Consider the following 140908-nt stretch of genomic DNA (forward strand, 5'->3'; position numbering starts at 1 on the left):
CATATTTGGCTTTAAGACTAAGTTTGATAAGTTTATGAAGGGGATGGTATGATGGGATAGCCTAATTTTGGCATTTAATTGATCTTTGACTATTAGCGGTAAATATGCCCAATGGCCTGTGATGGGATGTTAGATGGGTGGGATCTGAGTTACTACAGAGAATTCTTTCCTGGGTGTCTGGCTGGTGAGTCTTGCCCACATGCTCAAGGTTTAGCTGATCACCATATTTGGGGTCGGGAAGGAATTTTCCTCCAGGGCAGATTGGCAGAGGCCCTGGGTTTTTTTGTCTTCCTCTGCAGCATGGGGCACGGTCACTTGCTGGAGGAGTCTCTGTACCTTGAAGTCTTTAAACCATGATTTGAGAACTTCAATAACTCAGACATAGGTTAGGGGTTTGTTACAGGAGTGGGTGGGTGAGATTCTCTGGCCTGCGTTGTGCAGGAGGTCAGACTAGATGATCATAATGGTCCCTTCTGACCTTAAAGTCTATGAGTCTATGAGTTGTACAGAGCCCAGAAGTTGAAGAGCTTCAGCTTACCTGAGGAATCTTGTGTTTGGTGAGTAAGGTTTCTCGAGACAAGAAGCAGCCTACCACCAGCTACCAAAGCCATGTGGTAACACATTCACTTGTTTTTTCAAAACAGGTTCCCATAGCGTGGGGTTGTGTTAATGATACAACAGCCAGTAAACACAGGGCCTCCTGCTCTTACAAGTTAGGAGTCTCTGCTGGTACCAGCTTGGCCCATTACTTTGGGGTATGCTTATTTATTAGGCTACTCTTCTCGGGGGAGAGGGGCGTCTGTATTTCCATCAGTGTACTGCTTGTGTCATTTGTGTTATCGTAGGGAGCTCTACTTCTCCCTGCTGCAGGTCCCTCCCCATGGAGTTACCCTGCAGGACCTCGGTTCCCCAGGGGCTGGGTTCTTCCAGCCCCAGAGTCAGACAAACACACACATTAACAGAGCACGTCTGAGAGGACTGGGTTAATCAGCACTCCCAAGCTGACTCTTTATATGCCCCTGGACTCAGCAGGCTGGGTCGAGCAGCACCTCCAAGCTGCCCCCCTCATATGTCCCAGGTTCAGCACGTCTCTATCCCCATTTTCACGTTACAATTGTTCTGATAGTAACCCCCTTGATGAGCAAACCCCACAGGATTTTTGGGCGCTGCAGGGATCTTTTAGCTTAGGTACGAGGAGCGTTGCTGCAGAGCGAATGAGGAAACCAAACAACACTCATGACGGGGAGAGAGAGCGAGAGAGAGAAGCAACCAGTTTAATCATGAAAGTTATTTATTGCCAGGTAATAACCATAGGGGAGCCAAATAAACAAAACAGTGATAATATTTAACCTAACTTAAACTTGATTCTAAAAGTCAGGTTTAGAAAACTGTAACTGATTAAACAAGTCAAGGTCAGAAGGCTGTACCTAGAGAGAGAGAGAGAGAGAGAGAGAGAGAGCTGGGTTCTCCTCACTCTGTGAAGCTCGAATCGATTGGGGATCCCAGGTGGTGGTGGTAGCTGAGGGTCCAGAGTGCTGGAGACAGGCAGAGCCCCCAGCATGATCAGTCAGGAGAAGATGAAGTCCCAATGGAACTGATGCAGATTTTGGACCCAGGCATCAGAACACTTACTTGACTGTGGGTAAGGGATTTTGTAGAGAAACAATGGTTCAAGGACTTTGCCATTACTGTATGTAATTGATTCCATTTAACCAATTCTAACTCTCATTTAGATCTTTTTCTTTTTATGAATAAACCTTTAGATTTTAGATTCTAAAGGACTGGCAACAGCGTGATTTGTGGGTAATATCTGATTTGTATATTGACCTGGGTCTGGGGCTCAATTCTTTGGGATCAGGAGAACCTTTTTCTTTTACTGGGGTGTTGGTTTTCATAACCATTCATCCCCAGGAATCAATTACATACAGTAATGGCAAAGTTCTTGGTTCAGACTTGTAGCAGAGATAGAATAAACTGCAGGTTCAAATCAAGTCTCTGGAGTACATCCCCAGCTGGGATGGGTCATTCAGTCCTTTGTTCAGAGCTTCAGTTCGTAGCAAAGTCCCTCCAGAGGTAAGAAGCAGGATTGAAGACAAGATGGAGATGAGGCATCAGCCTTTTATAGTCTTTTCCAGGTGTAAGAATACTTTCTTTGTTCTTACTGTGGAAAATAATAGCAAAATGGAGTCTGGAGTCACATGGGCAAGTCCCTGCATACTTTGCTGAGTTACAAGGTGCATCTGCCTTCTCTCAATGGGTTAGTTGTGTAGCTGATGGTCCTTAATGGGCCATCAAGCAGGCTAGGCAGAGCTAACACCAACTTGTCTGGGATGTCACCCAGAAGCACAGCACAAGTTTGAATAGAGCCAATATTCATAACTTCAACTAAAAAATGACACACGCCTACAGAAAGCATAATCATAACCAGCAACCTATAACCTGGTTTTAGACACCTTATATGACCCCCTTTACATAAGATTTGGTGCCACTACAGGACCTTGGTTGCAACTATATTCTATATGGTCCCAGATTATGTCAATAACGTCACACCCTGGTTCTCCAAGAACACAGAGCTACTAAGTAACAAGTCCCCCCATTGATGGGGTGAGCCAGCTGAGCAAGTATCCCCATCACATCCTTACTCTGTAGTATCAGGTCTGATCTTTGATCCGTTGCAGCTGCCACATCAGTTGCTGGATCCAACAAACCAGTAGAACCAGACCAACTGTTAGTATAATTGATCACCACAATGGGGTGAAGCATGATATTTAAAAGACCTGTAGCAATGGGGTTCCACCCAAGCAAAGTCTCCCACCAGGAGTGATGGCATGTGTTTTTAACTGTAGCTGCTAGCCTGAAGATCTCCTGGTTGTGGTGCTGAATCTCAAGTTTGCCATTCTCCCCCAAAGTTCAGAGCTTCTGCAGCTCAGTTTGTAAGGAGGGATGAGTTAATAGGCCCTTTATGGCAGTGACACCCATTCCCAGTGAAATGGGGGAAACCTCCTTGTAGTGCTCAGGATAGGCTTTTAAATGTTGTACAGTTCATATAGATACAGCAAACTTAATGTCACAGCTAACAATAGTGGTTACATTACAGAAACAGCGATTAATGTAAGGCACCATAGGTTGAATCCAATGTCCATTAATCAATACAATATTACATCTCATTCTTACACACACACACATGCTTTATCAACATAGATAATAACAGACCCGCTATTCCTGGATAACATCGAAGGAACAGTGAGACTTATTCCCAGGTTGTGGGAAGAAGCATTCATCATGTTCCTCCAGTGCTTGGTCTTCACAGATAGAGCCCAAACCTTCTTTTCTCCTACACCCCTTTACATTTACTGTGTTCCACACATGTTCTTTCTGCCAGGCCCAAGTGTTGGGATTTCTGGAGTACATTACTGAGTTATCATTAATTTGTCCTCCCAGCGGGACTACTGAGCGGATTACTCTAATGTCTTTGCCTGCCACAGTTATCAAGAATAACTACAAGCTTTGCTGGTGGTGATTGTATGAAACATTAACTAGTCTCCACCAGGGCTGGAGGACTAATTTCTTCCTATGTTACATGGGGCCAAATCAAGTTGATTGCCTCCATGGGAATTTGTCCTGCTATAACTTGCCGAATCATTCCCATGATTATGTTCTGGGTGAGATCCTGAGCTTGCTCACATGCTGAGGTCAATGAGACATTATTCTGGAGGGACTGTACACCAGACATCATTAACTCCCATCTTTCCTATATTTTGGGTGGCATATGATAGTTTATTAGACAGAACATCTATGTTTGTGGCATCAACTGAAGAGATTCCTGTTCCTACCGGTTCAATCCAATCACTTAATTCCCTTGTTACTCTATTTACATGGTCGGCCCCTTGCCACATTCTTACCCATTCATCCCAACCCTTATGGCTAGTTCTAATCAAGGGAGCGCATACAGGGGCTATGTGAGAGAGATTCAGGCCTTCTAAGTGAATTTGAACCTCCTTCAAAGAAGTCTGAGGTTGAAGAACCAAATGTTCTTGTTGATCTAATTTTAACACATGGGGTCCTGAAATTGGGGCTCTTAAAGGTCAGAGGGGAGTGAGGTTTGTGATCAGAGGGTCAAAATTTAAAATTGTTTTTTGTTGTTGGCCCAATTCCATTCTGGACAATTTGGGTTCATGGAATCCTTCCAAAATGGCAATGTGCCCATAGAATTTAAACCAAATTGTTGGCATGAGTTTGTCACAATGTGTGCCCTTAAATAGAACTACCCAGTCTGGGAACCTTACTGAATCAAGTCACGTCCAGCTAAAGTTCAGTTCAGCGGTTCCCAGTTTACAAGGAACCGTGTGATATTCTTCCCTGCTGGCATGATCAGAGACAGCTGCAGTTCATCTCCGGGTAATGGAGGTGTCTGGGTTCCAACGACAATGATGATACGTAGAGGCATGATTGCTCCCCAAAGAGCAGAGGAAACCAGGACTATCCTGCACCTTCTGCCACCTGGAAGGCTGTCCTTGGTTGTGTTTGATGGTGTACATCCCTTTCAAGACCACAACAGCTTACAGAAGAATGGGGTGGAGTTTGGTGTGGTCTTAGTTTCATAACAAAACTTGAGTGACTCCCCGGTGGCACTCTGTGTGCAATTGGCAACGCTTTCCCAGGGGCAACCCGAGGAGTTGCCGACAGCATAGAACTGGTAGCGACACTGCAGGGCCAGGGGGTTGCTGCCCTTCCCATAAAATTCATGCATACGGCACAGCAATTTTACTTCCTGGGCTCCAGCTGGCAAGCACCTCCAGAGGTTCAGAGGGATCACAGGTACAGCACAGAGCCTGGACAGCATCAGATACCAGACACTTATGAACAGCAGGGCGCTGGTGCAATGGTGGGATGTCATGGCTCATGTTTGGGACCTGTGAGGGGGCAGAGAAGAGAGAACAAACTCCCACACTCCCCTCATATATAGTGGGACAATCTGGGACCAATACTGCAGGGTGAAAATGAAGCAGTGACCTATGTGAGGGTGGCCATAATAAATCGAGGACTTCTCTGGCCTTTTCCTGCTTCAGCATCGGGGTAGGCACTGACAAGCCCACCCAACGCGTATTTTCCAATGGCCCCAAGCTGTTCCTTCTTGCTAGCCAAGAAGGGTGGCTGGCAGGATGGAGAAGACAGTTATCCTATTCCTTCTGGGTCAGGTGGTTTACCCTTCCACTCTTTGAGCTGTGAGGAATGAAACCATTTCCGCCAGGGCTTCTCATTTTTTCCATTCAGGATTTCTACCTGATAAACACAGGCTGGCCCAATTCACAATAAAGCAGGGGCCATCCCAGGTGTGTGTCAAAGAGTGCTCCTTTGCTGAAAACTTTCTGTACATTACTAGTTGGCCTAATTGTTACCCGCACAAAATTCTCTGTTACTTACACACTCTAGGGGCGCCCATCTTTACCGAGTTCGTAGGGCTCCAGATGAAAGGAATTTTACCCCTCCGTGGGCTCCTGGATCTACTCCTCCGTGGGCTCAGAGCAAACACCCTTTCCCTGTGGACTCAGAGCAAACACCCTTTTCCTGAGGACTCAGAGCTTAATCTTTTGCAGGTTTATGGGGTCTCCCACCGGCGAAAGAGCCCCACACAGCAGTACCCCACTAAATCGCCACCTATTAACAATTACCAAAACAGAATGCACATGCCATACACACAACACTCACCATTCCCAACAAGATAGATGAACCCTTCCTCATGGCCAGCCAGGATCAGGGCCATCTGGGGGACTCCAGCCTCCACACAGTGTCATCGGCAGAGTGCTGAGGTCTGGCAGCTCCGATCCCAGGGTTGTTTCCTGGAGTTGGTTCCCTTAGAGCACCCCTTTCCCAGGGGAATTTCCCCTTCTTCATTACTCTCTAACCTGTTGGTTTTCTCCTGTCTCAAGTGAGCAGTTAAGGTTTTTTTCCCACCATCTCTACTTCCCTTATCTCACTAATGATCCCTACCAAAAGCCCTTTCATGCAGTCACAGTATTTCTCTAAAATCTTTACTTTTAAGGCACAACTCTTTAACTCTTTATTGCATGGTCCTACAGTTATTTTAAGCATGATTCTTAACTTAAAAGTTATAGGACGTTACCAAATATTCTCTGAGAGAGAGATTTCACTAAAGGAGCTTAGTCTGAAAAAGGAAGAGACAGTTTGCTCAGGCCTGTGCCTCAGTTTCCCCACTCTGCAGCAACTATTCAACAAGTACCACATGATTACGGTAACATGCTGCCCACATTCTCTACCAATTTGTTACCAGCTTTGCCCGTTGCTTTCAGGTAGGCTCATTTATTAGGGTTAGTCTTCTCTGTGTGGGGGAGGAGCAGGGGTGTCTGTACTTCTATCACTGTACTGCTTGTGTCACTTGTGTTCTCATAGGGAGCGCTACTTCTCCCTGCTGCAAGTCCCTCCCAGTGGAGCTATCCTGCAGGACCCAGATTCCCCAGGGCTGGGTTCCTCCAGCCCCAGAGTCAGACAAACACACACATTAACAGAGTGCATCTGAGAGGACTGGGTTAATCAGCACTCCCAAGCTGACCCCTTATGTGCCCCTGGACTCAGCAGACTGGGCCAAGCAGCACTTCCAAGCTGCCACCCTCATATGTCCCAGGTTCAGCACGTCTCTATCCCCACTTTCACATTACAATTGTTCTGGTAGTAAACCACTTGATGAGCAAACCCCACAGGATTTTTGGGCACTGCAGGGATCTTTTAGCCTAGGTATGAGGAGCGTTGCTGCAGAGCGAATGAGGAAACAAAAAAACATCCACGGAGGGGCCGGAGGGGAGAGAGAGGGTGAGAGAGAGAGAGAAGCAACCAGCTTAACCATGAAAGTTATTTATTGCCAGGTAATAACCATAGGGGAGCCAAGCAAACAAAACAGTTATAATATTTAACCTAACTTAAACTTGATTATAAAAGTCAGGTTTAGAAATCTGTAACTAATCACAGAAGACAGGGTCAGAAGGCTGTACCTAGAGAGAGAGCTGGGTTCTCACCACTCCGTGGAGCTTGAATCACTTGGGGGTCCCTGGTGGTGGTGGCAGCTGAGAGTCCAAAGTGCTGGAGACAGGCAGAGCCCTCAGCATGATCTATCAGGAGAAGATGAAGTCCCCAATGGAACTGATGCAGATTTTGGATCCAGGCATCAGAACACTTACTTGACTGTGGGTAAGGGATTTTGTAAAGAAACAACAATGATTCAAGGGGGAACACTAGATTTGTTTATGTGTAAACAAGGGAGAATACCAAAGTTGTTTTGTTCAGGCTAGACATGAGAGCTGATCATTCCTGGCTTTGGGCGGTGTTCCTTGGAGGGAGCTCACAATGCAATTAGGGGGGTTCCCTATTTTGGATACCAGTAAAGGATTTATTACTAGAACTGGTCTAATAACATCTGAGCTAGGTGTGTGCAGGCCTGGGCTCATTAACATCTGGAGCAGACATCCCCCATCATGCACTGCTTCCCTGCTTTTCTGGTCCCAGAGTTCCGAGCGGTAAAGGGACTTGGTGAGTTGTGTGTTGGTCTGTTTGCTGGTTGTCTCCGTGTGGGTCGTGTGGCTGGCATTTGGGTCCCTGACCGGGCCAGGTAGCAGAGATCTATTTGTTTGTGTCTCAGAGAAGGCTGTCTGGGACCCTCAGGCTTAGGATCAGCCTTGAGTTGTTAATCACTCCATTAGCCATGGGGCAGAACTAAGCAGCGAGGTGCAGAGTGTATAAGGTTGTTAGTTGCCAAGCGAACAGTTGACCAGGCACTTGGGTGAGGCACTGAAATATGGAGCTATGTCGTTATTTTAGCCCCAGTCCCTAGGAGCTGATTGACAGACCTGCCTGGACGGCTGGTTTCTGTGTATTGTGCTGTCTAATTGCACTTAAGAATAAACACTGCAGCTCTATGAATCGTATTTCCCCCGAAGTCTTTTAGGGAAATGTGATCACCATGAAGTGAAATCAGGATTTCCCCACAACTACTTCCCACTCCTCCAGCTGAGAACTGTATTTCAGGGTCAAACCCGCCTCTGTTGTGGCTGGGCTGCTGTCCCTGAGAGAGCAATTCCTGCCTGGGAAATCCCAGTCACTGAATGTGGAACAACAGATCACAGTGAAGCAATGGGGAGGATGTTTGGTTTTGATGTGTTCTTTTCCCCTCACATCTCCACTGATGTTCCTCATGGATTCTCCTGCAGCTGCACCGGGGATGTTGGAATAATGCTGAGGCCTCTGCTGATCCCCTTGACATACTTCTGTCTTCAAACCTGGCTGGGAATCCCTCAGGTAAACTCTTGAGCTTTGTCAGTGAAGCACTCTGTGTTTTCTTTTATTTCTGCTCAAGGCTATGCAGCAGGGCCGGCTCCAACTTTTTTTCTGCCCCAAGCGGCGAAGAAAAAAAGAAAAAAAAAGCCAAAGGCAGCATTTCGGTGACAGCTCAATCGTGCTCCACTCTTCTGCGGCAATTCGGCAGCGGGTCCTGCACTCCCTCTCTTCCTCTTCGGCGACACTTTGGCGGCAGCTCAGAGAGGAAGAGAGGGACTGAGGGACCCACTGTTGAATTGCCTCCGAAGGCCCGCACATGCCGCCCCTTTCTATTGGCCACACCAAGCACCTGCTTCCTTACCAGGTGCCTGGAGCCAGCCCTGCTATGCAGGCAGCCATACTGCCTTAGACCCATAGACGTGTAGGGCTGAAAGGACCATGAGAGGTCATCTTGTGCAGCCTTGTGTGCTGAGGCTGGACCAAGTGCACCGAGACCACAGTGTTTCTTTAATCAGGGCTCAGCACCACCTTTCTGCAGTGGCTAGTAGGGGAACCCAGGCCCTCCAGCTAAACTAGGTTCCAGTCCAGGGACCTTCTGAGCAGCAGCCAAGGTCTGTTCCGTCAGACTCCTTACTGCTGCCTCCCTGGATATCTTCCTACCACAGCCTCTTTCCAGCCTGCACAGCCTCTCCCGGCTCACCCTCCTTTCAGGGCTGGGCTCGCAGGGCTCCCCCGTGGAATCAACCAACACAATCCCAAACCAAAAGAACAAAATTAAACTAATTTCTGCCTGGCTCAGGCTTCCTCTTCACCCTGCAGGAGCCTTCCTGTTCCCCTCAGGTCTCTCCACTCTTTACTGCCAGGAAAGGGACTACCGAGGTCTCCCCCCGTCTCCCTGCAGCCCCTCAAAAACCCCCTAGGCTTTACCAACACTGCTGCTGGCTTCCTCCTGGCCTGAGGCAACTCACCTCTGGCCGCAGGCTTCATTGCCCCCAGCCTCCCAGGCCTCCTCCTGGCTCTGAGCCCTCCAGTTCTGGCTCCAGGCCTCTCTCTGCCTTTAGCCCAAGAGGGGACGTCCCCACCTGATCACCACCTTTGTGTAACACCTTCCAGGTGCCACCCCGCAGCCTAAAGGGGCTCAGGTTCCTGTCAACCCCTGGTTAACCAGTGTGGGGTTTATACAAACCACCACAATGGTGTTACTGTCCTCCATGTGCGTTTGGGGGTTGGATGGAACCTTCCCATGGGCACCACCAGCCCTGGAGCATGCAGTGCATGGCTGGCGTATGAACATGGCAACCCGCTGACTCCCATTGAGGTAGACGGGGGTCGTTTCTAGATATTCCCGTGGGATTTCAGACCCTCCTAGCCCCCTCCCTTCTATGTCCCTTGTTCCCCCCGCTTTGTCTTCCCCATTAATGTATCCTGTCCTGCCTTTCTGCCTAACCTCCCGCTCCGCACCTGCACACAATGTATCTATGACACTAACATGGACCCCAGTAAACTAAAAACACCTCTGTCCCGGGTACGTGGCTCGCTGGTTTCTGAGTGCAGCCCTTCGGGTGTCAGGCCTTGTGCCTTTACCCTCCTGGCAGGAATCCTGTGATTCTCCCACTCTCAGGCGGGGCCCTGGGCTGCGGTACCTGTGAGTTCATCGTGCTTACCCAGCAGCTCCAGCTGAGTTCAGGTCCCTGCGGTTCGTCCCTTCAGGAGTCGGGGCCCAGTGGTGTATCTGCTGACACCAACGTGTTGTTCATTTTCCTGTAGGAACAAGTCGTTTAGAGAAACCAGATTTTAAAACATCCCATAGTCCACACTCACATCGGTCTTACCTAAAGGGCTAATGTAGGCAGGCTCTCTGCACCCCAGCAGGACCTGTCTCTGAGCCTGGCTCCCCTGAACAACTCCCTCTCCCCTCTTAACCGAGTGTTCCTTGTTAAACCTGACACAGATCTTCTGATCACCTGCATTCCCAGACCTCTTGTATCCACCCCTGCTTCTTTTCCCCAGGAACCAGGCAACAGACAGTATTAGTCAATTATTACAGGGCAGCTACAAACCCATCACACCCACCCTCTCCTCCCTCCCAAAAATCGAGGCGCCAATGTGACATTTGCCAACAACACCCTGAGGATTCTGCTTGTGTGTTCCTCCCTTTCTCCCACCTTTCCTCTGTTTGTCGCTTTAGAGGTAAGTCTCTAGGGGCAGAGGCCATCTCCTAGTGTGTTTGTACAGGGCCAAGCACAATGGGGCCCTGATCCTGGGTGTGACCTCTAGATGCTATTGTAACACCATTGCTAATGTGACTGACTGTTTCCTTTCTTCTCCCAGGCACAATGCCAGGTGGAGCTGAGCATGATGGATGACGCTTTTGATGACCAGTATATAGGATGTGCTGAAAAAATGGATGGAATTGCACCTGAACTGCTAGAGAAAGAAAAGTCCATGTCCTCAGTGTTTAGCACAGTGTGGGAAAACTCAGGGGGAAAATGGCAAAGTATAAAACCTGAGCTTTCTCTCCCCAAAGACTTTAAAGATGAGCATGGAAGAGCCATAATAGCCTATACTGACAATTACTTTCACAGTGAGTTGAATAAGGCAGTGAGAGGGAATGGGACATCTCGAGCTCATTACATGGCCAGTTTCCAGTTCAAAGCCTTTCATTATTACTTGACAAGAGCTTTACAGCTCTTACGAGGGAGGTGTGATGTGATGTACAAAAGGACGGTGTACCGGGGGGGTAATGTCAGTTTTCAGCACACGGGATCAGGTCACATTAGGTTTGGATACTTCGCCTCTTCGACTTTTGATATAAAAGTAGCTAAGGAATTTGGCAACGGCACATTGTTCACCATCCACACGTGCTTTGGTGTTGAGATCAGGAACTTCTCACACTTTCAGGAGGAGGAAGAAGTGTTAATCCCAGTCCATGAGATATTCAATGTGGCCCAAGGACAAAGGAGTAACTGCTCTGTCCTACGGAGCACAAACCGGACCTGCAGCCATTTTAACTGCGCGTACCTGGGTGGTGAGTACTGGGCTGAACATGAGAAATATTTGTGTGGGGCTATTTGCTGTGGAGAATTTGAAAACCCCACTTCAGGGAGAGCTGATGAGAGGGACGCTGACTTGAGGACTTGCCACCAGGGCTGGGGGAGACAGGCTGCCATGACTCTCGCTGCTAGAGAGGGCTCGGGCTGGGGTGGGTGGACACTGGGTCCCAAGCGCTCACTGAGGAAAGTAGGTGCCTAGACATCATGGCAATGGGAGCACTAGAAAGACAGGTGAAGGTCCCAAACCACTGCAAGTCTTCAACACATCCCTTACAGAGTCCACAAGAGCCCTGGCAGAGCAGCTGTGGCTCCTCAGACACGGCACAGCAAATCCACAGGCTGTGGGAAAGGGAGCAGTGGGGTGGCCTAGTGTGCAGATGGCACATTATTTGGGGCAGTCAGGACTAGGGACGACAGTGAGGAACTTCAGAGAGATCTAATCAAGTTGGGTGAATGGGCAACTCAACATCAGGTGGAATTTACTGACACACATTCCAGGTAACGCACATTGCGAGGAATAATTTCACTGGATCGTTAATGAGCTGTGTAGCAATGCAGGATTCACCCCTGCGGCACCTCCTGCTGGTCTCTCGGGAATTAGCTCTTCTCCAGCCGTCAGAGCGTTCTCTGCAGGCCACTGTTCCGCTGCTGCTTGGCCCCCGTGTCCCTCCCAGACTTGGTGCCCCGTTATCTGGGGTGCTGCCCCCTGGCCATACACCCCTCAGTCTTGGGGTCTCCCCTCCCCAGGGTTCCCCCACCCCCTGTCCTCACCTTGCCTCAGTCATAGGCTACTGCCAGTCATCAAGTCACCCCTGCACCCTGAGGCAAACTGCAGTATAATCCACTCATCACAGGCAAGGGGGTTTTGGACCTGCTGCAACCCAGTGCCTCTGTGGGGTCTTGGACAAGGTCCTGCAGCCTGGAGAGTTACCAGCCTGGAGCTCTCCAGCCCTGCCTCACTCTAGGCACACTGAGCTTCCCAGCAGCCAGGCCACTCTCTCTCTGAACTCAGAGAGAGACTGTCTGTGCTCCTGGCTCACAGGCTCTTATATAGGGTCAGCTGAGGCCTGATTGGGGCATGGCCCAGCTGCAGCTGCTTCCCCAATCAGCCTAGAAGCTGCTCGCCCGCAACAGCCCTCTCCCAGGGCCGTCTTAAGCCTTTCAGCGCAGGAGCAGATGACCACCCCACTACAAGCTGTATCAACTCAGAAGGAAACCTGGCCATCATTGTGGAGCATTCAGTGCAAATCTCAGTGAAAATCTCTGTTCAATGTGCTGCAAAGTCTATAAAGCAAACAAAACGTTACCATGCTTTGGGAATGATGGGCTGGAGAATAATGTGGAGACATAACTAGGGTAGGTCTATACTTACCGCGCGGGTCGATGCGGTGAGTTCGACTTCTCGGAGTTCTAACTATCGCGTCTAATCAAGACGCGATAGTTCGAACTCCCCGCGCGCTCCGGTCGACTCCGGAACTCCACCACCGCGAACGGCGGTGGCGGAGTCGACCTTGGAGCCGTGGACTTCGATCCCGCAGCTCCTGGACGGGTGAGTAGCCCGAACTAAGGTACTTCGACTTCAGCTACGCTATTCGCGTAGCTGAAGTCGCGTACCTTAGTTCGACCCCCCCCCCCCTTAGTGTAGACCAGGCCTAAGGCTAAGATTTACTTTTTTTTTTTTTTTTTAGTAAAAGTTATGGACAAGTCACAGGCAATAAACAAAAATTCACAGTCCCGTGACCTGTCCATGACTTGTACTATATACCCCAAACTAAATCTTGGGTGTTCTCGGGGCCTCTGGGATGCCCACTGATGCTCGCAGGGGAGGGGCAGGGGGGCAAAAGGGGAGAGAGAATGGGGCACCCCAGGATAATCACTGCTGCTGCTGCTGGGGGGCATCCCTGCCAGCCCAGGAAGGTGGTGTGGCTGGCACCGGAGCCTCCTGTGCTGCTCAGGTGGTCCTGGGCTCAGTCGCAACTGCCAGGTGCGGAAGTCACAAAATCCATGACTTCCATGACCTCCGGGACAGACTCACAGCCTTAATTATAACCCCATTACATGAATCAATGGGGCACTCTTCCCTGGGATACTAGGTTTGGTTCTGATCACTGAGTTCTAACAGATTTATCAGGGGTGGGGGTGGGAGTGAGGGAGGTGGAGAAAGTTCAGAGACAAGGGATGAAAGTGATCAGAAGTCTAGAGAGGTTTCTATTGGAGCGATTGGGATGATTGAGCTAAGAGAAAAGACAAAAGCAAATTGAATGGAGATATACAAAATAATAAATGAGATGGGGAAATGGCAGTGTGTAATTTATCACTTTCTCATAAAACAAAAATAAACTGAAGACAATATATTTAAACTAGTAAAAGGGTGTGTGCCCTGTTATATAAAATGCAGAGTTAACTTGTGGAACTCATTGCCACAATGTTTCTATGACTCCAAGAGCTCAGGAGAATTTTTAAAAAAAGAATTAGCCATTGATATAGATAGTTAGAATCTCCAGTTATGATACATAGTTTATCCTATGTATTTTTAAAAGGGCAATAATCCCTTAGGCCTCAGGCCATAAGGCAGTCACTAACTGCCAGGATTGGGGAAGAAATTTCCTCTCTGTGTAGGTTATTCACCTCCGGGGTTTCTTGCAGCCTCCCAGTGCAGATGGGCCTGACCTCAATCAGGGACAGGATACTAGGCTAGATCCAGTCCAACAGTTCCTATGTTTCTTTGGAAATAGTAGAATAGAGTTGAAAATTCCACCTGAGGTCACATTTCATTGACCCTCTCTGTTTGTACCGTAGGAAAGAAGAACCAAATATGTGTTGACAACTCCGGTAAGAAAGAAACATTTTGTTTTCATTGTTTTGACAATAACTTGCCCTCTGTATTGAAGTGCAGAGCACAGAGCAACCCCACCAGGCAAACATGTCATATGCAGGGAAACAACTTGAGAAAAAAGTGGGATGAACTGCATGTTCTGTCTATTTGTCCAGGTTCTCGTAGGGAGCTCATGACTAGTATCTGAGAACCTTCCTGTCTGACTCAATTCCAGGCACAGTTGATTTCAGAAAAGAAAATTTAAGGAGAATAAACCCTTAGAGCACTAAAGATTCATCTTCAGTGTTCTGACCTATAAGCTGAACACACATCCCCTAACCCAGCACCACAAGTGTGTCTCCATCTCCCTCCTCTCATAACTAAACCCATTCTAGCCTCATCCTCTCAAAACAGGACTATTTTACCAGAGCAGGTCAGAAAAATCTCAACAAAACATTTTCTCATTGGAATTTGACAATTTGTCCAACTCTTCACCTTTTGCAGAGCTGGTTTGATTTCGACACTGTTCTGTCAGAACGCTGCCTGGGTTCTGCCCAGCTCACCCACCTGGCTCCTTGGCAGCTTGGCTGGTGGGCTGCCCAGAAGTCATAGACCCCAGGACTTCCAGTGCCCCTGACCCTGGGACAGCCTGTTTGGGAGACTGCCCCAGAGCTGAAGCTCCCTTCCCTTGTGTGGAGAATTTCAAAATTTGGGGGTTTCATTCCAAGTCTAAACAAAACCAAATTCTGAAATATCAAAATCCTCCATGAAATGGAATGGCCCTTCTCTGCCCAGCTCTACATTTTACCGCTAAGCCGATAAAAAAACAAAACAAAAGAAACGGTGTTACTGGTATCTGGAGCCAGTGTTTCATAGACTCATGTCTTAATGATTCATAACTGGAATACATTTATGCAGCAGACAACAAGCTCCACATTGGAGCCTCTGGTACTGTCTTGGGGAAAACATGCTCACTAATGATTCATATCAAAGGAACAAGCAGGCTGAGGAGGAAGGAAGCAGGTGAAATATCTCAGCATCTCCCAGGTGAATGTCCCAGGCTGGAGTGTCCTGCTGGGGGGAAATAGATTAATATCTCTCTGCAATAAGCAGTTTCCAGTAGCTGTTGGGAAAGACACCAGTGTCCAGCTTTAAGGATCTCTCAGTATGAAATAATTTCCTATCTTTGATCTGCTTTTTCCTATTAACAGCTACCAGAGGTGGCCTGGCCTTCCCCGGTGAGCTGAGCCCTTCACTGTTTGGAGGATCCATCATCCTGATCCACGTTGCTGCTCTGAAGCTGTTTGCCAGTTTCTAAATTGTCCTATTCGTGTTGCTGACTTTTTCTCTCTAACACAAATCATGGTGATGGGACTTGCCAGATCCAAGCTGCCCTGCTATTCTGCCAGCGTTCCAAAGGGAAACCAGGAACACGAAGGGAATGTCGCTGGTACCTGCTTGGGAAAGCTTTGATTATACGTTACCGATGAGTAGATCAAAATGGAAGCTCATAGTTCTATTCCAAATGGGATTTGTCTTACAATGGTAGAGCTATACATGGATGCATATTAGATAACAGTTACTTGTATTCCAGTCAAGCTAGAATTTTTGTACTGACTTTTGATGACTTTAGCAAAAAACTTTTAAGAAATGAACTAAGTCAGAGTATTTTCATGAATACAGTAGACGGGTTTAATCTGTGTCTCGGACAGGTGAATCTGTAACAGCGCAGTTTGTGGGGTCCCTTGTCTATATCTCTCAGTCACTTTCACAGGGCCGCCGGGGGGGAGCAAGTGGGGCAATTTGCCCCTGGCCCCGGGCCCGGCAGGGGACCCCACGAGAATTCTCTGGCCCCGGCCCCGCCTCCGCCTCCGCCTTCCCCCAGCCACCGTGTCCAGGAGTGGCCCTGGATAGAGCTCCCCGCTCGGAGCCACATGGTAAGCAGGCGGGGCTCCAGGCCAACCGGCGGGAACTTAGGCCCCGCTGGAGCCACGCCGCTGCAGCACTGTCCAGGACCTCCTGGATGCAGCGCGCTGAGGCTCCAGGAGAGGGGGGAGGCAGGAGGAGTAAGCAGCATGGCAGGGGGCTGGGGCTCGGGGGGGTTGGATAAGGGGCAGGGAGTCCCGGGGACAGTCAGGGAACAGGGAGGGGGCAGAGGTTCTGGGACGGTCAGGGTATGGGGAATGTGGGGTTGGATCATGGGCATTCCAGGGGTCTGTCAGGACTCGGCCTAGGGAGGTGGATAGGGGTCGGGGCAGTCAGGGGACAGGGAATGGGGGGGGGTCCCGAGGTGGTGGTTGGGGAGGGAGTATTGTGGGGGGCGGTGAGGGGATAAGAAGCAGGATGGGTTGGGGATTCTGAGGGGGGCAGTTAGGGGGCAGGAAGTGGATGGGGGTTGGATATGGGGCAGGGCCAGGCTCTCTGAGGAGGCACAGCCTTCTCTACCCTAAAGCTCATTCAGCAGTTTGAGGTTTGCAGACAGCTATTTAACACAAAGAGCCAAGCTGTTATCTTTTCCATGGGGGAGGGATCACATGAGAAGAGCAATATCCTACACCACCTACCTCCTTCCCAACCCTACCAAGGGGGACCCCCCCCCTTCATTCCCTGAGGCTCCAGAGGGGTTAATTCAGTGGTTCTCAAACTTTTGTACTGGTGACCCTTTCACATAGTAAACGTCTGAGTGTGACCCCCCACTTTTATAAATTAAAAACACTTTTTTATATATTTAACACTATTATAAATGCTGGAGGCAAAGCGGGGTTTGAGGTAGAGGCTGACAGCCTGCGACCCCCAGTAATAACCTCGTGACCCCCTGAAGGGTCCCACCCCCCAGTTTGAGAACCCCTGGGTTAATTTAATTTTAGCACCCTGTGTCCATTCACGTGCATGTGCTATTTTGAGCATTTCAGTTTTCACAACATAGGCTCATCCCAGACTCTGGAACAAGCTCAAATGCTCAGTTTGTGGAGTATGTACATAAACTATACTAAAGACAAATTCACAGTAACCGTCTCCAGTTTGTGAGGGACCCCATGGAGCCAGTCTCTAGGAAACAGATACATTCATAGAGGTTAAGTCCATTAATGGCTATTAGCCAGGATGGGTAAGGAATGGTGTCCCTAGCCTCTGTTTCTCAGAGGGTGGAGATGGATGGCAGGAGAGAGATCACTTGATCATTACCTGATAGGTTCATTCCCTCTGGGGCACTTGGCATTGGCCACTGTTGGTAGACAGGATTCTGGTCTGGATGGACCTTTGGTCTGACCCAGTATGGCTGTTCTTATGTTCTAAGCTAAATGAACCCAAAGTTATGGGGGCAGATATGAGTCAAGGAAGCCAGCAGAGTATCAGAAACCTGTGAAAATCTCTGACTGGATGGGCTCAGGCGTTTGGTCACAAGCTGAGGTGGTTCAAAAGTTTTCGATTTTTTTAAGCAGAATGTTTTTATTGTTTCTTTAAAAAAACACAGCAAGCAGCAAATATTTGGTCACACGCTTCCGAAACCCCAGACCATGTTCAGGTTTTGGCAGACTAATTTCAGCTTTTCAATTAAAAAAAACACAACAAATTTTGAAGGAAACAGACATTGTCCATGATTTTTTTCTGCTTTTTAAAAAACCCTAGTTCTGGATCCAAAAAAAGTTTTGACGGAAAATATTTGTCCAACCCTTTTAATGAGCTTTAGTGCCTTTTAGCACTAGCTGCTGCTGAGAACCAGTGATACCTTGTAAAGGTGACTTGAAAAGAAGTTTTCTCAAAACTGGGTTTGTGCTGAAATGCGGAAGGTTTTTAAATGTTTATTTTTCCCAGGGCTGCAAATTTTTTATGGAAGGGACCCCTGAAATTGCTTTGCCCCAGGCCCCCTGAATCCTCTGGGCGGTCCTGCACTTTCATATCAGATTTTCTCAGAAGATGATATTTCTAACCGGTCGAATTAGGCCGAATTCTGGGCTAGTTTACCCACCTGCCTGTCCACTGACTGTCCTGGGACTGGATGCTCAGAACTTCCATGCATGAGAACAATGCTTCACAAATCAATTAATGCTGGTTGCTGTTTAATAAATTGTTGCTGGTTGCTGTTTAATAAATTGTATTTGCTTTGAACTGTATGTAATGATCAAGAACAAATTGCCTTGTGGATAGCGGGGAAGCGGTAGATGTGGTATATCTTGACTTTAGTAAGTAAAGGTTTTGATACTGTCTCGCATGACCTTCTCATAAACAAACTAGGCAGTATGTAATGATCAGTTGGTCAGGGAAGTGTCCAGTGAGGAGAGAGCACCCCGGAGTGGAGACACCCTAGCCCCTGTCCTAAGTGACCACAACAAGGTTGGGGGTTGAGCCCCCCCAGGACTGCTGGGCCCCGCCTTTTGGGGGTTATGAGGACTCGGCCACACCGGAGAGTGGAAGGGGATCCCTCGAGGTCAGGCAGAGCTCTGGGTACAGGGAGTGGGAGTGAGGACTCAGATCCTTTCGCTAGCCCACTTCACCAGGGTAGTGTATAAGCCAGGAAAGTTCCCCACAATAGCAGGACCGTTCTCCCGCTAACATCTAGTCCAAAGGTTTTCAACATTTTTCACTGGCAGACCCCTAAAAAAAATTCAGATGATGGTGCGGACCCCTTTGGAAATCTTAGATATAGTCTGGGGACTGTGCACCACAGATGGAAAACCACTGGTCTAGACATACCTTTTAATGTATCAAATAGTACCTCATACACATGGGTATCAGCTCCTTGCCCTACACACATAACATACACACAGACTCTACAGCATCGTGATTTCATGTTAAGGCAAGATTACATTCGGGGGGGAAAAAATCCTGTAATAGAATCAAAGTGTCTCCACTTTTTAATGATAGATCATAGAATTTGTAGGGGCAGGGCCTGGGGAAATCCACATTGTCCTCCCCTCAGCCCTAGAGAAGATATCTGAAAAGGTAATACAATCTGGGACTATACTGAGCATTTTGCAGGGCCTTTGGATACGTCTATACTGCAATAAAATACCAGCAGCTGGCCCGTGGCAGCTGACTCAGGCTTATGGGGTAATAAATTTGCAGTGTAGATGTCTGGGCTCAGGCTGAAGCCTGAGCTCTGGGACCCACCCCCTTCACAGGGAGCCTAAACAGCTACACTGCAATTTTATAGCCCCACTGTCCGAGACGTGTTGCAGTGTAAACAGACCCTTTATTCCTGCTAGAAATCACAGGAGACGCTATAGCCTATTGAGTCTATGGGTGTTGTACAGACAAAACTACACAGGATCTTTTCAGGGGGCAAGACAAAGATGCCACATTTATTATGAAAACAATTTGATTTATGACCAATAACTAATATTTTAATTTTTATACACACACATTATACCTAATACCTATACACACACACACACACACACACACACATTCACAGACACACACATTCATTAGATGTTCTGCAGCTGCTGCATAGTTACCAGTCCTGAGCATTGCTTCAGTTTGTGGCTTGAGTTTGCAGCTTGGGTTCATAGCTTGTGGTAGTTAACTGGCCAGGAAAGCCGGGCACAAGGACGAGCTGGGTCTCTGTCAGACGCGCACCGATGCCCTTCCATGTTGGCAGCAGAACGTTACCCTGCAAAGTTTTTAATTTCACCCATCCTTTTTGTAGGCGTTATTTTGAATCCAGAGTTTATAGGTCTCGCTGGGTTAGGCTGCCTCTGGTTTTGGTGATTGATTACCTGTTAATTGCAGGCGTGACTTTAGCCTGGGACCTGGCTTTGAACTTTTTTTTATTGTACCTTTTTTTTTAGGGTGGACTCTTCTTACTTTGTTAGGACTCTTGTTTGCATCTTTAGCCGTTGGTGTTTGAACTTTATTTTATCAGGACAGGCTGGGGTTGGAGGTTGATTCCATCATTTATACATGACTTTTATTTACACATTTAAACTAAACTAATAAGATTACAGCAGGGTTTGCAAAAATGAAGGTTGGTGGAAGCTTTCACAAAATGGAGTGAGTGTTTTAAAAAGGAGTTTGAATTACAATATGGCAAACAGTGAACAGAAGTTACAATATAGACAAGTGTAGTCGATGGCAAACAGTGAACAGAAGTTACAATGTAGGCAAGTGTAGTGAACGGTGAACAGAAGTTACATTAATAAAGTGAACAATTAAAAACAATTTCATTTATCAGTTCTCCATGGGATGCAGCTCCATTAGTGGGGACACAGCAAGATAATAGAGGAGGACTGAGCAAAAACTCAGTATTTGGTTCGGAAAAGGTTGCAAATGTGGGGTTTTGCAGTGAAAAGGTGGTGTTCTCTCCTTGAGAGTCAAGTTATTTCTTTGGGCTTCCGTTCAAAAGTGGATACTGCCCTTAACAAAGAAAACATGTGAATGTGGTTGCCTCAAAGCTGCGATATTTTTTGGCAGTGTCAAACTACCATGGAAGAGCCATTTCGATGAAATAAGCTTCACACGGCCCTTTGTTGTTAAAAGAAATATGAAATGTGTTTAGATTCATTTTCCACACACTTGTTCTGTACACACCTCACACCCCTACGTTTCAGACCCATTCACTCTGTGCGCACGTCCATCCCATCAACCCCTGGCACAGCTCAGCAGTCGCCTACACCAGGGGAAGTCCCACCCTCTCCAGTAAATACCTCAGGCCCATTGCTCCCTGCTCCTGGCAGGATCCAGTCTCCAAATTCCAATGCCTGGCTCCCTTTCCCAGGCCAGAAAATCAACCCCCAAAGACCCAACTCCCCAGTCGGCCCTCTCACTGAGGAGTCAGCTCAGCAGGTAAACAGGAGAGGGTCACGAGGTTATTACTGGGGGTCGCAGGCTGTCAGCCTCTACCTCAAACCCCGCTTTGCCTCCAGCATTTATAATAGTGTTAAATATATAAAAAAGTGTTTTCAATTTATAAAAGTGGGGGGTCACACTCAGAGGCAAATAGGTGAATTTTGGAGGGCGGAGCTGTGGATCCAGTGCATGGAGGTAAAGGGAATTAGTGAGTTGTGTGTTGGTCTGTTTGCTGGCCTGTTTGTTTGTGTCTCTGAGAGGGCCGTCTGACTGTGAGGCTTGGGCCTAGGGTCAGCCCTGGTGTTTGATGTCCGAGTTGTTTAAAACCCACCACCACCACCACCCATTAGTGGGGTGGCGAGGTGCCTGGTTTTCGACTGGGAAGTCCTGTTGAAGAAGGGACCTGACTGTGTCTGGTGAAATTTACTGACCGAACATGTGAAGTCCGGTTACTGCTGACGGAGGAGGCAGGGAGGCACTGGTCATCACCTGCGCCAGCCTCTACTCAGCCGGGGCCACCTCCGACCTGAATCAGGCAACTGCAGCTTCCAGCCCCGGCTCTGCAGGCAAGTCCTTCAGGCTTTTCCAGGTCATGGTGGGAAGAGCTGGCGGGGCTCCCTCGAGGTCCGGCGTCGTCTGCTTCTGGCCCCGGCCCAGGGGCTAGCTTGACTCGGGTGTAATGAATCCAAGTGTTACGCTCTCGCACTCGAACATATCCCTGTGGTAGCCAAGTCCAGGTCAGTTATTCTGCTCTCCCAGTCTCTGGGTCTGTCCATGTAAATGCAAAGATATCCCAGCTGTCTTAATCTAGAGGAATACTAAAAAAGGCATTACACAGATCTATTACTGAATAACAAGCAGTACCTGCTGGAATGGCAGTCAGAATTGTGTGAGGATTAGGTATCACATTGTGTCTAGCCTGAACAACTTTATTCACTGCACGCAAGTCCTGCACAAATCTGTATACCGGTTTTCCTTCTTGATCCAGGTCAGGTTTTCTAACAGGCAGAATGGGGGTGTTGAAAGGGGATGAAGTACGAATAAGCACTCCCAACCGTAGGAATGTGTTGATAAGATTCCGGAGGCCAAGCAGAGCTTTTTGGAGGATGGGATATTGTCTGATTCGAGGAATGTCAACGTCTGGCTTCAGGGTTATTTGCACAGGCTCTGTCCGGAGAGTGCCAACGTTTGTTTTGGAAGTGCCCCATAGAGAGGCGTGTACCTCTCGTCTGAGTCGTTCAGGCAGGTTCATCGGGCTCGCAGGCAGGATCGGATCCTTGGTAGCCTGGGTTAATGCGGCACATAGCTGGGGGAGTTGATTTTGAGGCAACCTGAGAATGATTTTATCAGCTGAAAAGAAAATCTGAGCACGTAATTTATACAGCAAGTCTCTGCCTAGAAGATTAACTGGGCTGTCAGGAGCTAACAAAAATGCATGGGAGGCTGAGACACCAGAGATTTCTACAGCAGCCTCCTGCAATACAGAACACTCAAATGGCTTTCCGCCTATACCCATTACCGGAACGCTTTTATCTGTGAGGTTTCCTTCCTTTGGCTTGGCAATAACAGTGGAAAGGGCAGCCCCTGAGTCCAAAAGACAAGAATAAGCGGTTCCTCCCAGAGTTAAACGGACCTGGGGGTCTGTGGAGGAACAAACATAAGTGGTAAAGTCATTTGAGTAGGTAACAAGTGGACCCCCGGGTCGCCGTTATTCTGCATTATTGTCAGCGTCTGTTCTTTCTACTTCCATCTGATATCGAGGTCGGGGCTGTTGTCCGGTACGTCGGTTTGGGCACTCTCTCCTCCAGTGACCAAATTGCTTACAGTAATGGCATACATCATTTGCACGGCTTGGGCCCCCCCCCTGATCTGCCTTCGGTTGCCACTTGGGGGGGTCCCCACCTCCCTCCTTGTCTTTCGCTCCCCGCATTCACAAGGGCTGCTAGCATTCTCACCTGTTTGGTCTCTTGAATTTTATCTCTTGTGTGATACACACGAGTGGCTACGCTTACCAGTTCCTCCAGGGATTTTCCCTCAGCGCCTTCGAGCTGCTGCAACCACTTCTTAATGTCCGGAGCTGACTGAGAGATAAAAATAAGCCTGACTGTGGAATGTATGTCCGCAGCCTTGGGGTCTATATTAGTAAAAGTACAAAATGCATTACAAAGTCTCTCATAAAAGTCAGAAGGGTGTTCTTCTTTCCGTTGCACAGTATTATGGACTTTTGACCAATCTAGAGTTCTTTCTCCTGCTTGTTTTATACCTGTCAAAACATGGGTTAAGAATTTCTTTAAGTTTGCCTGGTGGGTTGAATTATTCGGATTCCATTGGGGAGGGTTAGTGAGAACTATCAAATCACGCCCGTCACCAGCAGCCTCCGCTGCCTCCCGGGCCCCCCTTAGGACCCACTCTTTCTCCTCTGTGCGCAGTAGGCAATCTAAAAGTTGGCCCACATCTTGCCAATCAGGATTATGAGACTGAAAAATAGCACGGAATCGCCTCTGAATGACGTCCGGGTCGTCTCTAAGGTGAGGTGTAGTGTTTTGCCAGTTCATAAGATCTGCTGTAGTAAAAGGGACATGTACATAACGGTCTACAACCTCTCCATCTGTAGTGGGTACCGGGATGGTCCGAAGGGGTGCCTGGATTTTAACTGCATCCTCCCCATAGACTACTCCCTGTCTCGTACGAGATGGAACAGAAGTGTACCCACTACCCGTCGCTCCACTAGTGGATTCATTAACTTGAATTGTGGTTGCCTCAGTCTTCAGTGGGGGGATCACTGTCTTGGGCCCCGTAGACAAGGAAACCTGATCCGTCACAGCCTGCGATATTGCTGCCGAGGGTGGCCGCGGTCTAGGACAATACATGGGGCGGGGGGTATCTTCCCAACAATAGGCTTCACTTGGAGCAGAAGCTTTCGGGAATAGGGGGTTCTGGATTTTTATCTTCTTTAAACGACAATGAGCCTCATCGTCCCACAAAAACCAATAGTCCATTTGACCAGGCGCTTGATTCTCTAATATCATGCGCAAAGGAGTTAAATAAGTCAGAATATCAAAGGAGCCAAATTCGGGCCATGCAGTCCCCAGGGTTGGCCAGTCCTGCGTGCAAAGTTGTACAACGCGCTTCCTTGATATACCTTTCTGAACACCGGGTAAAGGCCATTTACTTAACATATAATCTAAAAGGCTATCCTTAGAGGGTTGTTCCAGAGACCCACCCATCTGTCTGATGACACTCAACCTGAAAAGAGAATTACTCAGAGATCAGTGGGAATTACAGTCTAATCCAGGTTTTCCTACTTCTATTACACTGTCCGTTACAGGGGGCGGGACAGAAGGATCTCAATACAACCTCAGAGCTTCATCGCACACATGGCTTCCACTCTGAGGAATTACGAACGAGAAGTTCAGTTCCGCCCACACACCTAACGCCAAATGAACAGAGCAGAAAAACAACAGTAACCGGTTAAACAGAACAGAACAAAACCAGATAGTGCACCAAAACCAGATAGTGTTTCCTTGTCCTATTAGGGCTCACCTTATCGGAACACGAACCCCAGGGGCCGCGGTGAAGCAGAGAAAGAGGGGCTATACACCCCGTTGGCGCCGTTCCCAGTTTGCCGCAGCCGTCTGGAGTCCAATGTCCGAGCTAGGAGAGTCCCATCTGGGTCACCAAAAACTGTTACCGAAATATCGGGTCTGCCTAGCTGAGAGCCAATAACAGCCTGACAGGGATAAGGAAAAATGCTTTATTCTGCAGAAGAAAGGAGAGCTCTGTAGTAGATACAGAAAACTCTACTGCACACAAGTTTTCACAAGCTTTTTATACACTTTCAAACAAAGACCATGCCGTGTTAACACTTCATTGGTGGTTACTAAACCCCGTAACACCGTTATCTGGTAAGGAAGAACTGGCTTAAAGCAGGATCTCTTTCTGCCTCTGGCAGCAAGCAGAAAAGATTAGTTACAAAGTTCAAGGTACTGTGTACGTGAGGCATTTTGGAGGCTTCTGCCTCCACCTACTGGCCGTTTGCAAAAACTATTAATAAGGGGGGGGGTACCCCAAATAGCTTTCACAGGAGAGAAGGACCAAACGTGTTTACAACTCTGGTAAGAAAGAATCTTTTTCTTTACATTGTTTTGAAAATGATTTGTCCTTTGTACTGAAGTGCAGAGCCAAGAGCCTATGGGCACCGTGTTGGGGACCCCTGCCTTAGAGCACTACAGAGTCATCTTCAGTGTTGTGAACTATAAGCTGAACACACATCCCCTAACCCTACAACACAAGTGTGTCCATCTCCCTCCTCTCATAACTAGACCCATTCTAGCCCCAGTGGAACTACATTCTCTCAAAGAACTAAACATAATTTTACCAGAACAGCTTGGAAAAATCTCGATGAAACATTGTCTCATTGCAATTTGACAATAGGGCTGCCTAGGAAACATGGACCCCAGGACTTCCAGTGCCCCCGACCCTGGGACAGCCTGCTTGGGGGGCTGCCCCAGAGCCGACGCTCCATTCCCTTGTGTGGAGAATTTCAAAATTTTAGGGTTTCATTCCAAGTCTGAACAAAACCAAATTTTGAAATATCAAAATCCTACACAAAATGGAATGGCTCTTCTCTGCCCTGCTCTACATTTTCCCTAAAGCCAATAAAAAAATCCAACAGAAATGGTGTTACTGGTGTCCGCGGTCAGTTTCCACAGACTCATGTCTTTATTACTCATAACTGCAATACACTTATGCAGCAGACAAGCTCCAAATCAGAGTCTCTGGGACTGGCTTGGGTGAAACGTGCTCACTCATGATTGGTACCAAAGGAACAAGTAGGTTGAGGAAGGAGGAAGCAGGTGAAATATGTCGCCAGTGACGTGAATGTCCCAGTAAATCCCAGGATGGGGTGTCCTGCTGAGAGGAAATGGATTAATGTCTCTCTGGCATAAGCAGGTTCCAGTAGCTGTTGGGAAGGGTACCTGTGTCCAGCTTTAAGGATCTCTGTCAGTGTGAAATAATTTCCTACCAATTCTTTGATCTACTTTTTCCTATTAACAGCTACCAGAGGCGGCCTGGCCTTCCCCGGTGAGCTGAGCCCTCCACTGTTTGGAGGATCCGGCATCCTGGTCCATGTTGCTGCTCTGAAGCTGTTTGCTGGTTTCTAAATTGTCCTATTCGTGTCACTCACTTTTTCTCTAACACAAATCATGGTGATGGGACTTGTCAGATCCTCATGGCTGCATCTAAGCCCTTCAGGCTTTAAACTTTGCCCATCCTGTGACAATCTCATTCCTCTCACAGATGACCACAGCCACTGTCCTTTATGCCTTGGTAAAAGCCACGTCCCAGACTGTTGCTTGGTTGTGCTGGTCCTTGTCCATGAGGATTGGCAGGTCCTAAGAAACTTGCTTGAAGCTCTTCCCACTGGAGCAATGTCTGAGGGGAACATCAGACTATGAGAAATGATCCTCTGAGCCTAAAAAAGGACCCTCCTTTCTGTCAGTCTGCATCCCAAGAGTTCTCATGAAGTGCCTCGTGGAGGTGGCAGGACATTTGAGGCATTGAGAAATTCACATAAAATTCATAATTGGACAACTGGCTTCTGAGAAGCAAATCACCTGAGGACGTTTTTGATGCTCTATCCACAGTTCTGGACCTGATTCACACTCACAGAACTTGTATGTCACAATGCACGGGATAGGAATGTAGAAACGAAAGTCCTGTGTAATTTAAGTGTGTGATCTATGTTTCCTCTTCACCCCTGCTTAACCAACTACAAACGGTAACCTGCTGGTGACAGTAACTTTCCTAACACATTCACACAGTATTGTTCCACTTGGCTAACCCAAGATCTTTTCTACAAACCTAGACTGCATCTCCTTTCCGAGGGTAGAGGGTTAGGCTGAGTTCAGCTGCCTGGTAGCGAGGGGTCTTTTGCAATAACATCATTGCTAGATGAGCTGGAACCATACGAGGATATTCCATCCAGTCCATTCCCAGGGCACTGTGCTGAATTGTTTCCTGAACTTTTTTATTTTGTTCCCTATATTTTCTAGTGCTCTTTTCCTCCATTGTTAAATGGCCCCAGGGATGTGTTTTCCATCACTTCCCTTAGGGACTTGGCTATAAACTGCTAGTTTAAAAAGGGTAAATGGAATGATCCAAGGAATTTCAGTATAGGCCTGACTTTGACACAGATTCCAGGCAAAACGGAACAGCAGTTATGGGCCTCTGTAAAGAATGGAAATATGGTTAATGCCAATCAATAAGATTTCCTGGAAAACAGGTTCTGTGAAGCAAATTTCATATTCTTTGATGAGATTACAAGTCCGATGGTAACTGTTGGTGTAATATATGTGGACTTTTGTAAGGTATTTGTCTTAGTATGGCAGGGAATTCTGAATTTAAAAAATCACTATAAAATAAATGACATGTATTAAATGGGTTAAAATCTGCCTAACTGATATATCTCAAAATGTAATTGTTAATAGTCATGTATCACAAATGAGATGGGGTGTTTCTAGTGGGGTCCTGCATGTATCAGATTTCAGCCCAATATTCTTAATTATTTTTCTTAATGGCCTGGAAGAAAATATAAAATCTTTGCTGGTAAAGTTTGCAGATGACACTAAAATTGGTGGGGTGATAAGCAGAGATCCTATAAATCTTTTTGCCATTGAAAAAAACAGAAATTACATTTTTTACAGAGACTATTTAGTTTTTGCATTTTGTGAAAAAAAATTATAAACATATACACTAGATTCCCATTTATCTGAGCGTCCATTATCCAGGTCTCCCTACTAACTGAACCAGGGCTGACAGACATAGAAGTATTTGGAATATATAAGAAAGAAAAATTGCAATTCTGTTAATTTTCTTTTACTATAATGATTGATGGTACTGGTAGGCTTCAAACGTGCTTAAACATTGTAAATATATCAATAAAACAGTGTGTTCAACTAATACCGCTATATATTGTGACTAGGTAAACTAAAGTTCAGCGTTTCATTTTAAATCACAGAAAAACACGGATTCTTTTTTTTTTTATCGGAATTGGTTTTTTTATCACAGAAAACTAGGATCCCTGGTGATAAACAACAAATAGCAAATACAGGTCACTGATACAGACTTATTTGGTAAGCTTGACACGATCTAATAATGCACAGTGTAACACAGTCAGATGCAAGGGTATATGTCTAGACCAGGGGTTCTCAATATACCTGTTTATGGAATTAGTGAGACCATGACTGGCTTTGTAAAGGGACCGCGCAGTGCAAAAGAAACACACTTTACCTACAGCACTGCAGGCTGGGCCTGTCCTGATTCACTACATACCAAACAGAGTGTGGAAAAACACCCAGCAACTAAACACCATCCAGGCCAGGGCCTTAAGATGCAGCCCCTACTCCTGGCCAGGAGTATCTGGGCATAGTGCTCTGGTAGGACTCTTTCAGCCACTTGGGACCCCATCCTGGCTTCTGGTTTGAGACACCACTAGCAGGAGTCCTGCAGTTTCTGTGCTACACCCAAGGGCTGGGCTCCCAGGGGTTACGTCTGTTCCTGGAGGTGCTGGCAGAAGGTCTTTTCAGAGAGCACTAAATGGTCCAAAATGACAACTTAGATTTGTGGATAATTCTGCTCTGCTTCGGGATCCAGGCTACAGGGGCGGCTCTAGGTATTTTGCCGCCCCAAGCACGGCAGCAGGCTGCCTCCGGCGGCTTGCCTGAGGGAGGTCCCCGGTCTGCGGACAGTCAGCAGGAAGATTTCTTAGATAAATTCCAGCTGCTTCCTGTGTTATAAACATTGCAGATTAAGTTCTACAACTGCAGCCAGCTCTTGCTCGGGTCAGCAGCCTGCCAGGGACTCAGACACACTTGGGAAAGTCAGGTATTGTAACATCATTCAATTCTTACTCTTCACTCTCCTAATCACAGACACTTCTGCTGCATTTATCTCTAGACAACAGGTTGCACAGTGGTTTAGACAATGATACCAATCTGCCCGCAGTTATATCTGTCCAGTACCTGTGGACCTGAGGGGGAGGGGGGGCCAGTGGACGAGGCAGCTGGCTGGGAGTGAGGAGACCACGGCTTTCATCCCAGCTCTGCCCCTGGCCTGCTCTGTGCAGGGCTGCCCAGAGGGGGGGAAGTGGGGCAATTTGCCCCAGGCCCCGGGCCCCACAGGGGCTCCCACAAGAATCTAGTATTCTATAGTATTGAAACTTTTTTTTATGGAAGGGGCCCCCAAAATTGCTTTGCCCCGGGGCCCCTGAATCCTCCGGGCAGCCCTGGCTGTGTGTGACAATGGGCAAGTTACTTGTATCTCTCTTTCTTCTACCAACCTTTCTATGACTTAGATTGTAAATTTTCTGGGATTGGCACAGCCCCCCCTAAGTACTTCCCCTAACACAACGGGGCCAAAATCTGCATTGGGATCTGCTAGTGATGGTAAGATACCATGCAGACCTGTATATTTGCCAGAGATAAAACTCTTGGATTTTGTTTGCCTGTTTCATTTTTGATATTCCTATATCCTTACTAACATGTGTGAACAACGCTTCTGCCCAGCCAGATGGGGGTTTTAGTACAATGAGAAAAGATAAGGGACAAAGTCAAAGTGTTGCTGGATATGGTGGGAGTTTGATATACAAATACACAACTCCTCTCCCAAGACAAGGTCAAGCAAGCAGTTGGGAGGGGCAAAGGGATTGGGGGAGGTATAAGAAACATTAAAAGCCACAGAAATAGTGACCCTGAACACAGCCTCACTCCCTACCCCTCCCATGGGGTACAAAAAAGGTGGTACAGAAGCCCCCAGACTCACAACCCTCCAAAACAGAAGATAGCCATAGATTGTAAGGGGTGGGACCAGGGGAGTGCACTAGAGGTATAATTAAGCCTGCTAAGAAAGAGGGGAGGGGAGAGGGACAGGAAAACCTTTACTGGTGTACCGAGCTGTGATTGTGCTTGCTTGATTAACCCCAATAAACATCACATTGCCTGCACTTTGGACTCTGGCTTTCTGTCTGCGTGACAAGAACCAAGAGAGTGCGAGGAGAAGCCCTAACAGGATTGCTGGGCCCTTTTGTTACGCAAATTGTAATATCAGAGGGTAGAATCTGGGGGGTGCACAGAATGAAAAGTCCAATATTTTCTGTTGAGTTGATGTTCGAGCTCTATTTTGTTATGAAATTATAAATGTTTTTGGGACAGGGAGGGAAGCTACAGAAATATTTAAACCCCTATGTAGTGAAAACAAAGAATCCACTTATTGTGTCCACACCTACATCATAAAATACATTGATAGCAGTTATTTCCATAGAGTACAAACACCCTTGATTGTTCGTTGTAAAGATCCCTCCTCTATTGACACAACCAACAAGACAATCTGTTGATAACATCAGGCGAGCCTCCCAAGCAGAAACCTGGTCATCTCTCCCTAGAGATTGCCAGGACAGCTGATATCTAACCCTTTGAACCCTACCTAGCTCCTATTTTAACATAAGAACGTAAGAACAGCGAGACTGGGTCAGCCCAAAGGTCCATCTAGCCCAGTATCCTGTCTTCCAACAGTGGCTACTGCCAGGTGCTTCAGAGGGAATGAACAGAGCAGGGAATCATCAAGTCATCCAAATCATAAAGTGATCCAATCATAAAGTGACTTTAGGCACCTAAATCCCCAAATCAGGCCCCTCCAGGATTCACAAGGTCCCTGTTCAGTAGCCCCAAACCCCGTAGGCACAAAACCTCACTCGGCACTTAAATTTTTGCAGTAACCAATTCCGTAGGCTCCTATGTTTCTGCCTCTGAGCATATGCATTGCAACCCCATGTTACCTGGGATCTTAAAACCCAAAGCAGTGACTTAACTGTGTCACTCCAGGCGGTGTCAGGAATAAATCAATGGGAACACAGCGCTTCTGGCTGATGAAAATTTGATACAAACAAGGGGTGCTCTTATCTAAAACTTTATCACTCTAAAACACAAAGCAAAATAAACTCTTCCCTTCCTTATATAGCTGGAGGTATCACTTAAATATTTAAGCTAAACTTATTAACTTTTACTCAGACTCATCTAGGCCTGAGTCCCTCTCCCCCCACTCCCCCCACCCCCAGAAGGGGATCTTAAACTTTTAACTGTGCTTTGAGCACCCACTTGGGGCTCAGAAAATTCATCAGCCCTAATTTGTGTAGGGCTTGCTGGGGCTGGGCACATGGCCATTATTAATCTTGTCAGTAAGTACATATTTCACTGAAGAATGGATGGTTTTCAATAACACAGAAAACAATCCCACCAGGTATTCCCACTGCTGTGGGAATTCTACAGTGGTTCACAGTCATGCTGGAAGGGCATAACATGTGGGGTCCCACAGGGATCAGTTCTGGGCCCAGTTCTATTCATGCGCATGGAGGTAAAGGGACTTGGTGAGTTGTGTGTTGGTCTCCTTGCTGTTTGTCTCCATGTGGCTGGGGTTTGGGTCCTTGACCAGGCCAGGTGACCAAGGTCTGTTTGTTTGTGTCTCAGAGGGTTGTGTGGCTCTGACCATTGGGCCGAGGATCAGCCCTGGTGTTTGACATCTGAGTCGTTGATCACCCTGTTAGCAACGGGGCAGAACTAAGCAGCGAGGCGCAGCGTGTATAAGGTAGTTGCTGAACAAACACTTGACCAGGCACCTGGGTGAGGCACTGAACTATTCAGTTATATCGTTATTTTAGCCCCTTTCTCTAGGATACGATCATCAGACCTGCCTGGGCTCTTGGGTTCTGTGTATTGTGCAGCAGTTTAACGGCACTTTCGAGTAAACACAGCAGCCCTAGTACAGTATTTCCACCCCCCAGAATCCTTTAGGAAGTGAAAGCAGGATTTCCCCACAACTACTCCCCACCCCCAAGCTGAGAGCTGTATTTCAGGGTCAAACTCGCCTCTGTTGTGGCTGGGCTGCTGTCCCTGAGAGAGCAATTCCTGCCTGGGAAATCCCAGTCACTGAATGTGGAACAGTGGATCACAATGAAACAATGGGGAGGATGTTTGGTTTTCATGTGTTCTTTCCCCCCAAATCTCCACTGACGTTCCTGATGGATTCTCCCGCAGCCGCACTGGGGATGTTGGAACCATGGTGAAGTCTCTGCTGATTCCCTTGACATACATCTGCCTTCAAACCTGGCTGGAAATCCCTCAGGTAAACTCTCGAGCTTTGCCAGTGAAGCACTCGGTGTTTTCTCGTGTTTCTGCTCAAGGCTCTGCAGGCAGCCATACTGCCTTAGACCCATAGACACGTAGGGCTGGAAGGGACCTCAGGAGGTCATCTAGCGCAGCCTTGTGCGCTGAGGCAGGAAGGGCCAAGTGCACCGAGACCACCCCAGACAGGTGTTTGCCTAATCAGGGCCCCATGCCACATTTTGCAGTGGCTGGAAGAGGACCCCCAGGCCCTCCTACTAAACTGGATTCCAGTCCAGGGACCCTCTGACCAGCAGCCAAGGTCTGCTCCATCAGACTCCTTGCTGCTGCCTCCCTGGATATCTTCCTACCACAGCCTTTTTCCAGTCCCGGCTCACCCTCCTTTCAGGGCCGGGCTCACAGGGCTCCCTGTGGAATCACCCAACGGGATCCCAAACCAAAAGAACAAAATTAAACCAATTTCTGCCTTGCTCAGGCTTCCTCCTCACCCTGCAGGAGTCTTCCTGTTCCCCTCAGGTTTCTCCGCTCTTTACTGCCAGGAAAGGGACTGCCGAGGTCTTCCCCCCACTCTCCCTGCAGCCCCTCAATCTCCAGTCCAAACGCCCCCTAGGCTTTACCAACACTGCCGCTGGCTTCCTCCTGGCCCAAGGCAACTCACCTCTGCCCCCAGCCTCCCAGGCTGCCTCCTGGCTCCAGGCCTCTGTCTGGCTTCAGCCCAAGAGGGAACATTCCCAACTGGGTCTGATCACCACTTGTACCTAACACCTCTCCAGGTGCCACCCCGCACCCTAAGGGGCTCAGGCTCCTGTTACCCCTGGTTAACTAGTATGGGGTTTATAGAACCCACCACTACGGTGTTGCCGTCCTCCGTGTGCATTTGGGGTTTGGATCCTGGATGGAACCTTCCCATGGGCACCGCCAGCCCTGGAGCATGCAGTGCATGGCTGGCATACGGAGATGGCAACCCACTGACTCCTGCTGAGGTAAATGGGGATGGTTTATAGATATTCCCGTGGGAGTGGATTGGGATCTCAGTCCCTCCTAGCTCCCTCCCATGTCTCTTGTTCCCCTATGTTTTGTCTTCCCTAATAATGTATCTCTTCCTGCCTTTCTTCCTAACCTCCCACTCCCCACCTGCACACAATATATCTATTACGCTAACAAAGTCCCCAGTTAGCTAAAAATGCATCTGTAATGATTACAGGGCTTGCTGGTCCTTGAGTGTGCCGCCCCCTCCCCCCCCGCCAAAAAAATCATGGCGCCAACAGAACATTTGCAAAGCAACACACTGAGGATTCTGCCCAGGGGCGGCTCTAGCCATGTCGCCACCCCAAGCAGGGCTGCACGCCGTGGGGGGCGCTCTGCCGGTCGCCTGTCCCGCAGCTCCGGTGGACCTCCCGCAGGCAGAGACCATCTCCTAGTGTGTTTGTACAGGGCTGAGCACAACGGGGCCCCGATCCTGGGTGTGACCTCTAGGTGCTATTGTAACACAAATGCTAATGTGACCGTATGTTTCCTTTATTCTCCCAGGCAAAACTTCAGGTGAATCTGAGCATGATGGATGATGCTTTTGATGACCAATATCTAAGGTGTGGTGAAAAAATGGATGGAATTGCACGTGATCTGATACAGTCGGAAATGTCTCCCTTTAGCCCGGTGTGGGAAAATGCAACAGAAAAATGGAACAATGTGAAAAAAAACCTTGCTCTCCCCAATGGCTTTAAAGATGAGTATGGAATAGCCATAGTAGCCTATACTGACCACAACCCATACAATGGCAATTCTTCCAACTACATTTAATGATGCTGTGAGTGGGACTAATAGATCTCGAGCTGCTTCCATGGCCAATTTCCAGTTCCAAGCCTTTCATTATTATTTGACAAGAGCTTTGCAGCTCTTATGGGAGAAGTCGGGGGGATGTAATGTGATGTACAATATGACGGTGTACCGAGGGGTTCCTGTCAGTTTTCAGCACAGCGGGGGTAACATCAGATTTGGATACTTTGCCTCTTCATCGATTAATAAAGAAGTGGCTGAGGGATTTAGGACTAAGAGGGCACTAGAGAAGGGCTCACTCTTCATCATCCACACATGCCTCGGCGTGAAGATCCAGAACATGTCACATAATCCTGAGCAAGAAGAAGTGTTAATCCCAGTTTATGAGATATTCAGTGTGTCCCGAGGACAAGAGGAAAACAGCTTTGACCTCCGGAGCACAAACCGGACCTGCAGCCATTTTAACTGCGCATACCTGGGTGGTGAGTACTAGGCTGAACATGAGAAATATTTGTGTGGGGCTATTTACTGTGGAGAGAGCTCGGGCTGGGGTGGGTGGACACTGGGTCCCAAGCGCTCACTGAGGAAAGAAGATGCCTGGACATCATGGTGATGGGAGCACTAGAAAGGCAGGTGAAGGCCCCAAGCTACAGCAAGTCTTCAACACATACACGCCCCGTACAGAGTCCACAAGAGCCCTGGCAGAGCAGCTGTGGCTGCTCAGACACAGCACAGCAAATCCGTAGACTGTGGAAAAGGGAGCAGTGAGGTGGCCTAGTGTGCAGATGGCACATTATTTGGGGCAGTCAGGATTAGGGACGAGAGTGAGGAACTTCAGAGAGATCTAACCAAGTTGGGTGAATGGGCAACTCAACATCAGGTGAAATTCACTGACACACATTCAAGGTAATGCACATTGTGAGGAATAATTTCACTGTGTTGTCAATGAGCTGTATCAACTCAGAAGGAAATCTGGCCAGCATTGTGGAGAGTTCAGTGCAAATCTCAATGAAAATCTCTATTCAATGTGCTGCTAGGTCTAATAAAGCAAATGAAACGTTACCATGCATCGGGAATGATGGGATGGAGAATAATGTGGAGATATTAGAACTAAGGTTAAGATTTAGTCATGGGTTTTTTTTAAGTAAAAGTCATGGACAAGTCACAGGCAACAAACAAAAATTCATGGCCTTGTGACCTGTCCATGACTTGTACTATATACCCCAGACTAAATCTTGGGTGTTCTTGGGGCCTCCAGGGCTCCCGCTGGTGCTTGGGGGAGGGGAGAAGTAGCCCAGGATCGTCAGCACTGCTGCTGGCGGGGGGCGTCCCTGCCGGCCTGGGACCGCTGCTGTGGGGAGAGGGCAGTGTGGCTGCACCGGAGCCTCCCATGCTGCTCAGGTGATCCTGGGCTCGGTTGCACCTACCAGGTTCAGAAGTCATGTGACTTCCATGACCTCCGGGACAGACTCGCAGCCTTAATTATAACCCCATTACATGAATCCATGGGGCACTCTTCCCTGGGATACTCGGTTTGGTTCTGATCACTGGCTCTAAAAGATTTATCGGGGGATGGAGAAAGAGTTCAGAGACAAGGGGTGAAAATGATCAGAGGTCTGGAGAGGTTTCTGTGGGAGAGATTGGGATGGCTGAGCTAAGAGAAAAGACATAAAAGGAAACACGATGGAGATATACGGGGAAATGGCAGTGTGCAATTTACCACTGTCTCATAAAACAAGAATAAACTGAAGACAACATATTTAAACTAGTGAAAGGGTGTATGGCCCTGTTATATAAAATGCAGCGTTAACTTGTGGAACTCATTGACACAACGTTTCCATGACTCCAAGAGCTCAGCAGAATTCAAAAAAAGAATTAGCCATTGATATAGACAGAATCTCCACAGTTGTTACATAGGATAAACTAATTGTTTTAAAAGGGCAATAAACGCTTAGGCCTGAGGACAAAAGGCAGTCACTAACTGCCAGGGTTGGGGAAGAAATTTCCTCTCTGTGTAGGTTATTCCCCTCCTGGGTTTCTTGCAGCTTCTTCTGATACAGCTGGGGCTCACCTCAGTCAGGGACAGGACACCAGGCTAGATCCTGTCCAGCAGTTCCTATGTTTCTTTGGAAATAGTAGAACACAGTTGAAAATTCTACCTGGGCAGATCCCATTTCATTGATCCTCTCTGTTTGTACCATAGGAAAGATGACCCAGACATGTGTTTACAACTCTGGTAAGAAATAAAAGTTTTGTTTTCATTCTTTTGAGAATGACTCGACCTCCGTATTGAAGTGCAGAGCAGAGAGCAACCCCACAAGGCAAACATGTCACATGAAACCAGTTGAGAAATAAGTGGGTTTAACTGTAGGTTGTCTATTTACCTTCGGTGTTCTCAGCTATAAGCTGAACACACATCCCCTAACCCAACACAAGTGTGTCTCCATCTCCCTCCTCTCTAGACACATTATATCCCCAGTGGGGCTACATCCTCTCAAAAGGACCAAACAGGACTATTTTACCAGAGCAGGTCAGAAAAAATCTCAACAAAATGTTTTCTCATTAGAGTTTGACACATTGTCAAATTCCAAACCTTTTGCAGAGCTGGTTTGATTTCGACGCTGTTCTGTCAGAACGCTGCCTGGGTTCTGGCCAGCTCACCCGCCTGGCTCTTGGCAGTTTGGCTGGTGGGCTGCCTAGGAGTCATAGTCCCAGGACTTCCACTGCCCCCAACTCTGGGACAGCCTGCTTGGGGCACTGCCCCAGAGCTGTGCTCCCTTCTCTTATGTGGAGAATTTTGAAATTTGGGGTTTTTTTATTCCACGTCAGAACAAATCAAAATTTTGAACTATCAAAATCCTCCACAAAATGGAATGATCCTTCTTTGCCCAGCTCTAGATTTTCCCTAAATCCAGTTTTTTAAAAAAAGGTGTTACTGGTGTCTGCAGCCAGTGTTTCATAGACTCCTGTCTTTATTATTCATAACTGGTCTGGAATACACTTACGTGGCAGACAACAAGCTCCAAATCAGGGCCTCTGGGACTGGCTTGGGGGCAACGTGCTTACTAGTGATTGGTACCAAAGACAGAAGCAGGTTGAGGGGGAAGAAGCAGCTCTGTCCAGCTTTAAGGATCTCTGTCTGTGTGAAATAATCTCCTATCAATTGTTTGATCGGCTTTTTCCTATTAACAGCTACCAGAGGCGGCATCGCCTTCCCCAGTGAGCTGAGCCCTCCACTGTTTGGAGGATCCGTCATCCTGGTCCACGTTGCTGCTCTGAAGCTGTGTGCTGGTTTCTAATTTGTCCTATTCATGTTGCTGACTTTTTCTCTCTAACACAAATCATGGTGATGGGACTTGCCAGATCCAAAGCCGTCCTGCTATTCTGCCAGCGTTCCAAAGGGAAACCAGGAACATGGAGGGAGTGTCGCTGGTACCTGCTTGGGCAAGCTTTGATTACATTACCAATGAGTAGATCAAAATGGAAGCTCATAGTTCCAGGGCCACCCAGAGGATTCAGGGGGCCTGGGGCAAAGCAGTTTCGGGGGCCCTTTACATAAAAAAAATTGCAATACTATACAATACTATATTCTAGTGGGGACCCCTGCGGGGCCTGGCGCAAATTGCCCCACTTGCTCCCCCGCCACAGGCGGCCCTGGGAAGAATAAACCTTCCACATCCCGGCACAAACCCAGTTTTGAGAAAACTTCTTTACAAGGTGTCACTGGTTCTCAGCATCAGCTAGTGCTAAAAGGCACTAAAGCTCATTAAAAGGGTTGGATAAATATTTTCCGTCAAAACTTTTTCTGAATCGAAAACTAAGGGTTTTTAAAAAGCAGGAAAAAATGACAGACAATGTCTGCTTTCCTTCAAAATGTGTTGTGTTTTTTTTAATTGAAAAGCTGAAATTAGTCTGCCAAAACCTGAATATGGTTTGGGGTTTCAGAAGTGTGTGGCCAAATGTTTGCTGCTTGCTGTGTTTGATTGTTTAAAGAAACAATAAAAAAATTCTGCTTAAAAAAAATCCAAAACTTTTGAACCACCTCAGCTTGTGACCAAACGCCTGAGCCCATCCCTGCAGAGATTTTCCTAGGTTTCTGATACTCTGCTGGCTTCCTTGACTCATATCTGTCTCCATAACTTTGGGTTCATTTAGCTTAGAACATAAGAACAGCCATACTGGGTCAAACCAAAGGTCCATCCAGCCCAGTATCTCTCTACCGACAGTGGCCAATGCCAGGTGCCCCAGAGGGAATGAACCAACCAGGTAATGATCAAGTGATCTCTCTCCTGCCATCCATCTCCACCCTCTGACAAACAGAGGCTAGGGACACCATTCTTACCCATCCTGGCTAATAGCCATTAATAGACTTAACCTCTATGCATTTATCTGTTTCCTAGAGACTAGCTCCATGGGGTCCCTCACAAACTGTAGACGGTTACTGTGGGTTTGTCTTTAGTATAGCTTATGTACATACTCCATGAACTGAGCATTTGAGCTTGTTCCAGAATCTGGGATGAGCCTATGTTGTGGAAACTGAAATGCTCAAAATAGCACATGCCTGTGAATGGACACAGGGTGCTAAAATTAAATTACCCCAGGGGTTCTCAAACTGGAGGTCAGGACCCCTCAGGGGGTCACAAGGTTATTACTGGGGGTCATAGAATCATAGAATCTCAGGGTTGGAAGGGACCTCAGGAGGTCATCTAGTCCAACCCCCTGATCAAAGCAGGACCAAACCCAACTAAATCATCCCAGCCAGGGCTTTGTCAAGCCTGACCTTAAAAACCTCTAAGGAAGGAGATTCCACTACCTCCCTAGGTAACCCATTCCAGTTCTTCACCACCCTACTAGTGAAAAAGTTTTTCCTAATATCCAACCTAAACCTCCCCCTCTGCAACTTGAGACCATTACTCCTTGTTCTGTCATCTGCTACCACTGAGAACAGTCTAGATCCATCCTCTTTGGAACCCCCTTTCAGGTAGTTGAAAGCAGCTATCAAATCCCCCCTCATTCTTCTCTTCTGCAGACTAAACAATCCCAGTTCCCTCAGCCTCTCCTCATAAGTCATGTGCTCCAGCCCCTAATCATTTTGTTGCCCTCCACTGGACTCTCTCCAATTTATCCACATCCTTCTTGTAGTGTGGGGCCCAAAACTGGACACAGTACTCCAAATGAGGCCTCACCAGTGCTGAGTGGAATGATCACATCCCTCGATCTGCTGGAAATGCCCCTATTTATACAACCCAAAATGCCATTAGCCTTCTTGGCAACAAGGGCACACTGTTGACTCATATTCAGCTGGTCCTTTTCTGCAGAACTGCTGCCCAGCCATTCGGTCCCTAGTCTGTAGCAGTGCATGGGATTCTTCCGTCCTAAGTGCAGGACTCTGCACTTGTCCTTGTTGAACCTCATCATATTTCTTTTGGCCCAATCCTCTAATTTGTCTAGGTCCCTCTGTATCCTATCCCTACCCTCCAGCGTATCAACCACTCCTCCCAGTTTAGTGTCATCTGCAAACTTGCTAAGGGTGCAGTCCACACCATCCTCCAGATCGTTAATGAAGATATTGAACAAAACCAGCCCCAGCACTGACCCTTGGGGCACACCACTTGATACCGGCTGCCAACTAGACATGGAACCATTGATCACTACCCATTGAGCCTGACCGTCTAGCCAGTTTTCTATCCACCTTACCGTCCATTCATCCAGCCCAGACTTCTTTAACTTGCTGGTCACAAGCTGTCAGCCTCCACCTCAAACCCCGCTTTGCCTCCAGCATTTATAATAGTGTTAAATATATTAAAAAGTGTTTTCAATTTATAAGGGGGGGGGTCGCACTCAGAGGTTTGCTATGTGAAAGGGGTCACCAGTATAAAAGTTTGAGAACCACTGAATTAACCCCTCTGGAGCCTCAGGGAATGCAGGGAGGGGGGTCTCCCTTGGTAGAGTTGGGAAGGAGGTAGGTGGTGTAGGATATTGCTCTTCTCATGTGATCCCTCCCCCAGCGGCTAATTTGAAATGAAGCTCCCCTCCCCTGACATGAATCTCCCTATGGCACTGAAATTACATGTAGACTATAATTTGGCATTTGAAAAGTGAAAGGGACGGTAGCCCTAATGGAAAAGCTAACAGCTTGGCTCTTCTGCAAGCCTCAAACTGCTGAATGAGCTTTAGGGTAGGGAAGGCTGTGCCTCCCAAACAGCCGGGCTCTGCCCCCTATTCGACCCCCACCCACTTCCTGCCCCCCGACTGCCCACCCCCTTCAGAATCCCTGATCCATCCTGCTCCTTGCCCCCTCACGTCCCCCAGAGACCCCACCCCCAACCACCACCCCGGGACCCCACCCCTGCTCCCTGTCCCCTGACTGCCCCGACCCCCTGCTGAGTCCTGACAGACCCCTGGAATGCCCACAATCAACCCCCATTCCCGTCCCTGACCGCCCCAACCTCTTCCCCCTCCCTATCGCCAGGACTTCCTGCCCCTTAGCCAACCCCCCCAGCCTTGGCCTCTTACCCCCAGCTCCCCCCTCACCCGGAGCCTCAGCCCATCCAGCAGCGTCCCTCGACAGCTGCAGCGTGGCACCCGCGGGGCCCCTGAGCTCCGCCCTGCTCAGAGCCGCGTGGTCAGGGGGTGGGGCTGCGAGCTCCAGGCTGAGCAGAGCCACGCTGCAGCTGTCCGGGACGCTGCTGGCTGCGCTGAGCCTCCAGAAGATGGGTGGAGGCAGGGTCGGGCCAGGGTCGGGGAGGGAGCCTCAGCCATTCTCGTGGGGGCCCCTGCAGAGCTCGGGGCCTAAGGCAAATTGCCCCACTTGTCCCCCCCTTCTGGGCGGCCCTGCATAGTTCTGTTCCAGGTGGGATTTGTTTTACAATGGTAGCGCTATAAAGCGCTATAAATGGTTGCGGATGACACCAAGTTGGGAGGTATTGCCAATTCGGAAAAGGATCGGGATATCCTCCAGGGAGATTTGGATGACCTTGTAAACTGGAGTATTAGTAACAGGATGAAATTCAATAGTGAGAAGTGTAAGGTTATGCATTTAGGGATGACTAACAAGAATTTTAGTTATAAGCTGGGGACGCACCAGTTGGAAGTAACGGAGGAGGAGAAGGACCTAGAAGTCCTGGTTGATCGTAGGATGACTATGAGTAGGCAATGTGATGTGGCCGTTAAAAAAGCTAATGCGGTCTTGGGTTGCATTAGGCGAGGTATTTCTAGTAGGGATAAGGAGGTGCTAGTCCCGTTATATAAGGCGTTGGTGAGACCTCATTTGGAGTATTGTGTGCAGTTTTGGTCTCCCATGTTTAAGAAGGATGAATTCAAACTGGAACGGGTACAAAGAAGGGCCACTAGAATGATCCGAGGAATGGAAGGCCTGTCGTATGAAAGGAGACTTGAGGAGCTCGGTTTGTTTTCCTTAACCAAAAGAAGGATAAGAGGAGATATGATTGCACTCTTTAAATATATCAGAGGGATAAATACCAGGAAAGGAGAGGAATTATTTCAGCTCAGTGCTAATGTGGACACGAGGACAAACGGATATAAATTGTCAGTCAGGAAATTCAGGCTTGAAATTAGATGAAGGTTTCTAACCATCAGGGGAGTGCAATACTGGAACAGCCTACCGAGGAAACAGTGGACCTCCATGACTTTAAGATTAAGCTAGATAAGTTTATGGAGGAGATGGTATGATAGGATAACGGGCTTAGTCAATAGGTCAATTAAGTGCCACACTGGTAAATAGTACAAGGGGTCAATGATATGATATAACCTTTTTCCAGAGGGTATGGCTGGAGAGTCTTGCCCGCATGCTCGGGGTTCAGCTGACCGCCATATTTGGGGTCGGGAAGGAATTTTCCTCCAGGGAAGATTGGCAGTGGCCCTGGAGGTTTTTCGCCTTCCTCCGAAGCATGGGGCAGGGTGTGGCCTGCATCTAGCAGGAGGTCAGACTAGATGATCATAATGGTCCCTTCTGATCTTGAATTCTATGATTCTATGAAGTGGTGCCTGTTATATAACTAATTACTTGTGTTCCTGCCATGCCAGCACTTTGTACCGACTTTTGATGACTTCAGTACAAGACTAAGAAATGACCTAAGTCAAAATATTTTCACTAATACAATAGATGGCTTTAATCTGGGTCTCGGCCAGGTGAATCTGTAACAGGACAGTTTGTGGGGTCCCATGTCTATATCTGTCACTTTTATATCAGATTTGCTCAGAAGATGATATTTTTAACTGGTGAAACCAAAGGTCCAATTCTGGGCTAGTTTACCCACCTGCCTGCCCACTGACTGTTCTGGGATTGCGTGGGGTCTAATCAGTAATGGCATAAATAGGCCTGACCACTACCATGGCAGCTGACATATTCCAGCAAGGGGCAGGGCGTGTGCGCTCAGCTTCATGGCCTTATGGTGCCAGCCCAGCCCTTCCTCAGCTGGGCTCCACTCTCAGTTAACTCAGGTCCTGCCTCTCGCAGGGGAGGCCAGGTAACATAACTGGCCTCTCAGGGCCTCTCAGGGCTGGGGGCACAGGCCATCGGCGTCTCACCTGCCCAGAGACCAGAGCTGCAGGGCAAGAAGCGCAATCACCCCCTGGGAATGTCACAGCCCCTCCTCCCACACCAGGCACTGCACTCTGCAGGGTCCATGTGGTTTGTGCCCATCCAGCTGCTGTGTGGGGATGTGCCCCTGAGCTGGGTCCCAGGCCCAGCTGTGCAGTGCCCGGAGCAGCTCCCTGCCAGGTCTCTGCTGCCCTCGGTTTGCCCCAGACCACTGCCCTGGGCAAGGGGGCTCCCACTCGCCATTCTGGCCCATCCAGTAATAGACTTTTAGGGTCACCACTTTGTTGTGGGTTTAAAATTAGCATTTTGAAATAAGAAAAAGAATGCAATGATTGTTTTCTCCTGCATTGCAACTTGTTCAAATGTTCTGTGTAAATCAATCCTGTTTTGTGTGCCAATGAGGAATGTGTGTGTTAGAAGATAAGTGTGAAGGCCACCGCTGGGCCAGTTGTTCTAGGGAGCAATCAAGGACATGCCCCTAATGAAATGTCAGAGGGGGGCAGATTGACGACTCTAAGGATGAGACAGGCACCTATCAATGGACACAAGAGAGCTGTGATCGAAACCAGCCTGGGTAACTCCCTGAGAGACGGATGAAAGAACACGATCAAGAACGAGGACAATTTAAGAAAACAAGCACTCGTCAAACGGCGATTGATTACAGCATGACAGTGCAAAACTCATTGGTCCCAATGATGGAAAATCACTATATAAACAGGGTGCCTTGCCATGAAATTTTGGGTTCGTCCTGCCAAGACTTCCCTGGAGCATCGTGTCACGACCGACGGAACCCGGCTCCTCCCTACCCGTGATCAACCTACCTGGCCACTAGATTGATCCGGATTCTGGACTGGTAACTATAACATCGACTGGTGTGTGACTGTGTGTGTGTGTGTGGTGTGATTGAATGCATATGCTAATTGTTGTATCGCCAATAAACGCGGCGTATTGCCGTTTCCCTTGAAAAAGATCCCGTGTGCTTCTTATAAGCCTAACAAGAGCAGCTGCCGGATCCCTTCCCCTGCTGGGAAGTGGGGCTGGGGAGAGATGCTGACATGAGGAGGGGGCCATCCAGGGAGCGATGGGAATGAGTTTCCCTTAAGGTGATGGGGGGGAAGTTTTCATCTGCTTTGCCTGCCCCTTTGCCTCCAGATCCACTTAAGGGCTGGGAGCCGCACTCCAGGGAGCTCAGGCTTGGGTTTTCCCAGTCCCCCCTCCCCGAAATTCAGGGTGTTTAATTGCCCCAGAGGGGAGCGGGGCAGATTCTGGGGAAGGGGAGGTGGGGCTGGACCTGGGCAGTGGGAATTTCAGCTCCAGGAGGCCATGCTCAAATAGACGTTCCTTGTGCCTGGCTGGATTGAAATTTACCAATCCCACAAACCCTTATTAATAAGGCAAAGCTCCCCTAGGCAGCCGCAGCATGTCGTCACTCCCAGGGTGCCTGACCGGAGGCAGATTGCCAGAAATCCAGCTGGGTTCCCTCAGACTGCAGCCGAACGCCTGGGATGGGGGTGGGGTTATTCCACACCCCAGACAGGAGTGTGGTGCTCTGCAAAGGGATGAACATTTGACCCAAAGAGGAAGCCGGGGGCCTCCCAAGGAGGAGGGTTGGTCCGAACTGAACTGGGTGTAATGCCTCATGTTGGAGCTGCACTGCAGGGAAATGCCCAGGCCCTTCTTCCACATGTTGCTACCCGGGTTCATCCAGTGTGTGGTGCTCACCGAGGCCCTGGGGCGTGAGGAGCAGAGGCAGCTAGGACATGGTCCAGGTGCTAGGATGAAAGCTCACAGACTCTGTGACTGGGGTGCTGGAGCCTGTGGAATTCTTCCTACACCTGGAGACTGCGGTTCTGGCAGGGCCAGTTGTAGGGAGCACAATATACCAGGTCTGGTCTCAACAACTGCTTTCTTCATTGCCATATAAAATGCTACCCCAAGGGACCAGGCAAAACTCCCACCCCAGAGTACATGTTATGGGACTATCCTAAAATAACTACCCTGAACTCCCAGGATACAACATCCTTCCCCATAAAAGTTCAGCAAAAGTTCCTTGATAGGAAAATGAACAGCTCAGTATAGTGACTGGAACTCCAATTAGAGGTGCAGGGCAGATGACCCGACCTTGTGTGCAAAGAAAGGGAAAAGGGGATTATTATGCCCTAGGTCACTCCGCCACACTCCATCTACAGACTCAGGCAGATGGAGGGGGGAGGTGTTTGTGGTTTTTTGTGGAGTGGCAGCAGACTGGAGTAGTTCCCAGCATAGCCAGGAAAGGCAGAAATTACACAGGCGTCCCCATGCTAAGAGATTGAGGGTGTGATAGTGCTGGCCATGGGAGCCAGCTGAGGTCACTCAATTAGGGTGAACTGCAAACAAAATGGGGCAGACAAACCCAAACGCTGGTGGATATTCCAATACTTCGATTTACCAAGCCAGCACAAAGCAGCTTCTATATTACCATACAGGTTACTCAGAAGTCCAAACAACGCAGTTCCCTTAAAGTGCCCAGCCTCCGGCCTCCATCCAGACACACCTGTCAGATATGATGATGATTAGTGAAAATCTTATCTCATCATATAAAACAAAAGGTTCTTCTAATCCCAAAGGACCAGCCACATACTCAAGTTCAATTATAACTTAGATCTGACCCAAAATACACGCTTATAGTCAATTCTTATTAACTAAACTAAATTTTATTAAAAAAGAAAAGAGAGTGAGTGTAAGTTAAAAGATCAATATACAGACAGACTTGAATTCAATTCTTGAGGTTCAGATACACAGCAGAGATGAGCTTGTAGTTGCCAAAAGTCCTTTTAGAAATAGTCCATAGGTTATAGTCCAATGTCCATATTCAGGGTGACTCCAGTCAGTGACTGGGGATCTCAATCCTTATGGCTTAAGGTTTCTCCCTCTTGAAACCCAAAGCAGATCTGAGATGAACCAGGATCATGTCCCAGGGTTCTTATACATTTCCAGCAGCCTTTTGGCCTGAGAAAACAATAGGCTTAACTCTCCTTCTCCCAAACATCCTGGCAATTAGCACAGGGTAATTTAACCATTAAACAGTTCAGATACAGGTTACCACAACCTTCAGAGAGACACATAGACAATAATACTATTTCACTCAAGTGTCTTCCTAAACGTTAATATTCCTTTTTTGATCTTTGAATCAAAGCTATAGCAATAGACAAGACTTGTTTGCTTACATCACAAGACCTGAGCAAACATCTCCCCTTCTACCTCTAACAATGCAGACTTGCATTTCAAAGCTCTAGTCATTTACAGATCTTCCTAACCAGTTTCTGAAGTTCGGTCCTTCGTCAGGTCAGTCTGTGAGGTAATTAACTCTTTCTGGCCCTGTCATCCTTCAGTGAGATATTAGATCAGACTCATAACGTCACAGAGGGTCCCTCGAGAAGTCCTACATCCACCTTGTTCTTATGGATCCACCTCCTTTTCATCCCTCCTAACCTTTCCTTCACACCTTCTTTCATGCTGCCCAGTCCCTCCTCTTCACACACCCCTATTCATGAAGGCTACTTACTGCTGAGAGATGAGCGGTCTCCACACCTTTGCCTGGAAGCAGTTATCCCCAGTACAGTACCTGTCGGGGTCATTGTAGGCTCTACAGGCCAAAGAGCTTTTCCTTCTACATGTGTCGTGAAGTGGCACGTATATTTACAACACAATACATGGAGTCAGCTGCTTCACTTCTCTCCATCCACGTGACAAGGCACCACCTCCCACACCCCACACTCCCTCCCACACCCCAACCCCCTCCCCAGCCCTACATTCATGGTCCTGCATACAATTTACCCACCCAGATGTGGCCCTCAGGCCAAAAATTTTGTCCACCCCTAGTGTAGACATACCCATACACCCTGCAAAATGCTCTGTATAGTCCCAGACTGTATTTTCAGACATCTTCTCTAAGGCTGAGGGGAGGACAACGTTGGTACAAAGTGCTGGCATGACAGCAATACAAGTAATTATTTGTATAACAGGCACCACTTTATAGCTCTAGCATTGTAAGACAAATCCCACCTTGAATAGAACTATGAACTTACATTTCGATCTATTCATCGGTAGCGTACAATCAAAGCTTGCCCAAGCAGGTACCAGCGACACTCCCTCCATGTTCCTGGTTTCCCTTGGCAACGCTGGCAGAATAGCAGGACGGCTTTGGATCTGGCAAGTCCCCTCACCATGATTTGTGTTAGAGAGAAAAAGTCAGCAACACGAATAGGACAACTGAGAAACCATCAAACAGCTTCAGAGCAGCAACATGGACCAGGATGATGGATCCTCCAAACAGTAAATGGCTCAGAACACTGGGGAAGGCCAGGGTAGCTGTTAACAGGAAAATGCAGATCAAACAATTGATAGGAAATTATTTCACACTGACAGAGATCCTTCAAGCTGGATACTGGTTTCCTTCCCAACAGCTACTGGAACCTGCTTATTGCAGAGACACATTAATCCGTTTCCCCTCAGCAGGACACTCCAGCCGGGGACATTCACCTCACTATGAACTATGAACTTACATTTCGATCTATTCATCGGTAGCGTACAATCAAAGCTTGCCCAAGCAGGTACCAGCGACACTCCCTCCATGTTCCTGGTTTCCCTTGGCAACGCTGGCAGAATAGCAGGACGGCTTTGGATCTGGCAAGTCCCCTCACCATGATTTGTGTTAGAGAGAAAAAGTCAGCAACACGAATAGGACAACTGAGAAACCATCAAACAGCTTCAGAGCAGCAACATGGACCAGGATGATGGATCCTCCAAACAGTAAATGGCTCAGAACACTGGGGAAGGCCAGGCCGCCTCTGGTAGCTGTTAACAGGAAAATGCAGATCAAACAATTGATAGGAAATTATTTCACACTGACAGAGATCCTTCAAGCTGGATACTGGTTTCCTTCCCAACAGCTACTGGAACCTGCTTATTGCAGAGACACATTAATCCATTTCCTCTCAGCAGGACACTCCAGCCTGGGACATTCACCTCACTGGTGAGATTTCACCTGCTTCCTCCCGCCTCAGCCTGCTTGTTCCTTTGGTATCAACCATTAGGGAGCACCTTTCACCCAAGCCTGTCCCAGAGGCTCTGATTTGGAGCTTGTTGTCTGCCACCTAAGTGTATTCCAGACCAGTTATGAATAGTAAAGACATGAGTCTGTGGAACACTGACACCAGTAACACTATTTCTGTTTGGGGTTTTGGGGGGATTTTGGGGGGAGGGTTATTGGTTTTAGGGGAAATGTACAGCAGGGCAGAGAAGGGTCATTCCATTTTGTGGAGGATTTTGACATTTCAAAATTTGGTTTTGTTCAGACTTGGAATAAAACCCCCCATCATTTTGCAATTTTCCACACAAGAGAACAGAGCGTCGGTTCTGGGGTGGTCCATCAAGCAGGCTGTCCCATGGTCAGGGGCAGTGGAAGTCCTGGGGTCTATGACTCCTAGGCAGCCCACCAGCCAGGCTGCCAAGGAGCCAGGCGGGTGAGCTGGCCAGAACCCAGGCAGCGTTCTGACAGAACAGTGTCGAAATCAAACCAGCTCTGCAAAAGGTTTAGAGTTTGACAAATTGTCAAATCTCAAGGAGAAAATGTTTTGTTGAGATTTTTCCGACCTGCTCTGGTAAAATAGTCCTGTTTAATCCTTTGAGAGGATGTAGTTCCACTGGGGATAGAATGGGTTTAGTTATGAGAGGAGGGAGATGGACACACTTGTGGTGCTGGGTTAGGGGATGTGTGTTCAGCTTATAGTTCAGAGCACTGAAGATGAATCTTTAGTGCTCTAAGGGGCTATTCTCCTTAAATTTTCTTTTCTGAAATCGACTGTGCCTGGAATTGAGTCAGACAGGAAGGTTCTCAGATACTAGTCATGAGCTCCCTACGAGAACCTGGACAAATAGACAGAACGTGCAGTTCATACCACCTTTTTCTCAAGTTATTTCCCTGCATATGCCTGGTGGGGTTGCTCTGTGCAGAGCCGGCTCCAGACCCCAGCGCGCCAAGCGCGCGCTTGGGGCAGCGTCCCGCCGGAGGGCGGCAGGCGGCTCTGGTGGACCTCCGACAGGCATGCCTGCGGAGGGTCCACTGTTCCGCGGCTCCAGCAGACCTCCTGCAGACGTGCCTGCGGAGGGTCCGCTGGTCCCGCAGCTCCGGTGGAGCATCCGCAGGTGTGCCTGCGGGAGGTCCACCGGAGCTGCTGGGACCGGCGACCACCAGAGTGTCCCCCGCGGCATGCTGCCCTGCTTGGGGTGGCGCAATCGCTAGAGCCACCCCTGGCTCTGTGCTCTGCACTTCAATACAGAGGGCAAGTTATTGTCAAAACAATGAAAACAAAATGTTTCTTTCTTACCGGAGTTGTCAACACATATTTGATTCTTCTCTCCTACGGTACAAACAGAGAGGGTCAATGAAATGTGACCTCAGGTGGAATTTTCAACTCCATTCCACTATTTCCAAAGAAACATAGCAATTGTCAGACTGGGTCCCACCAACAGGCTACATCTAGCTTGGTGTCCTGTCCCTCACTGAGGTCAGGCCCAGCTGCATCAGGAGAAGCTGCAAGAAACCCCGGAGTGGAATTACCTACACATCTGCACACTAGGCCACCGACTGCTCCCTTTCCCACAGCCTGTGGATTTTCTGTGCCGTGTCTGAGGAGCCACAGCTGCTCTGCCAGGGCTCTTGTGGACTCTGTACGGGGCGTGTGTGTGTTGAAGACTCACAGTGATTTGGGGCCTTCACTTGTCTTTCTAGAGCTCCCATCGCCAGGGTGTCAGAGAATCATAGAATCTCAGGGTTGGAAGGGACCTCAGGAGGTATCTAGTCCAACCCCCTGCTCAAAGCAGGACACCTGGTGTCATGGGTGTCTAGGCACCTTCTCTTTCCTCAGTGCGTGAGTGGGACCCAGTGTCCACCCACCCCAGCCCGAGCCCTCTCTAGCAGCAAGAGTTGTGGCAGCCTGTCTCCCCCAGCCCTGGTGGCAAGTCCTCAAGTCAGCGTCCCTCTCATCAGCTCTCCCTGAAGTGGGGTTTTCAAATTCTCCACAGCACATAGCCCCACACACATATTTCTTGTGTTCAGCCCAGTACTCACCACCCAGGTAGGCACAGTTAAAATGGCTGCAGGTCCGGTTTGTGCTCCGTAGGACAAAGCGGTTACTCCTTTGTCCTCGGGACATGTTGAATATCTCATGGACTGGAATTAACACTTCTTCCTCCTCCTGAGTGCATGAGAAGGCCCTGATCTCAACACCAAAGCACGTGTGGATGATGAACAATGTGTCCATGCCAAATCTCTTAGCTACTCCTATATCAAAAGACGAAGAGGCGAAGTATCCAAACCTGATGTGACCTGATCCCATGTACTGAAATCTGACAGAAACCCCCCGGTACACTGTCCTTTTGTACATCACATCACATCTCCGTCGTAAGAGCTGTGAAGCTCTTGTCAAGTAATAATGAAAGGCTTTGAACTGGAAACTGGCCATGTAATGAGCTCGAGATATCCCAGCTTCTCTCACTGCCGCATTCAACTCACTGTGAAAGTCATTATCAGTATAAGCTATTATGGCTCTTCCATGCTCATCTTTAAAGCCTCTGGGCAGAGAAATCTTTTTCTTTACACGTTCCCATTTTTTTGCTGAGTTTTCCCAGACTCTGCTAAACACTGAGGACATGGACTTTTCTTTCTCTAGCAATTCAGGTGCAATTCCATCCATTTCTTCAGCACATCCTATATATTGGTCATCAAAAGCGTCATTCATCATACTCAGCTCCACCTGGCATTGTGCCTGGGAGAAGAAAGGAAACAGTCGGTCACATTAACATTTGTGTTACAAGAGCACCTAGAGGTCACACCCAGGATCAGGGCCCTGTTGTGCTTGGCCCTGTACAAACACACTAGGAGATGGCCTCTGCCCATAGGAGCTTACCTCTAAAGCGACAAGACAGAGGAAAGGTGGGAGAAAGGGATGGAACACACAAGCAGAATCCTCAGGGTGTTGTTTGGCAACTGTCACATTGGCGCCTCGGTTTTGGGAGGGAGGAGCGGGATGAGTGTGATGGATTTGTAGCTGCCCTGTAATAATTGATTAATACTGTCCGTTGCCCGGTTCCTGGGAAAAAGAAGCAGGGGTGGATACAAGAGGTCTGGGAATGCAGGTGATCAGAAGATCTGTCTCGGGTTTAAAGAGGAACACTCAGGGTACGGCTACACTTGCAGCTGTACAGCGCTGGGAGTTAAACCTGTCTTCGTACAGCTGAGTAGGGAAAGCGCTGCAGTCTGTCCACACTGACAGCTGCCAGCGCACTGGCCTGGCCACATTTGCAGCATTTGCAGTGGCATTGGGACCGGTGCATTGTGGGCAGCTATCCCAGCATTCAAGTGGCTGCAATGTGCTTTTCAAAAGGGGGGTGGGGAATGTGACAGGGAGCGTGGGGGGAGAAAGAGTGGATTTTTGGAGTGCGGACACTGTGTCAGCACCCTGCCTTGCAAGTTCCGACCCCCCTCCCTCCTCCACCCCTATCTCACTCACTGAAAGCAAACAGCAGCTGTTTGTTTTTTTCTCACAGACCAGATAAGCAGCCGCTGGCCAAAAAAGACCCCCCCCTTCCCTCCCTGTGCTGCCTGTCTCTTCAAGCAAGCATTAGCTGTGGGGGTTCCAAAGGGAGCCCCCCCACCTGCCTCTTCTCATTCACAGCAAACAATAGCTGGGTTTGGTTTTTTGATAAGCAGCTTCCGGAGCCCAGAGTTCACAACAAAACAAGGAGAGAAACCTTCACTTAAAGGGATTATGGGGAGTTTCCGGAGGCCAATCACCCCGTTTACACTGGAGCACCAGTGTCTCAGCCACTCCGCAGCAGCTGTTATTCCTCTCAGGGAGGTGGAATACCGCCAGCGCTGTAGCCACGGAGATACAGTGCTGTATATGCCTTGCCAGTGTGGACGGAGAGTGAGTTACAGCGCTGGAGTGAGTTACAGCACTGTGGGCAGCTTTATTGCGCTGTAACTCTCAAGTGTAGCCAAGGCCTTTGTTAAGAGGGGAGAGGGAGTTGTTCAGGGGAGCCAGGCTCAGGCACAGGTCCTGAGAGCCGGCCTACATTAGCCCCAGGGGATGGTAGCCCTTTAGGTAAGACCAATGTGAGTGTGGACTGTGGGTTGTTTTTAAAGTCTGTTTCTCTAACGATTTGTTCTTACAGTAAACTGAACGATACTTTGTCTGGTGTCAGCAGATACACCACTGGGCCCCGACTCCTGAAGGGACGAACCACAGGGACCTGAACTCAGCCGGAGCTGCTGGGTAAGCACGATGGACTCACAGGTACCGCAGCCCAGGGCCCCATCTGAGAGTGGGAGAATCACAGGATTCCCGCCCAGGAGGGTAAAGGCACAAGGCTTGACACCCGAAGGGCTGCACTCAGAGACCAGCGAGCCACGTACCCGGGACAGAGGTGTTTTTAGTTTACTGGGCTGTGTCTAGATGTAGGGTTGGGAAGAAAGGCAGGACATGATACATTAATGGGGAAGACAAAGCCTGGGGAACAAGGGACATAGAAGGGAGGGAGATAGGAGGGACTGAGATCTCAATCCACTCTCACGGAAATATCTAGAAACCACCCCCATTTACCTCAGTGGGAGTCAGCGGGTTGCCATCTCCATATGCCAGCCATGCACTGCATGCTCCAGGGCTGGCGGTGCCCATGGGAAGGTTCCATCCAGAATCCAACCCCCAAATGCACATGGAGGATGGCAACACTGTTGTGATGGGTTGTATAAACCCCACACTGGTTAACCAGGGGTGGCACCTGGAGGGTGTTATGCAAAGGTGGTGATCAGACCCGGCTGGGGACGTCCCCTCTTGGGCTAAAGGCAGAGAGAGGCCTGGAGCCAGAACTGGAGGGCCCAGAGCCAGGAGGAGGCCTGGGAGGCTGGGGGCAGTGAAGCCTGCGGCCAGAGGTGAGTTGCCTCAGGCCAGGAGGAAGCTGGAGGCAGTGTTGGTAAAGCCTAGGGGGTATTTGAGGGGCTGCAGGGAGGGGGGGGATACCTCGGCAGTCCCTCTCCTGGCAGTAAAGAGCGGAGAGACCTGAGGGGAACAGGGAGGCTCCTGCAGGGTAAAGAGGAAATTGGTTTAATTTTGTTCTTTTGGTCTGGGATTGTGTTGGGGGATTCCACGGGGGAGCCCTGTGAGCCCAGCCCTGAATGAAGGATGAGCCAGGAGAGGCTGTGCGGGCTGGAAAAAGGCTGTGGTAGGAGGATATCAATGGAGGCAGCAGTAAGGAGTCTGACGGCACAGACCTTGGCTGCTGCTCAGAGGATCCCTGGACTGGAATCCAGTTTAGTGGGAGGGCCTGGGTTCCCCTTCCAGCCACTGCAAAATGTGGCGTGGGGCCCTGATTAGGCAAACACCTGTCTGGGGTGGTCTCGGTGCACTTGGTCCTTCCTGCCTCAGCACACAAGGCTGCGCTAGATGTCCTCCTGAGGTCCCTTCCAGCCATATGTGTCTATGGGTCTAAGGCAGTTTGGCTGCCTGCAGAGCCTTGAGCAGAAACACGAGAAAACACCAAGTGCTTCCCTGGCAAAGCTCAAGAGTTTACCTGAGGGATTCCCAGCCAGCTTTGAAGACAGAAGTATGTCAAGGGGATCAGCAGAGGCTTCATCATGGTTCCAACATCCCTGTGCGGCTGCAGGAGAATCCATCAGGAACGTCAGGGAGATTTGAGGGGAAAGAACACATCAAAACAGATTGTTTCACTGTGATCCGTTGTTCCACATTCAGTAACTAACTGGGATTTCCCAGGCAGGAATTGCTCTCTCAGGGACAGCAGCCCAGCCGTAACGGAGGCGGGTTTGACCCTGAAATACAGTTCTCAGCTGGGGGGTGGGGAGTAGTTGTGGGGAAATCCTGCTTTCACTACATGGTGATCACATTTCCCTAAAGGACTATGGGGGGTAGAAATATGATCCATAGAGCTGCAGTGGTTACTCGTAAGAGCCATTACACAGCACAATACACAGAAACCAGCAGCCAGGCAGGTCTGTCAATCAGCTCCTAGGGAATGGGGCTAAAATAACGACATAGCTCAATATTTCAGTGCCTCACCAAGTGCCTGGTCAAGTGTTTGCTTGGCAACTAACTACCCTATACACTCTGCACCTCACTGCTTAGTTCTGCCCCATGGCTAACAGGGTGATCAACGACTCAGGCGTCAGACACCAGGGCTGATCCTAGGCCCAATGGTCAGAGCCACACGGCCCTCTCAGAGACACAGACAGACCTCGGTCACCTGGCCTGGTCAGGGACCCAAACCTCAGCCACATGGAGACAAACAGCAAAGAGACCAGCACACAACTCACCAAGTCCCTTTACCTCCGTGCACCAGATCCACTGCTACAACCTGCAAAACTCCCCTGCTTGCCTCCCTTGTTCACCTGCTGAGCTGATCCCTTGTTTAGAGGCTACGTTGTGGGGTTGGGTCTTTGGGGGTTGACTTTTCTGGCCAGGGAAAGGGAGACAGGCATTGGAATTTGGAGACTGGACCCTGGGGGAGAACCAGTGACATGGGGATTAGGGGGTAGCAGTGTCTTGCTCAGAGAAAGCAGAATTAGGGCCAGGAGTGGGGAGCAACAGGCTTGGGGTGTTTCCTGGGAGTGTTTCCTGGGAAGTTTAATGGGCAGCAGGTTTAAAACAAATAAAAGGAAGTTCTTCTTCACACAGCGCACAGTCAACCTGTGGAACTCCTTGCCTGAGGAGGTTGTGAAGGCTAAGACTATAACAGGGTTTAAAAGAGAACTGGATAAATTCATTGTGGTTAAGTTCATTAATGGCTATTAGCCAGTACAGGTAAGGAATGGTGTCCCTGGCCTCTGTTCGTCAGAGGATGGAGATGGATGGCAGGAGAGAGATCACTTGATCATTGCCTGTTAGGTTCACTCCCTCTGGGGCACCTGGCATTGGCCACTGTCGGCAGACAGGATACTGGGCTTGATGGACTTTTGGTCTGACCCAGTATGGCCATTCTTATGTTCACCTAACACCTGGAAATGCCATCCCTCCCCTGCCCTTTGCCCGTAAAGGAGAGGGTGTGTGGCGGTGCTTTCCCTAGCATGGTGTAGCTTAGGGGTTGGCTTGGTGTAGGCGACTGCTGAGCTGTACCTGGGGTAATGGGATGGATGTCAGCACAGAATGAATGGGTACGAAATGTAGGAGTGTGATGTGTGTATAGAACAGGTGGGTGGAAAATGAATCTGAACACATTTCATATTTCTTTTAAGAACAATGGGCCATGTGATACTTCTTCATTTGAAATGGATCTTCCACGTTAGTTTGACATTGCCAATGTAAGCAGGGTCTACTGAATTCTTCCCTGTCAGCTGGCTGGGAGGGGGAGAGACTTCCAGAGCAAACTGTATTTACATAAACACACCTGCTCTGCTTAGATATCCAGCAGACAGAACGCTGCTGCTCAAAATTATCAACTTTGGCTGGGGTTGGGTTACAGATCAGTGGGGAAAGTAACTGAAATACATGGATTGTATTTTCTAAATGGACAACCTACCCTAAATTCTCAATGACTGAGGGACAATCTTCACTCATTGCTATATCTGCTTTCCACAACCAGCTCTCTGTGTAACTTTTCATGAGTGATGTACCTGGATACTTGGATGCGAATATCTAAACTGTATTCTTACATTTATTCACCTACATTTGGGTTATTGCTGATTATGCACTATATGTATCTTACGACTTTAAAAACAAACTTTGTATTTATGGGTTTCAGAGTAGCAGCCGTGTTAGTCTGTATCCGCAAAAACTTCCACCTTTTCATGTTCTCTGTATGTATAAATATCTCCTGTCTGTGTGTTCCATTCTATGCATCCGAAGAAGTTAGCTGTAGCTCACGAAAACTCAAAATGCTAAAATAAATAGTCTAGTCTCTCTCTAGTGTGCCACTCTACTCTTTTGTATTTATGGATAATCTAAGCAGTATACCCGGATGTACAGACACTCTTTTCTTAACCTGTGAATTATATATTTTTTTTAACTTTAGCTTTAATAAAAAAATTTATAACTGAACGCAGGGGTAGTGAAATGCTGTTACCAATATTGGTGGTATTATTGTAATACAGGGACGCAGGACTGTGCTTAACCTGTCCCAAATGAGAGGGTTACTCTCAGATGAAAAAACCTCCTTAAGACAGGGGCTTGAATGCCAGAGCCCTGTGAAAGTAAGAGGGGTGGGGACAGCTGTCCCAGCCAGGAGGTGTGCGGACTCTCCCTAGGAGTCCCCAGACTGGTTTGACACGTTCCTCCCCACTGTTCAAAAAAAGAGCTAAATAGGCTCATTGGGAGCCTCTATTGTTATTTTAAATGCTCAATCAGCAGTGGTAGGACTGTGTTTCTGCCCGAGCTGAAAATCGCTAAGACACTGAGGTGCAGCAGTCACAGCAGAGAGGCAGGTGGCAGCAGAAGGTGACTGGCAGTCGGCTGGTGAATGAGTGGCTGGTGAGGTGGTGAGCAGAGCGAGTGGCCAGCAGGGCGGCGGGCAGAGCGGTGCAGCGAGCAGCCAGCTGGAAGAGAGGATCAGCGAGCGAGTGTCCGAGCAGCAGAGTGAGTAAGGTGCCTCTATCCCCCCCTCCACCCAGGGTGGCAGGTGAACTCTGCAGATGCACCTCTGAACCCTGGGTCTGCACTGACCAAGGACAGCAACTGTGAGTGGGGTGCACAGAAGGGTTGGGCATGTGATAGGGACTTTTGACTTTTTAGACTTAAGAACCTGAGGGGAAAAGGACACTGCCAAGCTTACTTGGGGGTGGGTCTGTTACTCATGGTTTATGTTTATGAACCATCTTTGCAGCATTTTCCCAAATTAACACCAAGTTACTTCCCTCCTTTTAAAAAAGTTTCTTTTCTGCGCTCAGACTCTGTGCTCGTGAGTGGGGAAGTTTTGCCTCTCAGAGGCACCCGGGGTGGTGTGTAATGTTCCCATGTTACTGGGTGGGGTCTCAAGCCAGTTCTGTGTTGTATCGATGGAAAGGAACCCCTAGATACTGAACTGGGCCCTGGTTGCTGCCGGCTTCACCTGGCAGAAGGGTCACACCACAATATATCTGAGCTTTGACACATTTTGGGGGATACAGTCACACTTTCATTGGTTCATGTTTTCTTTTTTAAGGACCGCATCCCCTTTTGAATGTAAATCCAAATAAATGCCTGATTCTCCAGGAGAGAACACTGCCTTTCCCACTGTAAAACCCCACATTTGCATCCTTTTCCAAACCTCAGACTGATTTTTTACACATTTCCTCTCTCTGTCTCAGCCATCTTGCTATAGCAGTAATGGAGTTGCTCTCCAAAGACTCCACTGGCTATAACTTCGCCTGGGGTTTGTAGTAGAGGTGAAGGCTCTGCAAAATACTTAATACAGTTCCAGACTGTGTTACTTTTTCAGACATCTTCTCTAGGGCTGACAGGAAGACTGTGGATTTCACCAGGCCCAGCCCCTAGAAATTCAGTAAAATATCACTAAAATGTGAATAAATTTTCATTCTGTTACAGGATTTTCTTCCCCCTAATGTAATCTTGCCTCAGCACGGAAGCACGATGTAGGCCTTGCTGGAGCCCTAGGCCTAGCTAACAGTGTGAACCAAAGGCTGTGAACCAGAGTAGGCCTGGCCTGGGCAATAGAGCAATGCACCAGGTTCTGGATAACACCAAATTAGCATGGTCCTTGTTGGAAAATCATAGTGCTAATGAAGCCTTTCCGTATTAGGCCTGAGTAAACCAAAGTTATGTTATGCTTGTCCAAACTGTGTTGGAAAGCTTACAGAACTCATTAGACTGAAGGCCGTGTATCTACCTAAGTCAGCTATTTCGCTTATCAGTTTTGTTTGGCTCCCCAAGTATATGTTGGCTCCCCAAGTGTATGCAGCTGCATTCACATGTATGCATCCAAAGTATATAGTACAAAGGGTCAACAGATGTATCTTGTGTCCCCTTCAGAATGACAAATGTATCCTCAACAGCTGTATGTCTCTTGTAGCCCCCACAAAATGATATATGTATCCTGCGTACCCAATTATCCCCTAATAGATACATGTACAGGGTCTATAGGTCAACCAAATGACGTAGACAAACGTAGGCTAAGTTGTTTGTTACCGGCTATAAAGGTAGGCCGCTTGGCCATGAAAGGTGTGTCTCTTTCTCTGGCACTAGCCGAGAGGAACACCCGCTCAGCTGACCGATCAATAAAGGGTGTGGTACTTGTCTTCCTGTCTCCGTGCCTCCTTGGTGTAATTAGGTAAGCTCTGGGGGGAAACGAGCCCTTTTGGCTAACATCCTGACCGGAGATGACGGCACAGGATACCCAGAGTTCTCAAGTAACGGCATGAACACATTCCTAGGAGATGGTGCAGGGATACGCTGATCCTGAGTAAGATAAGGAGGTGAGGATTATCCTTTTGCTAGCCAATTCCGGGGGTAGTGCAGAAGCCAGGAAAGTTCCCCACAATAGCAGGACCATTCCCCTGCTTACACTTACACACATGGGTGTGTCTAGACAGGAGTTTTGAAGTCCTAATTTCAGTGGGGTTAAGGTCAGCCATGAGTGTGGGGGGAGGGGATTTAGTGGTGACCTTGCCCAGCTACATCAGGGTAAAAACTACAGAGCCCCTTACAGAGGAAAATAACAGATACAAAACTGTCCCGGTAAAAAGATGTGGGACGGCTCTCAGTGATTTTGCTCCATAGTGAGCCAGCTCTTACTCTGGCTGTGAGAGGACTCAGTGGGGTGGGGATCCAGATGCAGCTGGTTGGGGCTTGTGGGGTGGGGATCCGGGTGCAGGTGGCTCACGGAGATCAAATCCGCAGAGATCAAATCCGCAGAGATCACCCGGATCCATGGAACTTAAGGTGTTCCATTTTTGAGAAAGAAAAATTAAAGAGAAAATCTGGAGGAAATGGAGGATGTATCTATTGTAGGTAACACTTTAGAAAGAAAATTGAGAAGGAAAATGGAACAGTTGGATCAAGCACAACAAGCCTTATCCCAGGAGAAAGGGATTAGTGAGAAGTTAAGACACAGAGTAAGTAAGCCAGACATGCCACAAACCCACCCGCAGTTGGGCCGCTTATTACAAGAAACTCAGGGAAGTGTAGACGTTGCTGTGAAGGCCTGTATGGAGGCAATCCTAGGTATCAGGACCTCTCAGGAAAGAAGAAAGTCTTTGCAACCTGAAATACCAGCAAGTAATTTTGATACCTTTAAGTCAATTGAGTCAGAAGGAATAATGAACAATTGGCATAATTCATTTTGAAGCTGATCTGCCCATTGTACCCCAAGCCACTTCAGAGCCAAAACCAGAATCTCCACAGAAACCTGCCAATACCCGACCGTCAGACGATGCCGGCACCTGCCCCAATCAAGAAACGATATAAAAGGTTAAAGCAAAACTCCCCACCTAAATTGTCCACTGTAGAATCTGCCCAAACAGTGGAGACACCGGTTCTTTTGAAAAGAGGCAAAGGAAATCCCACATATAACTGTAAAGGAGGGGAAAAATCAACTTCTAATTTGGAACCTTCAGGACTGAGTCGTCGAGTCTCTCCAATCGCAGCAGTAACAAACGTAACAACACTAAACGCCATTGCAAAATTGGGAGAACAAAGAAAAAAGGCGCTCCAGAGCAAATAGAGGAGTTCCAGAGCTGACTCCGCCAAAGGAGTTCCAGAGCAGAGCAGAGGGTGGAGATGGATGGCAGGAGAGAGATCACTTCATCCTTACCTGTTAGGTTCACTCCCTCTGGGGCACCTGGCCAGGGCCGCCCAGAGGGGGGGGCAAGTGGGGCAATTTGTCCCAGGCCCTGGGCCCCACAGGGGCTCCCACAAGAGTTTTTTGGGGCCCCTGGAGGGGGGATTCTTCACTGGCTTCGGGGGCCCCGGAAAACTCTCACGGGGCCCGGGGCCCCAGAGCTTCTTCTGCTCCAGGTCATCGTCAGCAATACTGCGGTGGGGGGGTCCTTCCGCTCCAGGGTGGAAGGACCCCCCGCTGCTGAATTACCGCCGAAGTGGGACCCGCTACCGAAGTGCCAGGTCTTCGGCGGTAATTCAGCAGTGGGGGGCCCCCGCCGCGGGTCTTCGGGGCACTTCAGCGGCGGGTCCCAGAGTAGAAGGACCCCCCGCCACTGAATTACCGTCGAAGCGGGAGGCCTCCCACCACCAAAGACCCCAGGCCCCCTGAATCCTCTGGGCGGCCCTGCACCTGGTATTGGCCTCTGTCGGTGGACAGGATACTGGGTTGGATGGACCTTTGGTCTGACCCACTATGGTCGTTCTAATATTCTTATGTCTCCAATCAGTTTTTTGTGTAAGTTTCTCTATAGGTGCTGATCTGGTAAGCAAGGTCCAAGCACGCTTGCCAGATCGGGTCCCACAGGGGAGTTAGGTGCAGGAACGCCTGTTTCCCCTGGTTCATGAAATGCTATGGGGCAGGCATGGGGCTGCAATGCACATGCTCAGAGGCAGAAACAGGAGCCTGGGGAATTGGTTATTGCAGAAATTTAGGTGCCGAGTGAGTTTAGGTGCCTACAGTGTTCACAGGCTGCTGAACAGGGGTGCTGTGAATCCAGGGTGGGGGCCAGATTCTGGGATTGAGATGCCTAAAGTGGCAGCTAGGTATGGATAGATATCAGCTGTCCTGGCAGTCTCTGGGAAGAGATGAACAGCTTTCTGTTTGGGAGGCTCTCCTGATGTTATGAACAGATCGTCTGGGTAGTTGTGTTACTAGAGGATGAATTTTTGCAATGAAAAATTAGGGAAGTTTGCACCCTATGGAAGTAGTTGTGGTCAATGTATTTTATGACGTAGATGTGAGCAAAATACGCAGAATTTTTTTGTTTTCACTACATAGGGTTTTTAAATATTTCTGTAGTTTCCCTGTCCCAAAAGCTTTTATAATTTTATAACAAATTAAAGCTCTGAAATCAAATCAACAGGAAATATTAGACTTTTCATTCTGTGCACCCCCCCAGATTCTACCCTCTGATATTACAATTTGCATAACAAAAGTGCCTAGAGCTCCCAACCCAGATTGTGGCCCCATTGTGCTAGGGGCTGTACTTAGGGAGGCTGTGCCAATCCCCAAAATTTACAATCTAGGGCAGACAAAGGTTGGTAGAAGAAAGAGGTAGAGTGACTTGCCCATTGTCACACACAGCAGGCCAGGGGCAGAGCTGGGATGAAAGCCTTGGTCGCCTCAGTCCCAATCAGCTGCCTTATCCACTGGCCCACACTACCCCTCGGGTCCATAGGTACTGGACTGATGTAACTGCAGGCAGATTTGTATCATTGTCTAAGCCACCGTGTGACCTGTTGTCTAGAGATAAATGCAGCAGAAGTGTCTGTACTTAGGACAATGAAGAGTAAGAATTGAATGATGTTACAATACCTGACTTTCCCAAGTGTGTCTGAGTCCCTGGCAGGCTGCTGACCCGAGCAAGAGCTGGCTGCAGTCGTAGAACTTAATCTGCAGTGTTCACGACACAGGAAATAGTTTGACTTTAGCTAACAAACCTCACTGCAGACTTTCACTTTCGCAACTAACGGCGTTTGGTTTTTTTTAGGAAATAAGGGCCTGAGCTAAATCCCACTGAAGTCAATGGAAAGACTCTCATTGATTTCAATGGGCTTTGGATCGGGCCTGTACAGAGTCAAACGTTACTATGAGCTAGCTACAATTGGCAAAGCTGTCAGGAACTTTGGTCTTTTGCAAGACGGAGCCTGGAAAAATAACAAATTGTCAACTAAAGCAAGGCTGCCCAGAGGATTCAGGGGGTCTGGGACAAAGCAATTTCAGGGGCCCCTTCCATAAAAAAAAAGTTGTAATACTATAGAATACAAATTGCCCTACTTACCCCTCCCCCTCCCCCCCCCCCCCGGAAGCCCTGGGGAAAATAAACATTTAAAAGACTTCCACATCCTGGACAATGTCTGTTTCCTTCAAAATGTGTTGTGTTTTTTTAACTGAAAAGCTGAAATTAGTCTGCCAAAACCTGAACATGGTTTGGGGTTTCAGAAGTGTGTGGCCAAATATTTGCTGCTTGCTGTGTTTGTTTAAAGAAACAATAAAAAAAATTCTGCTTAAAAAAAAATCCAAAACTTTTGAACCACCTCAGTTCAAAAGGTGGTTGAGCAAATGCCTGAGCCCATCCAGTCAGAGATTTTCCCAGGTTTCTGATACTCTGCTGGCTTCCTTGACTCATATCTGTCTCCATAACTTTGGGTTCATTTAGCTTAGAACAAAAGAACAGCCAGACTGGGTCAGACCAAAGGTCCATCCAGCCTAGTATCCTGTCTGCCGACAGTGGCCAATGCCAGGTGCCCCAGAGGGAGTGAACCTAACAGGTAATGATCAAGTGATCTCTCTCCTGCCATCCATCTCCACCCTCTGACAAACAGAGGGCTAGGGACACCATTCCTTACCCATCCTGGCTAATAGCCATTAGTGGACTTAACCTCCATGAATGTATCTGTTTCCTAGAGACTGGCTCCACGGAGTCCCTCACAAACTGGAGACGGTTACTGTGGGTTTGTCTTTAGTACAGCTTATGTACATACTCCACGAACTGAGCATCTAAGCTTGTTCCAGAATCTGGGATGAGCCTATGTTGTGAAAACTGAAATGCTCAAAATAGCACATGCCTGTGAATGGACACAGGGTGCTAAAATTAAATTAACCCAGGGCTAAAGGCAGAGAGAGGCCTGGAGCCAGAACTGGAGGGCTCAGAGCCAGGAGGAGGCCTAGGAGGCTGGGGGCAGTGAAGCCTGCGGCCAGAGGTGAGTTGCCTCGGGCCAGGAGGAAGCCAGCGGCAGTGTTGGTAAAGCCTAGGGGGTGTTTGAGGGGCTGCAGGAAGAAGGGGGAAGACCTTGGCAGTCCCTCTCCTGGCAGTAAAGAGTGGAGAGACCTGAGGGGAACAGGGAGGCTCCTATAGGGTGAGGAGGAACCCCAAGCAAGGCAGAAATTGGTTCAATTTTGTTCTTTTGGTTTGGGATTGTGTTGGGTGATTCCCCAGGGGAGCCCTGTGAGCCCGGCCCTGAAAGAAGGGTGAGCCGGGAGAGGCTGTGCGGACTGGAAAGAGGCTGTGGTAGGAAAATATCCAGGGAGGCAGCAGTAAGGAGTCTGATGGAGCAGACCTTGGCTGCTGGTCAGAAGGTCCCTGGACTGAAACCGTTTAGTGGGAGGGCTGGGGTCTGCGGAAGGGGATGTGGGGCTCTGATTAGACAAACACTTGTCCGTGGTGGTCTCGGTGCTCTTGGTCCAGCCTCAGTATGTAAGGCTGCACCGGATGACCTCTTGAGGTCCCTTCCAGCCCTACACGTCTATGGGTCTAAGGCAGTATGGCTGCCTGCATAGCCTTGAGCAGAAACACAAGAAAACACAGAGTGTTTCACTGGCAAAGCTCAAGAGTTTACCTGAGGGATTCCCAGCCAGCTTTGAAGACAGAAGTATGTCAAGGGGATCAGCAGAGGCCTCAGCATTATTCCAACATCCCCGTTGCAGCTGCAGGAGAATCCATCAGGAACATCAGTGGAGATGTGAGGGGAAAGAACACATCAAAACCAAACATCCTCCAGATTGTTTCACTGTGATCCACTGTTCCACATTCAGTGACTGGGATTTCCCAGGCAGGAATTGCTAATCTCATGGATGGCAGCCCAGCCATAACGGAGGTGAGTTTGACCCTGAAATACAGTTCTCAGCTGGAGAGGTGGGCAGCAGTTGTGGGGCAATCCTGCTTTCACTTCCTAAAGGATTCTGGGGGGTGGAAATACTGTACCTAGTGCTGCTGTGTTTACTTGAAACTGCTGCTGCACAATACACAGAACCCAACAGGCCCGGCAGGGTGAGCCCCCAAGAGAATGGGGCTAAAATAATGATATAACTGAACAGTTCAGTGCCTCACCCAAGTGCCTGGTCAAGTGTTTGCTCAGCAACTACCCTATACACTCTGCACCTCGCTTCTTAGTTCTGCCACAGGGCTAACAGGGTGATCGATGACTCAGACATCAAACACCAGGGCTGATCCTAGGCCCAAGGGTCAAAGCCACACAACCCTCTCAGAGACACACACAGACCTCTGTCACCTGGCCTGGTCAGGGACCCAAACCCCAGCCACACAACCCACACTGAGACAAACAGCAAACAGACCAGCACACAACTCACCAAGTCCCTTTACCTCCATGCACCAGATCCACAGCTACACCCTGCAAAACTCCCCTGCTTGCCTCCCTTGTTCACCTGCTGAGCTGATCCCTTGTTTAGAGGACACGTTGTGGAGTTGGGTCTTGGGGGTCAGTTTTTCTGGCCAGGGAAAGGGAGCCAGGCATTGGAATTTGGATCCTGGGGGAGAGCCCGTGACCTGGGGACTATGGTGTGGCAGTCTCTTGCTCAGGGAAAGCAGGGATAGAGTCAGGTATGGGGAGTAACAAGGACTTCCACTGCACACATGGAAATGCCGTCACTCCCCTGGCCTTTGCCCGTAAAGGGGAGGCTGGGGGCCGGTGCTCTCCCTCCCTTGGTGTAGCTGAGGGGTTGACTTGGTGTGGGTGACTTTACATGGGGTAATGGGATGGATGTGCGCACAGAGTGAATGGGTACGAAACGTAGAGGTGTGATGTGTGTACTGAACGGGTGGGTGTGTCATAAAGGGAAGGGTAACCACCTTCCTGTATACAGTACTATAAAATCCCTCCTGGCCCGAGGCACCAAATCCTCTTACTTGTAAAGGGTTAAGAAGCCCAAATTCCTGGCTGGCACCTGACTCAAAGGACCAATAAGGGAACACAATACTTTCAAATCAGGAGGCGGGGGAGGCTTTGTTTTGTCTGTTCTTTGTCTGTCTGTTCTGCGTGCTTGCCAGAGACAGATCAAGAAAGCAAGAAATCCAACTCCATTAAGATTAGTAAGTACTAGCAAGGGAATGAGTTAGCTTGCTTTTATTTTGGCTTGTGATTTTCTCTGTGTTGAGAGAGAGGCATATTCCTGGTTTTCTTTTTGTAACTTTAACGTTTGGCCCCAGAGGGAAATCCTCTGTGTTTTGAATCTGACTGCCCTGTGAGATTAGCTTCCATTCTAATTTTACAGAGGTGCTTCTTTTACCTTTTTTCTTTCTAATAAACTTTTGGTTTTTTAGAATTTGATTGGTTTTTTTAGTGTCCTAAAAAATCCCAAGGTTGGTCTGTGCTCATCTTGTTTATTCTCAAGCCTCCCCAGAAAAAGGGGTGTAGGGGATATTAGGGGGGAGTACGAACTCCAAGTGGTCCTTTCCCTGAGTTTTATCTAATCACTTGGTGGTGGCAGTGTTACCTAATCCAAGGTACAAGGGAGAATTTGTGCCTTGGGGAGTTTTTAACCTAAACTGGTAGAAATAAGCTGAGGGGGTCTTTCATGCGGGTCCCCATGTCTGTACCCCAGAGTTCAGAGTGGGGAGGGAACCCTGACAGGGTGGAAAATGAATCTAAATATATTTAATATTTCTATTAACAACAAAGGGCCAGGTGATGCTGCTTCGTTTGAAATGGTTCTTCCAAAGTAGTTTGACATTGCCAAAAATATCTGAGCTTTGACACATTTTGGGGGGATACAGCCACATTCTCAGTGGTTCACGTTTTCTTTTTTAAGGTCTGGGTCTCCTTTTTGAATGTAAGTTTAAATAAATGCCTGATTCTCAAGGAGAGAACACTGCCTTCCCATTGTAAAACCCCACGTTTGTGTCCTTTTCCAAACCTCAGACTGATTTTTTACACATTTCCTCTCTGTCTCAGCCATCTTGCTGTAGCACTGGTAATGGAGTTGCTCTGCAAAGACTCCATTAGCTATAACTTCGCCTGGGGTTTGTAGTAGAGTTGAAGGCTCTGCAAAATACTTAATACAGTTCCAGACTGTGTTACTTTTTCACACATCTTCTAGGGCTGACGGGAGGATAATGTCAATTTTTCTAGTCCCTGCCCCTAGAAATTCAGTATAATATCACTAAGATGTGAATAAATTTTCATTCTGTTACAGGATTTTCTTCTCCCTAATGTGGTCTTGTCTCAGCACGGAAGTACTATGTAGGCCTTGCTGGAGCCCTAGGCCCAGCTAACAGTGTGAACCAAAGGCTGTGAACCAGAGTAGGCCTGGCCTGGGCAATAGAGCAACGCATCAGGTACTGGCAAACACCAAGTAAGCACCTTCCTGACCGGAGATGATGGCACAGGACACCCAGAGTTCTCAAGTATTGCTGTGAACACATTCCTAGGAGATGGTACAGGGACACGCCGGTCCTGAGTAACATAAGGATGAGATGACAGGATAGTGGATGGGGATGTTTTGGTGGAACTAGCAGGTACTAGGATAAGGCCGGTAACCAACCACATCTGGAGTGCAATACATCTATATTCATGTATATAAGGAGAAGCCATAGGAGGGGCACCTTTGTCCAGCTGAGGGGCAGTGTCCCAGTGCACTGACTGAGGTGGTCCATTGTCGCAGGCATACATATGATAGTACCTGTAGCTCCTATGGGGCACTAGGGCTGTGCTTTGTCGACAATAAACCTGGCCGAGCACTTTCGCCACCGAACCAAGCCTCTGGTCTTTCCTTATGAGTAACATTGAGGTCTGCTGAATCAGCGAGCTGTGCTCTCTGCTAATGCATGTAACACTGAAGCTCCAAGAATCATATCATTTTAGGACTGGAAGGGTCCTTGAAAGGTCTTCTAATCCAGGCCTCTGCATAGCAGGGCTGAGTATTATCTGGACCATTACTGACAGGTGTTGGTCTAATCTGCTCTTAAAAATCTCCAATGATGGAGATTCCACAATCTCCCTAGGCAATGTATTCCAGTGTTTAAGTACCATAATAGTTAGGAAGTTTTTCCTAATGTTCAACAAAAACTGCCATTTCTGCAATTTAAGCCCATTGCCTCTTGTCCTATCTTCAGAGGTTAAAAAGAACAATTTTTCCTCTTCTCCTTGTAACAACCTTTTACGTACTTGAAAACTGTTATCGTGTCCCCTCTCAGTCTTCTCTTCTCCAGACTAAACAAACCCAATTTTTTCAATCTTCCCTCATAGGTCATGTTTTCTAGACCTTTAATTGTTTTTGTTGCTCTTCTCTGGACTTTCTCGAGTTCGTCCACATCTATCCTGAAATGTAGCACCCAAAACAGGACACAATACTCCAGTTGAAGCTTTATCAGCACAGAAAGGATAGGAAGAATTACTTCTCGTGTGTTGCTTACAACACTCGTGCTACTACATAAGAACATAAAAATGGCCATACTGGGTCAGACCAAAGGTCCATCTAGCCCAGTATCCTGTCTTCTGACAGTGGCCAGTGCCAGGTGCCCCAGAGGGAATGACCAGGAAGGGTAACCACCAATCAATCCATCCCTTTGCCTGTTTCCAGGATCCCAGGATGGTGTTTGCTTTTGTTGCAACAGCATTACACTATTGATTCATATTTAGCTTGACCCCCAGATCCCTTTACACAGTGCTCCTTCCTAGGCAGTCATTTCCCATGTTGTATGTGTGCAACTGATTGTTCCTTCCTAAGGGGAGTACTTTGCATTCATCCCTATTGAACTTCATCCTATTTACTTCAGAGCATTTCTCTAGTTTGTCCAGATCGTTTTGAATTTTAATCCTATCCTCCAAAGCACTTGCAACCTGCCCCTCCCCCCACAGCTTGATATTGTCCGTAAACTTTATAGGTGTCCTCTCTGTGCCAGTATCTAAATCACTTATGAAGATATTGAACAGAACCAGACCCAGAACTGATCCCTGTGGGACCCCACTGGTTATGGCCTTCCAGGTTGACTGTGAACCACTGATAACTACTCTGTGGGAATGGTTTTCCAACCAGTTATGCCCCCACCTTATCGTAGCTCCATCTAGGTTGTATTTCTCTAGTTTGTTTATGAGAAGGTCAAGTGAGACAGTATCAAAAGCTTTACTAAAGTCAAGATATACCACGTCTACCATCTCCCCCCATCCACAAGGCCTGTTACCCTTTCAAAGAAATAGATTAGGTTCATTTGACACAATTTGTTCTTGACATATCCATGCTGACTGTTACTTATCACATTCTTATCTTCCAAGTGTTTGCAAATTGATTGCTTAATTAGTTGTTTCATTATCTTTCCAGGTACTGAAGATAAGCCGACTGGTCTGTAATTCCCTTGGTTGTCCTTATTCTCCTTTTTATAGATGGGCACTATATTTGCCCTTTTCCAGTCCTCTGGAATCTCTCCCATCTTCCATGACTTTTTAGAAATAATTGCTAGTGGCTCAGATATCTCTTTAGCTGGCTCCTTGAGTATTCTAGGATGCATTTCATCAGGCCCTGGTGACTTCAAGACATCTAACTTATCTAAGTAATTTTTAATTTGTTCTTTCCCTATTTTAGCCTCTGATCCTACTTCTTTTTCACGTGCATTCACTATGTTAGATGTTCAATCGCTACTCACCTTTTTAGTGAAAACTGAAACAAAAAAGTCATTTAGCATTTCTTCCATTTCCACCCCGCTCATTGAGTAACAGGCCTACCTTGTCATTGGTCTTTCCCTAACATCTAATATATTCATAGACTGTTTTCTTTTTACCCTTTATGTCTCTAGCTAGTTTAATCTTGTTTTGTGCCTTGGACTTTATTTTGTCCCTACCTACTTGAACAGCAGCACTGAGCAGCTGTAATAGCTTAGCAGCCTAGACAGTGTTACCACATCAATGACATTCAACAGCACTTAACACATAATACTGCAGTTGTTTTTCTATATGTTATTTATTTAAGGTGATACCTTGTAAATGTATTGAATAGTACCTTATGTGAGGGGGCTGCTGGTCCCTCACAAACTCAGAGGCAGGGTATTAGTATATACCTTGATAGTATTCATCACCATGTATTTTTGACAGGTTTCCATGACATTTTAGGCTTCTCTCCCACCCTCCATTCCCATTTCTGTTTGTGTTGAGGCCCAGGGTGTGTTAAAAAAAAGGGGGGGGGAGAGAATTCCCAGAGAAAAAAAAAACTTTGGCCCAGACCCTCAAAAGTATTTCAGTTCCTAATTTCCACAGATTCCAATGGCAGTTAGGAGCCTAAATAAGTTTGAGGCTCTGAGCTTTTGTTACCAAGCGATGGCAGAGCTAAAGTCTCTTAAACGTTTAAAAGTAATAGACCCCAGCTGAGTGGCAGTGTCACTGCCTTGTGAGCAGCAGCACTGCCACTGCTGGCCTCAGAGGATAGCTCCTCCAGGAGGTCCCACTCTAATAGTTTTCATTTCCACTGAATTGAGAAGGATGTGGCTACTAGGGGCTGAGGGCTACTGGCTTCACACTTCACTAAAGATGAGAGGGGTGGGCAGGAACTGAGTTCACACCTTTTCTGCTGCTATTGGGTTTAAGGTGACTTGCAAAGGGGGAAACAAACTGTGTTTGTATTTTGTTTGTCTTTCACGTCTTTAAGCTAGACAAAGGGGACCTGAATCTTTTTAAATTCTGGTTGGTTCGTTTTGTGCTTCAGAAATGTGGAGAATATCAAGCCTTTTTGTTGTTGTTGTTGCTAGAGAACTCCTTGGAGGAGGGGAGAACTACAGTGGGAGTATTTTCATCCCTCAGTGAAAGGGCATCAGGGTTTTCACACAGAGAGTTTTTCTCCCAAGTGTCTGTCAGACATTTGAGTTAAATAGGTGTAGAAAAATCAAGCCTTTGAGCTTTTTTATTACATCCCCCAATGACTTCAGATGGAATTGGGGGCACCCAGCTCAAAGATCTTCCAGTTCTCCTGCAGCCAGGACCTGAATTTACAACATAAAACTAAAGCAGGAAAAACCTTTGCCAATGAAGGGGTGAAGGATAACCCCCCCCCTTCTTTCTCCATGACAAAGGGTTTGTTCTGCTGCTTATTTTCCTTTTGAGAGTCACCTTCAAAGTTTATTCTGGATGGGTTTTTTTCTCCCTTCCACTCTCCAAATTTGATCAATGTTTTCATAAACACAGCCCATCAAACTACCGGATTTAATCTAGCAGACAAAGGTGCGATGAGACCCACTGGTTAGAAGCTGATGTTAGCAAAGATCCAACAGAAAAGAAGACACATTTTAACAGGGAGAGCAATTAACCTTTGGACCAGTTTGCCACAGGCCATGGCGGATTCTCCATTTAAATGAAGCCTGGGTGTTTCTCTAAAAGACATGCTGTAGCTCGAAGAGAGGTGATTGGCCTCAATGCAGGAATCACGGGGTGAGACTCTGTATGTAGTGGCACAGGACAGAGTCTGATCAAATGCTCCCTTCTGGCCTTCAAATCTGTGAAGGTGTGAGCTAGAGCAGCAGATGGAGAACAGACAGAGCCTCCATGAAAGCCACTAGGGGACGTCACTGTTACCTCACTTTTATGAGGGATGCGCTCACGTACTGCAGTGATGAGCAGCAGGAGCAGACCTTACGATCGATAGAATCTGGCCCTGTCATTCTGAGTGAGCTCTGTGGCATTGATAACAGGGGGCTGACACGTGTTGCAATACTTGGGCTTAGAAATTTACCTAGATTGTGAGCTGAACTGTGAGAAAGGTCAAGAGATGTAAGAACAATTGAGATCAACAAATGTTAATGGGAAAAGTTGTCAAAGGGGCAAACGCCGAATTAGTCCAAACAAAAAGATCTCCTAATGTAATTCAAGGGCCGTGTGAAGCTCATGCCTGGTAAGAAAAGCGTGGGACTGAACGTGGATGAACCAGAATCGGTGTGTTGTAAATTAGGCTTAGTTCATGGACCAGGCAATGATGGATGGGCTATTCCACCCACCAGTCCCCTTTTGGGGCCTGCCCCAAGAGACTGTGGCGGGGGGAGGCTGGCTACCTACACAGCAGTCTAGTTAGAACTTGTGACAAAATAGGGTGTCAGGACCCTGTACTTCTCATTAATTATAGCAAATTTATTAAATAAGTGGCATCAATAATCAGCTCAGCACAGCAGCTGCTCATATCTGCAGCCCAGATGACACAAAGCGGGGTTCAGAGTTAACTATAACATGGGATGGACGCATAGTAAATATCGCCAAGTAGGAGGCTTTGTCTGTAAATGCAGCAAGCAAATCCAGCGGAAGATTTCCCATGCCCTCTAGTGGTGATCTGTTGATAAATCATTGGCAGGCTGCAAGTTCCCAAGCTGGGGAGGGTCAGCTTACTACCCATCAAGCCCTGGCTGTTTAATAGCATCTTGGAACATAAGTGGGCTGCACAAGGGACCGAAGAAGAGCAAAGCAAACATTTCACGTGGTTTCTGCTTCAGCATATCCAGGCCGAAGTGCTCCGGATGTCAGATTCTGCGTGAAATCCTTCGGAGCGCTAGGGACACCGTCGCCCTTTCTTTCCTGGAACGCAAAGAGAAGGCCTGTGTTAATTGCAGTCTGACTCAGCCAGGGCTGTCCATAGGGGGCAAATGGGGCAATTTGCCCCAGGCCCTGCAGGGGCCCCCATGAGAATACAGTATTCTATAGTATTGCAATTTTTCTTATGGAAGGGGCCCCCGAAATTGCTTTGCCCCAGGCCCGTGAATCCTCTGGGTGGCCCTCAATTCAGCCTGCTTAGTGACCTCATTGGGAAACCCCCTGGGACAGAACGCCCCAGAAACGGCAGCTCCCCTGCCAGCCTGCTGGGTTGCAGTCACAGTAAAATGGTCACTGGGTTTCACTCGGTAGGTGAGAGCTAGAACAAGCCGGACGCTGGAGAGCAGCACGCTGAAGATACTGGAAGCGCCCACGTCTCTTTGCAGGGGTATAAGGAACAGCTCACCCGCTGAAGGTGGGTTATTGTTTGTGGTGAAAGCATGAGGCTGGGAGTCACCATCTCTGCCATTGATTAGCAACCTGCCATTCCCCCACCTGTGCAATGCGGGTTCTGCCTACATCCCCGGGGTGCTGCCAGGATGCGCTGAATCCTTGCAAGGAAGGTGTGGTAGGAAAGCAGTGGATTACGGCTGCCGTGTATATGAGGAGAACCGCAATGCCCTTTGGGAGAGCAGAAAAAGCCATGCAGGGGGTTCCCGTCTAACTCCGTCAGAGAGATGTCACCGTGTGCTGAGTATCAGAGGGGTAGCCGTGTTAGTCTGGTTCTGTAAAAGCAGCAAAGAATCCTGTTGCATCCGATGAAGTGGGTATTCACCCACGAAAGCTCATGCTGCAAAACGTCTGTTAGTCTATAAGGTGCCACAGGATTCTTTGCTGCTTTTACCGTGTGCTGCAGCATCAATACGCTCCATTAGCCCAGTGGAGGAACAGAAAAATGGGCGTGTGGCTAAGACCGTGGGCGGGTGCTCAGGAGATCTGGGTTCTGTCCCTGGCCCTGCAGCGGATTCCCTGGGTGATCATGGCTAGGCCACTTCATCTAGCCGGTGCTTCCATTTCCCATTGGTAACAGAGGAGCAAGGATCCTTCCTTTCTCCCCCCTGTTGTCTGTTTTGTCCATTGAGACTGAGAGCTGTTCAGGGCAAGGCTCTGTGTTTTACAGCACAACCGGGCCCTGATCTCACGCTGTGCACTACTAGAATACAGATCACAACTTTCCTCTTCTTGCCCAGGCAGTAACAAATCTCTTCCCAGCCTGGCTCCTGGAGCTAGAAAGGCCCCTTCATGAATTGCCCAGTCAATTCTAAACATCTCCAGCCTCTCTCCCGGCCTGCCTAGCACCAGAATGGGAGACGGCTTAGTGACGACTGAGGGACATTCATCACCCCCCATGCTTGTTCTTCTCTCCCCTGCCCCCACCCTGCCCTCAGAAACCCCACCCGCCCAGCAGATGTGGAGTGGGAGCCGTTGACACAGGAGCATCTTATGCTGCCTTTACACCAGCAAGAGAAATTATCTGCTGGCCGCCACCAGCCAGGTCGCAGCCTTTTTGCACCACCTGAGATTGTCCCAGAATGACCTGATTCCAGGAGCAGGGACTTTAAGAAGAAACCCAACTAGCATGAGACTTGTGATAAAAATACCCCAAGAGATGACACCACTGAAGTGACAACCCAGGGTGGGGAGAATTGGACCCAAAGTCTCCTACTGACCTTCTATGTAGGCGCAGTTGTAACGGCTGAAGGTCTGGTTTGTGCTGTGGAGGACAAACATGTTGCTGTTCTTGTCCTTGGTGAAGTTGGACACCCTAAATATCTCATAGACTGGAATCAGCACTTCTGCCTCACCTCGGAAATAAGAGATGTTTTCAACGCGGACCCCGAAGCAGGTCCGGATGGTGAAGAATGTGTCCAAGCCAGATTTCTGAGCTACGCTCCTGTTTACAGATGAAGAGGTAAATGTCCCAAACCGGATCATGTTACCTCTCCTATTGGGTTCGAAGTGGAGAGAACGGACTCCCCGGTACACCTCCGTCTCGTACATCTCAGCACAGTCTCTCTTCAGGAGCTGCAACGCTCTGGTCAAATAAAAATGAAGGGCTTTGAATGGGAAATGTTTGAGATAATAAGCTCGGGATTTACCAGCCTCTCTCACAGCTTTGTTGAATTCCGGGTACAAAGGTACATTACCTCCTCTGGTATAGGCCAGGATTGCTATTCCATTCTCATCCTTAAACCCTACAGGCAGAGAGAGGTTTTTCTTCATATTCCATTGGTTTTTCGCAGCTTCCCATGTTTTGTTAAACAACTTGTGCCTTGATTTCTCTTGCTGCAGCAGTTTAGACTTGATTATATTTTCCATGTCCTCTGTGCAGCCGATATACTGGTCATCAAAAGCATTGCATGCCATGTCCAGCACTGGATGACAATTCACCTGGAATGACACAGCATATAAAATACCGAGGGTGGATAGCTGCCTGGCTGCCAGGCTCCCAGCATGGCTAGCACCAGTGGAAGTGGGCTGGGCCAGCCACCAGGAGACATTTTTTCTGATTTTCCCTGGTATAAACAAGGAGAGAGAGGGAGAGAGAGAGAGAGAGAGAGAGCGCTCCCCTTACCAAACAAACTCATAAGTAGGGCCCTACCAACTTCATGGCCATGAAAAATGCGTCACAGACTGTGAAATCTGGTCTCCCTCCGTGAAATCTGATCTTTTTTGTGCTTTCACCCAATACCATACAGATTTCACAGGGGAGACTAGTATTTCTCAAATTGGGGGTCCTGACCCAAAAGGGAGTTGCCGGGGGTCACAAGGTTATTTTAGGGGCGGGGGGGTCGCAGTATTGCCACCCTTACTTCTCTGCTGCCTTCAGAGCTGGGCGGCCAGAGAGCGGTGGCTGTTGGCCGGGCACTCAGCTCTGAAGGCAGCGCTCCACCAGCAGCAGCCCAGAAGTAAGGTTAGCAATACCATACCATGCCACCCTTACATCTGCACTGCTGCCTTCAGAGCTGGGCAGCTGGAAAGTGGCGGCTGCTGGCTGAGTGCCCAGCTCTGCAGGCAGCAGCGCAGAAGTAAGGGTGGTAATCCCATACCGTGCCCTCCTTACTTCTGCGCTGCTGCTGGCGGTGGTACTGCCTTCAGAGACTTTCCTGGAGCCCCCCATGCCCTACCCCCATTTGGGACTCCAGGCTTCAGCTGCGGGGGGGGGGGTTCCCGGGGCCCTAGAGAGGGGCACCAGAACTCAAGGCTTAAGCCCTGTGGTGGTGGGGCACGGGGACTTTAGCCCCACAGTGGGGGCGGGGGACACTGGGGCTCAGCATTTCAGCTCCACGGGGTATGCCGAGGCTCCTACGGGTTTGAAAACATTGACCACAGCTCCAGCCCCGACAGCCCCAGCTAAATTTAATCCCTGGTACAAAGCATTTCCCGGGTGAGGGCATCTGCTCTGCAGTGAGGTTCCAGAGGAGACTAGACTAATCCAGGTCTGACCACCGTTAGGGAACACAGACATACCTTCCTCTTGGACAGAACTTCTTCACCAAACCCAGGACGACATTCCCAGCATCAGCCAGCCCCTTCTACCTCCTCCAGTGCTCCCCCCACAAATAAACCAAGAGAAAACCCTGCTCCAAACAGAGCTTTCTATAACCCCAGAAGAGACAGGAGCCAGAGACTCCAGGAAGTCCCCCAAGAGACCTCACCATTGACAAATTCTTTTAGATGGAAAGTTGTCAGGTACTAGGGTCAGCACAAAGATACATAACTAGACGGCATTGGGTCTCACCAACATTACAGCATCGATTGAGTCCATCAATGTGTAAGCGCAAAGGTAAGTCACGGTGATCAGCAAAAATGTCATCTTCACCTGGGGGACAGGAAGAAAATTCCATGAGAATCTCAACACCAACCAAGAGAAATGCCTGCCCTGGATCCCTAGTTCCAAGGTGATTGGGGTCATCTCTGGAGACTCCCCTGAGCCACCTCAGGAGAGGGACGGGTAGCCGGAGAGCAGGAACCCTTGTAAACAAGCAAAGACCTTTACAGGCTGGGGAAAGAGTTGGGCAAAAACTTTTCTTTGTTTCTTTTTGAAGTTTAAACACAGACGTGTTTCATTTTCTTAGGACTAAATTTTGAGAAGTCACGAGTGATTTTTAGCAGTGTAACTTGAGACACCTTCAGAGCCTCCCACCCCCGAAGATCTGACCTCTTTCAGTTCTTTTCAGTCGGGTCTCCAAAAATCGTGGCCCCCAAATCACAAGCCGCTCTTAAAACCCTAGGTCTGAGTGAAGAGACAAGGTTGACCTGTCGCCATGCTTCCCCCAGGGGGCTCACCCCAGGGATGGACCTGACCCAAAGAGTTAAAGATGTGACTGTACCTGCAGGTCCAAAGGCTGGGTGGCCCTGGGAGGCTCAGAGTGAAGCTCAGACCAAGGGACTCATTCTCTTATACTGTGCTGAACCTGCAGAGACTGTTCCTGTGAGTCTACCCCCTCCTTCCTCACCCTCAGACAGGAAACCACCTCGCTGCCTTTCCACCCTCAGACAGGAAACCGCCTCGCTACCTTTCACAGTCTCCTGTTTGTCGCAGGGGCGAGAGACCACGTCGCCCAGATTCCAATACACCCGGGAGCCCAGCCAGCGCTGCCCAGGACATGCCAGCGTCCGGGGCGGATCCGACAGACACCCATTGATTTAAACGGGGGCCATGGGTGGAGCTCCAAACGCACAGGCTGAGCCATTTCAAGGGATGGGGGGGTCCCCCACCTCCCTAAAGTGACTATTTCCCAGGGGACTCTCCTGCCCTTGCCAGCAGTGGAGGACACAGTTGAGCCATTCTGAGCGCAGTTCTCGCCAGAGACCACCCCAGGGGAGCCCCCTACAGTACAACGTTGCCCCTTTTGGGCCCAGGGCCTAGTTAGAGCTTGGGGCCCCCCAGGGCATTCCAGCTGGGAGCAGCAATTGCTGGCAGTCGGGGATTCCGTGGCTGCGGGTCTGTTGATTTCCAAAGACTGTCCCAAGTCCTGTGTCTGCGAACGCACAAGGAATCAAACAGCACGAAACAATTTATTTTGCTCACAGCACCAAAAATGCTCCATGCAGCCCATACCCAGGGCCCAAAATCCTCTCTTCAGGTTTCTACCAGGGTCTGCTACCGGGCTTTCAGCTGCTCCTTTAGATTGTCCCTCTCTCCAGTCTTCTTGTCTGCTCTGTTTCTTGCCCTCCTGCAAACACAGCTGACCCCAGGTCTCCCAGTCCTTACATTGGCAGGCAGGGAGACCCCCTCAGTCCATATGGGTTTGCTGCCACCTGCCACACGGCTTCATGCCTTGGGTGGTTCCAACACCATCCTCAGCTGTTTCTCCTCTCTAAAGAGGTCTGCCTGCTCTTGCTGTCAGCGTGGGTGTGCTCAGCACCCATTGGCTTTAACGAGGTCCGTGGTTGTCTGTGATCCTAGACCCAGCTGATGGCAGCTTTGCGCATCTTCCAGTGCAACAGTTTCAATATTTACAAGTCCTACCTCTGCCTGCAAGGTTTAAATTTAAAGAGGCGCACAGGATCCCAGGAGATCATAGGGGTGGCAGCTGTGATAGTGAAGTTTGTTCCAGCCCTTTCTTTCAGTCAGCCAGTGTCACGGTAGCCCCCAGAGTCTTTCCCACACAGTCTCTTGTGGCGGGCCCCAAAAGGGAACGGGCGGGTGGAATAGCCCATCCATCATTGCCTGGTCCATGAACTAAGCCTAATTTACAACACACCAATTCTAGTTCATCCACTTCCAGTCCCACTTTTCTTGTTTACCAGGCACGATCTTCACACAGCATTTGAATTATATCAGGACACCTTTTTGTTTAGACTAATTCGGCGTGTGTCCCTTTGGCACCTTTTCCCATTAACATTTGTTGATCTCAATTGTTCTTACGTCTCTTGACCTTTCTCACAGTTCAGCTCACAATCTAGGTAAATTTCTAAGCCCAAGTATCGCAACACGTGTCAGCCCCCTGTTATCAGTGCAACAGAGCTCACTCAGAATGACAGGGCCAGATTCTGTCGATCGTAAGGTCTGCTCCTGCTGCTCGTCACTGCAGTACGTGAGCGCATCCCTCATAAAAGTGAGGTAACAGTGAAGTCCCCTAGTGGCTTTCATGGAGGCTCTGTCTGTTCTCCATCTGCTGCTCTAGCTCACACCTTCACAGATTTGAAGGCCAGAAGGGAGTGTTATGATCAGACTCTGACCTGTGAAACTACATACAGAGTCTCACCCGGTGATTCCTGCATTGAGGCCAATCACCTCTCTTTGAGCTACGGCATGTCTTTTAGAGAAATACCCAGGCTCCATTTAAATGGAGACTCTGCCATGGCCTGTGGCAAACTGGTCCAAAGGTTAATTGCTCTCCCTCTTAAAATGTGTCTTCTTTTCTGTTGGACCTTTGCTAACTTCAGTTTCCAGCCAGTGGGTCTCATCGCACCTTTGTCTGCTAGATTAAATCCGGTAGTTTGATGGGTGGTGTTTATGAAAACATTGATCAAATTTGGAGCGTGGAAGGGAGAAAAAAAAAACATTCCAATGAACTTTGAAAGTGACTCTCAAAAGGAAAATAAGCAGCAGAACAAACCCTTTATCATGGAGGGAAAAACGGGGGTTATCCTTCACCCCCTCATTGGCAAAGTTTTTTCCTATTTTAGTTTTATGTTGGAAAATCAGGTCTTGGCCACAGGAGAATTGGGAGATTTCTGACAACACAAGAACCAAGGAAGTGAAATCTGATAGAGACGGTTTAAAACTCCTTTAGTCTAATTTTTGAGCTGGGTGCCTCCAACTCCATCTGAAGTCATTGGGGGACTTAATATAAAAGCCCAAAGGCCTGATTTTTCTACACCTATGTCAGAGTTCCCTCCCCACTCTGAACTCTGGGGTACAGATGTGGGGACCCGCATGAAAGACCCCCTATACTTATTTCTACCAGCTTAGGTTAAATACTTCCCCAAGGCACAAATCCTTCATTGTACTTGGATGAGTACTGCTGCCACCACCAAGTGAGTCAGACAGAGATTCAGGAAAAGAACCACTTGGAGTTCCTGTTTCCCCAAAATAACCCCCAGGGCTCCTAAAAACCCAATCAGATTCTTAAAAACCAAAACTTTATTATAAAGAAAAAGTAAAAGAAGCACCTCTGTAAAATCAGGATGGAAAGTAATTTACAGGGCAATCAGATTCAAAACACAGATTTCCCCTCTAGGCAAAACTTGAAAGCTACAAAAACAGGGATAAACCTCCCTCTTACCACAGGGAAAATTCACAAGCTAAAACAAAAGAATCTAATGCATTTCCTTGCTATTACTTACTATTTCTGTACTATTGGATGCTTAGTTCAGATATGGCTTAGGGAGATGTATTTTCACTGCCCTAGTTCCTTGCTGATCCAGAGAGAACACACAAAGGACAAAAACAAACAACCTTCCCCCACAGATTTGAAAGTATCTTCTCCCCTTATTGGTCCTTTTGGTCAAGTGCCAGCTAGGTTATCTGAGCTTCTTAATCCTTTCCAGGTAAAGGAGGGATTAACCCTTTACAGGTAAAGGAGGGATTTTATGCTACCCTTAGCTATATGTTTATGACAACCTACTTAACTCAAATGCCTGACACACACTTGGGAGAAAAACTCTCTGTGTGAAAACCCTGAGGCCCTTTCACTAAGGGATGAAAATACTCCTGCTGTAGTTCTCCCTCCTCCAAGGAGTTCTCTAGCAACAAGAAGAACAAAAGGCTTGATATTCTCCACATTTCTGAAGTACAAAACGAACCAACCAGAATTTTAAAAGATTCAGGTCCCCTTTGTCTAGCTTAAAGTCGTGAAAGACAAACAAAATACAAACACAGTTTATTTCCCCCTTTGCAAGTCACCTTAAACCCAGTAGCAGCAGAAATGGTGTGAACTCAGTTCCTGCCCATCCCTCTCATCTTTAGTGAAGTGTGAAGCCAGTAGCCCTCAGTCCCTAGTAGCCACATCCTTCTCAATTCAGTGGAAATGAAAACTATTAGAGTGGGGTGACAAGTCAGCGTTAGCCACAGACCTCCTGGAGGAGCTATCCTCTGAGGCCAGCAGTGGCAGTGCTGCTGCTCACAAGGCAGTGACACAGATATTCAGCTGAGGTCCATTAGTTTAAAACATTTAAGAGACTTTAGAAATACTTTTGAGGGTCTGGGCCAAAGTTTTTTTCCTCTGGGAATTCCCTTGTTTGTTTTTTTAAATAGGAATAATGCGGAGCTCAATCTCTACCAGACCCCTTCTGCTCCCTGGCTCTCATGTGGAACTTAAATGCTCTGCCCCTAACTTATTTTTATTGTTGCTGGAGATGGATGCAGGGGTTGGTCTATCGCTCTGCACACTCAGCCTTCGCTGATCAGTAGGATAATTAAGCAATCAATTTGCGAACACCTAGAAGATAATAAAGTGACAAGAAACAGTCAGCATGGATTCGTCCAAAACAAATCATGTCAAACCAACCTGACAGCTTTCTTTGACAGGGTAACAAACCTTGTGGAATGGGTGGGGGGAAGTTTAGATGTGGTACACAATGACTTCAGTAAGGCTTTTGATACTGTCTCGCATGACCTTCTCATAATCAAACTAGGGAAATACAACCTAGATGGAGCTACCATAAGGTGGGGGCATAATTGGTTGGAAAACCGTTCCTAGAGAGTAGGTATCAGTGGTTCACAGTCATGCTGGAAGAGCATAATGAGCGGGGTCCCGAAGGGATTGATTCTGGGTCCGGCTCTGTTCAATATCTTCATCAATTATTTAGATAATGGCGTAGAGGGGATACTTATGAAGTTTGCGGATGATACCAAGCTGGGAAGTGCTTTGGAAGATAGGATTAAAATTCAAAATGATCTGGACAAACTGGAGAAATGGTCTGAAGTAAAGAGGATGAAATTCAATAAGGACTAATGGAAAGTACTCGAGTTAGGAAGGAACAATCAGTTCCTTTCAGCTGCTCCTTTAGACTGTCCTCTCTCCAGTCTTCTTGTCTGCTCTGTTTCTTGCCCTCCTGCCTCCTGCAAACACAACTGACCCCAGGTCTCCTAGTCCTTGCATTGGCAGGCAGGGAGACCCCCTCAGTCCATATGGGTTTGCTGCCACCTGCCACACGGCTTCATGCCTTGGGCACTTCCCCCACCATCCTCACCTGTTTCTCCTCCCTAAAGAGGTCTGCCTGCTCTTGCTGTCAGCGTGGGTGTGCTCAGCACCCATTGGCTTTAACGAGGTCCGTGGTTGTCTGTGATCCTACATCCAGCTGATGGCAGCTTTGCGCATCTTCCAGTGTAACAGTTTCAATATTTACAAGTCCTACTTCTGCCCCCTAGATGGCCACGCCTTGCCTGCAAGGTTTAAATGTAAAGCGCAGATGATCCCTGGAGATCTTAGGGGTGGGAGCTGTGATGGTGAAGTTCGTTCCAGCCCTTTCTTTCAGTCAGCCAGTGTCACAGTAGCCCCCAGAGTCTTTCCCACACAGTCTCTTGTGGCGGGCCCCAAAAGGGAACTGGCGGGTGGAATAGCCCATCCATCATTGCCTGGTCCATGAACTAAGCCTAATTTACAACACACCAATTCTAGTTCATCCATTTCCAGTCCCACTTTTCTTGTTTACCAGGCACGATCTTCACACAGCATTTGAATTATATTAGGTCACTTTTTTGTTTAGACTAATTCGGCGTGTGTCCCTTTGGCACCTTTTCCCATTAACATTTGTTGATCTCAATTGTTCCTACGTCTCTTGACCTTTCTCACAATTGAGCTCACAGTCTAGGTAAATTTCTAAGCCCAAGTATCGCAACACGTGTCAGCCCCCTGTTATCAGTGCAACAGAGCTCACTCAGAATGACAGGGCCAGATTCTGTCGATCGTAAGGTCTCCTCCTGCTGCTCATCACTGCAGTACGTGAGCGCATCCCTCATAAAAGTGAGGTAACAGTGAAGTCCCCTAGTGGCTTTCATGGAGGCTCTGTCTGTTCTCCATCTGCTACTCTAGCTCACACCTTCACAGATTTGAAGGCCAGAAGGGAGCGTTATGATCAGACTCTGACCTGTGCCACTACATACAGAGTCTCACCCGGTGATTCCTGCATTGAGGCCAATCACCTCTCTTTGAGCTACGGCATGTCTTTTAGAGAAATACTCAGGCTCCATTTAAATGGAGACTCTGCCATGGCCTGTGGCAAACTGGTCCAAAGGTCAATTGCTCTCCCTGTTAAAATGTGTCTTTTTTTCTGTTGGACCTTTGCTAACTTCAGTTTCCAGCCAGTGGGTCTCATCGCACCTTTGTCTGCTAGATTAAATCCGGTAGTTTGATGGGTGGTGTTTATGAAAACATTGATCAAATTTGGAGCGTGGAAGGGAGAAAAAAAAACATTCCAATAAACTTTGAAAGTGACTCTCAAAAGGAAAATAAGCAGCAGAACAAACCCTTTATCATGGAGGGAAAAACGGGGGTTATCCTTCACCCCTCATTGGCAACGTTTTTTCCTATTTTAGTTTTATGTTGGAAATTCAGGTCTTGGCCACAGGAGAATTGGGAGATTTCTGACAACACAAGAACCAAGGAAGTGAAATCTGATAGAGACGGTTTAAAACTCCTTTAGTCTAATTTTTGAGCTGGGTGCCCCCAACTCCATCTGAAGTCATTGGGGGACTTAATATAAAAGCCCAAAGGCCTGATTTTTCTACACCTATGTCAGAGTTCCCTCCCCACTCTGAACTCTGGGGTACAGATGCGGGGACCCACATGAAAGACCCCCTACACTTATTTCTACCAGCTTAGGTTGCCACCACCAAGTGAGTCAGACAGAGATTCAGGAAAAGAACCACTTGGAGTTCCTGTTTCCCCAAAATATCCCCCCAGGCTCCTAAAAACCCAATCAGATTCTTAAAAACCAGAACTTTATTATAAAGAAAAAGTAAAAGAAGCACTTTTGTAAAATCAGGATGGGAAGTAATTTACAGGGCAATCAGATTCAAAACACAGAGGATTTCCCCTCTAGGCAAAACTTGAAGGGATAAACCTCCCTCTTACCACAGGGAAAATTCACAAGCTAAAACAAAAGACAATCTAATGCATTTCCTTGCTATTACTTACTATTTCTGTACTATTGGATGCTTAGTTCAGATATGGTTTAGGGAGATGTATTTTCATTGCCCTAGTTCCTCGCTGATCCAGAGAGAACACACAAAGGACAAAAACAAACAACCTTCCCCCACAGATTTGAAAGGGTGCAGTCCACACCATCCTCCAGTACGTTAATGAAGATATTGAATAAAACCGGCCCCAGCACCGACCCTTGGGGCACTCCACTTGATACCGGCTGCCAACTAGACATGGAACCATTGATCACTACCCATTGAGCCCGACTATCTAGCCAGTTTTCTATCCACCTTACCGTCCATTCATCCAGCCCATACTTCTTTAACTTGCTGGCAAGAATACTGTGGGAGACTGTATCAAAAGCTTTGCTAAAGTCCAGAAATAGCACATCCACTGCTTTCCCCTCATCCACAGAGCTGGTTATCTCGTCATAGAAGGCAATTAGGTTAGTCAGGCATGACTTGCCCTTGGTGAATCCATGCTGACTGTTCCTGATCACTTTCCCCTCCTTTAAGTGGTTCAGGATTGATTCCTTGAGGACCTGTTCCATGATTTTTCCAGGGACTGAGGTGAGACTGACTGGCCTGTAGTTCCCTGGATCTTCCTTCTTCCCTTTTTTAAAGATGGGCACTACATTAGCTTTTTTCCAGTCATCCGGGACCTCCCCCGATCGCCATGATTTTTCACAGATAATGGCCAATGGTTCTGCAATCTCATCGGCCAACTCCTTTAGCACCCTCGGATGCAGCGCATCCGGCCCCATGGACTTGTGCTCGTCCAGCTTTCCTAAATAGCCCCGAACTACTTCTTTCTCCACAGAGAGCTGGTCACCTCCTCCCCATACCGTGCTGCAGAGTGCAGCTGTCTGGGAGCTGACCTTGTCTGTGAAGACAGAGGCAAAAAAAGCATTGAGTACACTAGCTTTCTCCACATCCTCTGTCACTAGGTTCCCTCCTCATTCAGCAAGGGGCCCACACTTTCCTTGACTTTCTTCCTGTTGCTAACATACCTAAAGAAACCCTTCTTGTTACTCCTAACATCTCCGGCTAGCTGCAACTCCAAGTGTGATTGGCCTTCCTGATTTCACACCTGCATGCCTGAGCAATACTTTTATACTCCTCCCTGGTTATTTGTCCAATCTTCCACTTCTTGTAAGCTGTTCTTTTGTGTTTAAGACGAGCAAGGATTTCACTGTTAAGCCAAGCTGGTCGCCTGCCATATTTACTTTTCTTCCTACACATCGGGATGGTTTTTCCTGCAACCTCAATAAGGTTATGAAGATATTGAACAGAACCAGACCCAGAACTGATCCCTGAGGGACCCCACTGGTTATGGCCTTCCAGGTTGACTGACAACTACTCTGTGGGAATGGTTTTCCAACCAGTTATGCCCTCACCTTATCGTAGCTCCATCTAGGTTGTATTTCTCTAGTTTGTTTATGAGAAGGTCAAGTGAGACAGTATCAAAAGCTTTACTAAGGTCAGGATATACCACATCTACCATCTCCTCCCATCCACAAGGCTTCTTACCCTTTCAAAGAAATAGATTAGGTTCATTTGACACAATTTGTTCTTGACATATCCATGCTGACTGTTACTTATCACGTTCTTATCTTTTAAGTGTTTGCAAATTGATTGCTTAATTAGTTGTTTCATTATATTTCCAGGTACTGAAGATAAGCCGACTGGTCTGTAATTCCCTAGGTTGTCCTTATTCTCCTTTTTATAGATGGGCACTATATTTCCCCTTTCCAGTCCTCTGGAATCTCTCCCATCTTCCATGAGTTTTTAGAAATAATCACTAGTGGCTCAGATATCTCTTTAGCCGGCTCCTTGAATATTCTAGGATGCTTTTCATCAGGCCCTGTTGACTTCAATACATTTAACTTGTCTAAGTAATTTTTAACTTGTTCTTTCCCTATTTTAGCCTCTGATCCTACCTCTTTTTCACGTGCATTCACTATGTTAGATGTTCAATTGCTACTCATCTTTCTAGTGAAAACTGAAACAAAAAAGTCATTTAGCATTTCTTCCATTTCCACCCCGCTCATTGAGTAAAAGGCCTACCCTGTCATCGGTCTTTCCCTGGCTTCTAATATATTTATAGACTGTTTTCTTTTTTTTCTTTATGTCTCTAGCTAGTTTAATCTTGTTTTGTGCCTTGGACTTTATTTTGTCCCTACCTACTTGAACAGCAGCACTGAGCAGGTGTAATAGCTTAGCAGCCTAGACAGTGTTACCACAGCAACAACATTCAACAGCACTTAACACATAATACAGCAGATGTTTTTCTATATGTTATTTATTTAAGGTGACACCATGTAAATGTATTGAATAGTACCTTATGTGAGGGGGCTGCTGGTCCCTCACAAACTCAGAGGCAGAGTAGTAGTATATACCTTGATAGTATTCATCACCATGTATTTTTGACAGGTTTCCATGACATTTTAGGCTTCTCTCCCACCCTCCATTCCCATTTCTGTTTGTGTTGAGGCCCAGGGTGTGTTAAAAGAAAATGGGGGGAGAATTCCCAGAGAAAAAAAACCTTTGGCCCAGACCCTCAAAAGTATTTCAATTCCTAATTTCCACAGATTCCAATGGAAGTTAGGAGCCTAAATAAGTTTGGGGCTCTGGGCCTTTGTTACCAAGCGATGGCAGAGCTAAAGTTTCTTAAACGTTTAAAAGTAATAGACCCCAGGTGAGTGTCTGTGTCACTGCCTTGTGAGCAGCAGCACTGCCACTGCTGGCCTCAGAGGATAGCTCCTCCAGGAGGTCTGTGGCTAATGCTGACTTGTCACCCCACTCTAATAGTTTTCATTTCCACTGAATTGAGAAGGATGTGGCTACTAGGGGCTGAGGGCTACTGGCTTCACACTTCACTAAAGATGAGAGGGGTGGGCAGGAACTGAGTTCACACCTTTTCTGCTGCTATTGCGTTTAAGGTGACTTGCAAAGGGGGAAACAAACTGTGTTTGTATTTTGTTTGTCTTTCACGTCTTTAAGATAGACAAAGGGGACCTGAATCTTTTAAAATTCTGGTTGGTTCGTTTTGTGCTTCAGAAATGTGGAGAATATCAAGCCTTTTTGTTGTTGTTGTTGCTAGAGAACTCCTTGGAGGAGGGGAGAACTACAGTGGGAGTATTTTCATCCCTCAGTGAAAGGGCATCAGGGTTTTCACACAGAAAGTTTTTCTCCCAAGTGTCTGTCAGAAATTTGAGTTAAATAGGTGTAGAAAAATCAAGCCTTTGGGCTTTTTTATTACATCCCCCAATGACTTTAGATGGAATTGGGGGCACCCAGCTCAAAGAACTTCCAGTTCTCCTGCGGCCAGGACCTGAATTTCCAACATAAAACTAAAGCAGGAAAAACCTTTGCCAATGAAGGGGTGAAGGATAACCCCCCCCCCTTCTTTCTCCATGACAAAGGGTTTGTTCTGCTGCTTATTTTCCTTTTGAGAGTCACCTTCAAAGTTTATTCTGGATGGGTTTTTTTCTCCCTTCCATGCTCCAAATTTGATCAATGTTTTCATAAACACAGCCCATCAAACTACCAGATTTAATCTAGCAGACAAAGGTGCGATGAGACCCACTGGTTAGAAGCTGATGTTAGCAAAGGTCCAACAGAAAAGAAGACATATTTTAACAGGGAGAGCAATTAACCTTTGGACCAGTTTGCCACAGGCCATGGCGGATTCTCCATTTAAATGAAGACTGGGTGTTTCTCTAAAAGACATGCTGTAGCTCAAAGAGAGGTGATTGGCCTCAATGCAGGAATCATGGGGTGAGACTCTGTATGTAGTGGCACAGGTCAGAGTCTGATCAAATGCTCCCTTCTGGCCTTCAAGTCTGTGAAGGTGTGAGCTAGAGCAGCAGATGGAGAACAGACAGAGCCTCCATGAAAGCCACTAGGGACGTCACTGTTACCTCACTTTTATGAGGGATGCGCTCACGTACTGCAGTGATAAGCAGCAGGAGGAGACCTTACGATCGATAGAATCTGGCCCTGTCATTCTGAGTGAGCTCTGTGGCATTGATAACAGGGGGCTGACACGTGTTGCGATACTTGGGTTTAGAAATTTACCTAGGCCTGGTCTACACTAGGACTTTAATTCGAATTTATCAGCGTTAATTCGAACTAACCGCTCAACCGTCCACACCAGGAAGCCATTTAATTCGAACTAGAGGGCTCTTTAGTTCGAATTTGGTACTCCACCCCGGCAGGTGGAGTAACGCTAAATTCGACATGGCTAGCTCGAATTAGGCTTGGTGTGGATGCTAATCGAACTTAGTAGCTCCGGGAGCTATCCCACACTGCACCACTCTGTTGACGCTCTGGACAGCAGTCCGAGCTTGGATTCTCTGGCCAGCCACACAGGAAATGACCCGGGAAAATTTGAATTCATTTTCCTGTCTGGGCGGTTTGAATCTGATGTTCTGGTTGCACATCGGGGCGAGCTCCGCAGCACCTGCAACGATGCAGAGCTCTCCAGCAGAGGAGTCCGGGCAATCCCAGAATAGAAAGAGGTCCCCAGCATGGACTGACAGGGAAGTCATGGATCTGATCGCTGTGTGGGGCGAGGAGTCTGTGCTCTCGGAGCTGCGCTCCAGCAAGCGGAACGCGAAGACCTTCGAGAAGGTCTCGAAAGCCATGAAAGAGAAAGGATACAGCCGGGATGCGATGCAGTGCCGCGTGAAAGTGAAGGACCTAAGACAAGGGTATCAAAAAGTCAGAGCGGCAAACGGACGCTCCGGAGCCCAGCCCCAGACATGCCGCTTCTACGAGGCACTGCATGCCATTCTAGGTGGGTCTGCCACAACTGCCCCACCAGTGACGGTGGACTCCGAGGACGGAATAGTGTACCGGGACAGTTCCTCCTCGATGTTCGCCGATGGGGAAGATGAGGAAGGGTCTTTTGAGGACGGCGCAGGCGACAGCGAACCCACTCCCGCTTTCCCTGACAGCCAGGATCTCTTCATCACCCTCACAGAGATCCCCTACCAACCGTCCCCGCCCGTTAACCCGGACTCGGAATCAGGGGAAGGATCAGGCGGTAAGTGCAACACACGTATAAACATTTATTTTTTATAACATTGTTATAGAAAAAATAGAAACAGTATTTACAAAATTCTAAATATTAAACTATAATATATATTAAATTATATGAAGAGAAGGTCCACACAAATGGACTTTAAAAAATTCTAAATATTTACAATTTAAAACATTCTAAATATTAAACTATAATATATATTAAACTATATAAAGAGAAGGTCCACACAAATGGGGATAGAAAAATAGTCCTCTAGCGACATTTCCACGAAGGTGTCATTCAGTTCCTCGCAAAGCCTCCGCATGAGGTTCGTCGGAAGAGGTGCCTTGTTGGGCGCTCCGTGGAAGCAGACTCTTCCACGCCAGGACATCCGAATATAGAGTGGAACCATTGCCTCGACTAGCATTGCTGCATATGGTCCTGGTCTGTGCAGTGCGTCCCGTAACATGCGGTCTTTCTGGGCACGAGTGACCCGCCTCAGGGTGATCTCGTTCTGCAAATACTGCATCTAAGTAGGGCAATTAGTGTAGTGTTACTATTGTTAATGGTTTACAATTAGGTTGCATAACAATGACCCTCGCCTAACAGCCACGTGCGAGGCCACAGAGAACAAGCATCCATTGATCGTTCCGTGCACTGGCGGGAGGGCTGCAAAAGGCTCATCCTTTCTGCTTTGCACATTGCCTTTAGCAGGAGAGCACAGCTAACCACTAACTGATAAGCAGTATGTACTGTAAGGCTTACCAGGACTTTGTGCAAGAGGGATGCAGCTGTCTTTCCTCGCTTGTGCGCTCTCCAGTGCAATGGCGCCGCCAATGAGAGCGTATTCCGAAATCTCGGACTAGTTCTGAGATCTCCTGAGACTTGGTTCCCTCTTTGGTCTTGTTAACTGAAACTGACTAGACTGTGTTTACTGTTGGCAAACATGTATGTGTTCAAGGAAATCACCTACTTTTTCGCATCACACAGCTTCGGCTCTTTCCCGGACTGCCCCGGCATCCCCCTCGCAGAGGCTGGCTCAGATTAGACGCCGAAAGAAAAAGACTAGGGACGACATGTTCCAGGAACTGATGGCCTGCTCCAGAGCGGAGGTGGCAGAGCAGAGACAGTGGAGGGAGACCCTGTGTCAGCAGCATCGCACACACATGGAACGGGAGGATAGGTGGCGGCAGGAAGACCAGCAGGCGACTCAAACGCTGCTTGGTCTAATGAGGGAGCAAACGGACACGCTCCGGCGCCTTGTAGATGTTCTGCAAGACCGCAGGCAGGAGGAGAGAGCCCCCCTGCACTGCATCTGCAACCACCCTCCAACGCCAAGAAGTCCTGTCCCCCCCTCACCCAAAGTTACAAGAAGGAGGGGCGGTAGGGGCCGTGAGAACTGTCCCTGCACCGCAGCAGACCGCTAATGTTCGAGACAACTCTCGTGCTGTAAATTTGTACAAGTTCTTTCCTTACAGCATCAACCAGTCCCAACTCCAAGTTTAAACCCCCCACTGTGTACTACATTATTAAAAGCGGTTTGGTGTTACTCACTGTTTCCGTCACGTTTCTCATGTCAGAAGACTTTCTGCGGGTGTGGGGGGGGGGGGAATTGTAATTGCAGTGCATAGCCCACAGTACCATGGTACAGACTTGGGTGCAGGGTCAACTGCAGGGCACACACAGACTGCAGTCACCAGGCACCAGGGACAGTCTGTGTGGTGTATGCTGCCCCGGGTCTTTCCTTGATGTGTATGCTTGTCCAGGGTCCTGGTGCCTGCCATCCCCGAATGTAAAGGCAGGCTTCCCTTCACATGCACTTCGACCGTAGCCACGATCCTCCCCGGTGCCCTGAGCCCCAAAAAGAGCCCTCATCCAGGGGCAGATACTCACCCTTCCCCCACACCCCTCACCCCTTCCAACGCCCAAACCCACAGCCCACAGCCGTCATGTAAACCCCTATCCAAAGACGGCACCCCTCGCCCCTTCCTGCAAACCCACCCATTCCTGCAACCTCCCCTACATGCACAACCACCGTAAACCGTCCCCCACCCCACAGACCTATGTAGGAGCAGGAGGCTGTCCGTCCTCTTTTGGACAAGCGGTCTGTACATCAGTGCACACCTTACCCAGCACAGAATGCTTCCATGTTTCAACCAAGAAACAGAAATGCAAAGTCAACGAAAGATTTATTATTAATTACTGAAACATGTCCTTAGTTTTAAAACGTCCTTTGGAAGTGGGGGAAACTTGGTTTGTGATCAGGCTCTCTTAAAATCAAGTGGACAGTCACAGGTTACCCTGCTCTGCGAGGAAACTCGCTTTCAAAGCCTCCCTGATGCACAGCGCTTCCCACTGGGATATTCTCTCGGCACGGGTGTCTGGCTGATCGTAAACAGCAGCCAGGCGATTTGCCTCAACCTCCCAAGCGGCCAAAAAGGTCTCGCCCTTGCTCTCACATAGATTGTGGAGCACACAGCAAGCAGCAATAACTACGGGGATATTCTTTTCGCTGATGTCCGAGCGAGTCAGTAAGCTCCGCCATCTCCCCTTGAGACATCCGAAAGCACACTCCACCACCATTCTGCACTTGCTCAGCCGGTAGTTGAAGAGTTCCTTCTCACTGTCCAAGGCGCCTGTATAGGGCTTCATGAGCCAGGGCATTAGTGGGTAGGCCAGGTCCCCGAGGATCACTGTAGGCATCTGCACATCCCCAACCGTTATTTTGTGGTCCGGGAAGAAAGTACCTGCCTGGAGGCGTCTAAACAGACCAGAGTTCCTGAATACACGCGTGTCATGAACCTTGCCCGCCCACCCGACGTTGATGTGGGTAAAACGTCCCTTATGGTCCACCACAGCTTGCAGCACCATTGAAAAGTAGCCCTTTCGGTTAATGTACTCGCTGGCCTGGTGGGCTGGTGCCAGGATAGGGATGTGAGTCCCATCTATAGCCCCACCGCAGTTTGGGAATCCCATCGCGGCGAAGCCATCTATGATGACCTGGACATTTCCGAGAGTCACTACCTTTGAGAGCAGTTGCTCAACGATTGCGTGGGCTACTTGAATGACAGCAATCCCCACGGTAGATTTGCCCACGCCAAAGTGGTTCGCTACTGACCGGTAGCTGTCTGGCGTGGCAAGTTTCCAGAGGGCTATGGCCACTCGCTTCTGCACACTCAGGGCTGCTCACATCCGTGTGTCCTGGCGCTTCAGGGCAGGGGACAGCAAGTCACACAGTTCAAGGAAAGTGCCCTTACACATCCTGAAGTTTCGCAGCCACTCTGTGTCATCCCAGACCTGCAGCACTATGCGGTCCCACCAGTCTGTGCTTGTTTCCCGGGCCCAGAATCGCCGTTCCACACCATGAACGTGACCCATTGCCACCATGATCTCCACTGCCCGGCGTACCCTGGTTTCTGAGAGGTCTGTGCCACTCTCCTTACCGCGCTGCCGGAGCCTCCTCGCCCAGTTTCTCAGCAGCTGACTGTGGAAGAGGTGGACGATAAGGTGCGAGGAGTTGACAACGGCCATAAGTGCAGGGATGATCGCAGCGGGCTCCATGCTCGCAGTGCTGTGGCGTCCGCGCTGTAACCGACCAGACAAGGGCGCGAACAGATTTCCCGCCGGCGCTTTCAAGGAAGAGAGGGAGGGCGTGATTGACGGTTCAATGACGACACTAACCCAAAACCACCCTCGACACATTTTTTCCCCCAGCAGGCATTGCGAGCTCTACCCAGCATTCCAATGGGCAGCGGGGACTGCGGGAACTGTGGGATAGCTTCCCACAGTGCACCGCTTCCAAAGTCGACGCTGGCCCCGTGAATGTGGACTCAGAAGTTCGAATTTGTGTATTTAGTATGGATACACAAATTCGACTTCATAAGGTCGAATCCACAAATTCAACTGAAGTAGATTCGAAATAGTCCTGTAGTGTAGACAAGGCCCTAGATTGTGAGCTGAACTGTGAGAAAGGTCAAGAGATGTAAGAACAATTGAGATCAACAAATGTTAATGGGAAAAGTTGTCAAAGGGGCACGCGCCAAATTAGTCCAAACAAAAAAATCTCCTAATGTAATTCAAGGGCCGTGTGAAGCTCATGCCTGGTAAACAAGAAAAGCGTGGGACTGAACGTGGATGAACCAGAATCGGTGTGTTGTAAATTAGGCTTAGTTCATGGATCAGGCAATGATGGATGGGCTATTCCACCCACCGGTCCCCTTTTGGGGCCTGCCCCAGGAGATTGGGGGAGGGGAGGCTGGCTACCTACATAGACGTCTAGTTAGAACTTGTGACAAAATAAGGTGTCAGGACCCTGTACTTCTCATTAATTATAGCAAATTTATTAAATAAGTGGCATCAAACATCAGCTCAGCACAGCAGCTGCTCATGTCTGCAGCCCAGATGGCACAAAGCGGGGTTCAGAGTTAACTATAACATGGGATGGACGCATAGTAAATACCGCCAAGTAGGAGGCTTTGTCTGTAAATGCAGCAAGCAAATCCAGCGGAAGATTTCCCATGCCCTCTAGTGGTGATCTGTTGACAAATCATTGGCAGGCTGCAAGTTCCCAAGCTGGGGAGGGTCAGCTTACTACCCATCAAGCCCTGGCTGTTTAATAGCATCTTGGAACATAAGTGGGCTGCACAAGGGACCGAAGAAGAGCAAAGCAAACATTTCACATGGTTTCTGCTTCAGCATATCCAGGCCGAAGTGCTCCGGATGTCAGATTCTGCGTGAAATCCTTCGGAGCGCTAGGGACACCGTCGCCCTTTCTTTCCTGGAACGCAAAGAGAAGGCCTGTGTTAATTGCAGTCTGACTCAGCCAGGGCTGTCCATGGGGGGCAAATGGGGCAATTTGCCCCAGGCCCTGCAGGGGCCCCCACGAGAATACAGTATTCTATAGTATTGCAATTTTTCTTATGGAAGGGGCCCCCGAAATTGCTTTGCCCCAGGCCCCCTGAATCCTCTGGGTGGCCCTCGATTCAGCCTGCTTAGTGACCTCATTGGGAAACCCCCTGGGACAGAACGCCCCAGCAACGGCAGCTCCACTGCCAGCCTGCTGGGTTGCAGTCACAGTAAAATGGTCACTGGGGTTCACTCGGTAGGTGAGAGCTAGAACAAGCCGGACGCTGGAGAGCAGCACGCTGAAGATACGGGAAGCGCCCACATCTCTTTGCAGGGGTATAAGGAACAGCTCACCCGCTGAGGAAGGGTTATTGTTTGTGGTGAAAGCATGAGGCTGGGAGTCACCATCTCTGCCATTGATTAGCGACCTGCCGTTCCCCCACCTGTGCAACGTGGGTTCTGCCTACATCCCCGGGGTGCTGCCAGGATGCGCTGAATCCTTGCAAGGAAGGTGTGGTAGGAAAGCAGTGGATTACGGCTGCCGTGTATATGAGGAGAACCGCAATGCCTTTTGGGAGAGCAGAAAAAGCCATGCAGGGGGTTCCTGTTTAACCCCGTCGGAGAGATGTCACCGTGTGCTGAGTATCAGAGGGGTAGCCGTGTTAGCCTGGTTCTGTAAAAGCAGCAAAGAATCCTGTTGCATCCGATGAAGTGGGTATTCACCCACGAAAGCTCATGCTGCAAAATGTCTGTTAGTCTATAAGGTGCCACAGGATTCTTTGCTGCTTTTACCGTGTGCTGCAGCATCAATACGCTCCATTAGCCCAGTGGAGGAACAGAAAAATGGGCGTGTGGCTAAGACCGTGGGCGGGTGCTCAGGAGATCTGGGTTCTGTCCCTGGCCCTGCAGCGGATTCCCTGGGTGATCATGGCTAGGTCACTTCATCTAGCCGGTGCTTCCATTTCCCATTGGTAACAGAGGAGCAAGGATCCTTCCTTTCTCCCACCTGTTGTCTGTTTTGTCCATTGAGACTGAGAGCTGTTCAGGGCAAGGCTCTGTGTTTTACAGCACAACCGGGCCCTGATCTCACGCTGTGCACTACTAGAATACAGATCACAACTTTCCTCTTCTTGCCCAGGCAGTAACAAATCTCTTCCCAGCCTGGCTCCTGGAGTTAGAAAGGCCTCTCCATGAATTGCCCAATCAATTCTAAACATCTCCAGCCTCTCTCCCGGCCTGCCTAGCACCAGAATGGGAGACGGCTTAGTGACGACTGAGGGACATTCATCACCCCCCATGCTTGTTCTTCTCTCCCCTGCCCCCTCCCTGCCCTCAGAAACCCCACCCGCCCAGCAGATGTGGAGTGGGAGCCGTTGACACAGGAGCATCTTATGCTGCCTTTACACCAGCAAGAGAAATTATCTGCTGGCCGCCACCAGCCAGGTCGCAGCCTTTTTGCACCACCTGAGATTGTCCCAGAATGACCTGATTCCAGGAGCAGGGACTTTAAGAAGAAACCCAACTAGCATGAGACTTGTGATAAAAATACCCCAAGAGATGACACCACTGAAGTGACAACCCAGGGTGGGGAGAATTGGACCCAAAGTCTCCTACTGACCTTCTATGTAGGCGCAGTTGTAACGGCTGAAGGTCTGGTTTGTGCTGTGGAGGACAAACATGTTGCTGTTCTTGTCCTTGGTGAAGTTGGACACCCTAAATATCTCATAGACTGGAATCAGCACTTCTGCCTCACCTCGGAAATAAGAGATGTTTTCAACGCGGACCCCGAAGCAGGTCCGGATGGTGAAGAATGTGTCCAAGCCAGATTTCTGAGCTACGTCCCTCTTTAAAGATGAAGAGGTAAATGTCCCAAACCGGCTCATGTTACCTCTCCTATTGGGTTCGAAGTGGAGAGAACGGACTCCCCGGTACACCTCCGTCTCGTACATCTCAGCACAGTCTCTCTTCAGGAGCTGCAACGCTCTGGTCAAATAAAAATGAAGGGCTTTGAATGGGAAATGTTTGAGATAATAAGCTCGGGATTTACCAGCCTCTCTCACAGCTTTGTTGAATTCCGGGTACAAAGGTACATTACCTCCTCTGGTATAGGCCAGGATTGCTATTCCATTCTCATCCTTAAACCCTACAGGCAGAGAGAGGTTTTTCTTCATATTCCATTGGTTTTTCGCAGCTTCCCATGTTTTGTTAAACAACTTGTGCCTTGATTTCTCTTGCTGCAGCAGTTTAGACTTGATTATATTTTCCATGTCCTCTGTGCAGCCGATATACTGGTCATCAAAAGCATTGCATGCCATGTCCAGCACTGGATGACAATTCACCTGGAATGACACAGCATATAAAATACCGAGGGTGGATAGCTGCCTGGCTGCCAGGCTCCCAGCATGGCTAGCACCAGTGGAAGTGGGCTGGGCCAGCCACCAGGAGACATTTTTTCTGATTTTCCCTGGTATAAACAGGGAGAGAGAGAGAGAGAGAGAGAGCGCTCCCCTTACCAAACAAACTCATAAGTAGGGCCCTACCAACTTCATGGCCATGAAAAATGCGTCACAGACTGTGAAATCTGGTCTCCCTCTGTGAAATCTGGTGTCCCCCCATGAAATCTGATCTTTTTTGTGCTTTCACCCAATACCATACAGATTTCACAGGGGAGACTAGTATTTCTCAAATTGGGGGTCCTGACCCAAAAGGGAGTTGCCGGGGGTCACAAGGTTATTTTAGGGGCGGGGGGGTCGCAGTATTGCCACCCTTACTTCTCTGCTGCCTTCAGAGCTGGGCGGCCAGAGAGCGGTGGCTGTTGGCCGGGCACTCAGCTCTGAAGGCAGCGCTCCACCAGCAGCAGCCCAGAAGTAAGGTTAGCAATACCATACCATGCCACCCTTACATCTGCACTGCTGCCTTCAGAGCTGGGCAGCTGGAAAGTGGCGGCTGCTGGCTGAGTGCCCAGCTCTGCAGGCAGCAGCGCAGAAGTAAGGGTGGTAATCCCATACCGTGCCCTCCTTCCTTCTGCGCTGCTGCTGGCAGTGGTGCTGCCTTCAGAGCTGGGCTCCCGGCCAGCAGCCGCCGCTCTCCAGATGCCCAGTTCTGAAGGCAGCGCCGCCACCAGCAACAGCACAGAAGTAAGGGTGGTAATCCCATACCGTCCCCTCCTTACTTCTGCGCTGCTGCTGGCGGTGGTACTGCCTTCAGAGACTTTCCTGGAGCCCCCCATGCCCTACCCCCATTTGGGACTCCAGGCTTCAGCTGCGGGGGGGGTCTCAGGGCCCTAGAGAGGGGCATCAGAACTCAAGGCTTAAGCCATGTGGTGGTGGGGCACGGGGACTTTAGCCCCACAGTGGGGGCGGGGGACACTGGGGCTCAGCATTTCAGCTCCACGGGGTATGCCGAGGCTCCTACGGGTTTGAAAACATTGACCACAGCTCCAGCCCCGACAGCCCCAGCTAAATTTAATCCCTGGTACAAAGCATTTCCCGGGTGAGGGCATCTGCTCTGCAGTGAGGTTCCAGAGGAGACTAGACTAATCCAGGTCTGACCACCGTTAGGGAACACAGACATACCTTCCTCTTGGACAGAACTTCTCCACCAAACCCAGGACGACATTCCCAGCGTCAGCCAGCCCCTTCTACCTCCTCCAGTGCTCCCCCCACAAATAAACCAAGAGAAAACCCTGCTCCAAACAGAGCTTTCTATAACCCCAGAAGAGACAGGAGCCAGAGACTCCAGGAAGTCCCCCAAGAGACCTCACCATTGACAAATTCTTTTAGATGGAAAGTTGTCAGGTACTAGGGTCAGCACAAAAAGATACATAACTAGACGGCATTGGGTCTCACCAACATTACAGCATCGATTGAGTCCATCAATGTGTAAGCGCAAAGGTAAGTCACGGTGATCAGCAAAAATGTCATCTTCACCTGGGGGACAGGAAGAAAATTCCATGAGAATCTCAACACCAACCAAGAGAAATGCCTGCCCTGGATCCCTAGTTCCAAGGTGATTGGGGTCATCTCTGGAGACTCCCCTGAGCCACCTCAGGAGAGGGACGGGTAGCCGGAGAGCAGGAACCCTTGTAAACAAGCAAAGACCTTTACAGGCTGGGGAAAGAGTTGGGCAAAAACTTTTCTTTGTTTCTTTTTGAAGTTTAAACACAGACGTGTTTCATTTTCTTAGGACTAAATTTTGAGAAGTCACGAGTGATTTTTAGCAGTGTAACTTGAGACACCTTCAGAGCCTCCCACCCCCGAAGATCTGACCTCTTTCAGTTCTTTTCAGTCGGGTCTCCAAAAATCGTGGCCCCCAAATCACAAGCCGCTCTTAAAACCCTGGGTCTGAGTGAAGAGACAAGGTTGACCTGTCACCATGCTTCCCCCAGGGGGCTCACCCCAGGGATGGACCTGACCCAAAGAGTTAAAGATGTGACTGTACCTGCAGGTCCAAAGGCTGGGTGGCCCTGGGAGGCTCAGAGTGAAGCTCAGACCAAGGGACTCATTCTCTTATACTGTGCTGAACCTGCAGAGACTGTTCCTGTGAGTCTACCCCCTCCTTCCTCACCCTCAGACAGGAAACCACCTCGCTGCCTTTCCACCCTCAGACAGGAAACCGCCTCGCTACCTTTCACAGTCTCCTGTTTGTCGCAGGGGCGAGAGACCACGTCGCCCAGATTCCAATACACCCGGGAGCCCAGCCAGCGCTGCCCAGGACATGCCAGCGTCCGGGGCGGATCCGACAGACACCCATTGATTTAAACGGGGGCCCTGGGTGGAGCTCCAAAAGCACAGGCTGGGCCATTTCAAGGGATGGGGGGGTCCCCCACCTCCCTAAAGTTACTATTTCCCAGGGGACTCTCCTGCCCTTGCCAGCAGTGGAGGACACAGTTGAGCCGTTCTGAGCGCAGTTCTCGCCAGAGACCACCCCAGGGGAGCCCCCTACAGTACAACGTTGCCCCTTTTGGGCCCAGGGCCTAGTTAGAGCTTGGGGCCCCCCAGGGCATTCCAGCTGGGAGCAGCAATTGCTGGCAGTCGGGGATTCCGTGGCTGCGGGTCTGTTGATTTCCAAAGACTGTCCCAAGTCCTGTGTCTGCGAACGCACAAGGAATCAAACAGCACGAAACAATTTATTTTGCTCACAGCACCAAAAATGCTCCATGCAGCCCATACCCAGGGCCCAAAATCCTCTCTTCAGGTTTCTACCAGGGTCTGCTACCGGGCTTTCAGCTGCTCCTTTAGATTGTCCCTCTCTCCAGTCTTCTTGTCTGCTCTGTTTCTTGCCCTCCTGCAAACACAGCTGACCCCAGGTCTCCCAGTCCTTACATTGGCAGGCAGGGAGACCCCCTCAGTCCATATGGGTTTGCTGCCACCTGCCACACGGCTTCATGCCTTGGGTGGTTCCAACACCATCCTCAGCTGTTTCTCCTCTCTAAAGAGGTCTGCCTGCTCTTGCTGTCAGCGTGGGTGTGCTCAGCACCCATTGGCTTTAACGAGGTCCGTGGTTGTCTGTGATCCTAGACCCAGCTGATGGCAGCTTTGCGCATCTTCCAGTGCAACAGTTTCAATATTTACAAGTCCTACCTCTGCCTGCAAGGTTTAAATTTAAAGAGGCGCACAGGATCCCAGGAGATCATAGGGGTGGCAGCTGTGATAGTGAAGTTTGTTCCAGCCCTTTCTTTCAGTCAGCCAGTGTCACGGTAGCCCCCAGAGTCTTTCCCACACAGTCTCTTGTGGCGGGCCCCAAAAGGGAACGGGCGGGTGGAATAGCCCATCCATCATTGCCTGGTCCATGAACTAAGCCTAATTTACAACACACCAATTCTAGTTCATCCACTTCCAGTCCCACTTTTCTTGTTTACCAGACACGATCTTCACACAGCATTTGAATTATATCAGGACACCTTTTTGTTTAGACTAATTCGGCGTGTGTCCCTTTGGCACCTTTTCCCATTAACATTTGTTGATCTCAATTGTTCCTACGTCTCTTGACCTTTCTCACAGTTCAGCTCACAATCTAGGTAAATTTCTAAGCCCAAGTATCGCAACACGTGTCAGCCCCCTGTTATCAGTGCAACAGAGCTCACTCAGAATGACAGGGCCAGATTCTGTCGATCGTAAGGTCTGCTCCTGCTGCTCGTCACTGCAGTACGTGAGCGCATCCCTCATAAAAGTGAGGTAACAGTGAAGTCCCCTAGTGGCTTTCATGGTGGCTCTGTCTGTTCTCCATCTGCTGCTCTAGCTCACACCTTCACAGATTTGAAGGCCAGAAGGGAGTGTTATGATCAGACTCTGACCTGTGAAACTACATACAGAGTCTCACCCGGTGATTCCTGCATTGAGGCCAATCACCTCTCTTTGAGCTACGGCATGTCTTTTAGAGAAACACCCAGGCTCCATTTAAATGGAGATTCTGCCATGGCCTGTGGCAAACTGGTCCAAAGGTCAATTGCTCTCCCTGTTAAAATGTGTCTTCTTTTCTGTTGGACCTTTGCTAACTTCAGTTTCCAGCCAGTGGGTCTCATCGCACCTTTGTCTGCTAGATTAAATCTGGTAGTTTGATGGATTGTGTTTATGAAAACATTGATCAAATTTGGAGCGTGGAAGGGAGAAAAAAAACATTCCAATAAACTTTGAAAGTGACTCTCAAAAGGAAAATAAGCAGCAGAACAAACCCTTTCTCATGGAGGGAAAAACGGGGGTTATCCTTCACCCCCTCATTGGCAAAGTTTTTTCCTATTTTAGTTTTATGTTGGAAATTCAGGTCTTGGCCACAGGAGAATTGGGAGATTTCTGACAGCACAAGAACCAAGGAAGTGAAATCTGATAGAGACGGTTTAAAACTCCTTTAGTCTAATTTTTGAGCTGGGTGCCCCCAGCTCCATCTGAAGTCATTGGGGGACTTAATATAAAAGCCCAAAGGCCTGATTTTTCTACACCTATGTCAGAGTTCCCTCCCCACTCTGAACTCTGGGGTACAGATGTGGGGACCCGCATGAAAGACCCCCTACGCTTATTTCTACCAGCTTAGGTTAAATACTTCCCCAAGGCACAAATCCTTCATTGTCCTTGGATGAGTACTGCTGCCACCACCAAGTGAGTCAGACAGAGATTCAGGAAAAGAACCACTTGGAGTTCCTGTTTCCCCAAAATATCCCCCCAGGCTCCTAAAAACCCAATCAGATTCTTAAAAACCAAAACTTTATTATAAAGAAAAAGTAAAAGAAGCACCTCTGTAAAATCAGGATGGAAAGTAATTTACAGGGCAATCAGATTCAAAACACAGATTTCCCCTCTAGGCAAAACTTGAAAGCTACAAAAACAGGGATAAACCTCCCTCTTACCACAGGGAAAATTCACAAGCTAAAACAAAAGAATCTAATGCATTTCCTTGCTATTACTTACTATTTCTGTACTATTGGATGCTTAGTTCAGATATGGCTTAGGGAGATGTATTTTCACTGCCCTAGTTCCTTGCTGATCCAGAGAGAACACACAAAGGACAAAAACAAACAACCTTCCCCCACAGATTTGAAAGTATCTTCTCCCCTTATTGGTCCTTTTGGTCAAGTGCCAGCTAGGTTATCTGAGCTTCTTAATCCTTTCCAGGTAAAGGAGGGATTAACCCTTTACAGGTAAAGGAGGGATTTTATGCTACCCTTAGCTATATGTTTATGACAACCTACTTAACTCAAATGCCTGACACACACTTGGGAGAAAAACTCTCTGTGTGAAAACCCTGATGCCCTTTCACTAAGGGATGAAAATACTCCTGCTGTAGTTCTCCCCTCCTCCAAGGAGTTCTCTAGCAACAACAAGAACAAAAAGGCTTGATATTCTCCACATTTCTGAAGTACAAAACGAACCAACCAGAATTTTAAAAGATTCAGGTCCCCTTTGTCTAGCTTAAAGACGTGAAAGACAAACAAAATACAAACACAGTTTATTTCCCCCTTTGCAAGTCACCTTAAACCCAGTAGCAGCAGAAATGGTGTGAACTCAGTTCCTGCCCACCCCTCTCATCTTTAGTGAAGTGTGAAGCCAGTAGCCCTCAGTCCCTAGTAGCCACATCCTTCTCAATTCAGTGGAAATGAAAACTATTAGAGTGGGGTGACAAGTCAGCATTAGCCACAGACCTCCTGGAGGAGCTATCCTCTGAGGCCAGCAGTGGCAGTGCTGCTGCTCACAAGGCAGTGACACAGATATTCAGCTGAGGTCCATTAGTTTAAAACATTTAAGAGACTTTAGAAATACTTTTGAGGGTCTGGGACAAAGTTTTTTTCCTCTGGGAATTCCCTTGTTTGTTTTTTTAAATAGGAATAATGCGGAGCTCAATCTCTACCAGACCCCTTCTGCTCCCTGGCTCTCATGTGGAACTTAAATGCTCTGCCCCTAACTTATTTTTTATTGTTGCTGGAGATGGATGCAGGGGTTGGTCTATCGCTCTGCACACTCAGCCTTCGCTGATCAGTAGGATAATTAAGCAATCAATTTGCGAACACCTAGAAGATAATAAAGTGACAAGAAACAGTCAGCATGGATTCGTCCAAAACAAATCATGTCAAACCAACCTGACAGCTTTCTTTGACAGGGTAACAAACCTTGTGGAATGGGTGGGGGGAAGTTTAGATGTGGTACACAATGACTTCAGTAAGGCTTTTGATACTGTCTCGCATGACCTTCTCATAATCAAACTAGGGAAATACAACCTAGATGGAGCTACCATAAGGTGGGGGCATAATTGGTTGGAAAACCGTTCCTAGAGAGTAGGTATCAGTGGCTCACAGTCATGCTGGAAGAGCATAATGAGCGGGGTCCCGAAGGGATTGATTCTGGGTCCGGCTCTGTTCAATATCTTCATCAATTATTTAGATAATGGCGTAGAGGGGATACTTATGAAGTTTGCGGATGATACCAAGCTGGGAAGTGCTTTGGAAGATAGGATTAAAATTCAAAATGATCTGGACAAACTGGAGAAATGGTCTGAAGTAAAGAGGATGAAATTCAATAAGGACTAATGGAAAGTACTCGAGTTAGGAAGGAACAATCAGTTCCTTTCAGCTGCTCCTTTAGACTGTCCCTCTCTCCAGTCTTCTTGTCTGCTCTGTTTCTTGCCCTCCTGCCTCCTGCAAACACAACTGACCCCAGGTCTCCTAGTCGTTGCATTGGCAGGCAGGGAGACCCCCTCAGTCCATATGGGTTTGCTGCCACCTGCCACACGGCTTCATGCCTTGGGCACTTCCCCCACCATCCTCACCTGTTTCTCCTCCCTAAAGAGGTCTGCCTGCTCTTGCTGTCAGCGTGGGTGTGCTCAGCACCCATTGGCTTTAACGAGGTCCGTGGTTGTCTGTGATCCTACATCCAGCTGATGGCAGCTTTGCGCATCTTCCAGTGTAACAGTTTCAATATTTACAAGTCCTACTTCTGCCCCCTAGATGGCCACGCCTTGCCTGCAAGGTTTAAATGTAAAGAGGCGCACAGGATCCCAGGAGATCATAGGGGTGGCAGCTGTGATGGTGAAGTTCGTTCCAGCCCTTTCTTTCAGTCAGCCAGTGTCACAGTAGCCCCCAGAGTCTTTCCCACACAGTCTCTTGTGGCGGGCCCCAAAAGGGAACTGGCGGGTGGAATAGCCCATCCATCATTGCCTGGTCCATGTACTAAGCCTAATTTACAACACACCAATTCTAGTTCATCCATTTCCAGTCCCACTTTTCTTGTTTACCAGGCACGATCTTCACACAGCATTTGAATTATATTAGGTCACTTTTTTGTTTAGACTAATTCGGCGTGTGTCCCTTTGGCACCTTTTCCCATTAACATTTGTTGATCTCAATTGTTCCTACGTCTCTTGACCTTTCTCACAATTGAGCTCACAGTCTAGGTAAATTTCTAAGCCCAAGTATAGCAACACGTGTCAGCCCCCTGTTATCAGTGCAACAGAGCTCACTCAGAATGACAGGGCCAGATTCTGTCGATCGTAAGGTCTCCTCCTGCTGCTCATCACTGCAGTACGTGAGCGCATCCCTCATAAAAGTGAGGTAACAGTGAAGTCCCCTAGTGGCTTTCATGGAGGCTCTGTCTCTTCTCCATCTGCTGCTCTAGCTCACACCTTCACAGATTTGAAGGCCAGAAGGGAGCGTTATGATCAGACTCTGACCTGTGACACTACATACAGAGTCTCACCCGGTGATTCCTGCATTGAGGCCAATCACCTCTCTTTGAGCTACGGCATGTCTTTTAGAGAAATACTCAGGCTCCATTTAAATGGAGACTCTGCCATGGCCTGTGGCAAACTGGTCCAAAGGTCAATTGCTCTCCCTGTTAAAATGTGTCTTCTTTTCTGTTGGACCTTTGCTAACTTCAGTTTCCAGCCAGTGGGTCTCATCGCACCTTTGTCTGCTAGATTAAATCCGGTAGTTTGATGGGTGGTGTTTATGAACATGAGAGACCCCCTACACTTATTTCTACCAGCTTAGGTTGCCACCACCAAGTGAGTCAGACAGAGATTCAGGAAAAGAACCACTTGGAGTTCCTGTTTCCCCAAAATATCCCCCCAGGCTCCTAAAAACCCAATCAGATTCTTAAAAACCAGAACTTTATTATAAAGAAAAAGTAAAAGAAGCACTTTTGTAAAATCAGGATGGGAAGTAATTTACAGGGCAATCAGATTCAAAACACAGAGGATTTCCCCTCTAGGCAAAACTTGAAGGGATAAACCTCCCTCTTACCACACGGAAAATTCACAAGCTAAAACAAAAGACAATCTAATGCATTTCCTTGCTATTACTTACTATTTCTGTACTATTGGATGCTTAGTTCAGATATGGTTTAGGGAGATGTATTTTCATTGCCCTAGTTCCTCGCTGATCCAGAGAGAACACACAAAGGACAAAAACAAACAACCTTCCCCCACAGATTTGAAAGGGTGCAGTCCACACCATCCTCCAGTACGTTAATGAAGATATTGAATAAAACCGGCCCCAGCACCGACCCTTGGGGCACTCCACTTGATACCGGCTGCCAACTAGACATGGAACCATTGATCACTACCCGTTGAGCCCGACTATCTAGCCAGTTTTCTATCCACCTTACCGTCCATTCATCCAGCCCATACTTCTTTAACTTGCTGGCAAGAATACTGTGGGAGACTGTATCAAAAGCTTTGCTAAAGTCCAGAAATAGCACATCCACTGCTTTCCCCTCATCCACAGAGCTGGTTATCTCGTCATAGAAGGCAATTAGGTTAGTCAGGCATGACTTGCCCTTGGTGAATCCATGCTGACTGTTCCTGATCACTTTCCCCTCCTTTAAGTGGTTCAGGACTGATTCCTTGAGGACCTGTTCCATGATTTTTCCAGGGACTGAGGTGAGACTGACTGGCCTGTAGTTCCCTGGATCTTCCTTCTTCCCTTTTTTAAAGATGGGCACTACATTAGCTTTTTTCCAGTCATCCGGGACCTCCCCCGATCGCCATGATTTTTCACAGATAATGGCCAATGGCTCTGCAATCTCATCGGCCAACTCCTTTAGCACCCTCGGATGCAGCGCATCCGGCCCCATGGACTTGTGCTCGTGCAGCTTTCCTAAATAGCCCCGAACTACTTCTTTCTCCACAGAGAGCTGGTCACCTCCTCCCCATACCGTGCTGCAGAGTGCAGCTGTCTGGGAGCTGACCTTGTCTGTGATAACAGAGGCAAAAAAAGCATTGAGTACACTAGCTTTCTCCACATCCTCTGTCACTAGGTTCCCTCCCTCATTCAGCAAGGGGCCCACACTTTCCTTGACTTTCTTCCTGTTGCTAACATACCTAAAGAAACCCTTCTTGTTACTCCTAACATCTCCGGCTAGCTGCAACTCCAAGTGTGATTTGGCCTTCCTGATTTCACACCTGCATGCCTGAACAATACTTTTATACTCCTCCCTGGTTATTTGTCCAATCTTCCACTTCTTGTAAGCTGTTCTTTTGTGTTTAAGACGAGCAAGGATTTCACTGTTAAGCCAAGCTGGTCGCCTGCCATATTTACTTTTCTTCCTACACATCGGGATGGTTTGTTCCTGCAACCTCAATAAGGTTATGAAGATATTGAACAGAACCAGACCCAGAACTGATCCCTGCGGGACCCCACTGGTTATGGCCTTCCAGGTTGACTGTGAACCACTGACAACTACTCTGTGGGAATGGTTTTCCAACCAGTTATGCCCTCACCTTATCGTAGCTCCATCTAGGTTGTATTTCTCTAGTTTGTTTATGAGAAGGTCAAGTGAGACAGTATCAAAAGCTTTACTAAGGTCAGGATATACCACATCTACCATCTCCTCCCATCCACAAGGCTTCTTACCCTTTCAAAGAAATAGATTAGGTTCATTTGACACAATTTGTTCTTGACATATCCATGCTGACTGTTACTTATCACGTTCTTATCTTTTAAGTGTTTGCAAATTGATTGCTTAATTAGTTGTTTCATTATATTTCCAGGTACTGAAGATAAGCCGACTGGTCTGTAATTCCCTAGGTTGTCCTTATTCTCCTTTTTATAGATGGGCACTATATTTCCCCTTTCCAGTCCTCTGGAATCTCTCCCATCTTCCATGAGTTTTTAGAAATAATCACTAGTGGCTCAGATATCTCTTTAGCCGGCTCCTTGAATATTCTAGGATGCTTTTCATCAGGCCCTGTTGACTTCAATACATTTAACTTGTCTAAGTAATTTTTAACTTGTTCTTTCCCTATTTTAGCCTCTGATCCTACCTCTTTTTCACGTGCATTCACTATGTTAGATGTTCAATTGCTACTCACCTTTTTAGTGAAAACTGAAACAAATAAGTCATTTAGCATTTCTTCCATTTCCACCCCGCTCATTGAGTAACAGGCCTACCCTGTCATCGGTCTTTCCCTGGCTTCTAATATATTTATAGACTGTTTTCTTTTTTTTCTTTATGTCTCTAGCTAGTTTAATCTTGTTTTGTGCCTTGGACTTTATTTTGTCCCTACCTACTTGAACAGCAGCACTGAGCAGGTGTAATAGCTTAGCAGCCTAGACAGTGTTACCACAGCAACAACATTCAACAGCACTTAACACATAATACAGCAGATGTTTTTCTATATGTTATTTATTTAAGGTGACACCATGTAAATGTATTGAATAGTACCTTATGTGAGGGGGCTGCTGGTCCCTCACAAACTCAGAGGCAGAGTAGTAGTATATACCTTGATAGTATTCATCACCATGTATTTTTGACAGGTTTCCATGACATTTTAGGCTTCTCTCCCACCCTCCATTCCCATTTCTGTTTGTGTTGAGGCCCAGGGTGTGTTAAAAGAAAATGGGGGAAGAATACCCAGAGAAACAAAAACTTTGGCCCAGACCCTCAAAAGTATTTCAATTCCTAATTTCCACAGATTCCAATGGAAGTTAGGAGCCTAAATAAGTTTGGGGCTCTGGGCCTTTGTTACCAAGCGATGGCAGAGCTAAAAGTTTCTTAAACGTTTAAAAGTAATAGACCCCAGGTGAGTGTCTGTGTCACTGCCTTGTGAGCAGCAGCACTGCCACCGCTGTGGCCTCAGAGGATAGCTCCTCCAGGAGGTCTGTGGCTAATGCTGACTTGTCACTCCACTCTAATAGTTTTCATTTCCACTGAATTGAGAAGGATGTGGCTACTAGGGGCTGAGGGCTACTGGCTTCACACTTCACTAAAGATGAGAGGGGTGGGCAGGAACTGAGTTCACACCTTTTCTGCTGCTATTGGGTTTAAGGTGACTTGCAAAGGGGGAAACAAACTGTGTTTGTATTTTGTTTGTCTTTCACGTCTTTAAGCTAGACAAAGGGGACCTGAATCTTTTAAAATTCTGGTTGGTTCGTTTTGTGCTTCAGAAATGTGGAGAATATCAAGCCTTTTTGTTGTTGTTGTTGCTAGAGAACTCCTTGGAGGAGGGGAGAACTACAGTGGGAGTATTTTCATCCCTCAGTGAAAGGGCATCAGGGTTTTCACACGGAGAGTTTTTCTCCCAAGTGTCTGTCAGACGTTTGAGTTAAATAGGTGTAGAAAAATCAAGCCTTTGGGCTTTTTTATTACACCCCCCAATGACTTTAGATGGAATTGGGGGCACCCAGCTCAAAGAACTTCCAGTTCTCCTGCGGCCAGGACCTGAATTTCCAACATAAAACTAAAGCAGGAAAAACCTTTGCCAATGAAGGGGTGAAGGATAACCCCCCCCCTTCTTTCTCCATGACAAAGGGTTTGTTCTCCTGCTTATTTTCCTTTTGAGAGTCACCTTCAAAGTTTATTCTGGATGGGTTTTTTTCTCCCTTCCACGCTCCAAATTAGATCAATGTTTTCATAAACACCACCCATCAAACTACCGGATTTAATCTAGCAGACAAAGGTGCGATGAGACCCACTGGTTAGAAGCTGACGTTAGCAAAGGTCCAACAGAAAAGAAGACACATTTTAACAGGGAGAGCAATTAACCTTTGGACCAGTTTGCCACAGGCCATGGCGGATTCTCCATTTAAATGGAGCCTGGGTGTTTCTCTAAAAGACATGCTGTAGCTCAAAGAGAGGTGATTGGCCTCAATGCAGGAATCACCGGGTGAGACTCTGTATGTAGTGGCACAGGTCAGAGTGTGATCAAATGCTCCCTTCTGGCCTTCAAATCTGTGAAGGTGTGAGCTAGAGCAGCAGATGGAGAACAGACAGAGCCTCCATGAAAGCCACTAGGGACGTCACTGTTACCTCACTTTTATGAGGGATGCGCTCACGTCCTGCAATGATGAGCAGCAGGAGGAGACCTTACGATCGATAGAATCTGGCCCTGTCATTCTGAGTGAGCTCTGTGGCATTGATAACAGGGGGCTGACACGTGTTGCAATACTTGGGCATAGAAATTTACCTAGATTGTGAGCTCAACTGTGATAAAGGTCAAGAGATGTAAGAACAATTGAGATCAACAAATGTTAATGGGAAAAGTTGTCAAAGGGGCAAACGCCGAATTAGTCCAAACAAAAAGATCTCCTAATGTAATTCAAGGGCCGTGTGAAGCTCATGCCTGGTAAGAAAAGCGTGGGACTGAACGTGAATGAACCAGAATCGGTGTGTTGTAAATTAGGCTTAGTTCATGGACCAGGCAATGGTGAATGGGCTATTCCACCCACCAGTCCCCTTTTGGGGCTTGCCCCAAGAGACTGTGGCGGGGGGAGGCTGGCTACCTACACAGCAGTCTAGTTAGAACTTGTGACAAAATAGGGTGTCAGGACCCTGTACTTCTCATTAATTATAGCAAATTTATTAAATAAGTGGCATCAAACATCAGCTCAGCACAGCAGCTGCTCATGTCTGCAGCCCAGATGACACAAAGTGGGGTTGAGAGTCCAACATGGGATGGACGCATAGTAAATACTGCCACGGAGGAGGCTTTGTCTGTAAATGCAGCAAGCAAATCCAGCGGAAGATTTCCCATGCCCTCTAGTGGTGATCTGTTGACAAATCATTGGCAGACTGCCAAGCTGGGGAGGGTCAGCTTACTACCCATCAAGCCCTGGCTGTTTAATAGCATCTTGGAACATAAGTGGGCTGCACAAGGGACCGAAAAAGAGCAAAGCAAACATTTCACATGGTTTCTGCTTCAGCATATCCAGGCTGAAGTGCTCCGGATGTCAGATTCTGCGTGAAATCCTTCGGCGCGCTAGGGACACCGTCGCCCTTTCTTTCCTGGAACGCAAAGAGAAGGCCTGCGTTAATTGCAGTCTGACTCAGCCAGGGCCGTCCGGGGGGGGGGGGGGCAAATGGGGCACTTTGCCCCGGGCCCTGCAGGGGCCCCCACGAGAATACAGTATTCTATAGTATTGCAATTTTTCTTATGGAAGGGGCCCCCGAAATTGCTTTGCCCCAGGCCCCCTGAATCCTCTGGGTGGCCCTCGATTCAGCCTCCTTAGTGACCTCATTGGGAAACCCCCTGGGACAGAACGCCCCAGAAACGGCAGCTCCCCTGCCAGCCTGCTGGGTTGCAGTCACAGTAAAATGGTCACTGGGGTTCACTCGGTAGGTGAGAGCTAGAACAAGCCGGACGCTGGAGAGCAGAATGCTGACGATACGGGAAGCGCCCACGTCTCTTTGCAGGGGTATAAGGAACAGCCCACCCGCTGAGGAAGGGTTATTGTCTGTGGTGAAAGCATGAGGCTGGGAGTCACCATCTCTGCCATTGATTAGCGACCTGCCGTTCCCCCACCTGTGCAACGTGGGTTCTGCCTACATCCCCGGGGTGCTGCCAGGATGCGCTGAATCCTTGCAAGGAAGGTGTGGTAGGAAAGCAGTGGATTACGGCTGCCGTGTATATGAGGAGAACCGCAATGCCCTTTGGGAGAGCAGAAAAAGCCACGTGGAGGGGTTCCCGTCTAACCCCGTCGAAGGGATGTCACCGCGTGCTGCAGCATCGACTCGCTTCATTAGCCCAGCGGAGGAACAGAAAAATGGGCGTGTGACTAGACCATGGGCGGGTGCTCAGGAGATCTGGGTTCTGTCCCTGGCCCTGCAGCCGACTCCCTGGGTGATCATGGCTAGGCCACTTCATCTAGCCGGTGCTTCCATTTCCCATTGGTAACAGAGGAGCAAGGATCCTTCCTTTTTCCTACCTGTTGTCTGTTTTGTCCATTGAGACTGAGAGCTGTTCAGGGCAAGGCTCTGTGTTTTATAGCACAACTGGGCCCTGATCTCACGCTGTGCACTACTAGAATACAGATCACAACTTTCTTCTTCTTGCCCAGGCAGTAACAAATCTCTTCCCAGCCTGGCTCCTGGAGTTAGAAAGGCCCCTTCATGAATTGCCCAGTCAATTCTAAACATCTCCAGCCCCTCTCCCGGCCTGCCTAGCACCAGAATGGGAGATGGCTTAGTGACAGCTGAGGGACATTCATCACCCCCCACACTTGTTCTTTTCTCCCCTGCCCCCACCCTGCCCTCAGAAACCCCACCCGCCCAGCAGATGTGGGGTGGGAGCCATTGACACAGGAGCATCTTATGCTGCCTTTACACCAGCAAGAGAAATTATCTGCTGGCCGCCACCAGCCAGGTCGCAGCCTTTTTGCGCCACCTGAGATTGTCCCAGAATGACCTGATTCCAGGAGCAGGGACTTTAAGAAGAAACCCAGCTAGCATGAGACTTGTGATAAAAATACCCCAAGAGATGACACCACTGAAGTGACAACCCAGGGTGGGGAGAATTGGACCCAAAGTCTCCTACTGACCTTCTATGTAGGCGCAGTTGTAACAGCTGAAGGTCGGGTTTGTGCTGTGGAGGACAAACATCTTGCTGTTCTTGTCCTTGGTGAAGCGGGACACCCTAAATATCTCATTGACTGGAATCAGCACTTCTGCCTCACCTCGGATATAAGAGAAGTCTGCAATGGGGACCCCGAAGCATGTCTGGATGGTGAAGAATGTGCCCGAGGCAAATCTCTGAGCTACACTCCTGTTTAAAGATGAAGAGGTAAATGTCCCAAACCGTATCATGTTACCTCTCTTATTGGGTTTGTAGTGGAGAGAACTGTCTCCCCGGTACACCTCCCTCTCGTACATCTCAGCACAGTCTCTCTTGAGGAGCTGCAACGCTCTGGTCAAATAAAAAGGAAGGGCTTTGAATGGGAAATGTTTGAGATAATAAGCTCGGGATTTACCAGCCTCTCTCACAGCTTTGTTGAATTCCTTGTACAAAGGTATCTTACCTCCTCTGGTATAGGCCAGGACTGCTATTCCATTCTCATCCTTAAACCCTATAGGCAGAGAGAGGTTTTTCTTATTATTATTCCATTGTTTTTTTCGCAGCTTCCCAGCTTTTGCTAAACACCTTGTGCATTGATGTCTCTTGCCACAGTAGTTTAGACTTGATTATATTTTCCATTACTTCTGTGCAGCCAATATACTGGTCATCAAAAGCATCGTATGCCATGTCCAGCACTGGCTGGCAATTCACCTGGAATGACACAGCATATCAAACACTGGGGGTGGATGGCTGCCGGGCTCCCAGCATGGCTAGCACCAGTGGAACTGGGCTGGGCCAGCCACCAGGAGACATTTTTTCTGAATTTCCCTGGTATAAACAAGGCGAGAGAGAGAGAGCGAGAGAGAGCGCCCCTTACCAAACAAACTCATAAGTAGGGCCCTACCAACTTCATGGCCACGAAAAACGCGTCACGGACTGTGAAATCTGGTGTCCCCCCATGAAATCTGATCTTTTCCGTGCTTTTACCCTATACCATACAGATTTCACAGGGGAGACTAGTATTTCTCAAATTGGGGGGTCCTGACCCAACAGGGAGTTGCTGGGGGTCACAAGGTTATTTTAGGGGTGTTGCGGTATTGCCACCCTTACTTCAATGCTGCCTTCAGAGCTGGGCGGCCAGAGAGCGGTGGCTGTTGGCCGGGCACTCAGCTCTGAAGGCAGCGCTCCACCAGCAGCAGCCCAGAAGTAAGGTTATCAATGCATACCAGGCCACCCTTACATCTGCACTGCTGCCTTCAGAGCTGGGCAGCTGGAAAGTGGCGGCTGCTGGCTGAGGGCCCAGCTCTGCAGGCAGCAGCGCAGAAGTAAGAGTAGTAATCCCATACCGTGCCCTCCTTCCTTCTGCGCTGCTGCTGGCAGTGGCACTGCCTTCAGAGCTGGGCTCCCGGCCAGCAGCTACTGCTCTCCAGATGCCCAGTTCTGAAGGCAGCGCTGCCAGCAGCAGCACAGAAGTAAGGGTAGCAGCACCACAACACCCCCTATAATAACCTTGCAAACCCCCCACAACTCCTTTATGGGTCAGGACCCCGACAATTACAACACCATGACATTTCAGATTTAAATAGCTGATATCATTAAATTTACGATTTTTTAAGTTCTATGACTGTGAAATTGACCAAAACAGACTGTGAATTTGGTAGGGCCCTACTCATTAGCCTTGTTTATATTTGGGAAATTCTGAAAAAACAAGGCTCAAAAGTGTGAGAGAGAGAGTGTGTCCCCCTTAACCTCCCCACCCCCCCCACACATAGTATTTCTGTTAAGAGATTCAGTAGTTCCAGCAGAATACAAAGTGCATGAGATCCGGGCACAAAAAAGAGCTTAAATTCTCAGATGTCGTCAGTTGTCAGTCATTCCTTCCTCTGGGAAAGCAATGGCAGACAATCATTTCGCTCCCTTTTTCCCTGGATTGCCCTGGCAGACGCCATAGCATGGCAACCATGGAGCCTGTTTTGCCTTTTGTCACTGTCACCGTATGTGTACTAGATGCCACTGACAGAGGCGATACAGCAGCGCTACACAGCAGCATTCATTTGCTTTTGCATGATAGCAGAGACTGTTATCAGTCGTTCTGTCCCGTCTGCTGCCATTGTAAATTGGCAATGAGATGACGGTTACCAGTCCTTCTGTACTGTACTGTCTGCTGCTGTCATGGGTGCCCCTGGCTGAGGTCGGCCGGGGGCACAAAAGACAAAAATGGGAATGACTCCCTGAGTCAATCCCTCCTTTATGGTATCTAAAAATAGAATCAGTCCTGCCTAGAATATGGGGCAAGTGTAGTAGAGAACCAGTGTATCAGAGAACCAGAGAGCACAGCCGCTCTGTGTCAGATCCCGCAGAAATGATGAGCTGCATGCCATTCAGAGGGGGTGCCCCTGCAACAATCCCTCCTCCCCTAGCCTTCCTGGGCTACCGTTGCAGTGTCCCCCCATTTGTGTGATGAAGTAATAAAGAATGCAGGAATAAGAAACAGTGACTTGTTAGTGAGATAAAATGAGGGGAAGGCAGCCTCCAGCTGCTATGATAGTCCAGACAGGACATTATGCAGTGTGGGGGAGAGGAGCCCAGCATCCCGCTGCTATGATAGTCCAGGCAGTACAGAATCTTTTCTTTACACATGAAGGGCGGGGGGTGATGGAGCTCAGCCCCCAGTTGCTATGATGAAGACGGTTACCAGCCGTTCTGTACCATCTACTGGGAATGACCAGGAGTTTTTTACCTAGGCGCCCCCGGCCGACCTCACATGAGGCCAGCCAGGAGCACTCACGGGCTGATGATGAGGACGGATAGCAGTCCTATTGCACTACACCATCTGCCACAAGGCTGATGATGAGGACGGATATCAGCCATATTGTACCGTCAGCCACCAAGGAGGGGGGGCGAGGATGCTACAGTACAGTGCCGCAGCATCACGTCTACCAGCAGCATTCAGTAGACATAGGGTGACATAGTCGAGACGATTTTTTTCCCTTTTACTTCTGGGGGTGGGGGTGGGGGGTAAATTGACGAGCTATGCCCTGAACCACCCCGGACAATGTGTTTGACCCTACAGGCATTGGGAGCTCAGCCAAGAATGCAAATGCTTTTTGGAGACTGCAGGAACTGTGGGATAGCTGGAGTCCTCAGTCCCCACTCCCTCCCTCCATGAGCGTCCATTTGATTCTTTGGCTTTCCGTTACACTTGTCACGCAGCAGTGTGCTGAGTCCCTGCTGTGGCCTCTGTCTGGAGATTTTTTTAAAATGCTTTGGAATTTCGTCTTCTGTAACGGAGCTCTGATAGAACAGATTTGTCTGCCCATACAGCGATCACATCCGTACGGTCCATGCTGGAGCTCTTTTTGGATTTGGATTTGGGACTGCATCGCCACCCGTGCTGATCGGAGCTCCACGCTGGGCAAACAGGAAATGATATTCAAAAGTTCGCAGGGCTTTTCCTGTCTACCTGGCCACTGCATCCGAGTTCAGATTGCTGTCCAGAGCGGTCACAGTGGTGCACTGTGGGATACCGCCCGGAGGCCAATACCGTCGATTTGCGGCCACACTAACCCTAATCCGATATGGTAATACCGATATTAGCGCTACTCCTCTCGTTAGGAAGGAGTACAGAAACTGGTTTAAAGAGCCCTTTATATCAATATAAAGGGCCTCTTAGTGTGGACGGGTGTGGCGTTAAATCGGTTTAATGCTCCTAAAATCGGTTTAAACGCGTAGTGTAGACCAGGCCATACAAAATGGGAAATGAAGGAAGGAGTACTGCAGAAAGGATCTGGGGGCCATAGTGGGTCACAAACTGTATATGAGTTAACAATGTAATGATGTTGCAAAAAAAGCAAACATCATTCTGAGATGTATTAGCAGGAGTGTTGTAAGCAAGACATGGCAAGTAATTCTTCCGCTCTACTCTGCACTGATTGGGCCTCAACTGGAGTATTGTGTTCAGTTCTGGTTGCCACATTTCAGGAAAGATGTGGACAAATTGGAGAAATTCCAGAGAAGAGCAACAAAAATTATTAAAGGTCTAGAAAACATGACCTATGAAGGAAGATTGGGTTTGTTTAATCTGGAGAAGAGAAGACTGAGAAGGGACATGATACAAATTTTCAAGTGTGTAAAAGGTTGTTACAAGGAGGAGGAAGAAAAATAGTTTTCCTTAACCTCTGATGATGAGGACTAGAAGCAATGGGTTTAAATTGCAGCAAGGGAGGCTTAAGTTGGACATTAGGAAAAACTAACTGTCAGGGAGGTTAAGCACTGGAATAAACTGCCTAGAGTGGTTGTGGATTCTCCATCACTGAAGACTTTTAAGAGCAGGTTAGACAAACACCAGTCAGGAATGGTCTATATAATACTTAGTCCTGCTACAAGTGCAGAGGACTGGACTAGATGACCTCTCAAGGTCCCTTCCAGTTCTATGATTCTATAGATATAATTTTTTCTTCACTCCTGAGAATCCAGATTATGCCACTGCCTCTTTGCAGCACATGGGACAAATAGTTAGGGCCAGATTCTTAGTTCAATTATATTGATTTCAGTGGCACCACTCCAGATTTACATTCGATCAGAACCGGGCTCTATTAACTTTCCCTTACCATATGCTCCCAATGATACATTCTGACCTTGAAAAATTCCAAGAGAAGCTGTTGTGCTTTGCCTTGTCAATGTCACAGACAGTTACTTCAGCTGCGGGAGGGAGGGGTTGGTGTCACAAATGGGTGAATAGTGGAAAAACTGGGTTAGCACTAATATCCAGCTGAGTGTGCAAGTTACTTCAGCCATGTTCTTGTAAAGGTGATGGGTGTAAATTGCATCAAAGACAGTATAATACACCCCTTTCCTGCACTTCAGCTCTACTCTTTCTGAAACACAGACCAGCAGTTCTGTTCTCTCAGGACTTTTACAAAAGTCTTTCACAGGTAATACAGAGGAAATTGTGTTCATGACCCTAAATGTAAGTGTTAGAAACAGCTAAATACCACAAAACCTTTGCACACAGCATGTGGAGTACTTCGGAAATACTTTCTAAAGCAAAAGCCATTAAGCAGGTAAGTTACCACTGCTCCTTCCTGCAACAATGTCAAGAACTCTGCTGTTGTCTTTGGGCATGCATTCATTTCACGAAAGGTTGGTTTGTGATATTTGTATTGCAATGAAATATTCTGTCATAAAATTTACACATCTGAACTTTCATGCACACATGTCAGCCACGGATACCAAACCTAGCCAGATCTGCTGGGTAAGCACAGATGATCCACAGTATGCGGTAGCCCAGGGCACAGTCAAGGGTGGGAAAATTGTGAGATTCCACCCCATGAAAAGGCAGGGTACGAGGCCTGACATCTGGCACTTGGAGACCAGAGTGGGGGCAGAGATGCCGGTAGCCCTGGAACTCTGAGGGGTATTTACAGGGGAGAAATGCGGGAGCCTTCAGACCATCAGGAAACAGATATATGCCCTATCGGACCTGTTACCACAGAGCAACGCAGCTCTGAATTCTCCTGCCTTAAAAATTGAGCCGGAGAATAAAGCTGTTGAAAATGTATTTGCTGATTAAATATCCTGCATCATCTAAACCTGAGGTGATTTGGGAACTAGTCACTGATATGCCGTGGGGTCTCCTCTGGCTAAGCCCCTGGCAGCATCGGGCCCAGAGCACACGGCACCTCTAGAAATCGGACCCATTCAGAAATCCTGACGCGGAGTATTGGGGTTTTAACACTCCGAGCTCGCTTTGAATGTCAGATTTGTGTGTAACTTTAACAGCCCAAAGCAGAGCTTGGGCAGATGTAGGGGAGGGGTTCCCAAGCTACCTAGCGCTGCCTGCTCTCCAGCCCTGTCACTGAGTCACCCCGACAGCCCGGCTGAGTCCTAGGCTGCTGTCCCAACTGGGACAGCTGGGGACAGAACAGGTCGTGCAGGGGGAGGAGTGGCACTATATGTGAAAGAAAATGCAGATTCAAATGAAGTAAAAATCTGTAGCAAATCCACATGTTCCATAGAATCTATATGGATAGAAATTTCAAAGGGCAGTCTGGGTTAGTAGACTATTAAACACATGAGGAAACTGAGGTACAGAGAGGCGGCTCATCCAGGCTCATGCAACAAGTCAGTGGCAGAGCTGCGACTGCACTGAGGTTTCCTGACTGCCCAGCCAGTGCTCTGCCCATTGGAACACACTGTCTCCTCGATAGTACATTATATTCCCTGAAAATAAATTCTGAATAAGGAAAGGAGACCATTCACGACCCAGTACATTCAGACATCACAAGTCAGGCCTCCCAAATCATGAGATTCCAAGATTCACAGATCTTGCTTTAACAGATTCCAAGGCCGGAATGCTGTATCACACAGGCCAGAAAACTTCCCCAAAATCATTCCTACAGCAGATCTTTTAGAAAAACATCCCGTCTTGATTTAAAAGTTGTCAGTGATGGAGAATCCACTACAACCTTTGGTAAATTGCTCCAGTGATTAAGTACTCTCACCAATATCAATGTATGCCTTATTTCACACAGGCTCTGTTCAAGATGGTTTCTCTCAGCCACAGTCTCCCAGCAAAATGGTGACTGGCTCTCCCCTTGCTCAGGCTCTCTACCAGGGGCCCAAAGGTGCTGGTGCTTTTGTTTTCTTAGGTGAAAGAATGTGGGGTTGTCTGCCTCTTTCTTTTCTAGTCCATTGAGTCTTGGAAGCTGATTCTTCTAAAGCAGTGGTTGTCAACCAGGGGCACGGGGTACACAGAGGTCTTCTAGGGAGCACATCAACTCCTGTCGATATTTGCCTAGTTTTACAGAAGGCTACATAACAAGCACTAATGAAATAAGTACAGACAAAAGGAGAAAGTCATCCATTTGTCAGTAAGAGTGTGCTGTGACACGTCTGTATTTTAGATCTGATTTTGTAAACAAGTCATTTCTAAGTGAGGTGAAACTTGGGGCTACACAAGACAAATCAGACTCCTGAAAGGGGCACAGTAGACTGAAAATGTTATATCCTTGGGGGCAGCCGGATTAGGAAGAAATCACTTGAGGCCAGACAGCAGACAGCTAACAAAACTACCATTTTATTTACAGACACAGAGCTCACTCAACCGGCCGAAGCTGGCCGGGCTATCCCCTAATAATCTAACTCCGTTGCCATAGGAACAAAAACCATGACAACCAAATACACAACAGAAAAGGTTGAGAGCCACGGTTCTAAAGGATCCCCCTCAAAGCAAAGTTTATCCAAGGTGTGAGGAAGGCGACCTGAAGTCTGGTGGTTAAGGCTCCGTGTGTAACCCACACACCTCCTGGGTGTGGTGTCCTGTCCTGTCAAGTGGCACCAAGACCACTTAATGAGAGGGAGATAAAATGAGCCTGTGCTGCAGCCTTTTAGCTCATGCGGTAGAGATTCATGCAGTAAGTTCTAGGTTCAATCCCACTCGCCACCAACCAGGGTCTGTTAATGTTACAAGTGGGGGCTTGTCTGGGATTTCAACCGGGAAGTCTCTGAGCTCAGGACGTGCTTCCTCCGCGAGGGGAAGTCTGTAACCCACACACCTCCTGGGTGTGGTGCTCTGTCCTATCTAGTGGCACCGAGACCATTTAGAGACAGTTCAATGAGTCTGCTCTACAGCCCTCGCTAACAGCTGGTTGGCTCTTAGTTCATGCAGTTGAGGCTCATGCACTAAGCTCCAGAAGTCCCAGGTTGGATCCTGCCTGCCAACAACCAAGGTCTATCAACATTATTCGTGCTCTTCTCCCTCCCCCTCCCCCCACTTGCATTTGCTGAAATGTAAATTGCTCTGTTCACTACCATCTCCTTCCCCTGCTGTCTTAATGCCCCTGTTTGCTGCTTATCTAAACCCCCATTCCTTTGTTTAGGACAGACCTCTTTACCAGTGTTTGCCTAGGAGGGGCTGTCGGGTTTTCACAAGTAATGTCGTACAGGGGGAACTCATAACTCTCTATGTAATGTTGCATCGTGATCTGATTGACCAGAGAGTTGTTAGTTTTCAAATGGTACCTCACAAGGCATATTTTGTACAAAGATTATTACCATCACATGCAGAGTGTGACTAGAGGGCGCTTTGGGTCACATATGCTCAGTAGGGCATCTCCAAGGGTGGAGGGCCAATTCCACTCCCAAATTTTAAAAAAAGAGGGTGCCAACCTGTTCCGCCAGTTCAGCCAGCCCCAGAGAGAGACGGCCATATTGGAAGGGCACTGAAGATCTCTGCCCCGAGGGCTGATGTTCGCAGGCCTGCTTTGGCTACCTGCAGCAAGCGGATAACTGCCAGGAGAAGGATCCCAGCCTATTCAAAGAACAGAGTGCTTGCAGCTTGGTCAGCTCAGGAGGGTGTGAGGACATAAATGCCAAATAAGCAGCGCATGCTTTCAATGCGTAGGATTAGTGGCCCGTGTACCTTTCAGTACTGAAGAAATCTGTATGTTAGATACTGTTATTTTTCTTTGACTGGTATGTGCTGTATTGCTGTAATGATAAGAGCATGTTTCAATTTATGAGGCGTCTTAGTTAACCCACAGATTGTCGTCTTATCAATGGAAGGATTTTTTTTTGTTTAGTCTGAGCAGCTTTACTACACTGTGGTGTCTTTCCTCCACATCGGAGCAACTCAGGGTACTGGCATCCCCAACTGTCCCAATTTGAAGATTTGTGTTGTTCTCCACAGGTGGGCGTTCCACTGCCAGAACAGACTGAACCTGCTCACTGTCCCTGCAATACAATGGAATTATTACAGGTACGGGTGTAATCAAAATTTGGTGGGTTACACTCAGGCCAGGCCCTTGACTCCGGCTCTTTAACGGAGCCCTGACTCTGCTCTCCCAGGAGCCCCTCTCTGCCTGAACACAGGTTCTCTTACAGGCCCAGCTCACTAGGTGACATCTACCCTGTCTTTCCATCCAGACTCCATGGAAGACTGGAGAACTGAGCAGGATTATGACATCACAGGTAGCAAGGAGGCTGAACAGCTGTAACATAAGAATGGCCACACTGGGTCAGACCAAAGGTCCATCTAGCCCAGTATCCAGTCTTCCGACAGTGACCAATGCCAGGTGTTTCAGAGGGAATGACCAGAACAGGGAACCATCAGGTGATCTATCCTCTGTCATCCATTTCCAGTTTCTGGTAAACAGAACCTAGAGACACTCAGAGCATGGTGGGGCATCCCTGCCCATCTTGGCTAATAGCCATTGATGGACCTATCTTTCATGAAATTATCTAGTTCTTTTTTGAACCCTCTTATAGTCTTGGCCTTCCCAACATTCTTTGGAAAGGAGTTGACTGTGCATTGTGTGAAGAAATACTTCCTTTTGTTTCTTTTCGACCTGCTGCCTATTCATTTCATGTGGTGACCCCTAGTTCTTCTGTTATGAGAAGGAGTAAATAACACTTCCTTATTTACTTTTTCCACACAAATCATGATTTTATAGACCTCTATCATATCCCCTGTAGTTGTCTTTTCTAAGATGAAAAGTCCCAGTCTTATTAATCTCTCCTCCTATGCAAGCTGTTCCACACCCCTAATCATTTTTGTTGCCCTTTTCTGAACCTTTTCCAATTCCAAGATATCTTTTTGGAGATGGGGAGACCACATCTGCATGCAGTATTCCTACGCTTTGGTTCCTATGGTTCAGCCAGTTACTGATCCATGAGAGGACCCTTCCTCTTATCCCATGACAGCTTCCTTTGCTTAAGAGCCTTTGCTGAGGGACCTTGTCAAAGGCTTTCTGAAAATCCCAGTATGTCAGTGCACTGCAAGGCCTTCAGTGGCTTTTAAACTTTCCCATGGGGACATCGGAGACATGGTCCAGTTAACTTGTGTTCAGGCCTAACAAGAACTCAGGTGCAACCTGCTGTGAGAAACTCGTTTTAACAAGGATGCCCCTGTACCAGCACAGAGCACAGGTCAAAATGTGTAACTTCAATAACAATGGTATTGGAATAGCCCAAAATAACCGCTACAGGAATGTATTGACTATGACCCCTTACTTCAAATGCATTGTGGCCTAGTGGATAGAGCACTAGATGGAACTCAGGAGACTTAAGTGCTAGTCCTGGCTCTGCTACTGTCTTGCTGGGTGACCTTGGGAAAGTCACTGCTCTTCTCTGTGCCTCAATTTCCCATCTCGAAAAGGGGGCTAATGCTACAGACCTTCTTTGTAAAGTGCTTTGAGATCTACTGATTGAACATGTTAGATAAGAGGTAGGGCTCGTTATTATCTTATGATATAGGGTGCTTTTCTTAAAGCGCCCACTGCTGGAGTCAAGTGATTTATCTGAGAATCTCTGCTCTTTCTTTTAGTTTATTTGTTAGCCAATTTTAAGCCCTCGTGGTTGCAAAGAGAAGCTGGAGAACATGAATTGAGTGCACCCTAGCGGCTCAGACACCAGAAGGCAAATGAAGAGTTCCCCAGATGAATGTTTTGTGAAGATCTCATTATTTTGAAGCCAATCTCATGATTTTGGTGGGGCCCAGCTCATGGTGTTGGAATGCTTGGGCTAGCGATACCAGGAACGTTTTTCTGCACTGGTAGCACTAGAGAATCACTTCAGGGCTGCTTCTCACTTCAGGCTGGGAGATTCTGCCTCAGTCACAGGGGTTTTAGGAGTTCCCACAAGTAGGGGGAAAATATCCCTTGCCTAAGGGCTTGAGAGTCATAGAGCTCAGAAAAGACCCAGGGTTTTCCTGGGAAACCTGATGCCCTCTCTCCTGTCTTATTCTGAGCCCAGCCCACTTGGGCAGTTGCCCCATCCCATCTCCTGATCTAAGGACAGCATTGACACCTCACAGACTAGAGGGAGATTGCAGGAGGGCAGCCCCATTGTGACCTAGAGATGACATCAGCGCCTGCCTGATGCCAGAGCAGCAACCTGCCCTCAGGTGTAGTCTGGATACTTGTTGCTGTTTTGAGAGTGTCTGTGTTGAGAGTGTCTTAGTGCCTGAGCCCGAGGAAATGAATTCACTCCTCCTCTATCTGCTCTTTGTTGTCTTTTATGCTGTGATCAGGCTCGCCAGATCTGAGGTAAGTGAGACTCCTAGAGAGATGGAAAGGCTGGATTGATGCCAGCTGAATGCAGGAACCAAACAAAAGTATTTTTCAATCAGCAGGCTCGGATCATCTCCACCTAAGAGTCCTCAAAGAGCTGGCTCAGGAGGTTATTGGCCCACTGACATTAATTTTTTAACCAATGTAGGATTCCTGAGGGAATTCCAGAAGGCTGGAAGTGTGCTAATGTTTTGTCAATATTCAAAAAGCTACGGGAGGTTGGCCTGGCTTCTTATAGGCCAGTTAGCCTGAAATAATGGACAAACTGATATGGGATTCAATCAATAAAGAATTAAAGGACGGGAATATATTTAAAGCAGGTTAACAATGTTTTATGGAAGATGGGCCATATGAAACATAGATATGACAAACTTAGACTTGTGTAAGGTGTTGTTTTTCATAGATTCCAAGGCAAGATGGGCCCATTGTGATCTTCTAGTCTGGCCCTCCTGTCTAGCACAGGCCAAAGAACTTCCCCACAATAATGCCTAGTGCATACCTTTTATTAAAATGTCCAATCTTGATTTTAAAAATTGCCAGTGATGGAGAATCAATCCACCATGACCTTGGTCAATTGTTCCAATGGTTAATTCCTCTCACTGTTAAAAATGGACGCCTTCTTTCCAGTCTGAATTTGTCTAGTTTCAACTTCCAGCCATTGGACCATGTTAGACCTTTCTCTGCTAGGTTGAAGAGCCCATTTGTAATTATTTCTTCCCCAGGTGGGTATTTATAGACTTTTCCTCAAACCGCCCTTAACCTCTTTAAGCGACATTGACTGAGCTCCTAAAGTCTATCACTACAAGGCATGTGTTCTAATCCTTTAATCATTCTTATGGCTCTTCTCTGAACCCTCTGCAATTTATCAACATCCTTCCTGAATGTTAGACACCCGAACTGGACACAGGATTCCAGCAGTGGTTGCACCAGTGCCAAATACAGAGGTAAAACAACCTCTCTCCTCCAACTTGAGATTCCCCTGTTTATGCATACAAGTACCGCAGGACATTTGGATTAAAAATTAGCACTCTACAATATCAATGGAGCACAGGTTAAATGGATTGAGAACAGGCTAATGGCTAACTGGCAGATCTCAAAAAGTAATTGTCAAAGGGCTCATCGAATGTGGGTGTTTCTAATGGGGCTCTGCAGGGATCAGTACTAGGTCTGATGCTATTCAATATTTTTTCAATGACTTGGAAGTAAATACAAAATTGCTGCTGATAAAAATGTACTGATGACACGAAGATTGACAGAATGGTAAATAACGATGAGGACAGGGCAGGCATACAGAGAGTTCCGGAGAGTTTGTTTGGCAAATGGGGCCCATTCAAACAAAATGCATTTTCACACAGCCCAACACAGAGTTATACATCTGGGAACAAGGAGGGCCTATTCAGCTTTGGATTTCATGATCTTTAGTTTTGTATCATCTGCAAATCTGGCCACCTCACTGTTTCCCCCCTTTTCTAGATCATTTATGAAGATGTTGAACAACTCTGGTCCCAGTACAGATCCTTGGGGGACCTTGCTATTTATCTCTCTTCATAAACTCACCATTGATTCCTACCTTTGGTTTCCTATCTTTAAGCCATGTGAAGACCTTCCCTCTTCTCCCATGACAACTTACTTTGCTTAAGAACCTTTGATGAGGGACCTTGTTAAAGGCTTTCTGAAAGTTCAGGTACACTATATCCACTGGACCGCCCTTGTCCACATGTTTCTTCACCCCTGTGACATTACGCCCCATATTCTTCATAGAAATATTGTTCTATGAATATGGCATAACTAAGGTATGTTTTATGCAAGATGGGTCATGTGAGATATCATTGGAAAGGTTCTGATTTACTGAATGGGATTATCCTATTTGTATGGATGTATCATTTCTGTATCTGAAGTTAGGAATATGGGCTCTGTATCAATTACAAAAGTGCTTGCACCAGGGGAATGCCCCCAAACAGTGGGCAATCAGCCTGGATGGGCCATTAGGAAGGACAATAGGACTTTGAAAATACTAATCTTCCTCCTTCCTGAGAAGTTTCCTGAGATGCTGCTTTGACACTGCAGGGTCATGTGATCATGTCACCTCATAGAATCATAGAATCCATAGAATATCAGGGTTGGAAGGGACCTCAGGAGGTATGTAGTTCAACCCCCTGCTCAAAGCAGGACCAATTCCCAACTAAATCATCCCAGCCAGGGTTTTGTCAAGCCTGCCCTTAAAAACCTCTAAGGAAGGAGATTCCACCACCTCCCTAGGTAACCTATTCTAGAGCTTCCCCACCCTCCTAGTGAAAAAGTTTTTTCCTAATATCCAACCTAAACCTCCCCCACTGTAACTTGAGACCATTGCTCCTTGTTCTGTCATCTGCTACCACTGAGAACAGTCTAGATCCATCCTCTTTGGAACCCCCTTTCAGATAGTTGAAAGCAGCTATCAAATCTTTCCCCCCGCCCCCATTCTTCTCTTCTGCAGACTAAACAATCTCAGTTCTCTCAAACTGGGAGACAAAGGATTCCTGTCATAGCCAAATCCTATTTAAGGCTTAGAAGGGAGTTAATCTAGGTTCTTCTCCACCACCTCCCTGCCCCAAAAGGAAGCCTGCTGAAAACACCTGGAGAAATAAAGGAACTAAACTGTGGGGGAGGAGGGCAGGGGCTGAGCCCAGGCGAGAAAGATCTAGCCTGTGAAAGGAATACCTGGCTAGTTAAGCTGCAAGCAGTGCAGTTTACCTTCAAGAAACTTTGCAGTTCCCAGGCAAGTGGGCTGAACTCATGCCAAACTCTTGTTGTGGTTTTTTGGTGTAAAAGAGCTGCCGTTTAAGGATGATATTGGGGTTATATCAGCACTTGTTTGAGTGGATTTGGATAACCCATTCATGGCTTCACCACTCAGGAGTAGCATGGCCATTCCAAATGCATGCAGATAAAACCCCGATATCATGCACTCCCTAAATATGTATCTAGGAAACACTGTTGTCCAGAGGTCGGATTTCTCCCCCAAGGTCTGAATTCCGTGCATGGTATCTGGGGTGAGTTGCATACCCTGCAATCCTAAAACCTGCAGAGTTTTGTCATCTCTGCAGGAGAGAGAACTTTGCAGGCTGTCTCCTTCCATGCTTATAAACTCTGCAGGTTCCTGGTACCAGCAATCCCTGTTTCTCCAACCCCTGGATTGTTCCAGTGACCCCTGTTATGGGTTGTGCTGTGTGCCCTATACTGTCTGCATCACAGGAAAGCACAATGCCTACCCATGAGGCCTCATAGTGCAATACTCTTCCACAAGGAAAAACTTCCCCCTGGCCCCACATGGCAATCACCTCTGGCTCATTGTTCTCCCGGGTTTATTGAGGAGTTCTCTTCTAACCCTGCTGCTTTCTCTGTGTGTGGCAGGCTTCTCCGAGGAAGAGAAGACACAGGAAGAAAAAGAAGAAACCAAAAGGTAAGCAGCCCCTGACCCCACAGCTGCGGTGGCAGACTCAGGCCCCATGCAAAGCAGAGAAATAGGGTCCATTCCCCCACCTGCCTCCCCTCTTCCTGCGAAGGCACAGTCGTGCAGAGGCACTGGCTGGGGCTCCGTTCACAGGCTGCCTCTGAAATCTGGGGCAATAGGGTGCTAGGAAGCAGAGGGTGCCCAAGCAGCTCAATGTCTCCTTTATGTCTCACTTCTGGCAGCTTTTGGGTGCTGTGAGGAAGAGTTGGAGGAGGCTGGTGCATCCCCAGAGACGTGGTAAGCAATGCCCCCCTCCATGAACCTGCAGTGGGTCAGTCCCCTCCTTTAGCGTCGTGCAATTCATCCCCACCCGAGTAATCCCTCCCCTGCCCCGACCTAGGTACCACGCAAGCAACTCTTCTCCTTTAGACTCCTGCAATTCATTCCCACCCAGCAGAAGTTGCATTCTCTAATCCACCCCCATGCATTGTACAGTGGGTCATTCCCTTCCTAGAGCATCATATGGCTCATTTAACCTGGGGCAGTGGGGGTGGGGTAGATTGTGTCGACTGGACTGGACCATCCTCCCCTCCCAAGAGGGGGAGAAAATGTTTTCTGGGAGCAGCCCCGTGCACTGAAGGGAGGTGAGGTGGAGAGGTCAGGAGGAAGGCTGGCCTTTCTGGTACGGTGAGTAGGGTGAAAGGGATCCAGCAGCACTTGTGTAATGGCCCCTTCTCCAGTCCCCCAGCATGGGTTCCCAGCAGGATTTGAACCCTGGACCTTCACCTCTGCAGCATAAAGCACCCCTTAGAGCTGAAGAGGTAGTTGCATTAGTTGGCACCTATAGTAAAATAATAGGAGATATACCAATCTCCTAGAACTGGAAGGGACTGTGAAAGGTCATTGAGTCCAGCCCACTGCCTTCACTAGCAGGACCCATTTTTGTCCCAAATGGCCTCCTTAAGGATTGAATTCACAACCCTGGGTTTAACAGACCAATGCTCAAACCACTGAGCTATCCCTCCCCCCAGTAGGCTGTTATCCTATATTTTGATTAGCTTCTGTAGGGGGGACATGACACACACGCTGCCAGCAGGATACACGCTCACCTCCTCAGCACTAGCAGGGCTCACCTAACAATCCTGCTAACCCCAAACCAGAACATCCTAGGCCCGGGTATTGCAGGAGAGGAGGCTGCCTCAGTGGAGAACGGGACAGAGAGCCTTTCGGTGCCGCCCCTCTGGGTAAAAGAGGGCCTGAGGGCAGGGCCTGCACTCAGCTATCTGCTCTCTCTGTTCCACAGCTGCCCTGTGCACCTGGAGAAGCTCCCCTTGGCTCAGCGCCTCAGGCTCGTTGAGAGGAGGGTACAGCACATGGCCAGACACCTGGATGAAGTTCTGATACCGTAAGGCAACTGACCAGGGGACACCAGACTGGGGGCTGGGTGGGAGGGGAGAGTGAATGTAGAGAGGAGGGAGCAGGGAAAACCAGACACTCCAGGATCCTAAAATAACAGGGAAAAAGCCACTAGGAGGCTTTAGCTTCCAAGGTGAGATACCAGTGAAAGTGAGGTGAGGGATTATCAGAAATTAAATGCAGAGACTACAAGATGGGGTTGTGAGTAGGATCAAATCCTTCTGTACGGCAATATCTGCCAGCAGGCGACTGTCTAGAACCTGCCCGTGCTGTGTTTGAAAGAAAAAGCAATCCAATGACACCCTGTGAGGGGGTGTCCACCCCACACAGCACTGGAAGGGGCTGAGGTGGCCAGGCAGGCCCATGAACTCCACAGGGTGCACCTGCAGGAAGAGCCAGGGAGCAGGGAATTGATCCCAAGCAGGCTCAGCTGGCAGGAACAGACGGGGCCTATGAAGCCAGGACGCTGGCAACAGACAGGGGCTGCGGCTGGGAAAGGGCAGCCCCTCCCTGGGAAGAGGGGGGAGTGTTTGGAGCTGGTGCACCCAGAGCAAGGTGTGGAACCAGGAGTAGTAGGAAGCAGTCTAGGCTGGGAGAGGAAAGCCCAGAACTGCTGGGTTGAGGGTCCCTGGCCTGGAGCCCAGTGTGAAGTGTGGGCCCAGGTTTCCCTACCAGCCCCCGAGGGCATGGCCCAGACCGGCGGGGCAGTGAACGGGAGAACTGTGTGGGTCATTGTGGGAGTGACAGTGACCACATGCGACAATTGGAAGGGGCATTGACCTCGAGAGCTAATCCCCAGAGTAGGCACCAGACAAGCAGTGAGTGGGACACCATGTGATACACCCCAAACACAAGTCATCAGCTGGGTTTAAACCCAGGACTTTCAGGACCATAGCACAGACCTCCACCACCGGAGAAACTCCATTAACTGGGAGCAATGGTAGGTTGTTAGCCTCTAGTGTATCAGCCATTAGAACAGGACAGTTTTCCAGTGGGTTAGAATGTAAGAACATAAGAACAGCCAGACTGGGTCAGACCAAAGGTTCATCTAGCCCAGTATCCTGTCTTCCAAAACTGGCCAATGCCAGTGCAGCAGAGGGAATGACCAGAACAGGGAATAATCAAATGATCCATCCCCTGTCGCCCATTCCCAGCTTCAGACAAACAGAGACTAGGACACCATCCCTGCCCACCTTAGCTAATAGCCATTGATGAATGTATCTAGTCCCTTTTATAGTTTATAGTCTTGGCCTTCACAACATCCTCTGGCAAAGGGTTACACACACATGCTCACATCTTCCTCCCCCAAACCAATTGTTGTTAGCTAATCTTTCTATTAAAATAGCAGTAGATCCCCGGTCATGCTCAAGGCCCCATTGTGCTAGGTGCTGCACATGTGCGTGTGACGAAGGGGTTATCGTTCTAGATAAAATGAGTGCCAGCTCCCCCTCTCAGTCCTTCCTTACCCAGCTGATGTCCTTGTGTCAGGGTGTGGTGTGCAATGCATGCCTAGGCACTGCCCCATTGCACTACTGTTGGAAGGCTGTGACCAAGCCCTGCCTTTGCTCAGCAGGGCCATGTCCCATCTGTCCCTGTCTGCTCTCTTCCACAGGCCGAGTGTGTCGACATCTGCCATGGGCCAGTTCTCCTATTCCGCCATGGAATCCACCACCTCTCCCCTCTGGAGTCCCAGCTCCTTTTCCCTGAGAGAAGCCTCCGTAACTTGGTCAGAGCCCCTCTGCCACACAAGGGAGATCATGCCTGTCGCAAGCTGGGAAGGATCCACTCATCCCATCCAAGCCCAGCCTCTCCCCAGGCCCCCTGCCCACAGCAGACGAGACTGGCGAGAGCAGAACATAGGTCTGGACCAGATGTCAGCCCATGGCTCAGACTTCAACATCCGACAGAAGCATCTGCAGAGCCAACTGGGGGCTCCACAAACCCCCATCCCGGGAGAGCCATTGCTGGGTGAGCAGGACGCCAGGCAGCAATGGGAATTCAACACAGATCGGCCCAAATGTGGATTTCCAGCAAAGGTCTCAAAGCCCCTGAGATCCGACACCAGGTCTCAGCATGCACAGGAGATCCAGGAGCCATGTGTCTGCCCCTGGGGACCCCTGCCCCAAAAGGCCCACAGGATTATGGCATCCCCTGATGCCATCCTGGCCAGGCTTGTGCCCACGGCGGGGGTCAAGCTGCAGGATGACGTGGCTCAGAAATGCTCGGAGATCCAAAGGAAGGCTTTTCCTAAGATGGTGCGAGAGTCGCACAGAGATGCTCCCCTCCTGAGAGAGACTGCCCTGCCTGGGCCACTCCGCCCCCCTAGGGAGCCAGGCAAGCACAGGACAGCGGCATTCCCAACGATGGGACAACAGCCTGCCCACCCCATCGAACTCCACATAAGGCGTGAGCATCTCATCATGCAGAGGGGGCTGCTCACCCCGGATCCAGAGCTCCCGGCAAAGCTGCCTCACGCCGTCCAAGCCAGGGGAGCCGGAGTGGAGTTCAGTGAGATGGAGACCGATTTCCTGCAGACAGGGAGGCAAAGCACAAGCTCCTCTTCTTCCACACGTCCTCCAACGCCAGTGGAAGATACCACCATGGAGACGGGCAGGAATGATAGCGCGGCAGGAAACCAGACTAACCCAGATCGCTGTCCTCTGCCAGCAGGGATGGATCTGACATCGCCACCTCCAGGAACCACAGTAGCAGAGAAGACACTCGAAGCGACACTCCAGATTTATAGGAGCGAGTTGAGAAAGCCCCTTACCAGTGTGTGTGACAGCAAAGGGACTGAAGAGAAGCTGGAGCTGCACATGGAGAGGAAGGTTACCTTGGGAGACGGCTCCTGCCTGGGGCCAGGGGCACAGGCAGGTGAGGGCAGGGCAGATCTTCCCAGGACCCAATGCCACCAGGTGGCCCCAGAGGCACCAGGCTCTGAGCAGCTAACAAGATCCACCCTTGACTCTCTCATTGCTGGGCAGGCTGCACACGACCTGCAGATCAAGCACCTGACGGAAATGTTGAGCAGCTCCCGCCCCTTGGTGGCCCAGGTCTCAGTTTGCCAGCAGTGCCGCAACGCACATCCAGGAAAGATGAAGGGTAAGAAAACTCCGAAGGAGACATCTGCTGAGCTGCATGGTCTTCGAGACATCATGGATTCACATGGGTTCGATGGAACTGTGAATTCAAAGCTCTTCAGGGACCAGCCGCCAATCAAAATCTGCAAGAAGTGCAGTAAGCTTCGATGGAAGAGACCAGCTGGCTCTGCAGGTGCTGACTTGCCCAGAAGATCCCATGGAATTCCACAGCGATGGACTCCAGGAGACTCCTCAGCATCTGACATCAACCACAGCAAGATGGGAGTGCTGTGGCTCCTTTCAGCAGACAAGAGCAAGGCGCAGGATGGCATGGGGAAAACGGCTCCCACCAGGCAACCAAAGATGGTGTCCGTTGCTACGAGTACAACAGAGCTTTTGCAAGCTGGGGAGAAAGCAACTGGGAGTCCTGACGGTTCTCCCCCAACGTCACCAAAGGCCTCCAGAGCTAGGACACCATCTCCTTCAAGGAGCAAAGTTCTCAAAGAGATGTTAATGCGCCTCAAGCAAATCTTCAGCAAGCTTCAAAACAAAGTGAACTCCCGAATGTCCAAGGACTCTCGTTCCAGAACACACGACACTAAATTTACAAAGCCACCCTTTTGGAAGGCAAGGGCCTCCAAGGGTGTCCGGTTTCCATCCTACTGAATCCCACCCTGCCAGCAGGCCCACTAACAGAAGGGGCCCACAAATTCCAACCTCTCCCTATCATCCAGCGGGTCTGGTAAGCGTGGGCTAAAGTGGCTGAGAAGAATGGCTTGTTGTCCTGGGACACAGAGACTGATGAATAAGAGACTCTCCTTGGGGTATCACATTTAAACCCAGATTCCAAGATGAAGGGGGGCCTGGGGGCTTGGATGAGATTGAGGGTGTGGCTAGCTCAATGGATTTGTTACTTTACCTCATGCGGTTCAGGAATCAATCCTCCCTTCAAGAAGAGCTGATACTACATTCACAAAGCCCCCCTTTTGGAAGGCAAGGGCCTCTAAGAGTGTCCAGTAGTACTATTAGGGCCCTACCGTCAATCAAACCCAAACCAGCCCCGTGACCCCTAAAACCCCGCCCCTAGACCTCTTAAGCCCCGCCTGCCTCTCGGCAGCAGCCCCACCCATGGGGGTTTTACTTCCGGGGTCAAGGTGGACACATGACTGGAAGCAAAGTGTGTCATGTGACCCCTCTAAGAACTCCTCTCGCTGCCCTCTACCAATCAGGAGGGGTTTCGCCCCCATAGGCCTGCCCCAAGAGGTGATTTGACCTATCAGGGGTGTTCCAGGGTGGGGGGACCCATCCAGATGTGGCTCGTGTGATCCCTCTAAGAACTCCTCCCAATGCTCTCTACCAATCGCGATGGGTTTCGGCCGCATAGGACCACCTCCAGAGCAGATTTGACCAATCGGTGGTGTTCCAGGGCGGGGTGACCCGCCAAGATGAGGGTCATGTCACCCTTCTGAGAACTCCTCCCAGCGCCCTCTGCCAATCAGAGCGCAACACTATCACCCCATAAGTCCCAGTGCCGGGGCAGAAGAGGCCATCTTTTACCAAGGATGCGTGCTTTAGAAATCATGGAAACATGGACTCCTTCACCACCCCTGTGAGCACTTTGGACTTTGTTTTAGCCCCGAGGGCCTTTGGACTTGTGTGGAGAAAGCGCTACATCAGCGACAGTTCCCACGAGGGCTCTTTGACTCAGCCGTTGATGGATACGCCGGAACCCAAAACCCAAACTCTCGTGAGGCACCCCAATGAGCATGAAGGCCTCTCATTGTTCGCCCCACTAGAGGTGGAAGGCGAACACAGCTCGGTTGAGTCATCGGAGGACAAGGTGAATGGAAAAGACATTGCTCAGGCAAATGAATGATGAAGAAGTGACTGTTGATGATGGGGTGTAATGGGGTTAGGAACCGGGGGTGGGGGGGTTGTGTATGTTTAAAAACAAGCAGTGAGAACTTACACTGTTTCTTTTCTGAAAATCTCTCGACAGCTTGATGATGCCTTTCTAGAGGATCCGCAGGCCCTGGTCAGCATTACATCAAGCAGCGAAGATGAACCGGGCTCTCCTTGTTTTTGCTCAATTCCGATACAAATTGTTGAAGAGGACTCTGAGGTTGGCAGCTATGAGGAGTTTAGGAGGCTTGGCATGGAACTAACTGAGCCAGTGCCACGTCGTGAGCATAAAAAAGTCATGCGGACTACTGTATGTGTTGCTGTTTATGTGTCCTTAATCACTGCCTTAGGGAAAAGCTTTTTGAAGATTGTGAGGGCTGTGCCATAGATGTGCCAGCCCAACGGCGCCATGACTGTGTGACTTGGACTTCAGTAGATCTAAACTGCAAGCTCTGGGGCCTGTGTGCTGAGCTGTATTTGGAAAGCTTATTAAACACTGTTCTTGCCATAGGTTATGCTATGCAATGTCTGTGCCTAAGCCAAAAACATTTAGCGTAAGGGGTGACCTTGATAAATGCTGTGCAATGTAGTGCAGACCCTGACCGTGTTTTAAAGAAAATGACCAAAGCGGAAGATGCCTGTGTCACATTATTGACTTGAACTGGGACAGTATAGAACATGGTTGCAACCATGGTCCTGTAGTGGCACCAAATCTTAGGTAAAGGGGGTCATATAAGGGGTCTAAGACCAGGTTATGGGTTGCTGGTTATGATTATGCTGTCTGTATTCATGTGTCATTTTGTAGTTGAAGTTATGAATATTGGCTCTATCCTGTCTGTATTTCAAACTTATGCTATGCTTCTGGGTGACATCCCAGATGAGTTGGTGTTAGCTCTGCCTAGCCTGCTTGATGGCCCATTAAGGACCATCAGCTACACAACTGACCCATTGAGAGAAGGCAGATGCGCCTTGTAAGTCAGCAAAGTATGCAGGGACTTGTCCATATGACTCCAAACTCCATTTTGCTTGTAATTTTCCACAGTAAGGACAAAGAGGTGTTCTTACATCTGGAAAAGACTATAAAAGGCTGATGCCTCATCTCCATCTTGTCTTCAGTCCTGTTCCTTACCTCTGGAGGGACTTTGCTACAAACTGAAGCTCTGAACAAAGAACTGATGGCCCATCCCAGCTGGGGATGTACTCCAGAGACTTAATTTAAACCTGCAGTTTATTCTATGCTGCTACAAGCCTGAACCAAGAACTTTGCCATTACTGTATGTAATTGATTCCATTTAACCAATTCTAGCTCTCATGTGTATCTTTTTCCTTTAATGAATAAACCTTTAGATTTTATAGATCCATAGATTCAAGGACTGGAAGGGACCTCGAGAGGTCATCGTGTCCAGTCCTCTACCCTCATGGCAGGACCAAATACTGTCTAGACCAGCCCTGATAGACATTTATCTAACCTACTCTTAAATATCTCCAGAGATGGAGATTTCACAACCTCCCTAGGCAATTTATTCCAGTGTTTAACCACCTTGACAGTTAGGAACTTTTTCCTAATGTCCATTCTAAACCTCCCTTGCTGCAGTTTAAGCCCATTGCTTCTTGTTTATTCTTAGAGGCTAACTAAGGTGGACAAGTTTTCCCCCTCCTCCTTATGACACCCTTTTAGATACCTGAAAACTGCTATCATGTCCCCTGTCAGTCTTCTCTTTTCCAAACTAAACAAACCCATTTCTTTCAGCCTTCCTTCATAGGTCATGTTCTCAAGACCTTTAATCATTCTTGTTGCTCTTCTCTGGACCCTCTCCAATTTCTCCACACTTTCAGTACCTGTTTCCCCTCAATTACAAGGTTTCATCCTGTGAGTTTATCGACGATGAAACCGCGTGTGTGTCTTGGAAGCACGCAAAAAACCGGTCCTCTGTCTCAGGCAATACCAACGTCTTCATAGCCTGTTTCACCACCGCTTATGCCTGCTTAGAACTATACAACCTCCTAGAGAGGTTGCAAGAGTGGTGCCTGTACCATGACACTGTCTTGGTGATATTTGTGAAAAGGAAGAGTGAGTGGAATCCCCCTCTGGGGGATTATTTAGGGGCAACAACCGGTGTTATTTTAAACCATCTCTGTAAACCATTTTCCATACCTTCAAAGAATTTGAAGGGTTAACATCAGCGGGTCTGGTCTGTATAGTTCTGTGAAACTCTGGTTGTAACTCTTTAAAGTCAGGTAACACATCAATGTAGGAAAAGGTATTATGGGCTGTAAAATATCTCCACATCCTAGTTTTTAAAGTTCTGTTAAATCGCTCTACAACCCCTGCTTTGACTTCATTATTAGTAACAAGATGGTGAACTCCATGCCACTTTAATAATCTGCTTAAAGGTTTGTTTAAAAATTCTTTCCCCCAATCGGTTTGTAATTTTTGAGGCACGCGACCTTTGCTGAAAATAGCTTGAAAGGCCTTGGATACCTCAACACCCGTCTTGTCTTTTAGACCTAAGGCCCAGGCATTTTGGATACAGTGTCTATCACTGTTAAGCTACAGCCCACTTCATCGGATGCATGCAGTGGAAAATACAGTAGGAAGATCTATAGATATATAGATATACACAGAGAACATGAAACAATGGGTGTTACCATACACACTCTAATGAGAGTGATCAGTTAAGGTGAGCTATTATCAGCAGGAAAGAAAAAGAACTGTTTGTAGTGGTAATGAAAATGGCCTATTTCCAGCAATTGACAAGAAGATGTAAGGAACTGTAGTGGGGGGAAAAATAAGCATGGGGAAATAGTTTTACTTTTTGTAATGGCCCATCCACTCCCAGTCTTTATTCAAGCCTAATTTAATGGTGTCCAATTTGCAAATTAATTCCAATTCAGCAGTCTCTTGTTGGAGTCTGTTTTTGAAGGGTTTTTTTTGTAATATTGTGACTTTTAGGTCTGTAATCAAGTGGCCAGGGAGACTGAATTGTTCTCCAACTGGTTTTTTAATGTTATAATTCTTGACGTCTGATTTGTGTCCGTTTATTCTTTTACGTAGAGACTGTCCGGTTTGGCCAAAGTACATGGCAGAGGGGCATTGCTGGCACATGATGGCATATATCACATTGGTAGATGTGCAGGTGAATGAGCCTCTGATAGTGTGGCTGACGTGATTAGGTCCTATGATGGTGTCCCCTCAATAGATATGTGAACAGAGTTGGCAACAGGCTTTGTTGCAAGGATAGGTTCCTGGGTTAGTGTTTTTGTTGTGTGGTTGCTGTAGGTTTGGGGGCTGTCTGTAAGAGCGGACTGGCTTGTCTCCCAAGATCTGTGAGAGTGAGGGATTGTCCTTTAGGATAGGTTGTAGATCCTTGATGATGCGCTGGAGCGATTTTAGTTGGGGGCAGTGGCGGATTAACAAATTTGCCGCCCCTAGGCCCTCAAAAAATTGCTGCGCACCCCCCAACGCGGCAGCTCACCTACCCTCCCCCACGGCAAGCCTGGGAGGGAGGGGGGAGAAGGGGAGTTGTGGCGCGCTCGGGGGATGGCGGCGGTGGAGTGGAAATGATCTGGGGCGGGGAGCGGTTCCCGACCCCACCCCCGGTTTACTCCCCGCACCCGCGGGCTGCAGCTCACCTCTGCTCCACCTCCTCTGAGTGCACCACTACTCACTTCTCCCTCCCTCCCAGTGCTTTCGCGTGGCAAGCCTGGGAGGGAGGTGGAAGGAGGGAAGCGCGGTGCGCCTGGGGGAAAAGGCGGGCCAGGGATTTGGAGAAGGGGCAGTGTTGGGGAGGGGGGGGTGAGCAAATTTGCCGCCCTAGGCCTAGGCCTAGGCTTTGTTGGCCTATGCGATAATACACCGCTGGTTGGGGGCTGAAGGTGATGGCTAGTGGCGTTCTGTTACTTTCTTTGTTGAGCCTGTGCTGTAGTAGGTGACTTCTGGGTACTCTTCTGGCTCTGTCAATCTGTTTCTTCACTTCAGCAGGTGGGGATTGTAGTTGTAAGAACGCTTGATAGAGATCTTGTAGGTGTTTGTCTCTGTCTGAGGGGTTGGAGCAAATGCGATTGTATCGTAGAGCTTGGCTGTAGACAATGGGTTGAGTGGTGTGGTCTGGATGAAAGCTGGAGGCATGTAGGTAAGTATAGTGGTCAGTAGGTTTCCAGTATAGGGTGGTGTTTAGGTGGCCATCGTTTACTAGTGCTGTAGTGTCTAGGAAGTGGATCTCTTGTGTGGAATGGTCCAGGCTGAGGTTGATGGTGGGATGGAAATGTGTAAAGTGTAAGTGTCCTTCTCTGAAAGCCAAACTGTTACCTGTCTTCTATTTAAAGTTTTACTATGCTTTCTGGCCACTTGAGAAAGAGGGTTCACCCCGCCGATGCTCCCTACTTCCCCGGCAATGTAATATATTTTCTTTAACAGAGCTGCCTGTGTAGAAATGACTGTTACTGGTACTGTCTTTTACTAACACAAATATGAAGGGGGACACATTCATATTGACATATTTAAATAAATAAGTTTCATTAATTGCCTGGTTTAACACGACCTTTTACAGCCGCCTGTAAAAATGGACACCACGACCCCTACCATAAGGGAGTCTGAGCTGGTTCATTCTTCCATTTTGTCCTTTTCCGGATTTTCCTCTTGAGATCTGTGTCTCAGACATGAGCGAAAACAGCTGATGCACGTAGTGGTGAGCTGGAGCCAGTTCCCACCGGTTCGCAGGAACCGGTTGTTAAATTTAGAAACCCTTTTAGAACCGGTTGTTCCAGGACAACCGGTTCTAAAACAGCTTTTAAATTTAACTAAAGCTCGGGCAGCTATCCACCTGGCCCCCGGCCCCAGCTCACTTCCCTCTCCTCCCCTGAACGCTCTGCCCTCCTTCCCGCGAATCAGATGTTCGCGAGAAGCCTGAAACAAGCAGCAGGCAGGTAAGCTGGGGACAGGCATGAGGAGGGCTCCATAGAGGCATGGCACAGCCCAGTCCGGCTCAGGCCGAGCGGCTTCCTCTGGCCTCGCCCCTGGCTGAGCACCCCTGCTCAGTCCTGGCCAAGCCCTGGCCCCAGTGGCATCGGCCTGGCTCGGGCCCCACAGCACCGGTGCCGGTCCCGGCCGAGCGGCTGCGGCTCAGCTCGGGCCCATAGGCCCGTGGTGCCGGTCACGACCGAGTTGCTCCTGCCCGGACCTCGTGGCACTGGCACCGGTCCAGGTTCCGGCCGAGCGGCTATGGCCAGCTCAGTTCGGGCCCCCGCAGCGCCGGTCCCAGTCCCGGCTGAGTGGATCCGGCCGCTGCCGAGTGCCTCCAGGTAGCGCGGTAAGTGGGCAGGGATGGGGTGTTGGAAGAGGGCAGGGGAGTTTGGTGGGTTGTGGGGGAGTGGATAGGTGTTGGGGCAGTCAGAGGGCAGGGAACAGGGGAATTGAATGGAGGCAATGGTTCGGGGGGCAGTCAGGAAGGAGCAGGGGTTGGATGGGGTCTTGGGCGGCAGGATCAGGGAGAAGGGATGGTTGGATGCGGCAGGGGTCCCAAGGGGCCCTCAGAAATCAGAGGAGGGGTGGCAGGGGACAGTCAGGGGACAGGGAAGGGGGTGGATGGGGCAGGAGTCCCGGGGGGGCATCAAGGAACATGGAGTGTTGGATGGGGCATGACCCCCGGGTGGGCACGACCCCCTCGTGGGGTGAGGAGGAGAGAACCTGTTGTTAATATTTTGGCAGCTCATCACTGCTCCCACGAGACTACCGATGTCAGTTCTCAAAGGCCTCTAGAAAGGCATCATCGAGCTGTTGAGGGATTTTCAGAAAAGAAACAGTATAAGCACCCCACTGCTTGTTTTTAGATTTACACAACCTCCCGGTTCCTAACTTCATTACACTCCATCATCAACCGTCACTTCTTAATCATTCATTTACCTGAGCGACATCTTTTTTGTTCACCTTGTCCTCTGGTGACTCCCCTGAGCTGCGTTCGTCTTCCACCTCTAGGGGGGTGGACAACGAGAGGCCTTCATGCTCATCGGGGTGCCTCACGAGGGTTTGGGTTTCAGATACTGGCGTATCCATCTAACGGCTCTCGTCGGAACTGTCGCTCGTGTAGCACTTTCTCCACACAAGTCCAAAGGCCCTCGGGGCTAACACAAAGTCTGAAGTTCTCACCAGGGTGGTGAAGGAGTCCATGTTTCCATGATTTCTAAAGCGCGTGTTCTTGGTAAAAGATGGCCTCTTCTGCCCCGATTGCTGGGACTTATGGGGTGATAGTGCTGCGCTCTGATTGGCAGAGGGCACTGGGATGAGTTCTTAGATGGGTGACATAACCCTCTTCTGGGCAGGTCACCCCAGCCTGGAACACCACTGATTGGTCAAATCTGCTCTCAGGGTGGAACTGTGTGGCTGAAACCCATCGTGATTCGCAGAGGGCAGTGGAGGAGTTCTTAGAGGGGTCACGCGAACCACTTCCGGATGGGTCACCATGCCCCGGAACACACCTGATCGGACAAATCTCCTCTCAGGTTGGGCCTACGGGGGAGAAACCCCTCCTGATTGGTAGAGGGCAGTGGGAGGAGTTCTTAGAGGGGTCACATGACACACTTTGCTTCCGGTCGTGTGTCCTCCTTGACCCCGGAAGTAATATTCCCCATGGGTGGGGCTTCCAGTGACAGGTGGCTGGGGCTTAAGGGGTCAAGGGGCAGGGTTTAAGCGGCCAAGGGGAGGGGTTAGGGTTTGATTGATGGTAGGTCCCTTATACTATTTCCGGTTTCCATACTACTGAATCCCATCCTGCCAGTGTGCCCATTAACAGAAGGGGGCCCACTCATTCCACCATCTCCCTGGCAACCAGCAGGCCTTGTAAGCATAGGCCCAAGTGGCTGAGAACAATGGCTTGTTGTCCTGGGACACAGAGACTGATGATAAGAGACTCTCCTTGGGGTATGATGTTTAACCCCAGATTCCAAGATGAAAGCGAGGCCTGGGGCTTCAATGAGACTGATGGTGTGACTAGCTCACTGGATTTGTTATTTTACCTCATCTGGTTCAAGAAGCAATCCTTCCTTGGCAGATGCATGGCCGAAGTCTGGTCCTTACAGATGTTTTGGCCACATGTGTGAATAAAAGCCATGGAGAAGGAGATTAGCATGGCCCGTGGGTGATTAACCAGGGATGGGACAGTGACAGGCCAGGTGTAATGGGAAACAACAGCCACATCTCTTCTCATAGGAATTCTGAGGTTAGAGCAGCCGATGATACGGCTCTTTAGGGGCCAACATCCCACCGATCCCCTGGCTCTCCACGAACAGAGTGACTTTGTAAATGCTGCTGCCTGGCTTGGTCTCCTTTCCCCGGATTGCTGTCCTCCCTCAACTGCGGGTGGGGATGGCCCCCCTAAGCTTCAGGTCTTAGACCCTGTATGAGCCTCTCTCTACAGAGTGGAGATCAGTAGCTCTTGTTTCCTCGTATATAAGGGTCCAAGATGGAATAGGTGGCCATGACCTGTGTCACCAGCTCTGGAGCCGGATGATGAACTGACTCTTTACTTGACAAACACCCTGATTATCCTCGCACGAATATGTTTGCTTTTCATGCTGTACACAATTGGATTCATTAAAGGAGGAACCAGTAGGTAGATGTAGCCCAGGATAACTTGAAGCAAGGGAGAAGAGCTCTTCCAGAATCTGTGTATGACAGTCAGGCTGAACTCTGGCATATAGAAGAGCAGGACAGCGCAGAGGTGGGAGACGCAGGTGTTCAGGGCCCTAAGGCATTTTGTGGGGGACGTGGTGCTCAGCACTGCTTTGAGGACCATCACATAAGAGAGGAAAATGAGCAGCGAGTCCAACCCCACCGTTATGACTGTAATAAACAAGCCATAGATGTTATTGACTGTGATGTCCGAACAAACCAGCTTCATGACGTCCTGGTGCAGGCAGTAGGAATGGGAGAGGACATTGGCTCGAAAGAATCGGAACTGTTTCAGGAGAAAGGGGAGTGGAAATATTACTGCCACTGCTCTTAGCATAAACACCAGTCCCATCTTGGCTATTCTCGGCAGGGTTAAGATGGAGGCATATCTCAGCGGGTTACAGATTGCGATGAAGCGGACAAATGCCATCAACAAGAGCACAGGATTCAATGAATTGCAGAGAGTGGATGAAGAACATCTGGGCAAAACAAGCATCAAGGCTGATTTCTCTAGAGTTAAATAAGAATAGGCCCGGTATCGTCGGCATGCTGGCTATCAATAAGCCAAGGTCTGTGAGGGCCAACATGGAAAGGAAAATGTACATGGGCTCATGGAGGATTGGATCTGTTTTTATAATGAACAGAATGACTGAATTTCCTACTATCGAAATGTCATACATGAAACAGAAGAGGATAGAGACCCAGAGATGGACGTCTTCCTGCCCAGGTATCCCAGTGAGAAGGAACACTGCAGGTGTGAATTTGGTGTCATTGGCAGCTGACATACCATACTGGGCAGGTCCGAGAAGTTTTGAACTTTCCTTCCTGAAAGGAAAAAAAACAGGAAAGTAGATGATATTTAAGGAGACATCTTTCTGCTCTGAGTGCAAATCTAGGATTCCCAGAAGCTCAAGGAAGATCAGAAAAAACATAGATTTGGATTTACACCCCCAATAGGATATGCCAATAGGAAGATAGGCACTGCCAGACTGGATCAGACCTGCAGTCCTTCTAGCCCAGTAACCAGTTACACATGTGTCAGGGGAAGATGGAAGAATCCCTGCAATAGGGAGCTATGAGATTGACTGCTCCAAGGGAAAGTTTCTCCCAGGCACCCACTAGTTAGACATATTTTGTGGTGTAAATCCAGTCCCTCTTTGAATCCTGCTAATCCCTTGGCCCCATTGATATCTTGTGGATCAGAGTTCCACAGCCTACTTGAGCACTGTGTGAGTTTGCAATAGTGACATTCACACAGACACCCTTTCCGGCCCTCAACTTCAAAGTGTGGCCCATTGTATCATGACATGTGCGTACACATATGGCAAGTGCATGGTGAAAATGGTCATTGTGTTTATCTGTCCTGCATTTAAGTTATTCATAAACGTGTTTCATTGCCTCATTATATACATTATGTTTCTATTTTCTCTGCTCCTGTGAGTTCAAATTATGCCGCTGCCTCTTTGCAGCACATGGGATACATTTTCAGGGTCTGGTTCTGAATTCAATAACGGCATCACTCCAGATTTACGTGTGTAAATTCGATCAGAACCGGGATCTATTAACTTTCCCTTACCAAATGCTCCCAGTGATACACTCTGACCCCCAAGAATCCCTCCAAGAGAAGCTGAAGTGCTTTGCCTGGCCTATGTTGACTGAATCCAGAGAGTTTGATCATCCTACAGGTTCCCCTTCATCCTCACAGGACCCGCATCTGCTCCCCATGCAAGGAATTGTAGTTATCTGGTAAGTTACAAGCTAACATGGACAGTTACTTCAGCTGGATGAGGGAGAGGTTGTCATCGCAAATGAGTGAATAGTGCAAACACTAGGTTTGCACTAATATCCAGTTGAGTGTGCTAGTTACTTCAGCCATGCTTTTTTAACAGGTGATGGAGGTAAATTACATACAAAACTATTACACTGCTCTTTCCTGTACCTCAGCTCTACCCTTTGCTGAAACACAGACCAGCGGTTCTGTTCTCTCAGGACTTTTTGGAAAGTCTTGCACAGGTATTGTAGAGTTACTGTGTGCATGACCCTGAATGTAAGTATTACAAATGGCTTCTGCTCCGTTAGCAGGGGAGAGTACCATACAGCTGTTCACTGAACAGAGAGTTCATAGCACAAACCCATTGCAAACAGTATGTGGGGTACTTCTGAAAAACTTTCTAAAGCAAAAGCCGTTAAGCAGTAAAGTTACCACTGCTCCTTCCTGTAGCAATTCCAACAACTCTGCCGCTGGCTTTCAATATGCATCTATGTCATGAAATTTTTGTTTGTAATATTTGTATTACAATGAAAAGTTTTGGCATAACATTTACACAGCTGTACTTTGGCACACACATGCCAACCACAGGTACAAACCCAGCCAGACCTATTGAGCAGGCACAGTGCTCAGTGCTCCAGCCACATTGCGCGGTAGCCCAGGGCCCAGTCTGTGAGTGGGAGAATGGCGGGATTTCACCCCGTGAGAAAGGAGGCTACGGAGCCTGACATTTGGCCCTCAGACACCAGAGAAGGGAAAGAGATGAACAGAGCCCTGTAACTCTGAGGGGTTTCTTCAGGGCAGAAGTGCTGGAGCCTTCAGCCAGTCAGGAAACAGAAATACAGGCAAGTCGCATCTTAGGCACATTTAACATGTGCGAATTCAGCTTTGTGCAGATGGTGAAAACGGGAAAAAAAGAAAAATTACAATATAAAAACTGCATCTTTAGTGTGGGCGATTCCTTCCGCCATTCAACTCAATGAGTGTTTCAGTAGACGTGGTTTTCCCTTTATGCGCTAACCGTGGAACGGAACCCTCGCATAAAATGAGACTTGCTTGTATGCCCACAGAGCAACACAGCTCTGAATTCCTGCATCCACAATCAAGTCAAAGAATAAAATTGTTGAAAATGCATTTGCTGATTAAATTTCCAGCAGCAAATATACCTGAGGCAACTAAGGGGGGATATGACAGAGGTCTATAAAATTATGAGTGGTAGAGAGAAAGTAAATTAGGAAGTGTTATTTACTCCTTCTCATAATACAAGAACAAGGGGCCACCAAATGAAACTAATAGGCAGCAAGCCTTCATGTACCTCGACCACCAGCTAATCCTCAGCACTACACATAAGTCTGTCTAGATGCCTCGAGAGATCCGCAACCTTCGCACCAGGCAGGCAAGTCACCATACGGTTCTCCCGGTCATCACAAACCCAGCTATCTACATTTCTAATAATC

At 48.4% G+C, this 140908-nt stretch overlaps 6 protein-coding genes and 2 pseudogenes across 14 annotated transcripts; 3 read left to right on the forward strand and 5 right to left on the reverse strand.

The window, feature by feature from the left end:
• Nucleotides 1–8241: 8241 nt before the first annotated feature.
• On the forward strand, nucleotides 8242–15472 carry LOC120386773 (ecto-ADP-ribosyltransferase 5-like). The gene is made up of 4 exons (XM_039506534.1): nucleotides 8242–8307; nucleotides 10618–11314; nucleotides 14139–14171; nucleotides 15366–15472. The coding sequence occupies exons 1-4, from the start codon at nucleotides 8242–8244 to the stop codon at nucleotides 15470–15472; spliced, it is 903 nt and encodes a 300-aa protein (XP_039362468.1).
• Nucleotides 15473–28760: 13288 nt separating this feature from the next.
• On the forward strand, nucleotides 28761–37435 carry LOC120378108 (T-cell ecto-ADP-ribosyltransferase 2-like). The gene is given in 6 exon segments (XM_039497100.1): nucleotides 28761–28827; nucleotides 32031–32118; nucleotides 33648–33893; nucleotides 33895–34375; nucleotides 36097–36129; nucleotides 37086–37435. Coding segments are annotated over 5 exon segments (933 nt in total). The 5' UTR covers nucleotides 28761–28827; nucleotides 32031–32052; the 3' UTR covers nucleotides 37193–37435.
• Nucleotides 37436–46995: 9560 nt separating this feature from the next.
• Nucleotides 46996–63787, reverse strand: LOC120382928 (ecto-ADP-ribosyltransferase 5-like). 6 transcript variants are annotated; one of them, XM_039500437.1, is made up of 6 exons: nucleotides 60916–60988; nucleotides 53828–54012; nucleotides 53068–53154; nucleotides 49568–50264; nucleotides 48825–48857; nucleotides 46996–47292 (listed from the first exon to the last, which is right to left on the reverse strand). In XM_039500437.1, exons 3-6 carry the CDS (start codon nucleotides 53131–53133, stop codon nucleotides 47150–47152), a joined length of 939 nt encoding a protein of 312 aa, XP_039356371.1. In that variant the 5' UTR covers nucleotides 53134–53154; nucleotides 53828–54012; nucleotides 60916–60988; the 3' UTR covers nucleotides 46996–47149. The 6 variants fall into 6 exon arrangements, 5 of the variants coding, with proteins under 5 accessions (XP_039356371.1, XP_039356616.1, XP_039356455.1 ...); XR_005588354.1 differs by having other exon boundaries at nucleotides 47264–47292; nucleotides 48825–48918; XM_039500682.1 differs by lacking the exons at nucleotides 53828–54012; nucleotides 60916–60988 and adding an exon at nucleotides 63766–63787.
• A 6987-nt stretch (nucleotides 63788–70774) lies between these two features.
• Nucleotides 70775–75328, reverse strand: LOC120383975 (ecto-ADP-ribosyltransferase 5-like). Of its 2 annotated transcripts, XM_039502317.1 has the most exons (4): nucleotides 75230–75328; nucleotides 74638–74718; nucleotides 72566–73286; nucleotides 70775–70880 (listed from the first exon to the last, which is right to left on the reverse strand). In XM_039502317.1, exons 2-4 carry the CDS (start codon nucleotides 74710–74712, stop codon nucleotides 70855–70857), a joined length of 822 nt encoding a protein of 273 aa, XP_039358251.1. In that variant the 5' UTR covers nucleotides 74713–74718; nucleotides 75230–75328; the 3' UTR covers nucleotides 70775–70854. The 2 variants fall into 2 exon arrangements, with proteins under 2 accessions (XP_039358251.1, XP_039358244.1); XM_039502310.1 differs by lacking the exon at nucleotides 75230–75328 and having other exon boundaries at nucleotides 74638–74811.
• A 16382-nt stretch (nucleotides 75329–91710) lies between these two features.
• On the reverse strand, nucleotides 91711–96403 carry LOC120382011 (ecto-ADP-ribosyltransferase 5-like). 2 transcript variants are annotated; one of them, XM_039500158.1, is made up of 4 exons: nucleotides 96305–96403; nucleotides 95713–95793; nucleotides 93483–94203; nucleotides 91711–91796 (listed from the first exon to the last, which is right to left on the reverse strand). In XM_039500158.1, exons 2-4 carry the CDS (start codon nucleotides 95785–95787, stop codon nucleotides 91771–91773), a joined length of 822 nt encoding a protein of 273 aa, XP_039356092.1. In that variant the 5' UTR covers nucleotides 95788–95793; nucleotides 96305–96403; the 3' UTR covers nucleotides 91711–91770. The 2 variants fall into 2 exon arrangements, with proteins under 2 accessions (XP_039356092.1, XP_039356091.1); XM_039500157.1 differs by lacking the exon at nucleotides 96305–96403 and having other exon boundaries at nucleotides 95713–95886.
• A 12692-nt stretch (nucleotides 96404–109095) lies between these two features.
• The window catches only part of LOC120401534, a 32856-nt pseudogene continuing 1043 nt past the window's right edge, over nucleotides 109096–140908 (reverse strand).
• On the forward strand, nucleotides 124771–130531 carry LOC120392987. Of its 2 annotated transcripts, none has more exons than XM_039517677.1 (2): nucleotides 124771–125024; nucleotides 126648–129657. In XM_039517677.1, the coding sequence occupies exons 1-2, from the start codon at nucleotides 124993–124995 to the stop codon at nucleotides 128779–128781; spliced, it is 2166 nt and encodes a 721-aa protein (XP_039373611.1). In that variant the 5' UTR covers nucleotides 124771–124992; the 3' UTR covers nucleotides 128782–129657. The 2 variants fall into 2 exon arrangements, 1 of the variants encoding a protein (XP_039373611.1); XR_005591871.1 differs by lacking the exon at nucleotides 124771–125024 and adding an exon at nucleotides 130115–130531 and having other exon boundaries at nucleotides 126563–128857.
• Nucleotides 137535–138468, reverse strand: LOC120393121 (annotated as a pseudogene).

This window comes from Mauremys reevesii, linkage group 1 (assembly GCF_016161935.1).
Source record: "Mauremys reevesii isolate NIE-2019 linkage group 1, ASM1616193v1, whole genome shotgun sequence".
NCBI classification, from domain to species: domain Eukaryota; kingdom Metazoa; phylum Chordata; order Testudines; family Geoemydidae; genus Mauremys; species Mauremys reevesii.

Excerpts from the sequence above, each read along its gene's own strand:
- LOC120386773 (XM_039506534.1), top strand. The coding sequence starts at position 8,242 with ATGCTGAGGCCTCTGCTGATCCCCTTGACATACTTCTGTCTTCAAACC. Across the intron at positions 8,308-10,617 it reads CCTGGCTGGGAATCCCTCAG|GCACAATGCCAGGTGGAGCT; the intron begins GTAAACTCTTGA and ends TTCTTCTCCCAG. Across the intron at positions 14,172-15,365 it reads AATATGTGTTGACAACTCCG|CTACCAGAGGTGGCCTGGCC; the intron begins GTAAGAAAGAAA and ends TCCTATTAACAG.
- LOC120382928 (XM_039500682.1), bottom strand. The coding sequence starts at position 53,133 with ATGATGAAGCCTCTGCTGATCCCCTTGACATACTTCTGTCTTCAAAGC. Across the intron at positions 50,265-53,067 it reads GCTGGCTGGGAATCCCTCAG|GCACAATGCCAGGTGGAGCT; the intron begins GTAAACTCTTGA and ends TTCTTCTCCCAG. Across the intron at positions 47,293-48,824 it reads AATATGTGTTGACAACTCCG|CTACCAGAGGCGGCCTGGCC; the intron begins GTAAGAAAGAAA and ends TCCTGTTAACAG.
- LOC120383975 (XM_039502310.1), bottom strand. The coding sequence starts at position 74,811 with ATGACCCCAATCACCTTGGAACTAGGGATCCAGGGCAGGCATTTCTCT. Across the intron at positions 73,287-74,637 it reads CAATCGATGCTGTAATGTTG|GTGAATTGTCATCCAGTGCT; the intron begins GTGAGACCCAAT and ends GTGTCATTCCAG. Across the intron at positions 70,881-72,565 it reads CAACTGCGCCTACATAGAAG|GAAAGAAAGGGCGACGGTGT; the intron begins GTCAGTAGGAGA and ends TTTGCGTTCCAG.
- LOC120382011 (XM_039500157.1), bottom strand. The coding sequence starts at position 95,886 with ATGACCCCAATCACCTTGGAACTAGGGATCCAGGGCAGGCATTTCTCT. Across the intron at positions 94,204-95,712 it reads CAATCGATGCTGTAATGTTG|GTGAATTGTCATCCAGTGCT; the intron begins GTGAGACCCAAT and ends GTGTCATTCCAG. Across the intron at positions 91,797-93,482 it reads CAACTGCGCCTACATAGAAG|GAAAGAAAGGGCGACGGTGT; the intron begins GTCAGTAGGAGA and ends TTTGCGTTCCAG.
- LOC120392987 (XM_039517677.1), top strand. The coding sequence starts at position 124,993 with ATGGCCAGACACCTGGATGAAGTTCTGATACC. Across the intron at positions 125,025-126,647 it reads CTGGATGAAGTTCTGATACC|GCCGAGTGTGTCGACATCTG; the intron begins GTAAGGCAACTG and ends TCTCTTCCACAG.